Raw genomic sequence first — 144179 nt, forward strand, 5'->3', positions numbered from 1 at the left:
TAGCTGCTAGATTTTAATTTTGTTTGCTTTCTTTGTTTATTGCTTTCGGTTATTTTCCTTCTTTGTTGCTTTGTCATGTGTTTTCTTTCTTTAGAGGCTTGCCTCTCTCTTAAAAAAAAAATACTACCAACCTCATAAACTACTACTACTACTACTCCTTTTATAAGAAAGGAAAACAAAAGTCAATCTAACTGAAAATCTAATCCACTACCCAAAAAATGCGTACAATTGGCGTCTATATTTAGTGGGCTTTATAACAAAGTCTAATAATAATAAAAGTATAAAACTCCAACCAATAAAGGTAACACTATCACACAACATGCTCACTGTAGGGAATATTTCAAACATTACCCCAAACTTGAACCCCACTGTGATCATACACTTAAGCATGGTGGCGTTCAAAGGGAAGGAAGCTAGAGCAAAAGAGTCGCCAACAAGTTTTAGGAACTTGTAAATCGTTCACGAGGTGAAGGTTACACCCCTTAACGATCCAAGAGATCGTCAACTCCAATAGGTCTGGAACCATGACTGGTAGTTTGGGGATGAAGGTACAAATCCAACCTAAAAGAGACTGAACCTGCCCTAATAATAGGCCTCTACTTTATCCTGATTGTACTCATGTGCGCTTTTTGACTAACATACAATCAATAGGATTAACCCTAAACATGTTTATCTATATTGGTTGAATATTAATGCACAAATAAATCTATTATTGGCGATCACTTAAGTTATAATCAAATTAACTCTAAACAAGATTATTAATTATCTTACTAAGCATGATTACAAGCAAAAATTCCCTTTAAACATGCATATAAGGTGTGATCAAGCAATAAATAATAATAAGTATCAAGCAACATGATTATCATCATAATAAAATTATAATCATAAATCATAATCATTAAAGCATAATAATAGCAAGATCCTAGGCATGATACTAACAAGATTAATAACAAACCCTAGCATGTCACTAAACAATAAAGATCAAATATTTAGCCCTAACATAAATATTAGGAAGAGAATAGGAAGCATCGCAAGAATCACAATTGTCATATTTAATATTAGAAATTATAGTTGTTACCCTAAACATGATACTAGGAAGATCAAAACACCCTAACATGACACTAGTAATCATAATAACAACCTAGACATGATTTCTAAGAACCATAATATCAATAAAATCAATCAAAGCACTTACTTGGATGCCTCGTACCTCTTTCTAATAACAAAATACACACGTTAGTAACTTCAAGGAAAATATAAATCAGACAATTAAATTAAATAATTGAAATAAAGAATTAAGAAAGTTTAGACTAGATTTGGGACCAAACCCTCATAAATTAAAACCTTTCACGTCTAGGGCGAAGGCAACTTCGAACTTGGCTAGGTGTTTCTTGGTCTTGTGAATGCGGAATTTTGTATGCAAAAGGCTAGTTTAAAAAAGAGAGAGAGTATCAATAATTCTTGATGAGAGTTGGTGAAAGAGAGAATTATAGAATTGATGGAAATTGATGAGAATTGATGATTGAAAACGGAGGTTTTAGGAGGCTATTTATAGAGAAAATCAGCCGGATATGATAAAAACGAATCAGAGTTTCAACGAGAATAAAACAGCATTGGCGCCAGACGCTAGACATTAGCGCCAGACGCTGGACATTAGCGCCAGGCGCTGAAAGCTAGCGCCCGGCGCTGATGCTTGTCGTCAGGCGCTAATATTCAGTTTCACGCGTTTTCTTAATTTTGATAAAATTTAGCCGTATAGAAGGGCAAAATCGTATTTTCTTTAAAAACACTTCTTTTATTCTCATTAAAACTCTAAAAAGTCAACTAAAGTCAATTTATCAATGTTAATTAAATTAGGAATGAAAAGAACCTTCTAGAAGAATCTAGAAGACTAAAATCAATTCTAATTGCATTAGGAATGATAAATCAATATTAGGCCCTCCTCTAGATCATTGGGCCGCATATAAAGATCAAACTGGGCCCAGTTTAGTAATTTGGTCATAACTTCCTCATTATTCATCGGAATTGGGCTTATAATATATCGTTGGAAAACTCTTTTCAAACCCCATCCAACTACACCATTATTGGACCCTTGCTATGGACCAAACCAAACTGGATTGACTGTTTTCTTAAAATAGGTTTTCAAAAATAGAGAGAAAGAAAAAAAAATAAAAACTATCCGCAACACTAAAATTTCCACACTTTCGCTTCATTCGATTATGATTCGACGTGAAAGGTACTCATCACTGGGTTTGGTTTTGGAGAGACACAAATGGGTGTCTACACTCACCCGATTGGAAATTGGGTCGCCTGATCGGGCCCACCGTTTCACATGCCCAACAACTGACTTCTTTAGGGATTGAGTTTCTTTATATGTTGAATATGTAACTTGTGCTTTTATATGAATTGGCCCGATTTCCTTCTTCTTGATATCCAAGTATTTGACTTGCAAGTAAATTGTACTCCAAAAGTAACCGAGCTCTTAATCACGAACCAAATTGAATAAGCTCAACCTTGGGTTTCAAATATATAGTCATGAAATACGATCAAACTCCGATATCTTTGTAGTGGCTCAATTAGCTTAGGAATTATCATAAATCTGCAAATTCATAAAATAATTCCAACTCTACAAAAACGCTAGGAAACGTATATTAGTAATAAAAATACCTCCTCAAAGCTCAAATAAGCATAAATATGACCATGGGGCGGGGAAAAATATATATATAAAATAGACTCATCACAGCCTTATCTTGGCTCGTTAATACCCCTAGATGTAATAAGTTTAGGGCTTGTTAGGCTTTTTTTTTGTTTATAATTTTTTGTGTTTTTAGAAACAATAAACCAATAACTGAAAACAAGAAAAAAAAGTGTTTCCACTTTTCAGTTGTTAGTTTTCAAAATTATTAAGTTTTAATAAGTTTTTGACTAATTTTTTATTTATTATATTCATCATAACATTTTAAAAAAAAACCAAAAAATAAAAAATCGTAGCAATGCATACCATCGAACCCTTAGTTAAAGAGTTTATTTTTACTAATGTTGGGGATACCAACAAATCATAATCGAAATTTAAACGATCTTATTACATAATTTACTTAATAATTTTGGGCCTCCAATTGTCACTAAACCTATAATTTTTTTTTCTAATTATAAACGTAAATTCCACTATCATTTGCTTTCCATAAACACTGATGATCACCGCAACCTAAATCTACAAAAAGGAAATTCATCAATAAATGAATCAAATTGTATATAGCTGGCTTGCCTTAAGCATTCCAAGTAACAACTATATCGTATTGTTCCCACAAGATCAGGTATTGAACAACCAAATGAAATGACCATACATAGGAATCTCATGATATCCAAGATCTCTACGCCTCAAAGCATGTTTTTTTTTACAATGAATACCAACAATATCCGTACTTGATTATCTATTTTCAACATCCACCCAATACTGTGCGGGCTTAATGCTCTAACCCTTTACAATTGATAAATCTAGGACTCCCATTGTAGACACCCAAATGTGTCTCCCCAAAAACTAAACCCATTGATGAATACTTTTTACGTCACTTGATTAACGAGCGAAGTGAAACTGTGAAAAGTCATGTGGTGCGGTCGTTTTAATAAAAATCTTTCCTTTTGTTTTCAAAAATGTACTCTATTTATGAAAATAGCTAGTAAAATTTAGCTTGGTCCATTACAAGGGTCCAATAACAGTGTGGATGGGTTGGGCTCTCAAAGAGCTTTCCAATGATATATTATAAGCCCAATTCCGATGAATAATGAGGAAGTCATGGCCAAAATACTAAATTGGATTAAAAATGGTTTTATGGCCCAATGATCTAGTGGAGGGCCGATTAATTATTATTCCTAAAATTATTAGGATTGATTCTAATCTTCTAGAATAATTTAGAAGGCTATTTTGAATTCTAATAAAGTTAGGATTGATAATTATCTTATAGAGAATAATGAATTTGATTTGAAATAAAACAAGTGTTTTATTATGATAAAATCTGATTTAAAATTGATAAACACGGAGTTTAATTGCTTAATTATATTATGAAAAGGATTTCATATAAAAGCGCGTTTTATCTTTTAGACAGCGCCAAACGACAAACCTGTTGCAAAACGACAGAGCATGTCGCCATGCGTGATCTTTGTTGTTTCGCGTTGGATCCCGTCGTTCGCTACATGAGCCAGTTTTATTCTGATTCAAATTCTAATTCTTTTCTACGTTTACGGACTATTTTCTCTATAAATAGGGTCGTATTTCCTCGTTTTCAATCATCAACATTCATCAATAATCATCCTTAATTCTCTTAAGCAGTAGCTTATTCTCCTCTCTCTCTATTTCTCTAAGCCTTCCTTTTTACAAAATACCGCATTCAAAAGTTCTAGACACACCTAGACAAGCTCAAAGTTGCCTTTGCCCTAGACGTGAAAGGTTGATAATTTCTGAGGGTTTGGTCCCAAATCTTATTTCAATTCTTTGATTAGATTTACTGTTTAATATTTTCCTTGAAGTTACTAACGTGTGTATTGTTTTGATAGAAAAAGATAAGAGGCATCGAAGTAAGTAATTTAATTATTCTTTTGATATAGAAAGCATGCTTAGATTATTTTAATTCCTAGTATCATGTTAGGATGTTATTTATTGCTTTCTAGTATCATGTTTAGGATGCCTCCTATTTCTAATATCATGTTATCATCATGTTAGGGCCTCATGTTATTATCATGTTAGGGCTAAAGATTTGATTTTTAATGTTTAGTGACATGCTAGGATTTGTTATCAATCTTGTTAATATCATGCTTAGGATCTTGCTAATATTATCATGCTTTATTGAATATTATGATGATGATTACTTATTGTTGCTTGATATTTATGTTATTACTTGATCACGCCCTCTCTTGCAAGTTTAAAGGGAATTTGTACTTGTAATCACGCTTAATAAGATAATTAATAATTTTATTTAGGCTAATATGATTATAATTCAAGTAATCGCCAATAATAGATTTGTTTGTGCATTAATATTCAACAAACATAGATTAAACAAGTTTAGGGTTAACCTATTGATTGTATGTTAGTCAGAAAGCGCACATGAATATGAGGAGAATAAAGTAAAGGCCTATTTTTAGGGCAGACTCAATCTCTTTTAGGTTGAATTTGTACCTTCATCCCCGAATATCCAGTCATGGTTCCAGACCACTATAGAGTTAGCGATCTCATGGATCGTGAAGGGGTAGTGTAACCTTCACCCTGTGAACGGTTTACAAGTTTCTAAAACTTGTTGGCTACTCTTTTACTCTAGCTTCTATCCCTTTGGATGCCACCACGCTAAGTGTATGATCACAGTGGGGCTCAAGTGTGGGATGCTTGAAATATTCCCTACACCAATACATAATATTAGGACTAGTAATTATTTCAACATTGTTTTTGGATGTATTAATTTAAAATTTTTGAGAGGTATCAGTTGTATTTCTGTTTATTAGAAGTATTTGTGATGATACAATGAATTGGTAGTATTTATATATGTAATAGTAAGAAAAACCTTAACAAAGAATGAACACTTAATTTATTCAAATAGGAATATATTGATGCATTATTATTGATTTATGGTAGCTAATTTGGAAGGAAATCATAAAAATATGGTAGATAATCGTGATCACATATAATAACCATGAGTTACCAAATTCACCTTTTTTGCTGCAATAATTATAGTAGTTGGCATTAAATTTATTGGGGGCACGTTAAAGTTGAGGCTGATGAGACTAGAATTTGATTGGTCAATTTGTTAGACTGAAATTCATGTGAGAGAGAAAAAATATTGAGAACCACACTTTGTTTGTGGAATTTGGAGTTTATACAATACCATTAAAATTCTTTTAAATACTGCTGAAAGTGTCTTTGTTTCATTACAATACAGACATACATAGTATCATTTTAAATTTTTTTATAATTTACCAAAATGCATTGTAAGGCATTTACCAAGTACCTAAAGGTTAGCCTTTTATAATTACCTTAAAAGTGGAGTTTTTCTACAATAACAAAGCTTTATGAAATTCTGATGAATACAAAGAAAAAAGGTTATCTAAAAGCCCTTCAAGAGCAAATAAATTAATTGTCCTTAGTGAACCTTTTTCTTTTTAATTAGGCCCAAAATATGAATCTAAAGAACTGTCCTCCCCCCCCACCCCAGTTGTATCGACCTTAAAAAGGTGGTAGGCATCCTGCATTCCTGGATAGAATGAAAAACAAAATTTCTGCTCCTAATACCGTATTAGCGGGACCTATGACCTTTTCAAATCAAATTCTTAATCTATTAATTGACCAGAAGCAGCGAAATCCCCGGCTGCTGAACCAACATGATTAGGAGGATCAACAACATCAACACAACTTTCAACAAAGCTTCCCTTTAAGGCCATTCAACATCAATAAGACAATAATAGTGGTACCAACCTCTAAAACAACCAAAAATAGCTGATTCCAACTTACATTGATCCACTAAAATAACGGATTCCAAAGACTAAACTACGTACTAGAATTTCGGATTCCAATAATTAATCCACTACAACATCTTGTTGTTCCAATTGTGCGGATTTCAATGATTGTTCCACTACAACATCTTGAACTATCAGAAGTACGAATTTTAGTTATTGATCCAACACTGCATCCATATAGTATTCACTAGTAGAAAAATACAATAAGGCACCCCCATAAAGGCACCGGTTCAGGCCAAACCGGTGTCCTAAACCGGCCCAAAATTGGGCGCAATTTTACACAAATAGAAAAGGCACCGGTTCAGCCCAAGGGCACCGGTTTGAACCGGTGCCAATTGAATCGGTGCCTTATTTAAAAAAAAAACCGCGATCAGACTTAAACTTTCTTTCTTCTTCCTTCTTTCTTTCTTCACTGATTCATTCATTCATTCGAGCCCTAAGCTCTCCATTTTCCCACCACCATTCATTCATTCGTGCTACCCTTGAAAAAAAATCAACGGTAATCTGCTTCTATTCGCAAAATACAACCCTAACCCCTCTTCGCCTCTTTCTCTGTCTTCGCCCCTTCTCCTTCCTCAGTACTCCAGACCTCCAGTCTCCAGATCCGGTGACTGGCGACGCCGCGACGGCTAGTCAGTAGTCACTCCTATTCTCCTTTTTGCTTTGTTGAAGCTTGAAGACTTGAAGTTCCTCTTTTTGCTCAGTTACGGTCTCACACCTCACCGATTCACGACCCAAGTTCTTCTCGGCGAAAAGTCGGCGACCTGACGGAGTGACGGTGTTCAATGTTCTCGGCCTCCAAGGCAGCAAGGCTCCAACTCCTCCAAGGCTCCAAAGCCTCCAATTAAGGTCCGTAGACCGTAGGTCCCCTTCTTTCCTTTCTGTTTTGTTTCAAACTTTCAACAAGGTTCTGTTTTTTTTTTTTTGTTAGAATTTGAGATTTTGAGTATGAAATTATGAATTAAATTATGAATTGAAATATTGAATAATTGAATTGATTAATTGAATTGAAGATTTGAAGTAATGAAGTATAATGTTGTTGTTTGCCTGTTTATATAATAATTGAATTGACCAAATTTGCTATGTTGAATTGTTGATGAATTTAACCTGCTGATTTATGAATCGAAGTTGTTAATTGTTATGTAGATGAATTAAATTTGCTAATTTCCTACTGCCTTACTCACTTGCTGCCTAGTTAAAGTTCTATTTTTTTTTAATTCAATTGAAGCTGTGTGTAATGATGATTGAAGTATTGAACTTGCAAATATGATAATAATGATATATGTTCTGATAAAACATAATAATGCTACAGATTTCAGAAATCTAATTCAATGAAAAGATCCCAAGAAAGAAGTATTTCTAGTTTTTTTTCAAAAAGAACACAAAGAGAACCACCTGATAATCATCCTTCCAACCATCAAAACCCACCAAATTATGAAAATCCCCCTTTGTTTTTGTATTGATTAATTTGTCTTGACTCATTTTTAACTTAGTATACGTTGCGCTACCCCTGTCCCCAAATCCTGGATCCGCCACTGCCCTCCTCCACCACCGAGGTAATTTCCTCACTATTTCAAGGTTTTTCCTTTTTTTTATTTCACAATTATTTTCTAATTCTGTACTTATATTATTGTGTTTTGCAGGTTGAATCATTGTTTGAAAATTAAAATTTAGGTTTGAATATAATTATACTCTATTTTTTCTCAATTTTAGGTTGTTTTATTGGGAATTTGTGAAAATTTTAGTGATTTTTCTCAATTAGTTTGATTTTATTATGTTTTAATGGTTAATTTAATGTGTTTTGGTGGATAATTTTGAAATAATTATAGAATATATATTAACCTTGGTACTTAAATAGGTGAAATTTGGTATGTTACTTGGTTAATTTGAAGTTGTTTTGATGGATTATTTTGAATAAGTTAGAGATTAATAAACTTTGTTATTAATTTAGTTGAATTTTGGAATGTTTAAATGGTTAATATTAAGTTGTTTTGATGGATTATTTTGAATAAGTTAGAGATTAATAAACTTTGTTATTAATTTAGTTGAATTTTGGAATGTTTAAATGGTTAATATTAAGTTGTTTTGATGGGTATATTTGAATAAATTTGAGATTAGTAACCTTGCTTGTTACTAAAGTAGATGAATTTTGGAATGGGTGAATGGTTACTTTTAAGTTGTTTTGATGGGTAATTTTGAAAAAATTAGAGATTAGTAACCTTGTTAGTTTAGCAATTTTGAATAAATTAGATGAATTAAAGTAGTGAATACATTGTTTAGCAATTGTTAGTTCAATGAATGATGTGTTTTAGCTTATAAATAAATTAGTGAATTGACATGTTATGAGAAACAAATAGTACATACCTTATATTTAACCTAATTTTTGTTTATTGTTTTTTTAATAGATTTGTGAATTGAAACACGAGTTTAATTAGCTTGAGGACTACATATTGAGCTCAAGTGGGTAGTTGCTATATTGGTATGACTTATAAACTTTACTTAGCTATATTTCTTTCTATTTATCCATTTAATAAAAGTTTATTCATGAAATTGCAACTTGTGTATTGTTTAATTGCAAATAAATACAACAATATATAGAATACTTGCATCATCATATGCCTAGATACCCGTTCAAGGCTTTCTCATTAGGAGAAAGTCTTGAATAGTCCCCGGTTGGGACTGTTCTTGAATGAGTACTCTCACTTAGGTGGTGAATGTATGTTTTCTTTTCGATTTTAAGGAACATCTTGGCTTACCATTTCCTCACTATGTTCTCTGGGTACATATGTGGGTAATTAATTATCTACATCGTGTACTTGGAGAACTAGGGGGAAATGCTGTCGGATTTTCCTGAAAATTGGAAAGTTGACATACATTCACTAGTGAGAGTAGACATTCAAGGATAGATGGGTTAGGTTGGAGTGATAAGGACCCTTTGGAAACATGCATTTTTTCACTAAATGGATGGTATATTCACGTTTTGTACTTGAATTTGATTTACATAAAATATGTAGCACTTACACATTATAAATTATATGTTTCTATATATGTTTAGAGATAATTTACTAAATGGAGAAGGATCGTGGTTGGATGTATGGTAGATGCGGTACGTTGGAATTTTGGAATGGGGTTCAAGAGTTTTGCAAGAGGGCTTTAGCTTATCAACGCAAACTGGGTGGCAAAGGCCTTTATTGTCCTTGTGTTGATTGTAATAATGTGAATGTGGTCGATAGTGTTGAAATCATTAGAGATCATGTATTATGTCGTGGGTTTAGGCAATTATACCATGCGTGGATTTGGCACGGAGAAAGTGGAGAGTACAGTGGGGATCTTGATCGGAATGATGTGCGTGTTAGAAGCAATGAGATTCATGTGGACGAGGAATACGAGAATGATGACTATATTGTTGATAATGGTGAGGATGGAGCCGATGATGATCAGGCGGATGAGGTCGAGGATGAACAAGTGGATGAGATAATGCATGGTGTTGAAGGTGAAGTGTTTGAGTTATTATCGGAGGCTTCCAAAAAGCCTTTGTATCCCGGGTGCAAAAAATACTCCAAACTATCGGTCGTGCTAACACTTTTCAACATTAAGTCGAAGCATGGGTGGACGGACATCAGTTTTACTTCTTTGTTGACCGCATTAAGTGATATGTTTCCTGATGTGAATGAAATTCCTAAGTCTTACTATTACGCAAAGAAGCTCATGTGTCCCTTTGGTTTGGAGTATAAGAAGATACATGCATGTCCTAATGACTGTATTCTGTATCGAAATGAGTATGAACAAATATAGGAGTGTCCACGATGCAAGCAGTCGCGGTACAAGCGCATGAGTTGCTATCCTGGCACGGAGGGATCTCCTGCTAAGGTGTTGTGGTATCTTCCCATTATTCCAAGGTTTAAGCGTCTGTTCTCAATACCAAATGACGCAAAAAACTTGAGGTGGCAGAGGGAAGAAAGAAAAACAGAATGCTAAAGCATCCAGCTAACTCTCCACAGTGGAAGAACATTGTTTTGAAGTTTGAGGAATTTGGTTATGAAGTCAGAAATTTAATTCTTGGGTTGTGCACGAACGGGATGAATCCATTTGGCACTCTTAGTACCCAACACAGCACATGGTCGGTACTTTTGGTGATTTATAATTTGCCTCCTTGGCTGTGCATGAAACGTAAGTATGTAATGCTTTCATTGCTAATAATTGGTCCTAAGCAACCTGGAAACGACATAGATGTTTACCTTGCGTCGCTTATTGACGACTTGAGAAAGATGTAGGACGAAGGGGTTTCCGTTTTCGATGCTCATCAAAATGAGATGTTCACATTGCGTGCAGCCCTTATGTGGACCATGAATGACTTCCCTGCATATGGAAACTTGTGTGGGTACAAGGTCAAAGGGAAAAAAGCATGTCCCATATGTATTGATGACACATCAAGCGTATACGGACTCGAAGGTTCCTTAGGCATGATCACCCGTACCGTAGGCAGAAAAAGGCTTTCTATGGAACCGTGGAAGAGGATACTGCGCCTAGACCATTGACTGGTGCTGAAATTAGTGCTCGGGTGAAAGGGATACGAACGGTGTTTGGAAAATCAGAAAAAACTGTGGTCTCAGCTACTCTGTTTAAGTGCGTGCTATGTTGAACAGAGTATCAGGGAATCAATGCCTAGACCCTCATGATGTGTTGTACTATATTGAACAGAGTATCAGGGAATCAGTGCGTGCGGGAGACAAGTTCATATTTGCCCCATGTTATAGAGAGTAAGTCTAACCATGTCAAATTCAATCGATGTGGCCTCATTATATGTTGACTCCTAAATATTAATTTGCTTATAGGGAGCATTGGAGTCTCATGGTGATTTGTAATTCCAATAACACAATTTATCACCTTGATTCAGCTCGATCATTGGAGAACTGGCTCGTGAAGTCTATATTGCAAAAGTAAATATATATAGCAACCTAGTGATGATTATTGCTAATGATAACTAATTTAGTAGTCATATGACTAATTTAATTTGAATGTACTTTTTTTTTACTACAGTGTTATGAAGAAGCTACGTTGTCGTGCTCCAAAGGGTCCAACATGGATGTCACCGTTGGTAATTTACATGATATTGTGATTATCTTGAAAATCTATGTTAGTAAATATTTGCTCATTTACTTTGCATGTTTCACTGATGTGACTTGTTTGTCATATGCTAGTGCGCACAACAAGAGAATGGACTTGATTGTGCTTTGTATGTGATGAGATTCATGCTTGACATTGTGACTCATTGTACGGACACTCAACAGCTTGATGAGGTAAGTCCTAAAACTTAATGAAATGCTATATTGATGTGATTTCTAGCCTTAGACACCTAATATTACCCAACAATGATATGTTATAAGAAACAAAAAGGTCATTTGACAAGAAAGGTAGAAAATGGGCTGAATAGATGTCATATGGGCCATATTAGAGCCATTTTGTGTAATATGCTCTTTTGATGTGATTTCTTTCCTTATATTCACCTATAACTAGATAATATTGACATGTTATGAGATAAATAAAGTACATTTAATAAGAAATGTAGGAAATGGGCAAAGTAAAGTCATATAGGCCATATTCGGGCCATTTTGAGTAAAAAGCATCATAAACCTTAATAAAATGCTCTCCTAAACAATTTTAGGGCTTACACACATACAACTACCCAACATTGACATGTTATGAGAAAGAAATAGTTCATTTGATAAGTAATGTAGGAAATGGGATACATAGAAGTCATATAGGTAATATTTGATAAAATACATATTGTTTTGCCTAATTAATTAATTTTAACATAATGTTTTTGTATTTCAAGTTTTGCAAGGTCCAAAAGGATGGTCCGTTGACAATCAAGGAGCTTAATGAAGTTCGTGACATGTTGGCGTCTTTTATCACCTTCAACATGTAAATGGCATTGTAATTGTAAATTATTTTTGTTAACTTTTGAACTATATAACTTATTATTCATTATATATTTACTTACTATTATTTGTATATGTAAGCAACTTTTTTTTTATTGTATTGCGTTTGGGAATATTTATATCTATATATATAACTGAATTCTTGTTTTTAATATTATTTGTGTATCTTATTGTAATATTAATAATATTATTATTATTATAATAATATTATTAATTATTTTATTTAATATAATTGCTGGAATTACAGGTTATTATTATTGCTAGAAACAGGTTTTTTTTAAAAATATTATTGCACAAAAATTGGAAAAAAAAAAACAAAAAAAAATTATTTGGTGAATAGGCACCGGTTAACCGGTGCCTAAAATAGCTACCACCAAAAAAAAATGGCGAGAGAGCAGTTAAAGGCACCGGTTAACCGGTGCCTAATTGGGTATATGGCACGGTTTTGAACCGGTGCTAAAAGGGGGGGTTTTGGCACCCCCCACATAGGCAGCGGTTCAAACCGGTGCCTTAGCCCGGGTTTGAACCGCTGCCAAAACACTCTTTTCACCTAGTGATTCAACGACTATTACACAATATCCTTTCTTTAGCAACGTGAAAACAAAATGTGCAATATATATATAATGGTATTAAAAAGAAGGTATGTTGTACGTTATGATGTGGGAGCAAGTGGGGTGACTATCGTTAATTGGAGACATAAGTCAAAAGATGAAAAGTATAGCAGCTATCCTTGTAACACCCTCAAATCTCCCTCAACGTAGATACTATAATAATACATATACAAATAATATAAGGATAGACTTGGACGTATTTACTGTCACATTACATAAATCTTAACTTAAAATGACGGCGAAAAATAACTAACTTTTATTAATAATTAATATTCCAAAAAAAAAAAAAAAAAAACTTGTATGACTCATGAAATAATAAGTTCCCAACTATGTGAGCCAGTGGCGGAGCCACCCTTATACACTTTTTTTTTTTTTTGACAAAGAGATTCAGAGTTTTAAATATTAAACATTACATTAAATAACCATAAGTGCTTAATTGTCTAGTGGTTAAGGCCTCACAGTTTTGAACACATATTCTTAGTTCTCACTAGTTAACTTGTTGATTTTTTTTTATTTATTAACTTCATCCCTCATATCTTACCTTCTTACTACTTATTAGATAACTTGTTAAAGCTCATCGTTCTAAATATTTTTTGGTAATTTTATCGGTGATTTGTCATTATCCGTCACAAATCTTACTCCTCTCCCACAAGATATTTGATACTTTTGGAGTGATTTATTTTTTTATTAGCTTTAATTTTAGAATATACATGCATTAATTATTGATTTGTATGCGGTCGATTAGTGACAGTGAGTCGGTGACCCAACACCTATAAAATCCTGGATCCGCCACTGATGTGAGCATAATCCCAACTGAAGCATGAACAAAATTAACAACACACTTGAAATCAAACCTTCTTACCAATAATGGAAAACAGGGTTAACCAAAACAAAAAATAAATAGATTAGAAAAAAAAAGCTAAGTACATATAAGTGCGAGGAATGTACATACTTTTAATAGGAAAACATGTTTTCGAATTATTTACTTTAATTTAAACATGCTAATATACGACTTTCTCAAAATTCATCACTTTCCAAAATTAGACTTTTCAAAATTAAATCTTCCAAACATAGTAATGTTCATCAATAGAAACTTTGAAAACCAATAGATTTCCAAATTTATAAAATTTTCAATTTTAGACAAATTTCTCAAACCAATTTTCCTCACCTAAGTGTGCACACACCCCAAAGCAAGCCAAACTATACTCGAGGAAAAATCAGATCATACAAAGTTTATGTCCTACTTAACCCGCCCTGGAAAGAGGGACAATAAATGCCTATAACACTTATAGAAAACAGGCTATTTTCCATGGAAATTTTCCGTCAGAAACATCCCTTTTTCCGTTGAAAAATGGGTTCCCAACAAAAGTCCGTCGGAAAAAGTCGTCGTAAAAGAATTTGTAGGAAAAACGATATGTTCCGACTAAATTCAGGCATCGAAAAGGATTTTCTGGCCTGAAAAAGTCGTCGAAAATTTACGTTGGAAAAGTCAATAATATAAAAGGATTTTTTGGAAAATAACACCACAAAAATCACTGAATTTTGATTATAATACCACAAATTTTAAAACTTTTATTATAACACCACTAAAAAATTCAAAATTTTAATTTCACCACCATTTAACTTTGCCATCCAAAAATTGTAAGTGGGTCCCACATTGAACATGTGTCAATTAATCAATTATTATAAGATTAAAAAAATGGAAAAAAATTAATAAGGAAAACCCAGCCACCTTCGGTTAGTGGGTCCCACCGTCATCACCCCAAGTCCCCAACCCAGCTTCCAATGTCGTCACCCTTCCAGCCAACCACCGTCAAACGACAAAACTAGCTTAGTCGACCATTGTCGACCATCAAAACCAGCCCAACCGTACCCAGCCTTAACCTCGATTTGGGGTTGGGATTTAGGTGAGGGTGATGGTGAGAGGAGTAGGGCAGTTAGTGGGTTTGAGGATGGTGTGGGTTGGGGTTTCAGCGGTTCGGCGATGGTTTTGGCCTTTTGGGTAGGGAAGAGGAGTTCGGCGACGGTGGTGGGGGTAACGTGTTGTTGTCCGGGCTAGTTTGGTAGGGGTTTCGATTTGGCGACGGTTTCGTTAGGGGATTCGGTTCTTCGGTTCAACAACGGTTTCTATGGGGGAGACGACGACGGGGGCTGGGTTGGGGTGACAGTGATGGCTAAGTAGGGTTGACGGTGATGGTTGGGTTGGGGGTGACAATGATGGTGGGTAGGGTTGACGGCAGCGGGAATCGGCGTCGGTGCCCAATAGTGGGGCTGGTGGCTGGGTTAGGATTTTAGGCTTTTTTTTAATCTAATAGATGACTAACACGTGTATAGCGTGAGGCCCATTGAACAGTTTTTTTGGATGGCATAGTTAAGTGGTGATGAAATCAAAATTTGGGTTTTTTGGTGGTGATATAATAAAAGTTTTAAAATCTGTAGTGTTATAATCCAAATTCAGTGATTTTATGGTGTTATTTTCTAAAAAATCCTTAAAAGAATACCAGCCCCTCCCCTAAACCGTACCCCTTTGCTCCTAAGCCACCATCATAATTCACCTCATCAACACCACAATTCACCCACCACCACTGCCTAAATTCACCCCATCACTATCAAAACCTACCCCACATCATCACAACCCAAATCCACCACCGAAACCCCTAACCCATAACCGAAACCACCCCAACCAAAACCCCACCCACACCAAACCAAACCAAAACCACCACCACCACCAGAGTTTAACCAAAAAGAACAAAATTTACCAAAAAAAATTAAATAAATTAGAAACTATAATTAGCAAAAATAATAATAATAATAATAATACCATAAAAAATACAAAAAAAATTACCCAAACAATTCGAAATAAATAAATAAATATACAACTACTTAAAAAAACTTATAAATTAACATTACAATGGCATTAATAATTAACTAAAGGAAATTTTTGTTTTGTTTGCTTTCTTTGTTTTTTGCTATGGAGTAGGATATGTAGCTGGTAGTTATTAATTTTGTTTGCTTTAATTTGTGTTATTTTCTTTCTTTGATGCTTTGTCGTGTGTTTTGTTTCTTTTGGGGCTTGCCCCTCTTTTTCCAAAAAAAAAAAAAAAAAAAAAAATATCAACCTGCATAAACTACTCCTCCTCCTTTTATAAGAAAGAAAAAACAAAATCCAACCTAATTGAAAATCTAATCCACAACCCAAAAGTTGCGTACAACTAGCGTCCATACTTAGTACTTTAGTAGGCTTTTATAATAAAGTCCAATAATAATAAAACTCCAACCAATAATGGTAGAACTATCACGCAACATGCTCACCCAATCGGGAATTAGGCCGCCCGATCGGGCCCTCTATTTCCCACGCCCAACAACTGACTTCTTTAGGGATTGGGCTTCTTTACATGTTGAATATGTAACATGTGCTTTTATATGAATGGGCCCAATTTCGTTCTTCTTGATATCCAAGTATTTGACTTGCAATTAAATTGTACTCCGAAAGTAACCGAGCTATTAATCACGAACCAAATTTAATTATTAGCTCAACCTTGGGTTTCAAATATACAGTCATAAACTACGATCAAACTCCGATATCTTTGTAGTGGCTCAATTAGCTCGGGAAATTATCATAAATCTGCAAATTCGTACAAAATAATACAAACTCTACAAAAATACTAGAAAACATATATTAATAATAAAAATACCTCCTCATAGCTCAAATAAGCATAAATATGACCATGAGACAAGGGAAAAATATATAAAATAGACTCATCACAGACTTAGCTTGGCTCGTTAACACCCTAGATGTAAATACTAATAAGTTTAGGGCTTGTTTGGCTTTGTTTTTTGTTTTCAATTTTTTGTGTTTTCAAAAAACAAAAAACTATAAACAAGAAAAAAATGGTTTCACTTTTCTGTTGTTAGTTTTCAAAATTATAGAGTTTTTAATAAGTTTGACTAATTTTTAATTCATTATACATATCATATGATTTTAAAAAAACAAAAAACTAAATATTAAAAAATCATAGCAATATATACTATCCAACCCTTAGTTAAAGAGTTTATTTTTATTAATGTTGGGGAAACCAACAAATCATTATCGAAAGATACGATCTTACATAATTTACTTAATAATTTTGGGCCTCCAATTATCACTAAAAATATAAATATCTTTTTTCTGATTATAAACGAAAATTTCACTATCATTTGCTTTCCATAAACAATGACGCCCACCGCAACCTAAATCTACAAAAGGAAATTTCATCAACAAATGCATCGAATTGTATATACCTGGCTTGCCTTAACCATTCCAAGTAACAACTATATCGTATTGTTCCCACGCGTGCGGTATTGAACGACCAATTGAAATGACCATACGCAGGAATCTCATGATATCCAAGATCTCTACGCTTCAAAGCATGTTTTTTACAATGAATACCAATAGTATCCGTACTTGATAATCTGTTTTCAATATCCACCCAATACTGTGCAGGCGTAATGCTCCAACCCTTTACAATTGATAAATCTAGGACTCCCATACATAATATTAGGACTAGTAAATATTTCAACATTATTTTTGGATGTATTAGTTTAAATTTTTTGAGAGGTATCTATTGTATTTTTGTTTATTAGAAGTATTTGTGATGATACAATGAATTGGTAGTATTTATATATGTAATAGTAAGAAAAACCTTAGCAAGGAAGGAACATTTTAATTTATTCAAATAGGAATATCTTGATGCATTAAAGATTTATGGTAGCTAATTTGGAAGGAAATCATACTAATATGGTAGGTAATCGTGATCACATATAATAACCATGATTTCTTACCAAATTCACCTTTTTTGCCCCAATAATTACATTTAATAGTAAGAAAAACCTTAACAAGGAAGGAACACTTGAATTTATTCAAATAGGAATATATTGATGCATTAAAGATTTATGGTATCTAATTTGGAAGGAAATCATACTAATATGGTAGATAATCCCGATCGCTTATAATAACCATGATTTCTTACCAAATTCACTTTTTTTTGCCACAATAATTATGAAGTTGGCATCAAATCTGTTGGGGGCACGTTAAAGTTGAGGCTAATGAGACTAGATTGTGATTGGTCAATTTGATAGACTGAAATTCATGTGAGAGGGAAAAAATATTGAGAACCACACTTTGTTCGTGGCATTTGGAGTTTATACAATACCATCAAAATTCTTTTAAATACCGCTGAAAGTGTCTTTTGTTTCATTACAATACAAGCATACATAGTATCATTTTAAATTTTTATAATTTACCAAAATGCATTGTAATGCATTTACCAAGTACATATTGGTTAGCCTTTAGAATTACCTTAAAAGTGGTGTTTTTCTACAATAACAAAGCTTAATGAAATTTTGATGAATACAAAGAAAAAAGGTAACCTAAAACCCCTTTAAGCGCAAATAAATTAATTGTCCTTAGTGAACCTTTTTCTTTTTAATTAATTAGGCCCAAAATATGAATGCTAAATAACTGCCCTTCCCCCCCCCCCAATTGTATCATAAACCAGAAAAAGGGTGGTAGGCATCGTTCATTCTTGGACCAAATGAAAAACAAAATTTCTACTCCTAACACCGCATCACTGGGGCATATGACCTTTTTAAATGAAATTCTTAAACTATTAAATGACTAGAAACAGCGGAATCCCCAGCTGCTGAACCAAATTAAAAGAATCAAGATGATCAACAACATCAACACTACTTTCAACAAAGCTTCCCTATAAGATCATTCAACATTAATAAGACAATAACAATGGTACTAACCTTTGTAACAACAAAAAACAACTTATTCCAATTTACATTGATCTACTACAATAGCGGATTCCAAAGACTAATCTACCTACTATAAGAGTGTAAATTCCAATGATTAATCCACTACAACATCTTGATGTACCAAATGTGATGATTTCAATGATTGATCCACTACAACGTCTTGATCTATCAGAAGTACGGATTCTAGTGATCGATCCACTACTACATCCATAGAGTACTCAAACGACTGTTACACAACATCCTTTCTTTAGAAACCTAAAAACAAAACTACACAATATATATAATAGGGTTACCATCATTAATTAGAGACATAAGTCATAAGATGATAAGTATAGCACTTATCCTTGTAACACTCTCAAATTTCCCTCCACGTAGATACTATAATAATACGTATACAAATAACATAGAGATAGACTTGGACATATTACCGTTATGTGAAATTGTAAAGCTTTACACAACTTGGCATCGTAAAATAACTGACTTTTATTAATAATTATAATAACCATAATAAATTGTTTGAAAATATTATAAATAAAAAAAATAAATAAAAAACTTGTATATGACTCATGGAATAATAAATTCCTAACAATGTGAGCACAATCCCAACTGAAGCATGCTTACAATTAACTCCACTTTTGAAATCAAATCATCTTACCAATAATGGAAAACAAGACGAACCAAAACAAAGAGGAAAATGGATTAGCAAAAAAGATAAGTACATATAAGTGCAAGGTATGTACATACTACAAAATTTTCATAGGAAAACATGCTTTAAGAATAGTTACTTTAATTTAAAAATGCCAATACATGACTTTCTCGAAATTCATCACTTCCCAAAATTAGACTTTCCAAAATTAAATCTTCCAAACATAGTAATGTTCATCAGTAGAAACATTGCAAACCACTAGATTTCCAAATTTATAAAATTTCCAATTTTAAACAAACTTCCAAAATCAATTTTCCTTACCTAACACCCCCCATTAACCAACAAAAAACCCCAACCCCACCTAACTCGCAGCCACCAAAACTTACCCACAAGGAGGAGCGACGACTACGGGAGGTAGTATAATGACGAGAAGGGCGGCCAATGAACTCAGCGGGCTGGTGGTGAGAGAAGAGAGAGAAAAGTGTTGTTGGTGGTTGAGAGGGAGGAGAAAGAAAAGTTGGTGGTGATGGTGGTGGATGTGGGCTGTGAGGGAGGAGAGAGAATATGGGTTTGGGGTTTAATTATGGACTGATTAATTTAGGTTATTAAGTTAATAGGTGGTTTATTTAAGTTAAGTAAGGGTATGTTGGTAAATTCACACAAAAAAATTTACTATATTAGGAAAGTTTTATTTTTGTACATAATGTATAGTTTCCGTTTTAGAAAATTGTTGCAGATTTTATGAAACGGAGGTAGTATATAAAAAAAACGGAAAAAAAATCCAAAAACAAGAAAAAGATGTTAAATGACATCACTTTGTATAAACTATAAAATGAAATAAATATTAAGTCCAAAAAGAGGGTAAAAAAATAGTATCCTAAACCCTTTAAAAAGTGGAAAGTGCTACTGTAGCTTATCTACAGTGCTCTGCCCAAACTGCCCCTTGCCACGAAATTAAGTTGTTGTGTGAGCTGTTGGCCTAATGTCTACCCATGTCCTTTCTTTCTCCTACCTACCTTTCATTTTTTTCCTGTTATTTTCTCTTTTGCTCTGAATTCCCGTCATCTCTATTTCACTCTCCTTCTCCCCATCAATTTTCCAGGGTTTACCCATTCTTCAACTTATTGAAAATTCAATCGGAAAAGCATCAACATCTCTAGATCTTATTTCATCCCAACTCCGACCAAAACGTAGCGGCGGAGGCTGCTGTTGATTTGGATGGGGGCATAGAAGAAGTCATTCAGAAGAAAATGTTTCAATTGAGGCGAGATTTGACTACAAATTAATGGGAAAAGCTAAAAAAAACCCCAAATTTGGTGTCTGGAAGAAGCTCTTCACTACCAAAATAGGTACTAATTCTCTCTCTTCCTCTCTATTTCTTTCTTTACATTAATTAACAAGTACTCACTCTTCAATTGTGTATTGTTTTATTCAAATTCAGGCACAAGAAAGACGGGAGATGGGTTGTCTTATATAAGGAAAATTTTATTGTGAGGAGTTATGAAGTAGGGATAATAAGACTACTACTGGTGAAAGTTTGAAACCATTGCTAATCTTTTACAGGTATTTCACTTTTATCTTGCTGGAAATTTTTTGTTTTGTTTGATTTTTTGTTTAAGTTTTGATTTTGAGTGGTGATTAGTAGATTTTGAATTATGGGTTTGGTTTGGTTTTTGGTTTTTGGTTTTGAGTTTTAGTTTGGTGAATTTTTTTATAATGGGTTTGATTAATTGGTGAAGTTGGAGTAATGGGTTTGGTGTAGTTTTGGTTTATGAGTGTCAATTGGTGAGATTTTGATAATGGGTGAAGATTATGTTTTGATTTTGAGGTGGAAAGTATGAATTTGGATTAATGGATTTGATTAAGTGTTGGTTTATCAGTAATTAAATGGTGAAAATAAGAGTAATTAGCTTTATAAAAGTTTGCATTATGAGCAGTAATTTGGTGATTTTGGATTAAATTTGGTTTCTGTGTGATAAATAAACTCATTTGGATTAATAAATTTGGTAAATTTTTTGGTTTATTAGTAGTAATCTGGTGAATTTGAAATCTTTTGTTTGATTAATTTTAGCTTTTTAATGGTGAATTTGGTGTAACAAGCTTACTAAATTTTGCTTTAGAGTAGTAATCTGGTGAATTGGAAGTATGGGTTTGGTTAATTATGGCTTTTGAGTGGTGAATTTGGATTATGAAGCATATTTGATTTTGGTTGGTCCATGGATAATTGATAAATTTTGTGAATTGGAAGTATGATTCTTGAGAATTTAATCAATTATAATGCCATGGGTGCATTTATAGATATTATGCTTTTTTTTTTGTTGATTCTAGTAGAATATAAAATATTGCTTAGGGATGGGTAGGATATATTCTGTTTAGAAATAGGTTACTATTAGAATGGAAGGGTCTAAGAACTTCATTTCTTCTTATATTACTAAAGTGAATACTATTACTATGGAGAATGGAGATAGAAAATTGCAACTGCATGCAGAGAATGTAGGGCAAGGAAGGATAGAGGGGTAGCAGAAGGTTGGAGGGGTAGGACCCTTAGTGAAATTTGGATTTTTCTGTTCTATTTCTTATGTTAGGGTATTTAAAAATAAATTTGGATTTTTTGGGTTTTAAAATGGAAATTTGGATTTTTGGAGGTTACGATTTATACTTTATAAAAGGATAAGGACTGTTTGATTTCTTACTAAAATATAGAGCACATTGTAATGGTAAACTGGTGAAGCCGTGAAGTTTCTGGAGCGTCGCCAACTGTAGGGAATATTTTCAAGCCTTTAAAAACCCCACTAGCTTGAACCCCACTGTGATCATACACTAAAGTACGGTGGCGTCCAAAAGGGAAGAAGATAGAGCAAAAGAGTCGCCAACAAGTTTTTAAGGAACTTGTAAACCGTTCACGAGGTGAAGGTTACACCCCTTAACGATCCAAGAGATCGTCAACTCCATAAGGTCATGAACCAAATAAGGGTTCGGGGATGAAGGTACAAATCCAACCTAAAAGAGATTGAACCTGCCCTAATAATAGGCCTCTACTTTATTCTGATCGTATTCATGTGCGCTTTCTGACTAACATACAATCAATAGGATTAACCCTAAACCTGTTTAATCTATGTTGGTTGAATTTAATGCACAAATAAACTATTATTGGCGATCACTTGAATTATAATCACAATTAACCTAACAAGATTTTTGATATCTTATTAAGCGTGATTGCAAATACCAATTCCCTTTAACCTGCAATAAAAGGTGATCAAGCAATAACAATATATAATAATATGCATATCAAGCAACATAATAAATAATCATCATCAATCATAATCATAAATGTTAGAAAGAACATAGGAAACATCATACTCTTAATCATGCTTAATATTAAAAACACCCTAGACATAATACTAATATAAACATGATGTCTACATCATAAAATCAATTAATCAATAAAGTACTTACTTGGATGCCTCGTACCTCTTTCTAATAACAAAATACACACGTTAGTAACTTCAAGGAAAATAATAATCAAAACAATTAAATTAAATAATTGAAAGAGAAATATGGGACCAAACCCTCAGAAATTAAAACCTTTCACGTCTAGGGCGAAGGCAACTTCGAATATGGCTAGGTATATCAAGATCTTGTGAATGCGGAATTTTGTGTTAAAAAACAAAGTTTTAAAAGAATGAATGAAAGATTAATGATTCATAAACTAATTTGTTGACGATTGAAGATTGTAGATGATGAATGAAAACGGAATTTATTAAAACTTAAGAACAAAAGAAGTGGTGAATGATAGATGACAATCCCTCCTCCAAAACGGAGTTTTTGATACGATATTTATAGAGAAAATCAGCCAAAAAAGATAATTTATCAAAACAGAGTCTGAAGATCGCAAAAACAACTTGGCGCAAGCCCTGGCTCTCAGTGGCTAGCGCCAGGCGCCAATGCTGGCGTCTGGCGCCAATCCTGATTCCAGGCGCCAAGGCCTGGGGTTGGACGCCAAATTGGATTTCAACGTGATTTCGAAAATCTGATAAATTTCCCGTACTGGAAGATAAAATAATATAATTTCAGTCGAAAATGCTATTTGATCTAATTAAAACTCTAAAGAATCCTAATTGAATTAAGAATGATAAGAACCTTCTAGAAACTTCTAGAAGACCAAAACCATTCCTAATTACATTAGGAATGATAAATCATATTAGGCCCTCCCCTAGATCATTGGGCCGTACTTAAAGCTCAAACCGGGCCCAGTTTAGTAAATTGACCATAAATTCCTCAATATTCATCGGAATTGGGCTTATAATATATCGTTGGAAAGATCTTTGAAAGCCCCATCCAACTACACCACTATTGGACCCATATCATGGACCAACCAAACTGGATTGGCTGTTTTCTTAAAATAAAGTTTTCAAAATCAAGGAGAAGAGAAAAGAAAAGAAATAAAACTTTCCGCAACACTAGACCTTTCCACACTTTCGTTTCATTCGATTATGATTCGACGTGAAAGGTACTCATCACTGGGTTTGGTTTTGGGGAGACACAAATGGGTGTCTACACCATCTTAGTTCTTCAGTGAAAGGGCAGTTGGTGGAGAAGTTTGCGAAGGTGAGATCCAATTTAATTGATTGTTGGGGTTTCAGGTGAGAGGCAATGGAGAAATTCTTGGTCAAGTAGTTTTATCTCAGGTACAATTGCTATTTCAATGATTATTTTGATGGTTGAAATGTTTTGTTCGCTTTATATTGTTCTTGTTGAGTGTACTGTGTGTATATGGATATTTCAATTATGCAATTGAAATAGTTAAAATTAAGAAACATATATTTGATTTGTTTAGTACATTTTTCTTTTAGCTATTATATGTAAAATTAGTACTCTGTATCATTTGATTCTATCTCTATTTGTGTAAAATTGTAGATCACGAGCTATCAATTTGATTACTTGGTTCAAGAGTTGTTGGGAATCGGCACATTGAATTGGCACTCTGTACTAAAATGTTGGCTGAAAGAGTGTATTTGAAAGCCCTAAGGGTGCTACATTGCCAATAATAGAACAATTGCTTTAGTGTATACTGGGGTTTATCTAAGTAACTGATGATAGGGAGGTAGTATATATAAAAGTAACAAGCTGGTGCATTCATTGAAGGGAGATTATTGGAAGTTTGCGCAAGTTTGCAATGGTATTCAATTTGTGACCTCATGGGTATGTACTAAGTATATTTAAATGTACTAAAATTGTATTGAGTGTACTTCTGTATATAGATTTACTTCTTGGTTGCTAATATAAGTAACAATATATTGCTACCTTTAGTTTGCCTTCCTCTGATTTTGACCCTGTTGATTTGTTATTGTTTTTTGGTATCATGCTAATTTGCTTATTATTTTCTTTCTTCCCCATTTGCAGGTAACACAACCTGCACTGAAGCAAACTTAACTGCTAAACAACTTTATGTAGTCGCAGTTATTATTGGTTCTCGAATAAGTCTTTGCTTGTGGTAATCTAATTGGTTGACTATCTGTTTGTCTTGTTATATATACAAAATAGAAAAATAGCTTACAGTTTTAATTAATGTGAGCAATGAGCGTAGAGGCCATGTGTTACTTAAAAGTTAGGGAATATAGTAGAGCAAAAAAAGAAAGGAAGTGATGACCACAATTTTTCTGTGTAAAATTTTTATTTTGCTTTTATTTCAAAATAGCAAATGTTGGTTTAAACTTGAAAACAAATGCAAAACTCCCAGGTAAGTCTTTGATTTATTGAATGTCTACAGCAGTTCATCATTAGTTAACCAAACTAAGGAGCTACTTTCAATTAAACCAAACTATAAACAACAACCTCCCTCTTTCCTTAATTTCTATTTTTTAAGCACCTTTAAAAATAGTGTGCGGTATTGTTTTGTTTTATCTGATTTTTTTAATAGATAAAGTATATAAGTAAAGGATAGTTACTGCTAGGTCATGCTCGAAAATTTGTCATGAATATTGATGGTTGTTTTTCATTTGATCTTTCTTGTAAGGCAAGAAACAATGCTCGTATTTTGATCTCAGGCTCACTTAAACTTTTCTGTGACGGGTAAACTTGTTTGCCTCTGTTACATATTGTTTTTTAAGCTGTTGAAGATCTGTATAATTATGTTAATCAGAGAAACTCTGTTTATTAGTTGAGATTTTGAAGATCTGTTTATTAGGAGTGCAAAAGGCTGGTAGCTCCCCCTGACTTTTCACGTGTCATCAAACAATTCGAAATGCCTCGACGACTTTATTAGAACATGCCTGACTAGGTAAATAAAGCTTCGACTTGGATTTTTCTGGATTAGTAGCATTTTATGTGGAGACAAACTAAGATAAATGAAAGCAGGGATAGAAATAAGGAAGTGAATATCAAGCTTTAGTTAATCCAAAAACATTCTTTCACTTCCTTTGTGAAGAACAAAGCCAAAATGCGTGTTAATTTCGATGCTTAGGGCACTCAGTTTAAAAGCTTATGGTAGATTTAATCCAATTTACATTCCTTCAAATTTAACCTACGCATTTATAAATATTGTATATATTACAATTTTTTTCCTTGCCAAAATTTAATAGTACGCCATAAAATATACTTCCTCTGTTTTTTTTATTATTGCACCATACAAGTTGGGCACAATAATTTTGGTTCTGGGAAAAGGAAGAGAGAAATGTAAAAATACAAAAGTGTCCATGTGATGTAAACATAAACTAAATAATAAAGGTCAAAAAGTAAGGGTATGTAGGCTATTTGTCGTGTGAACAGAGATAATATTTGTCCTAAAATGGAAATGGTGCAATATTTGTGAAACTTCCTTAAAAGGCAAGTGGTGCAATATTAAAAGAACGGAGGTATGAAATGTAAAGGGGTGGGGGAGGTAAAAAGGATGAAGATGAGTGAGATAGATATGGTGAAAAAAGTAGAACTAGGCTTACTTAAATTTCCAAAACCATAAAAAAAATGAGGAGAGAAGAATGAGGAGCATGAAGTGACAAGGGAGAGAAAAGGACTGAGGCAATGCAAAGAGGGGGGGTTGAGGATTCAGAGAGATAATATGACGTGAAGATGAGAGAGATTGAGAAGGTGTGGTAAGTAGGATGAGGTTTACTGTACTAAAAAGGTTAAAACCACTAACAAAAGGAGGTATGGAGAGAATAATATGGAGAAGAGAAAGGGATAAAATGACGAAACGAGAGGGGAATATGGAAAAGGGGTGAAAAGGGTGATTAGGCGAGGTTAAGATGATAGGCAAAGATCAATGATGCAAGGCAGATAAGAGGCTAGAAGATTACATCTCCCGTTAGGAGGCCATTATAGAATATAATAATTTTTAGCTTTAAATGACATGATAAAAGTATGAGCAATTAGAAAGAGACTTTCTTAATTATGCATGAACAAATAAGATAAATGAGAGATGGGATAGAAATAAGGATTTAGGAAGGGGTGAGGGAGCAAGTGGGGCGAACTAAATTTTCAAGACCATAAATAGAATAGTGAAAGGGAGTGAAGAATAGGGACCAAGTGGGAATAAGGCATACGAATCGGATAAGGGAATGGAAGGGGTAGAGGGAGATAGGAAAATAGTTATAATGGTGAAATTTTGATTGATTACACGAGTGATTTTATAATTCATTACATTATGAGTCGTGTTTGTATTATTATAAAGATAAAAGAAAATGATGATTATGGTTGTCATACAATGTACTAAGAAATTGGTTGGTGAAAAAAATACTTGAAACAGCCAAAGAGATTATTAGAGAGAGAATGATCATCATCTATAGAATCATCTATAGTAAGAATACAACTCAAAGAACATTCTTATCCCTGTCAAAACTTGTATGTTCTAACAAGATTTCTGTACTTTTCAATAGCTCCCTTTCATCTCACTATGTATTTTCATAATTCAACTAAGATAATGTGTTGTTTGATAAATGCAATATAAGATCTCATATCACCAAATGAGTGATTTCTAGCTTATGAGTTTCTCTTAAATTCAAGTGTTCGAATGTTCATTTGGTCTTCTGTACATTGCTTTGCAGGTTGGGGTGAGCAAATCGGGTACCTGGTCAAAATTTTAGGACCCAGACTTGGAATTGGTTGGAACCAGATCCTAAATTTCGCATCCGAAATTGGAATTGGTTCAATCGGGTCCTAAAATTTAGGAATTGGTATTGGAACCACCGGGTACCGGTTCCGGTTTCGGGTACCCACTTATGTATGTAATTGTTAAAATATAATACAAATTGTAATTCTTATTTTAGTTAGGTTTATTTTTAGCGTTTAATACTTATATTTATATATGAATTAAGCTATTTGTATTTATGTTAAGTATTAATAATACTTTTTTTTATTTACAAATTAGATACATTCAACATATTTTTATTATTTAAAATTTATTTAGTTTAGCATATATTAGGTAACCGGCTACCCAACCGGTTCCGTTTCCAAAAAGTTGAGATTTAGAATTGATTTGGTTATAACCGGATCCTTAATTTATTACCCGGAATTAGAACCACCGGGTCCAATTCCCGTTCCGGACCCGCCGGTTCCCAACCGATTCCAATTTCAATTCCGAATACTCGGAATTTTTGCTCACCCCTATTTGCCGGTATATGAGCTGTGAGAGTGACATTCTTCAGTTATTTGTAGGTCTGCAGGATAAGTTTCTCTGGATATAGGCCCCAAGAAGTAAAACATGCTTCCGAAAAGAAATTTGTTATGGAATATACTAACAAATTATCGAGTAGCTGACTCAAAGACTAGCATCTCAGCCATCCATTTGTTTATGAGTTGAGTATTATAAAGAAAATATGTCGCACCCCACGGGTAATTCAAGATATAACAACCTCATTCAGAAACACTCTTCATCTCACATCTAATAATATTCAAGCATGAGCCTCTGATATTAAAAAATGCTCAGTCAACCCCTGGTATATGCATATGGAAGTGTTAGTGGATCATGAATTGCCAGAAACCTTAATTGCTTTTCTTGTTACAGCTAACTACAAATCACGAGAGTAGAATTGTCAAGATACCGAGAAACATGTAAATGGAGAGTGAGAAGGGAGGAATCTGGGGAATGTTAAATAAAATCAGAAAGCTATATAAATTAGTTTGAGATGGAAAATCTTCGAAAAATTCACATTCCTTTTTTAAAAGTAAAATTATAAAATTATTTCTCATGGACTAATTAAGATCGAAGACTGTTCAAATTGTAGTTCTTGCCTTGGGGTTATATTGCAATTGGGTATTATTGCTATGTATTCTTGGCTCGAATGGTATACATTAGATTTGTTATATTGTCCTCCTATACGCTCCTACAGGTCTTGGTCTTACAATATCCTAGAAAAAAAATCATAAACGACTATCCCTAATTTATCTTGACATTAGTTATATGATAGTTAGCAGTTAGTACTGTGAGAGTATGAGTTATATTCAGTTTTTTTTTCTTTGTTGTCATTCATTTCAGGTTGTTAACTTGACGGACAAGTTGCGTCTTTTGAAGTAGAACATGGAGGACTATTAATCTGAACGAATGAACCACCTATCACACATGCAACATCAAAAATAATGCAAGAAGAACCCATTATTATTGAATCTGCTATTGTGACACTGGGATCCCCTAGCAGCAGTCTTTAGCTGCAAACAGGAAGACATGACCTCTGTTAAGAGCTATGGTAGCCATTCTCTCTTTAGTGAGCTCTATCAAGGTATAATTTCTCTTTTTTCATACTTAATTAAAAATATACTCGAGCTAGATGTATCCCTTTAATTTCCTAATAGATTTATGTTGCTTTATTATATTAAATTATTTCAACCATACTTGAGCAAGGTGATGAGGTTCTTTATTTGAGCTTAGTGATAATAATGATGATTCAATTAGCAGAAGAAAGACACTGGTGAAGTATGATGGTCAAGGCTGGGGAGAGATTTGCAAAGCTTACACTCTTTAGATCGGAATGCTTAATTGAATAGCTCTCATGCAACCCAACCAGCCACCTGAAAAAAAAAAAAGATGAAATCCCGTTGCAGATTATGTGCATCAGTTGATCATGAAATGCTTCCCTTAAGTGAATTTACACTCTTCAGAATGCTAAATTGTTAGATTTATTTAATGGGGTAGATTGAATGCTTCCCTATTGTTGCTTCATTAGCATATGGGTTTGAGAAGAAGAATAACGAGACAATTTTGGTTTTCGATATTGGAGGTGTTACCTTTGATGTTTCGGGTGAGTTCTTCAGAAAGAAAGACTCCAATTGTGAGAAATTCTATGTATTTATCAGCATTCTGCATTAGTCTACTTTTTTATGCAGGGTACATAAGATTATCTTACATTGCAACTCTTTCTGCCTTTTGCAGTTCTTGAGGTTGGAGACGGAGTTTTTGAGGTGTTATCTACATTAGGTGACTGTAGACACCCATTTGTGTCTCCCCAAAACCAAACCCAGTGATGAGTATCTTTCACATCGAATCATAATCGAATGAAGTGAAAGTGTGGAAAGTCTAGTGTTGCGGTTAGTTTTGTTTCTTTACTTTCTCTCTGTTTTTGAAAACCTATTTTATGAAAACAGACAATCCAGTTTTTTTGGTCCACGACAAGGGTCCAATAATGGTGTAGTTGGATTGGGTTCGAAAAGAGCTTTCCAACGATATATTATAAGCCCAATTTCGATGAATAATGAGGAAGTTATGACCAAATTACTAAACTGGGCCCGGTTTGATCTTTATATGCGGCCCAATGATCTAGAGGAGGGCCTATTATGATTTATCATTCCTAATGCGATTAGGATTGATTATAGTCTTCTAGAATCTTCTATAAGGTTCTTTTGAATCATAATTTAATTAGCATTGATAAATTGACTTTAATTGACTTTTTGGAGTTTTAATCAGAATAAAAGAAGTGTTTTTAAGGAAAATACAGTTTTTCCCTCTCGTACGCTTAAATTTTATCAAAATAAGAAAGCGCGTGGAAAACTGATTTGCAGTGCCATCAACAGCTCTATCGCCTGGCGACAGAGTGCAGCGTCAGGCGCCAAGTCTGGCGTCTGGCGTCTGGCGCGTGTTTGGCGTCGCAGTCGTGTTTTATTCTTTTTGAAACTCTGATTCGTTTTTATCAAATCCGGCTGATTTTCATTATAAATAGTGTCCTTAAACCTCCGTTTTTAATTAACAATTTTCATCAATCAACAATCATCAATTCCTATCAATAACTATCAATTCTCATCAAGAATCTCTTGATTACTCTCTCTCTCTTTCTAAACTAGCCTTTTTTGCATACGAAATTCCGCATTCACAAGATTTAGACACACCTAGCCAAATTCGAAGTTGCCTTCGCCCTATACGTGAAAGGTTTTAATTTCTGAAGGTTTGGTCCCAAATCTAGTCTAAACTTTCTTAATCTCTCTTTGGTAGCAATATATTTATTTAATTTTATTTATTTTTTTTGGAAAATTCTCTTTGGTAGCAATATATTTTTAGGTTTTTTTAGTGGTAAATTACAAAAAAAAACTTATTATCTTTGGTAAACTCAAATTTTTGATTACCAAAGAGAATAACTATTTTAATATAAACTCACTAACCATGGTTAATTCCTTTTATTTTTAATAAGTAAATAATTTTTAAAAAAGAAAAACATCTCCTCTCTCTTAAGACCAAACACCAACCCATACCACCACCAATACAGACCACCACTAACGCCAACACCACCTAGACCACCACCAACCCAAAACCCCAAACGCCCAAACCACCCAGACCACCCACCCATAACCTTTCCTCTCAATTATCCCTAACTCTAACTCCTCAATTCCACTGCCAAAAACCCCCCAAATCCGACGCAACGAACAACAATCTCACCTTCAATTCTTCGCCTCCTTAAGGATCTTGACCTGACCCATGAAAGGTGTCTTTAATGGCGACAATGAAGATAGAAAACCCGAGCAAAATCAACCCTAAAACAGAGCAAAATCAAACCCTAAAATCAAGCGAAATCAAACCCTTAAGCTTCGAACGTAGAAGAAACCATGATTTTCGACCTTCATCTCGATACCTTAATTATCTGATTTCGTTTGGGGATGAATGATTGAGATTTTGGGGATTTTTTGAGGAGGGAGTTTCGAGGCAAAGGGAGTTGGTTTGGGGAAGGGGTTGGTGGTTCAGAGGGGAAGTAAAGACGCATTAGGGGGAGGTTGGCGCACCGGCGACGAAAGGGCTGAGCGCCGGCGTGGGTGGAGACGGGGAAGAGGTGGCTGCCTATTGGAGAATTGGTGACTTTTAAAAAAAAATCTAAAATAAATGGTAAAAGAATAAAAAAAACTAAGTATGGTTAAATATTTGGTTAAAATTTATCATTAATGTTTAGTTGACTAAATATAAAAATTCGAGTTCACCAAGAACAATAAAATTTTTCGCAATTTACCATTGAGAAAATTAAAAAGTATAGTGTTACCAAAGTGAATTACCCTATTTTTTTGTCAAATTTTTATTTAAAAAGAATCTTTTTATTATTTTAGGTATCAAATAGTTTAGGGACCTTACTTTATTTTCTTGGGTTTTTTTTTTAAAAAAAAAAAATTCTTAAAGAAATAGGAAAAGGAAAAATAAAGAAAGAATTAAGAAAAAAGGAAACAAAAAGAAATAGGAAAACGAAAATTAAAAAAGAAAAATGAAGAAAACTAAAAAAAAAAAAAAAAAAAACAAAAACAAAGAAGTGGTCAACCTCCTCTTCTACTCTTTCGGTTTGGCTGCTCTAATGGGGTAAACAATCCCCTACTTTGCACCTCATCAACAATAATCATTTTTTAATTCCAGGCTTTGATTTATCTTAGCTTGTGTTGGAAATGTGGGCTAGTGTTGGAGATGCGACTGCGCGAATTAGGGTGTGCGACGGTGGAGGCTGTTGTGGTACGGTGGAGAATGGAGATGTGGGAATTGAAGTTGGCGCAGTGGTGGGAGCTGCGGTTGCGGCGAGGTGAAAGGTGACCACAATCGAATTTTAATTAATTTTTTAGTTTAATTTAATTAAGGATGATCTAATGAAATATATACTCGTATAATACTATAATCCAACACTTGATCCTACTCTTTACGAGTATGAAGTTCATTTTCATTGTTGCTAAATCTTCTTTGTCAAATTTGTGTTATGATTTTTTGAATTCATCTTTATTTTTAAAATTGATTGAATGTGAAGGAGATTTATCCGAAAATCTCATCATTTACATAAAATCGAAGCAAATTAGATGATATTTGTAAATCCCAAAGTAAAAACGTCATAAATTAAGTTAATTTGATGTTGAGAATTCTTTTAGATTTTCCGTCAAATTAACGGTCTCATATTCAGATAATTTATGTTTGTTTTTATTATTTTATTTGACATTTAATTTAGAAAAAACAAACGTAGTATAATAAGTTATGGTCCAACAAAAAAAGCAAATTCAGGGAAAATAGATTCATTTTTAAATAAAAATCTGAAAAAAAAGAAATAAAATAAATTATTAAGTCATAGTCCCTAAACTTTTGCTGACTAGGCAAGATCCCTCAACTTTTTGGTCAAAAACACCAAGAGTGGTGGTTGAGGGACCAAAAGTGCACAAATACAAAAGTTCAGGGACCGTATTTGTGCTTTACTCCAAATTTCGTAGTCTATACTTTTCGTTTAATTTTATAAAATTGGGGAGGGGGGGGGGGGGGGGGGCGTGTTTCGAGTGCTCCAACAACTAGGGTAAAAAAATGTATGAGTGAAGAATTGAATCTAGGAATAAGAAGAAAAAAGAAAGTCTTATTCAAGGCACAACAACCACTAGACCATCTTTTAACTTTGAGGTACATGTTTATGAAATGTATATAAACTTATTTACGGTATCTTTTTATGCTAACAATTTTTTTTTTATTTATTTAATTTTTTTTAAAATGGGGGACTTTCCCCCATGTGTCCCATAGTTGCTCCGCCACTGCTTCGTAAGATATAACTCATCCATTCAGAACCTCTATCTTTTTAACTACTACATCCGTTAACAGTTATTTGCAACATATACTGTAGATGGATGCTAACTATTATGTGCAACAAATGTTTTCTTTCCTTTTTAGGTAATCATTTCTCTCTATTTCTCTCCTCATCACATGCACCCAACTTTTTCTCTCTCCATTTTATTCTCACAAACAAATTTTGCCTAGGAGTCCGCAAACACCCCTTTTATTGCAAATAATAGTTAACGGAGGAAGTAACAATATTTACCCGCTCCCTCACATCTATAACATATTTTCGAAGGTCAACCTAATTTCGCCCGAATTTTAAAAAAGTTGCAAAGGACGCTCAAAGCAAGTACTCCATAGCAACTTGTAGTAATTGTACATACACACATAAATATACATTTTAAATAAATTTTTAGTATATAGTCATATAGTTATAAAATTATAAAAAGAGATTTATTCTTGGACGATTCTCCCATTGGCTTTCCCAAATATACCAACAACCCACCCTCTTTCACAAGAAAAACTCAAAACTTTATCAAATCAGAAACACCCAAAAAAATCATACCCTCATCATCATCACAATCCAGATAATACCAATCCACATATAAAAATCAAATCTTTACACAAAAATAAAATTAAAAAACCCCATTTAAATAAATTCAATTTCTTCCCTCTTTTCCTCCAAAATAACCAAAAAAATTAATAAAAAAAATGGACAGAGTCTTCTCAGTAGGAGACATTTCCGACCAATTCTGGTCACCGACGCCGCCGCCACCGCCGCCACCCGCCGCCGGAGAATCAAAGATGAACAGAAGCGCATCTGAGTGGGCTTTCGAGAGATTCTTACAAGAAACTTCACCTATTTCTGATTCTTCTTCTTCTAAATCAATGGCTGAAAACGACGCCGTTGAGATCAAAGATCCTCCTAATTCTGCTGCTGCTTCTGGGACCGCCGCCACGTCAGCCGCCGCCGCAACAACCGCCGATGTTACTAGTAAATATAATAATTTGGGTGCGCAATCGTTGGGGAATGGAACGACGTCGTTGAATCGTCAAGGATCGAGTGTTGTTCCTATTGATTCTGATGATTATCATGCTGTTCTTAAGAATAAACTCAATTTGGCTTGTGCTGCTGTCGCTTTGACTGGGGTAATTTTTTATTATTATTTTTTGGGAATTGTTGATTTTTTTTTTATTAGTTGATTTCTTGTTGAATTTCCTTGAATTAATTCGAATTGGGTAGTTCTTCTTGAATTTCCAGCTCTTTGTTGATTTGGGAATTGGTTAAAGCTTTGATTTTTCTTTTGGATTTTTTTGAATTTGATTGAATGATTTCGTTTTTAATCTCTACGAATTGCTTAGGAGCTCAGATTTTTGTTCTTTTTTTTGGGTTTGAGTGTTTTTTTTTATTTGATTGTTTGGTTTCATTTCATCCATTTCAATCGATTTGATTTTGAAGGGGGTTAGTGCTGTGTGAGTTGATTGGGCACTTTTTCATGATTTTGGGGCTTATATATAAAAAAATGTTTGTTATCTGATTTGGTGAATGGCTTCAATTTCTTGAAATTTTGGGCACACATTCAAAGCATTTTAGTGAAAATTGATCAATGTTTTGTAATGCTTTATTGCCACTAGTTTGTTGTTTGGCGGATGGCAAATTATGGGTCGAATAAAAATGAATTGGAAGATGAGTTGATCATATAGGAATAAGCTGGCTAGTGTAACCAAGTTTTGTCGTAGTCTGGTTTGTAATTACTTAAATTTTATATGAAGGAATTGGCTTTAATGCGGCGGTATCAGCTGTGACTGTGATGTGTTATATATTGTTTTGCTTGTTTGAGTTGGATAAATATTCATAATTGCAAATTTGCTTTGCGTATTTTTTGGGCTTATGCTCTTTACCTATGCAAATGAGGCATCTTGACTATGACTTGCTTTCTTCATATTACAATGCAGCTTCTATGTGGCATGGGGCCCATGAATATAGCCTCTTTGCATGATTTTGAACCTGCCAGAGTGCCAGGCCATAGTAGACGATTTTTTTTGGTAACTGGAATATTTCGTTGACCATTATACTTGCAACGGCTTCGTAATTAAGTGTCCATGACTCTTTAGAAGCTTCACATGAAAGATCTATTAGACTTTATTTGCTAGCATATATGTCTCGAAGGGCTCTCACCTTATTACCATGTCTGAGGTGGTTGCATTACCATTTTCTCTATCTCTTTTAAGTGTCATTGAGATTTAGGAGAGTTAGAAGGGAATAGAATATGTATTGTTTTAATAAATTAGAACATGTCACCCTTTTATGGACCAGCATAATCTGAGAGAAAAGAAATGTAGTTCCAAATTGTTCATCAGATGACTATGGAAACGTGAACCCCTTCGAAAGCCCCTGAACATTAAAATAACAAGGTTATGGACTGGTGCTACATTCTGATATAGCTTTTATTTGTTGTTCTATTGTTTTTTACTTCTTCACTGTGTTAGTAAGCAGGCATCTTCCACCTTGGTCATTTGTTGTAACTTTATCATCTGATTGCTCCTCATCTATTTTTAACAGGCACCCTTTGTAATGAATCAGAATTCAGCCGTTGCAGCAGACAATGTAAAACAGGGTTCAGCTGATTCACGACCAGCTTCCATTCCGCCATGTAAAGGTTTGTGTCTACAGATTCTTAAGACTTGGAATGTAGGCAACCTTACTTTCTTAATTTATGCATCACAGAATATCTTCATTTTTATTTTGTGTTGAAGGAGTTCTATGTTATGTCAGTCTGCTAAATTTGACACTTTTTAGTGGAATTATACCAATACCCAGGAAGCCGTTTTTTTAAAGCATTAATGTTAATGTTGTAGTATACAATTTCTTTCTGAATTCTGCACCATATTATTCTAAGTTCTGATGTGGACCTGAAATAAGGGGCTCCTTGGTTTTGTTCAAGAAATGGAAGGAATAGAGTTGATACCCAAAAATCAGATACAGTTGTTTGGTTAGTTGCAGTATGAGGTTCCATTTTCTCCTTCCCGATGTATAAAAAGGCGTAATGAGTCAGTGAAGGTCCTGCAGCACCTAGGTGCACCAAGTGCAGAAGATAAAACAGTAAAGAAATTTGCTTATGTGTGCCTCTTTGAATGCGTCTCGCGTAGAGCAAAAATGGCGTTTTGCCTAGTGCCTGAGTGTGCCTTTTTATACACTGCTCCTTCTCTTCCCATTTCACGGGTACCACTAGCAGCCCAATACAATATGAGCGGTCCTTCCTCTCACCAACCCTCTTCGGCTACCCTACTAACTCCATGACCACATCCTTCTTTGATCATTGTCTGTTTCAGTCTCCACTTTTGTGATTATTGATTGTTATCACCTTAAAAATTAAGGCTCTGTTTGTTTCATCTAATTTTGACCGAAATTATTTTATCTGAACTTATTTTATTTATTTTTTCATATCTTATTTTATTTTATCTTTGCTTATTTTATTCTATTTTGTTTGAACTAATTTTTTATTTGAAATTTTTTGAACTTACTTTGTGTGAACATTTCTTTTTTTCCCCTAAACTTATTTTATTATATTAATTAATTAATTTTTTTTTATTCTTTTTGTCTGAACTTATCCGATCTTATTTTTTTTGAAATAAGATAAGTTAAAAAATAAGATGAAATAAACAGACCCTAAGTCTTTCAAACTTACAACAACTTGTTGAGTTAAATATTGGTTTTGGTTTACAAATTTTGTAAAGGACCTCTCCTGTTTGACTTTTTAGGCACTTTTATTCTATTTTGGTGAACTCCTTTTACCATCTTACAACTTTTTATACCTTTCCAATCACATTTCTTACTTTTGCTTTTTTCTTATGCCTACCCTCCTTTTCGCTCCATCTCTCTAATTTTATTCACCCTTTTCTCACATACATTTTTTAAATTCAAAAAATCAAGTTTAGGAATAGTAATTTTAGCTTATGTTTCATTGTGAGGATACCAATCTTTTGAAAATTTTCGTCTTATGAAGTCTACGAATTTTATAATGGCCAAAGACAATCAAGTATTAGGTTTCAATCCTTAGTGATAAAGTTATTACCAAACAGTAGACCAGTGATGGATTCTTAATTGAAAAATACCTGCTTCCTATTCTGATACGGTGATACCATCCCATTTCAGTCTTTGAACAATCCAGTGAGCTACTGTCACTTGGGCCTCTATCTAGTCTCCTTGAATTTCGGTATCAAACTAATTTTTACGTAAGCATGGCTGTAATTACCATGTTTCAACCTATTTCTAGCCTTTGTGGGTCATTGTGATGTGAGATTAAGATGTTAACTTGACATAATTGTTGAATATTTTAAGGGAAGTTGGTGATATAATTGTTGGGTGAGAATAAACAGATGATTGATACTAAGTTGTAATAGTGCACAGGAATTAATCATTACTTATATTCTTTTGGGTTTTTTTTTTTAATTTTTTTTTTTTTTAAAGTCTTCTTAACTTTAGATATAGTATAGCTTAGATTGTACTCCCTTCGTCCATATTAGATGACTAAGACTGCCACAAAGTTTTAGCAAATTTCATTGACTTTCAAACAGTTGACAACATCCATAGAATCATTAAAAGACGAAAAAATAATATCATTATTACTCTTCTCCAATCCAAAACTATGAATTAGTTGAATAATATCGTTGTGGCTCAAAAAGAGTAATAGAATCTTTCACAATGGACATTCTTTCCATCTTACCATCTCTATGTCGCAAGGTCTATCAAAGATCTCATCTTTACATCTTCAAAATATGTAGATTGTTCAAAAATGATTTCTCATTTATTTTTTTTAGGAAAGCAACAATTTCCATCAATATTGGGTATTCGATCTTCATAATAGACAATCATGCTCTTGTACCACGTCGGATTTTGGTTTGGGATAAAAATAAGTCCCTCCCCCCGGGGAGGGTTCTTCCATAGATTTCAATTTTTTTCCCCGTTGATATGATTTCCAAAGTAAACATAGATTCACTGTTAATGTCTTCTTGTTGAACTTTTGTTTATCAAATAGCCATTCTTAGGTTATTCATGGGTATAAAAAGTTAAAAACAGTCATCTTTATTGGATTTTAACCCAAAAAAAAAAAAAAAAAAAAAAAAAAGCTTGCTTAAGTTCCCAACTGAACTTTAAATTTGATTGTATCTTCTGTCATCCAACAGATCTTTAAATTATTTCTCTAATCTTTAGGAGATTTTGTGAACAATGAGAACTCAAGCATCTCTACTATAATCATCGAGTATGAAAAACGTAAAATATGGGGTAAAGTAATCATCAATATCAAGGATCTCAAATCTATCATTTCCTTTTTATGGTTGGACAATAAAAAGATTCGATGGCAAAATCTTACATTGTCAACTTTAACTCAAATGACTGAGTTTTAGTAGTCAAATGAGAACTCAAGGATCTCTACTATAATCATAGAGTATGAAAAACGTAAAATATGGGGTAAAGTAATCATCAATATCAAGGATCTCAAATCTATCATTTCCTTTTTATGGTTGGACAATAAAAAGATTCGATGGCAAAATCTTACATTGTCAACTTTAACTCAAATGACTGAGTTTTAGTAGTCAAATAAGCAATCCTATATAATAGCAAGTTCAACTTCACTCAAAAGTTTAATTTGGATGGCGTCAGTTTAACACTTAAGAGTCCCACTGATTTAAAGTGATCAGTAACAACAATCGCCCAAGATAAATTCCAATAGTTACAGTTTGGATCTATAGCACAAAGTACCAATGAAAGAAGCAACACACGACAATTATTGTCAGTAAAATTCAAAACCAACGTACTTGGTCCTTTGGGTGGTTACTAGGTTTTTAATCTTACATAACATAGAATAAGAAACCTCCGTATAATATGTAGGATAGATCCCCTTGCCGTGAGTTTGAAGTGTTTATGAAGTGCACAAACAACGTGAAAAGGTTAAAGTACAATCTTAAAATTTGATAGTACTTCCAAAATTAATGTCAATTGATAATCCTTTGCGTAAAATTACATTGTACAACCTTTTATAGCCACTTATAATACATAACTTATATCTATAATATTCCAAAAAATTAATATTCATGTTAAAAATTAAATATAATAAATCATAATGTTAGTAACATAAGCTCATTAACATGCTGTATTAACCTAGTTATCAAAACTTAATATGGTAGATTTACCCAGTATATCATTTATGTTGTAGATTAGGCAAGACTCAAAACTTATGAGATCCTACTAAATAATTATTTTTGGATTGGCCAATGCTCCCAACACACACACACCCACACACTAACACACACGCTTGTTTGTTTGATGAGATCCAAAATTATTTTACTGATTTTGACTATTCACATAACTACCTCACAGGGTCGCTAGATAAGGATTCAAAGCCTATTGGAATTCTCTCCCCTCCCACCTTGCCCAAGAAACCTGTTGTTCAGGCCAACCAAACCACCAGCTATGATTCTGATCAGTCAGATGATGACGATTTAGAAGGTGAAACTGACAATATGGATCCTGCTGATGTAAAGCGTGTTCGGAGGTAGGTACTTTTTGGAGCATACTCTTTATATTATTGTTCTGCCATCCCATTGCTCGGTGATGGGGAAAGTGGCAACCTTTTCTTTTTTGACACTCCTATTATTAGTTAGTTCTTGCTGGTGTGACCAATACTCTATTTGGATTGTATACAACATTACATTTGATCACTAATTAACAAATCTTTTGTGGAAAATATGTTGCTTTCTAAATTAACTGGAACTAAGACAGCCTAACTTAGAAAAATGCTAGGCGGTGGAGTTAAGTATAACATTGGGGTCCAAGTTATTGATTTTTTCACCTTTTGGGACCTCAGTTTTTTTTTTTTTTTTTTTTTTTCACCGTTTGGGATCTATAGTCCTATTTCCGGCCAAAAGTAACTAAAGGTGAGTAAAAAAAACATAGTCCCTTAGTTAAAAACTTAGTCCCTTCATTTATTACTCTCTTTCACATGTGGTTAATTACAAGGCTAAAGTTTTTCTAATTTCATTTTAGAATAAGCTATTACTTTTTATATTTTCTCTCCTTTACCTTCAACACTGATTATTAAAAGATTTTTTTTTTCTCTTCTAAAATTTGATGTTGTTCATGATTGTAGTGCATGTACATTCACATATTAACAATTAGATAGGTAGTCGCTTAGTATGGATCGATGGTGTACATCACAACTGTCATTAACTCATTATATACAATAATTAGAAAACATTATCAACGATAAACAATTGCAATCACACTAACTAAACCCACAATAATAAACCAAAATAAACTTGTAAATATATTGTTAAAACAGTGATTTCCTTGGCCCTGTTTGGTAGTTAGCTTATTGGGGGTATATTAGCTTATTTGACTAACTTTAGCTGATTATTTGACTAGTCAAACAAGCTAATACAAGTGTTTGGTAGTAAGCTTATTGAAAGAGCTTATTCCACTAAATAAACTATTTTTGAAAAAGCTCATTTTAGGAGCTTTTTCAATTAGCTTATTCATTAATTATTGTGAAATGACACTTATAACCTCATTTAATTTAAAATCCTATCTAAACTACCTACCCCACAATTAGCTTATTGGTCATTTCACATACTCAATCACCTTTAAGCTATCAGCTATTTACCAAACACTTTTATATAATCAGTTAATACAATAAGTTAGTCAAATCAGTTAATAAAATCAGCTAGTCAAAATCAGCTAACTCAATTAGCTTCACCTTTCAGCTTTCAGCTTTCTCCCAAACATGGCCATTGTAAAAAAAAATGAAGTATAGTTCAATTTATATACTTGTAATTATACGTAAAAATAACTAAATAAAACTTATTTCAACTTACGCTTCGTATTTAAAGATGACAATTTTATTTATTTATTTATTTATTTTTTGAGGGAGCAACCCTTTTTAACTTGGTAATGATAGAAAAAGAAAACTTCAACTTATACTTCAGGTTATCATTTTTTAAATAGGTAATTAACTAGTCACATATCATGACTATTGATCGCCATCTATAGAGCCGGTGATTATTGATAATAGGTTATGCTTATGCTAATCCGTATTTGATATGTATATATTTGATATCAAGTTAAGCGAGGTCTCAAATTATATTAATGTTGAAGTCACACATAGAAAGTAAGTAATTAGTAGGTAAAAGTATACAAAATCTACACGCAGGCCGAATGATATAAATAAAGAATTAAGCATGTCAGGAGTAGAGAGTATCATGCCTCGTAAAAAACATAATCCCTTAGTTAAAAGCTTAGTCCCTTCATTTATTATTATCCATTTCAGATTTTTAAGGAGTAAGGACCTATGTTTTTTTGGAATTTTGGCTAGTAATTAATGGGAAGGACCTACGTTTTTACTCCGGTGGGTTTAAGTGTAGTTTGTTGGCTGAAATGTTAACTCTAGGTCCCAAAAGGTGAAAAAAAAAAAACATTGAGGTATAAGGTGAAAAATCCAAAAACTTAGTCCCCATCTTTATTCTTAACTCAATTAAAGTATAAAGAAACTAAAGTGATCTTGTATACTTCAGATAATCTGATAGATTACTAATATATAAATTATAATAAGATATCTGGTATGAATCCTGCTGAGGTGTTTGTCTCCAACCTTCATTTAGTCTATTCTTGATGTTGTAGACTTCATAACTCACTCTTCTATCAACTCAATGTTTACATGGATAGGCTTCTCTTGCATACTTTTAGATTGATTATGAATTTTCTATCATAATTCAGCATGTCATCTAAAGGCTTCATTGCAATTGAATTTGCATGATATCATTTATTTCAGTGCAATGCTTCCGTGAGCTCCTCATGATTTCATTTGAATGATGTGTTGTTATGTAAGACTTCACGTGAAGCTTATGCCAGCTATATCGAGAAAGTAATTTATGTGATGTCAGTTGTTTTATAAAACACTTTCATAAGCTCCTTGTGATGTCATCTGGTTGATGTGTTGCTAAGTCAGACTTCACATGAAACTTATTGGCACGTTATAATGAGAAAGTAATTTATTTGTGATTGCAATTAGCAACATGTTATAAAATTACTATTTCTTCTTATAGGGAGCCAAATTTGCTGAAGAGCAAATTGTTTGCTTACTTTAACTAACACATCTAATTCATAGACACCACTTTTTTATAGCAAAGTCAAGTGAGACTAAATTAAATAGTTCCTTTTTAGGCTGTTTTTTAAATTGTCATACGTCGTACCATCTCCTAATGGGGAATGTTACACCCCCATAAATGACTTTATTGCCTTATAATAAGCTAGTCAATCTAAATTCAAGCCCCGTTAACTCACCTTAATTAGTCAATTAATCTCACCTCACTGACTCACTTTCTTTTATATTTGAATCTCCAACAAACATTTTACATCTAATTACAATCTAAGCTTTTTCTGTGACAATCACCTCCACCATTTATCACTAGTCACTCTCTCCCCTCCAAAACACTCAGAATTCACAGACTGCCGACAAGCAACAACTCAATTATACTACCCCGGCGACGTGCAAACCTTTGAGATGAGGATGAAGAGGTTTATTCTATTCAAAGATTTTTTTTTAAATTAAATTTTGCAAATAACAAATTATTGCAGATCTAATAATTCTCATGTCCTTTTTGTTTGATTTGCATTAGTTTTCAATTTTAAATGAAAAATGAGTGGCGTTGATCTTCTCTCTCTCTCGCTCTCTCTCTATGTGGGGGTGTAGAATAGTGAGCAAGATGGTGGTGGGTCACAGGGGTGTTCTTGGTTTTGGGTGTTTTTGGTGGTGGAATTGGTAGTTGTATGACGGTGTTGGGTGGGCTCGATTTATGAGAATGGTGGGCGGGATTGGTTGAGGTGTATGGTGATGGTGGCAATGGCTGGACAAGGAACAAATTATGGTGGTAGGTGGTGAGTTGTGTGGGGATCGTTTGAAATAGTGATGGGATGTGCTTGGTTGTGGCCTTGTGGGTTCTTTTGGTGGTGGAAGTAGTGAGAGCAAGTGGTAGGTGGGCTTGATTTGTGAGGGTGGTGGGTGGTAGAAACTGGACTTGGTTCCTCAAAATGCAACCGCAACTGGATCCGCTACAGGCTTTTGGATCATTTTTTAGACTTCTTATAAATTATTGCCAACTTGTTTAAAAAATAAGTCTATTCTTTTATGATATGGTCTCAAATTATTATTTAATTTTTTTGCTCCAATTTTGGCTTTCCTTAGTATATGCTCACCCCTGTTGGACGGGATTAGGGACTATGATGATGGTGGATGGACAAGAAATGAGTTATGATGATTAGTGGTTGTGGCTGGAGATGGATGCATGGGGTGTGCAGTGTGCTTGATCTGTGAGGGAGGTGGGCAGGATTATTGGCTTTGGTGACGGTGGCTGGATAAGGAATGAGTTATGGTTATTGCAGTTGTGGATGGAGGTGAATGCATAGGGTAGTGATGAATTGTTGAATTTGAATCAACTAAACTTCCCCCTATAACTTGAAGTATCTAATCAAAATGTCCTAATTTGGCCATAATGTTTCTAGGTGATGAAATGCTGTAGAACAATACCTAATAAAAATTTTATATCTATTTTTCAATTTTTGTGATTTGGTCTTCTCAACGTATCTATTTTTCAATTTTTGTGTTTTTGGTCTTCTCAATTTGTTCAAACAAGAGCACCTCCAAGTATGGATCCCACTGTGTATTTCCTGCACTAATGTGTCTGGCTCTTTGAGTTGCTATTTGGTTCATGCTTCTTCTTATTTTTTTTGTTCATTTAATTTCTTTATGTTAAGTATCAACTCTCTCTCCATTCATGTTTACATGTGACTGTTCTGTATATCAGAATGCTTTCGAATAGAGAGTCAGCTAGACGCTCAAGGAGGAGAAAGCAGGCACATCTGACTGAACTTGAGACACAGGTATTTTGGGTCTACTTTTGTATTGATATTGATCTGTACAATTATCTATTTTACTCATCATCTTCAATAATTCCTCTGTTCACACTTCACAATAGGTTTCTCAGCTGAGAGGTGAAAATTCTTCATTATTGAAGCGTCTTACTGACATAAGCCAAAAATTCAATGATGCTGCTGTGGACAATAGAGTTTTAAAAGCTGATGTGGAGACTTTAAGGGCAAAGGTATTCCTTGACTTGAGTATCACGTATTAAATTTTTTTTTGAAAACCTAGAACTAAAAGTTGTTTAATCTGCTTCCCCTAGTTAATGGAAAAGTTTGTTCTTCAGGTAAAAATGGCAGAGGAGACTGTGAAAAGAGTTACAGGGATGAATCCCTTGCTGCAGGCTATGTCCGAAATCACTGCTATGGGAATGGGACCCTTTGGTGGGAGCCCTTGCCCTTCTGACTCAGCTGATGCTGCTGTGCCGGTGCAAGATGACCCTAAACAAACTCATTATTATCAGCCCGTTGATAATCCTCATCCTGCATCTCATCCAAGAGCTGACAATGGTGTCACTGACATTCCTTCTATTGATGATGTGCTGCAAAATGCTGCAACACAAGTATTGGGTGGCAGCAAGATTGCAAGAACTTCTTCCATGCAAAGAGTTGCCAGCTTAGAGCACCTCCAGAAACGGATTCGTGGGGGAATGGATCAAGGTAGCCCACATGGTGGTCCTGAGCAATAATCATGCAATAGTCATTGTCCTGCAGATTCTTCAGATCCATTATTGATCTGCCATTGTCATGTAAAGTATTGTTAATTTTTTCCTGTCATTGCATATTGGACCATAAGGCATTGTATTGCCTTTGAATTGCCAAATAGCATGAGTTACGGTATTGTCTTGCTGTCTAATCTATTTCATTTATGGATTAGCATTACTGATAGCTTCTTGTAGCTGGTAGGATCTACCTTGTGATGGCCTTAAAACCTCCCAACTACAGTAAAGGGATTAGCGTTTCTGCTAATCTCTCCCCCCTCCCTGCAACACCCTTGAGGGCCTAGCTTGCTAATATGAGCATATTAGTTGATCCGTGATGAATCTGGTCCATTTCATCTACCCAGAAAAATATTAAAACAAAAACAAAAAGTTCTGAAGTTTAGAAGTAGATTGATTCCCTGTTGATATTATGGTCATTGTTACAAAAAAAAAAAAAAAAAAAAAAAAAAAAAAAAAAAAAAAAAAAAAAAAAAAAAATACGTTGAACAGATTTTAGTGGAGATTAATGTTATTTGCCGAATGCTAGTTTTTAGGAGTCATATACTTGACAAATTCTTGCATGTACGGAGTATTAAAAACATTTTTGATGTGCGATTAGTTGCATGTGTTTGTAAGTTTGTTCACTTAGTAAAATCGAACAAGTTACTATAACTTGAGACACCATTCACCAATATGGTTTGGGCTTTATGTTGCCTCCATTAGGCATTGAAGATTGAAGTTGTTCTCTTGTTTCAAATAACTTGCACAGTTTTCCATATTACATGCCGCAATATAATCTCTGTTTTCTTTATGATATTAAAGCTTTTACATACTACTCACTATGTCCCTGAAAGTCTTCCATGAAATAATATGCACTTTCTTGTAAGGTATTGGTCATTACTTTCTTTTATGATATTAAAGCTTTTACATACTACTCTCTACCACTTTCATGAAATAATATGCACTTTCTTGTAAGATATTGGCTGTTACTTTCAACATTCTCTCTTGCTCTCTCTATTGCAACTGTAAATCATTCTCATACAATTTCCACACTTGCGAATTCGCTGTCAGTAGAGTGACCGGCAGGCAGCGAACCTGCCATATTAAGCTCCTTAGATTAGATCCTCATGCAGATAGCCAAGCTTTACAAACACTTTCAGCCACAACAGCAAAAACTCCTGAGTTATACACTATAGTACAACTTTTCTGTAATCAAGCATAATTTCAGGCTATCTTCACGAGTCTATCATACTTGAAGGTGAACAACTTAGCTCAGTGAACCACACTAGTGTATTCATCGGTTTCCATACAAAAAGAGATTCACTACCTAAACCAGATTACTTGGTGGACAGCACTAGTTGTATTCATTAGATTTCATTCGCAAAGAGCTAAACCAGATCGTTCAGTGGACAGCACTATGGCCAGGCTTGATTTCTAAACCATTCATCCTCATCTCTTCTCTAATTGTTCCTACATCTTCCCACCTTTCTGCCAGTGCATAGACATTCGAAAGACCTATATAATCTTTACTCGTAGATCTTTCATTCCCTAAATGTAAATCTGATTGGAGCTGAAGTAGTATCTTCCCCACTCTCTCACCCATCACGAAATCCCCATGAAGCCTACATGAACCAAGCAAACTCCTCCACAAGACTGAATTCGATTCAGTAGGCATTCCAACTATAAAATCATAAGCTTCTCTCAAGAGCCCTGCTTTTCCAAGAAGATCAACTACACACCCATAATGCTCAATCTGAGGCGCGACGCCAAATTCCTTCTCCATGTTGTGAAACAAATATAAGCCCTCTTCAACAAGTCCTGCATGACAACAAGCAGACAACATACTTGTGAAGGTTACAGTGTTTGGCCTTACATCACATTCCCTCATTTCATTTAATAGCTCTATTGCTTCTCTTCCTTTTCCATAGAAAGCTAGTCCTGTAACCATCGCGGTCCAAGTACGTACATTCCTCTCACTCATCATAGCAAAAACTTTGGACGCGATACCAAGACACCCGCATTTAGAGTACATACCAACCAAACTAGTGCCAACATACACATCATTTTCCGGGGCATCAATCGTTTTCGCTATGTACCCATGAACACTACACCCGCTCTCTAGGGAACCCAACTGCGAAACAGCGGAAAGCACACAAACCAAAGTCATGCCATTAGGCTTCACATCCGAATCACCCGCCACCATCATCTCCTTAAAAGACACCAAAGCCTTAATTGAATTCTCATGGGAATTCTGTTTCTGTGAGGAATACCCTGTTATAAGCGCATTCCAAGTAGCAGAACTTCTCACAGGCATTTCATCAAACACCTTCCTTGCAAAACTGATACCACCATTGTTCGCATAAAAATGCAATGCAGTCGTAGAAACTAAAAGATCCGGCATAAACCCGAGTTTCATAGCGCGAGCATGTATCTGTTTTCCTTCATATAAACCTGATACAGAAGGCGATCGAGCACACGCGCCAAGAGCAAAAATGAAGGTATAATCATCAAAAACAATGGAAGAAACAGAAACCCATTTAGCAAAAAGATGAATTGAATCTCTGGGTAAGCTGCATTTGATCAAAGTATTAAGAAGAAAAAGTTGGTAATCTGTTTGATTATGGTTAACAATGAGATGAGCATGGATTGGAGCTTGATTAGGAGAAAGTAAAAAATGGTTTTCAATAAGTTTGGCTAATGTTGAAGGAGATTTAAGGTTAGTTGTAATGAGTATGGCATGAATTTGTTTCAATTGATTGAAAGATTTTGGTTTTCGATGAAGAAGAGTGTAGATCAACTTTGAAGTTGAGGACATGGTTTTTCTTTGTGGTGAGCTCTGTAATGGTTGTTAAATGGCGGGAATTGAATAGAGAAGCAAGTGATACCCGTAGACTATTAAAAACTAATCAAACTCGAGGGGAAAAAAAAAAGGGTACCCGTAGACTGTTTAAAATTGAACAATTTACAAACCCGTTTAACTCGAATCGATTCAGCCAAGTTAACCTTTTACAAACCATTTAAAACTAAATGAATACTCTTTCTGTCTCATAATATATAAGACATTAGATTTATTTATTTATTTATTTATTTATTTATTTCTTAATAATACATTAGGTTCGACCATAATTTTTTATAACATAATAAAAATATATTTTATTATAAAATATGTTATTATATAGGTTTTAATATAAATTTCATAATATAATTTCCAAAAATCTTCATTAATATTTAATTACTAATGCATTGACATGAAATATTTAACTGTGTCATGTATTATACTACGTAGGACAGAGGGAGTAGTACATTTACTAATAATACAGTGACATTTAGTTATCAATCACATCGAGTTACTGGATAAATGGAAAATTTGCTTAAGGTGTTGTTAATAATAATAAAAAAAAAACTCCTCAATTTGACAAATTTTTTTCTTAGAAACACTTCAGAATAATATTTGGAGTTTTGTTCTTGGAGTAATATGAGTATGAAATCAAAATTAAGATTAGAGTGTTGTATGGTGTTGGAACTTGATTCTTAATAATTGTGTTAGGTTGTTATTCAGAATTGAATTTATTGATTTTATTTAATATGAGGATTGGTAGTATGAGCTATACCCACCCCCTAGATTTTAAACACCATATTGTACCTTGAGAAAATGTATACAAGTTTATCACTTTGATTTGTTTATCATAAAACAAAATTGTAAATAAATCAACAACTTTTTATTAAATATGAGTCCATAGTTATGATATAATCACGAAAATACCATGTTGCTTGAACATTTTTATTGATTTATTTACAATTTTATCACTTGATAAACGAATTTAGTTTATTGGGGCTCTCCCCATTGTACCTTATGGGTATGTTTGGATTAGAAATTGCAATTTGCTTAAACAAACCGTAAATATGGATTTTACTCATTATAATTGTAATCATATACCTTACACTATGATTACTATGTATTTAATATTTACAAACCAAATCACCAAACACCTTATTTTCTAATAGGTTTAAATTAACATCATATAAAAATAAAAATAAAAACAAAATGATATGTTATAAAATATGAAGTACTCCTTAATCTATGCTATACAATACTCCGTACAATACAAGTATCTGAGAAAAATGTAAACATACGAAATGAAACACCAAGCGAAACTTGGTCTAATGGGAAGGTTTACGCTTTGGGGTAAGGATTTCCTTACCCTTCCTTGTAGGGGTGTCCATAATTCAGATAAAAACCGAAATCCAATCCAATCCAAACCGAATTATCAATTCTGATAGGATCCGAACTTTAAATCTGATCGGATCGGATTGAGATTTTTTGGAAATTCGGATTTTCGGATTGGATCGGATTAACCCTAATTGGATCTAATCCAAACCGAAAACCGAATTGTAAAATTAAGCTTGTATAAATATGGATTTCTGTATATTTTGAAGTTTAACTCAAATACTTAATACTACATAAAATAAATTAGAGAGACTTTGTATTAATTAATTAATGACTTGACGTTGAACTATGTATTTTAATCATGATTTTGAAGACTTTTATTTATAGTAAAGCTTTATTTTTATAATTGTATTAGGCGCTAAAAAAATAATGTATTATAATTCGGATTTTCGGATCGGATCCAAATGACCGAATTGTAATTCGGATTGGATCGGATTGGATCAAGAGAGAAATTCGGATCGGATCGGATTGAAAAATTGAAAACCGAATTATATTTCGGATTGGATCGGATTTGGACTAAATCCAAACCGAAAACCGAACGGACACCCTTACTTCCTTGTATTTTTGTTTTTTTTTTACAATCAAATACTTCCTTGTATTTTCAAAATGCATACTTCCTCTGTTCTTTTTTACTTGACTTGTTTTATTTATCACGCTTGCCAATGAAAAACTTTAACGATCAATAACTTTAATTCTCCACAAGTAAAAAATATAAAAGTTATGTATTGTGATAGTACTTATTGAGACGAATTCAAAAAGATCCAACATGAATATGTTTTTCCTTACATATTATTCACAAAACACGGTCAAAAGAGGGTGGTGAATAGTGTAAAAGTCAAAGCAGATAAAGTAAAAAGGAACGGAGGAAGTAGGTTGCTAATTCGGGATGAATACATGTGAGATTTTGAGAGATTCCAACTCGCTATAGGTTATTTTCCTTATCAAATACCAAAAAAAAAAAAAAAAAAAAAAAAAAACTATAATCAATTTATAATAAATTCTTAATGAATAATCTATCACTTTCCCATGGATATTTTGTGATAACAAGTCAAAAAGTTCCAAAGAAAAATGAATTATCAAACTCCATCACCTCTTATCCAACACCATCATATTTTACCCTGACCTCAAAATTCCAAAAAACCCACCAAAAACCTTTGCAAAAATGGAGATCTTAACAGTCTCACCCTCACTCTCTCTCTCCTCTCCTCAAAAACCCGCCATTCTTTCTTCCTCAAAATCCTCCTTATTCCTCAACCAAAGCTCCACCACCGCTTTCTTCCGGATCAACACAACGGGCCTGGGCTTGAGGGTCAGAACCCGACCTGCAACCCGAACCCGAAAAGGGTTCTGTTGCAACTCTTTGTTCGGGCTTGGTGTTCCGGAGCTTGCTGTTATTGCTGGGGTTGCGGCTATTGTGTTTGGCCCCAAACAGTTGCCGGAAATTGGTCGGAGTTTTGGCAAAACTATCAAAAGTTTTCAACAGGTTTGTCTACCCCTTTTCAATTTACTATCTTTTTTAGCTATACCTTTCATTACTAAGGTAGTTGATTGAAAATATGTTATATTGTTTTTGATGTGTCTTTAAATGATTCAAGGTAATTGATGAATGAATGATTTATGAATAGGGTATATGATAAAATTATTGCGTGTCAAAAAGTTAGGATTTGGACTTTGTTTTGTGACCCAAAATCGGAATTGACTCTATTTGAAATGAATATGATGAAATTCTACAAGAATGTCGGGTAAAGGTAATTCGATAATGGTAAAACATGTTCTAACAACTAACACAATATAATTGTGATGTTGTTACTCTGAATCTATGATAGTATATGGCTTGGCCAAGTCAAGTTGAAAATTCCCCTACCATGTAAATGTGCAATAATCTTCAATCTAGTGGTTGAAAGCTTTTTGGTCCTTCCATTTGGAATTAGTAAATACTTTATGCTGAAAAGTTATTGATGGTTAAAGTTCTGCATCGGAAAGCGTGATAAATGAAACATGAAGTAAAAAAGAACAGAGGAAGGAAGTATATTGATATTTGATAGGGTACTTGGAATTTGTAATGCGGCAATAATATCCTTATAGAGAGTATTTGAATTGGGCGTTGAAATATTTATCTTATAAATGTGGTAATGTTACCTAGAGAGAGTATTTGAATTGATTTGGGTGTTGGGGTACTAGGTACTACTACCAACTCGTGAGTTCTAAAGTTAAAACAATATGGTCATGTTAAAATGTTAATTGATTATGATAGAATCTGAGTGAATATGTAAAGGCATGTATTGTGCTTGTGCTCACCCGTGGAAAATTTGTTCATGCCAAAGTTCCTTGCTCTTTTGTGGCTGGCGAACTCAATGGTTCATGATTTTTCCTTTGCTTAATGAAAGTCGTAATATGTTGTAAAAATTTTGTGTAACTAAGTACTAATGTTCTTTTTATTGGTAATGTAATTGAGTTTTTGAGTAACTATAATATATTCATAATTAAGATATACCGTCTTTTGGATAAAAGACATGCTTCTTGGGGTACGTTAGACACCTCTTCATGTATCTCCTTTTCTCTATAAATAGAGAAATGACCTTTTTTTTTTTGTTTTGTGATGGATGACCTAATTGTGTCATTCCTTTTGCTTTCCCTTTTAAGATATTCTCTGATTTCCTTTTTTCTATAAATATAGAATGACTTTCTTTTGTGATGGATGATCAAAATGTGTGATTCTTTATGTTTTGTTTTCTCTTCTAAGATATTCTCTGAGCATTCTTATTTGAGATGTGAGTGATTTTCAATAACACAAACACTTGTTAGATTAACCAAAACTGATTGATTGTCATTGTATCTCAACAAAATTATTGTGCAACTCCATTGTTCTATTAGGGTCAGTAAATTACAATTTGGAAAGCAACATCGTTTACTTGCCTAAATTAACTATTTTGGTTCTACCCCATGCACTATTGTACGTATTCTAACATTGTGTAACTGGTTTGGTGGGAAAAAGTCTATTGTATTTATTTTTTAAATGACACTTACACTTTTGCTGAGTAGGTTGGCATAGAGGTAGAGAAACTTGTTTCATTTTTAGTAACAAGGGATTTTGTCATAATGCATTCTTTATGGAGCACGAAGAAGGGAATGAAAAAAACTATTTACACATTAAACAAGGGCCTAGTTTTAGATGTTTAGGCACAGCCATAGGAAAATATTTCGGTGATGCCTTATTTGTCACATTTACCAAAGTTAAGTCTTTAGCATATAATTTACACCAGTGCACAACCCAGCCCCTCTCTGATTTTATCTTCATATTGTCCTTAATAGTGGTTTTCTTTGATCCCCAAATAACATTTTCCATTCTACTCTTAGTTCTATTTTACACTGTATAGTCCAAATATATGCAGTTGGAATGCCCTTGGCCCTTAGACACCTTCATGTAATCCAGCTATATTATTAGTCCTATGTTTTTTCCATATCAATAAAAACCACATAAAGATTTTTTATCCTTGTACTATCAATTAGCGTCTTAAGAAATATATGGATTAAAGTTTGGGAACAAATCCCTACGTTTTCTCTATTCTCTTTCTCAGACATTATTTTGGATGATATTCGAGTTTATACTGTCGAATAAGGTTCAACAACTTATGAAGAGTCAAGAGTCATGATAGTATGAAGATGAGAGCTATAGGAAAATTCTTTTTTTTTTTTCTTTTTTTTTTTTTTTTTTCTGGTGCTTAATGCTGCAAAAGCAGAAAAAGGTAACTAAGTAAGAAATTATAAGCTGGGCAAGGAGGCAAAGGAGATAGTTTCTGAGATCGGACACCAAAGAAAGATAAATTTTTTTTAATGGGTTGGGAAGATTAAGGGAGTGAAAAAATCAAGGAACTTTGATCCAATATAGCTACATCAAAAGGTGAAGTATGAAGAATCTTGGTATAGAGGTTAACCGTTAACTATCAAAGGTGGGTGAAAAAATGTGCTTTTATGAGCTGATCAATGGACCAGGGACAAAAGCATTTCTTGGAAGAGCTCAATGAATACAATTGTTACTGTTATGAGGTTTGAAGTTAAGAAGGTGAGTTAAACAAAATGAGATGTTAGTAGGATGGCTGGGAGGAAATGAGATACTTATAGAAATATGAAGGTGTTTAGGTGAAGTTGGCATTATTTGGTTGACAAAGTTTTTCAATGCTAATCTAGAGTCAACAGAACTTGGGAGTTTGTCATTTTTATCTCTTTATACCAGAACTAGGGGGTCATTAAAGTTGTTATAGTTATAAATCCTATAAGGTATATTAAGTTACTTAGCCATATGAGTGAATATATATTTATGTCTATAAGGATATATTTCTGGATCAACATAATAATTATAAGATTGAAGCCTTTAGAATTGTTTCAGTGTAGTGAGTGGGCAAAGTGCGAACATCTCATGGGGAATAATTCAAGAAACTGGGAACAAAAATTCAATATAGTGGGAGTTCAGATGTTAAATCATTCAAGGAACTAGTCTAGTGTGTGGCAAGATAGATATGAGCTGTGATCGTGACATGTGAGAAAATTAGAAGCGCGGGTCACTCATGAGATTAGACCAAAACCCATGATCTCGATTCTTCTTCTAGCTTAATTTCAGTTACGAATCTGGGGTTCACGTGAAACTTATACCTAGATGAATCCCTCATACCCAGAATATCATACGTTGTGTTATAAGGTCTATAATATTCGAGATTGGAAGTAGACAGTTTCTTGACAAATGAGAAGGGGATTTTGTGACAGCAGACAGAGAGTATGGTCTTAGATTGTGCTATCTGGGTCCTGTGACTACTGTCCCTTATGCTAGTTCTTGGAAACTCAAATCCATAGATGGATAAATGTGAAGCATATTATTTATTGGGAGGATTCTTGGTATTCCTTTCTCCACTCTCTACTAGCTATCAATTGCTAGTCATATTCCCAGTTGGAACTAGTGGTAATATTATTTAATTATTATTATTATTATTATATGGAGGACACTCATCAATGGGAGCCAAGAGACCTTACTAATTTGTCGGGCATTTGTCATGAACTGGCCATAAGCAGGGGTATAGTTATATTTGCACAATAATTTGCAAGGAAGCTTAAGGAAAAAAGCAGAAATAAATTTAGGTAGGAAGTGGAATGAAGATGTCATTAAAGACTAAACAGAGGAGGCTAGGAAGAGAATAGATCATGAGAAAAATTGAAAGTTTATTTGAGTATTACTTAGTTAGCTTTGGGAGAAGAGAGTCTAGTCTTTTGAATACTTGACATTTATCTTCAATAAACTGTAATTTCAGATCTATAAATTATATTTTCTTTTTCCTTTAAGCTATGCTAGTTCGTAACATATTCCTAGATTATGTTTCCTTGTAAACTCTTAAGATAGTTAAGGCTAATTTTTTGGGGTCCTTCTTCCTACCTTTTATATTTAAGGCAAAAGAGAAGCAAGTGAGAACACCTAACCAGGTTGCTAGCTTAGAGAGACTCAATATTGGATTTTAGGTAAGGCATTATCCCATCATGTGTGTATTTTGTGTCTTGCTATTTAGTAGAGTAAGAATTGTTTACTCTTGCTTTGTCAGGTAGGTGTCAGCAACAATTTGTATGGTAAAAAATACATTGGGGTGCTCTGTTTATTGATTTGGGCTATACAATAAATTAGGGTTAGAATGAAAAATGAGCCATTGTTAGGTTGTAGCAAGCTGCTTTTTTCTTTGCCTGTTATGTGGGTGCTCTGTGGCCTATTGTCACGGTCCGGGGGTTTGGACCCCGAAACGTGCGGCGCGCTCTAGCCTTTTGGCGGCAAGAACGCTAGCCTTGAGCGGAAGAGGGGCTTGTGAGCACAAAGCAACACAAGCGGGCAATCAAATTAAAGGAGCACTCGCGTCTATTTGGGCGACGGAGTGCGGGTGGTCGAGGCTTGTGACGACCGATACTTCAAGGCGGGCACAAGCGGGTCCGAACCACGAGTTCTTAATGCGTCAAGTTGGTTTGGAGGGGAGCTATTATGCAAGTGAGACACAATATCTATAAAGGTTTAACAACAAACAAGCATAAAAGCAAAGCAACACTTGATAGAAGGCTTAAGATTTCATTAATCATTCACCCTCTAAAGAGCTTTAAATGACATACAAGGAGAATCCCTAGTGAACACTGATGTGACAGTAACACAATAATGGGACCTCAAGCTAAGAAAGCATAAACTAAACTCTAGGAAAGCACTTAAAGGGAATCTAATACATCGAAAGGAGTTGGATTCTAACATCCTCCCCCACTTAAGCTGTCGACGACCTCGTCGACTTACAAGAGTTACAATCAAAATTAGACAACCCTAAACTATCTCAAGTTTCAGATGCGCCGTTGGTGCGGCTGACTTCTGGAATCTTTGCTGACTCTTGAGCTGGATCTTCTTTGTTGACGAGGAGCTTGTCTCTAGAGTCGCTCGACTCGCACATCTTGTTGAGAGTTTCATCTCTAAATTTCCTCCTGGGAGTGGAATCTGTCGAATTCTGGGGGAGAGCTGCTTCCACGATCATCTGTTGGGGAGCTGCTTCCTTGAGACTGTGGTGGAGAGTTTCATGTTGTGGCTGGTGCCTCTTGGGTGACCATTTTCTTTGTAATCTCTTGCACGGGCCCTGCTTTGTTTGCTCAACCACTGCTTTTCCTCTCTCTTGGGAGGTTCTTCTTTGGTGTCTCTGGGCTCGTCGCTCTTTGCTTCGAACCGAGTATCTGATTCTGGTTTTGTCGGGGGTGCATCTGTGTTGTGGCAATTCATTGGGCTTCATCTCCCGCTTCTCTGAGTCTTTGGGGCGAGCTTGTTTCTTCGATGTTGCCTTCTTCTCTGGCTCCATCACTCGCATTGCCGAAAGGTATCGGACTTCTGGTTCTTTCTCAGGTGCTATCATTCTCATAGCACTCAAGCGTCGTATGGAACCCATCCTGTATGTGGGTTCCTCATCGCTGCTAGTCTCTTTTGTGGCCTCCTGCATGGACATGGATGACAATCTCTTTTGGATCTTGTCAAACTCTTCTTTATGCTCGCAATCCCACCATTTGTGTGGACCTCGACAAAGTATGCAGTTCAACGACCTTGTATTTGCCGAGGATGCGCTGGCCCTTGAGTTTCCAGAGTTGTGGGAGGGGGTAGATGTTAATCTCTGGGCATCACCTCCTCCACTTCTTCTATGATAAGTATTGATGGTGTTGGACGATACTCGTGAGCCATTCTCTTTACCCTTTGGAGAGCTTGGAGACGGACTGTCAGAGCGTGTTGACGTCCCACTTGATTCATTCTCAGATTGACGACCCTTTCCAACTGAGTAATCCATCAATCTTTCAGCAGCACACATAGCAGCAGCAAGGGTATCAATATCCTGCCTCAAAATCTCTCGCTGCGCCCATTCCTTTAACCCGTTGACAAAATTGAACACCTGATCTTTCTCATTCATGTCTGTGATGTCCAACATTATCGCCAAATATTCCTTAACATAGTCACAAAGAGAACCCTTCTGGCGGCACTCTTGCAACTCCATCCGTGCAAACAAATGCTGTGTTGACGGGGTAGAATTGTTCTTTGAGTTCCTCTTTGAACTCCGCCCATGTATCAATCTTGATCCTTCCTGCTTCGATGTCTGCGTGCTTGGTGCGCCACCACAGCTTAGCATCTTCGGACAAGTACATGATGGCAGTATCCACCTTCTGATCGTCACTCAGTTGACATATTCAGAAGTACTGCTCCATGTCGAAGAGGAAGTTATCAACTTCTTTCGCATCTCTAGCGCCACTGTAGTCGCGAGGTTTGGGCGGCTTGATCTTCGCCGCACCAACACCCAGTGCGTCTATGCCCACAACACGCGTTAAGGTAGCACATTTCTCAAGTGCTTCGTCGGCTTGTCCTTAATCAAATTGCAATTGTTCGCTGAGGGCATCATCTCTGTGAGCCATCAATTTCACAATTTGCTCGGCTTGCTCATGTACAATGACTTGGAGCTTGGCCCATTTGTCCGCCTTCTCCTCGAGCCAAGCGAGCCTTTCTTCCACGAATTCCATCTTCGTGTAGCCCTCCTTGGTGCCTACACGGGTTGCTTGCGACGAGGTTTGGACCTCGACTCTGATACCAACTGTCACGGTCCGGGGGTTTGGACCCCGAAACGTGCGGCGCGCTCTAGCCTTTTGGCGGCAAGAACGCTAGCCTTGAGCGGAAGAGGGGCTTGTGAGCACAAAGCAACACAAGCGGGCAATCAAATTAAAGGAGCACTCGCGTCTATTTGGGCGACGGAGTGCGGGTGGTCGGGGCTTGTGACGACCGATACTTCAAGGCGGGCACAAGCGGGTCCGAACCACGAGTTCTTAATGCGTCAAGTTGGTTTGGAGGGGAGCTATTATGCAAGTAAGACACAATGTCTATAAAAGTCTAACAACAAACAAGCATAAAAGCAAAGCAACACTTGGTAGAAGGCTTAAGATTTCATTAATCATTTACCCTCTAAAGAGCTTTAAATGACATACAAGGAGAATCCCTAGTGAACACTGATGTGACAGTAACACAATAATGGGACCTCAAGTTAAGAAAACATAAACTAAACTCTAGGAAAGCACTTAAAGGGAATCTAATACATCGAAAGGAGTTGGATTCTAACAGCTATGCTTTGTTCGTTTAAGAGTCTATGGGAATATAAGTCAAAAATAAGTAAAAGAAAAGGGCCAATATGTTGAGAGGCTAGTAGGCTACCATCCTCAACTCATAAGTTCGATAAGGGTCAATCTTTGGTGAGGGTTACACGGAGAGCCTTAGAATTTGTACTTTTCACCAGAAATTGACTGATTGGATTTCATATGAATTTATCGTAGTTGTGAAGTAAACTATAATACCCCTTATTGGATCTTAGTTTCGGTTTTTTCTGTTGTTGGGACTAAAGTTAAGAAATAGACTCTAGAGACTAAAAAAGGGTATCCTGAACTTATTAGTTTGAGTTGAAAGTAACAGTCTTAGTTGGAAAGGAATGATAGAATCTGTCATAGTGGAAGTCTTCTTTGATTTCATTTTGGGATTGCGTGTTATACAGATGCTCTTTGGATGCACGTTAATGAATCGTTTTGGGTCATATCCTTGTCTGATTTAATGTAAAATTGGAGTTCAATTTTTCCATCTTCTTTGATTCTAGATTGATTTATTAGTCCTTATGTATAAAACTAGGTTAAAATCCCGTGCAATGCACGGTTGTTAAATATTTTTGACAATTTTATAATAAATTTTTTAATATAATGACTTGAGTATTAAAAATATAGAGTATAATAAAAATAAAAGCATGCAAGAGAAAATATTTAAAAAACATGTAATAGTTATAAACTTATAATGGATAGTTTAATCTTTTATATAAAACAAATTATGTTATAATTTAGATATAATTTTTTTTTTCCTTAAGTAACAATAATTTTTTTAGAAGGTGCTTTTGGCGGGAAATTTTTTAATAATACATTGATAAGTGTGTCTTAAGATTCGCTTTTAGTAGTATGTAATTGATTCTTCATTCTCCCTTCAAAGTATATGTAATTTCAGAGTCGTTTTCACGACAAGCCTCCAAATCCCCAATCCTCAAATCTCATGCATTTGAGTTTGTTTGTTTTTTTTTTAAGAAAAAAATAACTACTTATCCCACAACTAAATTTTTTTTTTAATCATTAAAAAAAAAAAACAAAAAAAACCTACCCATCCAATACCTTCTTTCTGTTTTTCTTTTTGTTTTTTTTTCAAGGAACTACTACTAACATTTCACTTTTTTTTTCTTATTTTATTTTTATTTTTATTTTTTTTGGATACGTAGTATAATATATGACAAGCATTAACACGAGTATACAATCCCTTCATCAATTATTCACTATAGCACTCAAAACCCCCAACATTTCACCTTTTTTAAATAATATGTACCAAACATTTCACTTTGTTTTACAAGTATTTTTTGATACATAGTATAATATATGTCATGCATTAGCATGAATTTATAGTTCTTTTTATCAATAATTCACTAAAGTACTCTAAATCCCCAACCCTTCAATTATATGCATTTTTTTAGGGACTACCCTCTAAATAATTTTTACTACTCTGATCATCAAAAAAAAAAAAAAAAAAAATGTACAACACGTTTTTGCGCAACTAACCTCACCGAATAACTATTTGTATTAAAGTATATAACTCCTAGAGCAAGACACTAACCCATATGAAACTAACCGAGTAACCCCTATAACACTAAACGAGTAACCTCTATAACTTTGACAAAGTAAACCCCATAATAGCTAGCTACATTGCGTGGCCACCGACATAAAAGAGTAAGACCCTGTTTTTTGAGCTTCTAAGCAAAGCAGGGAATATTATATGCATAGGTGTCAGAACGACAAAAAAAGTGGCAGCACATTATTAATACGATTATTAATACTCACTAGCGCAAAGTTGAGCAGGGTTCAACAGAGTCGACCAGTCCAAAACCGACCATTACAGCCCAAGTATAAGTTACAACATCAAGATCAACTTTCCATATTTTAAATATATACTTCCTCCGTTTTTTTTATTATTGCACCATATGGGTTGGGTACAAATATTTTGGTAGTGGAAAAAAGTAAGAGAGAGAAAGGTAAAAATACAAAATTGCCCATGTGATATATTGATAAACTAAAAAGTAAGTGTGAAAAAGCTAGGGTATGTTGGGTATTTGTAGTGTGAACACAAATAATTTTTTTCCTAAAGAGGAAATGGTGCAATATTTGTGAAACTTCCTAAAACGGCAAGTGGTGCAATAATAAAAGAACGGAGGAAGTATACTTCTTCTTTTCTAAAAGGAATTACTCTTTTAATTGGGATAAGTATTGAAGAATTATATGTGAAATAAGCCAGGAGTTTGATACCAATGTTAATACAGAGAGCTGGAGGAAAAAAATGGTATGCTGTCAAGCTATCACAATAAAATGAATAGAAGATAGTGACATTCAAGTGGAGCACTTGACTCTAATCATTTAGCAGTCTTAGGAATTACAACTTTGGGCAAGACAGCACATCTAATCTGGAGGATTTTATGATTTGATTATTTTTTAATACAAGTATTGTGGAATTGCATTAGCTAGAAACTAAGGTTGTGCACGTGTAATCAGAGGTCTAGTGCATTATCCTCATTAGGACAGTAGATACACCAATGACTCACTTGCAAACTCTTGAAATAGTTAAGGATAATCCTGTAGAATCGGTCCATGTTTGTCCCGTTGCCATCTTTGTATTGATATTAATGTACAATTGAATAGCTGGAGCAAAAAGTATTTTGCTCAGAAGCTAAAAGTAAAATCAATAGAAGACTTGTGATATTCTAAGCAGAGCAGTTTACAGTTTTACTCCAATTACATAACATCCTTAAGAAACGGAGCTTCATTTGTAATAGACCGGCTTTAGGAGGGGGGGGGGGTAATTTGGTAATACGGGTCAGCCACAACCTATGCGGGTTTATGATAGGAGGACAGTCAACAAGCAACAAGAGCAACAGCAAAGGGCAGCAGCAGCAGGGAGCATTTCAAGGCCTCAAGACTCCAATTAGGTAGAAGACAAAATCAATAAAGAAGAAGAGAAGGAAAAGAAGCTACCTTAGTCCTATGATGTTTATTTGTGTTTGTCTAAATTAGCCAAGTTTCACATGTTAAGCCTTAAGGTCATCTTACCAGCTTAGTATAAGTAGTATGAGTAGTGTAAGTGGAAAGGCAGGCAGAAAGTTGGTAAGGAAAACTTGGGAGAGTTGCAACCTCAAGTTGCTAGGATATTTGTAGCCTCAAGCTACTTCTTGTATCCCTTAATCGTTCTGTTAATGAAGAAGCAGTCCTTCTCTTAACAATGAGCATTATTGAGTGAAATCAGCCTTAGGCTATTACATCATTTCATAAGGGTAAGAAAGCACATGAAATCTAGAGGATTTTTTAATTTGTGTAGTTATTTTTAACAAGTGTTGAAGATCTATAATATTTAGACATTTAGGGTGCCTTCTATTCACATTATTTTTAACATATCTAAGCTTAATGGAACTTATCTGAATTTATTTAAGTTGTAAGTTGAACTGGGTTAAATCTTTATTGACCCTTATTAGATCTGGTTTATCCTGGGTTTGAACTTATTTTTCCTTATATAAGTGGAAATAAGGTGAACTAAAGAGGATGTTAAAGTTTTTCAAGTCAGTCAAAGCCTCAAAGGACTACACTCTAGTGAAAACAATCATGCCTCTATGGCTCTAGGGAATTTATCCTCTTTCGGACATTAAATACATTAATATGTAGGAGCTAAGTACCATTTCTTTTATTGCACATCTTATGTTAGAATTTTATCCTTGAAGGGTGCCCATTAGGATAGCTTGTAATACAGTAATAGGCACATCTTTTATCAATGGACCTTAAAATGAAGAATGATATGTTGATTCTTTTCGACTTGAGTTACAGAAGTTGACACTGAATAATTTTGCGTGGCCAATGTATCAAATATCAAATCATCTGCATCATACAAAGCTGCTTTTCCGAAAGTGATTATATCAGTCTAAAAAATTCAATATTTCATGCTGTCATCAAGTAGTCTGGAGAAGCCCCTCAAAAAAAAAAAAAAAAAAAAAAAAAAAGTAGTCTGGAGAAGGAATGATCCCAATGTTGGTGGTTACCTTTCCAAGATATACCACCTCTTGTATCATGGCATCCCTTCATGAGGCAATTTGGATAAGGCCAGTCATTTGGACTTTGATATCTTGATTCTCACATCCAGAATAATACACTTAGGTTTATTCTTCAAACTGATACTGTCCAAATCTTCAAACCCTTTGAATTCTCGCTCTCTCTCTCTCAAGTTTGTGTACCACACTTGTCACAATAGAGAACAAGGACATGATATGCCTGCACAGTGTTAGTTAGATCATTCCCCCTTGCTATATAAGCATATTATTTTCATATTGAAAGCCTCTTTTTAGATCCCTATAGTGCTATCAGATTTCTTTCAACACTCAATTACACTTCAGCAGTTCAGTGTGTATCAATATGATCTATCCATGTTCGCCTTGTTGGTTTCTTGTTTTATAATTTTTCTTTCAAGTCTAACTTAAGCAACTGGAGATAAGTTAAGTCTAGGGTTCTGGTTTCCTGCCTTTCTTTTATCCACCTTTCTGTGTGTGAGGTGTTTCATATACTATGACTCCAACAATTGCCTAATTGATAGGATTGATAATTTTTCATTTTGCATGTTAGCAGTTCCTGAACGCTTCACTTTTTTTCACTGCAGGCAGCAAAGGAGTTCGAACAGGAACTTAAGAATCCAGAAGACGCCGAATCTTCTGACAATGTGATTGAGGCAAAATCAGCATCTGAAAGTTCAGAAGGAAAAGAAAATGTAGTCTCTTCGTCTAAAGAGAGTTCGTGAGTTAATCTATGTATTTTTTCTCTTCATTTAATCCAAATTTTCTTTATACATTTTCTTGTTTTTGTGATGGTTAGCGAGATGATGTGTATAATCGAATACTTGTGTAAGAGATCCGTTTATCTCACGAGCAAGTTAGCTAATTAGCAATTAGAGCTATATCCAAATCAAATATACAATAACAAAGTTCCTAGAGAAGACGGTATATGGTATATCATGGATAGCAAAGCTGTGCTAAACTAGTTCTTATATATGCATGTATCACAATTCTGGAAGTTGTAGGTGTGGAAGAATGAGGCCGAAGACAAGCTGTTTCAGTAAATACTTTGTCCATCCAAATATGTCTATAGTAACATCTTCCCAATTTTTATACAAGATCTTGAATAAGTTTGTGAACTTGAAACTTTGAAAGGCGATAATTTTCTGGGAAATCCTTGATTTTTTGGATGGGTGGTATTATTGTGGTAATGTATTTTATCCAAATACTTCGTATTTTCTAAGAGAAAAGTGAGCCGGAAATATTATTATATTGTATATAGTCTTTTTTTGGTTTTTGGTACTCTAAAGTAGTGATATAAAAAAAGAAAAATTTGAAGGGAGGTACCACATACTTTTCTCCATTTTTATAAATTATTAAAATTAGTTAAAAATATGTGAGGGCCGTAATTTGCGTGTTTAGAAATACAAATAGAATTGAGAAAGTAGAGAACGTATAAGATATGATGTTGACAATCAATGAAATAGGGAAAAAAAAAGTTTGAAAAGTAATATGCAACTAATTGGTACCACAAATTAAAATGATGCTTCTTAATTAAATGAGAAAAAGAAACTTAGAAAGAGGCTACTTTCCTCCGTTTTTTCTTCAACCTTTGTCTTTACAATTCCGTTTTTAGGTGAGTTTCGTGCCTACAAACTTTACAAGTAGTTATAATTGCTTTACTATGATCAATAAAAACGTTTCATGGTTTTGCACGAGTTTGTTCTTTACACAATTATTATATGTAATCCGTATCATTTTTTATAAACGAACTTTGTAAATAACTAATACTTGATAGTTGATACATTAAACATTGGATGAGGTTTTGATAGATGTAGCTAGCATAAACCCATCATATGTTAATGTGTATTGTTATTGCCACTAAAGATTGGTCGTTTGGGGAATGTTTTTATATTGTTCAAACACCATCTTTTCATTATCTATAATGATTTTTTTGTAAGAAAATATTTACTATGTAGTGTTTACTAAGGTTAATATACACGTTCTTTCAATTTTGAAACCTAACACCACAAAGTTTAACTTCTAATAAATCTATAGATCATTTGCAGTAGATCTGTTCGTTGTTCCTCTATTCCTCCGGTATTTCTCCTTTCATTATCATATTAACTGGCGATACATCATTAGGCCATATCGCCATGACCCTCCACAAGCCTAAGAGGTTTCATCTATACTATCGACGTTTTTTGACTGAAGACCAAGAGCTAACTACCGAGACTTTGGGTTCAATAACAAATTTGTCATTTTGCTAACTTTCAACGACAAACCCTCAAGTCCTACAACTTGATTTTTTTGTACTCTTCGGTTTATTTACGAAAATAGAAGGATAAGTTTGCATAATTTCTATAACTTCTAAGTTCTAACACCATATATATATATATATATATATATATATATATATATATATATATATATATATATATATATATATAGTGTGGATCATGTAAAAACAAGCCTATAGCTAAAAACATAAAAACGGACAATCAACACCGTAGATTATGACCCATCAAATCTCACGGCTGAGATTAAAATTCTCCCTCAAATCCCTAACTCACCGTCCAAAATTTTCTCTCTCCTCAAACTTGCAAACCTCTTGTCTTTCTCTCTCCTCAAATCCCAAAATTGAACACAAATTGCTGGAAATTGAAGAATTTTTGTTCAAATTTCGCATAAACAACCTAAAATTGCTCAAATCAGGTACGTTTTTTTTTTTCCGATTTTGTTCAAATTTTCATGAAAAACGCATGATGTTCAACTAGATTTTGCGATTTTTCAATTTGATTTTTCCGATTTTAATTCGATTTTTGTGATTTGATTTATGCGATTTTCAGATTTTTAATTTTCGATTTTATTTGGCAATTTTATCAAATTTTTTTTCCTGCGATTTTGTTCGATTTCTTGTGCGATTTGCGTGTTTTGTTCATCAATTTTGTTTGATTTCCAGTGCGATTTTGTGACTTTTGCTCATCAATTTTTTCGACTTTTTTTCATCAATTTTGTTCGATTTCCTGTTTGATTTCGCTTGGTTTTTGTTCGTTTTCATTTGTGATTTTTGTTCAATGGCAAAAACCTTATGTTCCTGGGTTACTTGATGAAGTGAGAATAGGTCAGAATGTTGTTGTCATTTCTTGTAAATTGAAATTGCTATCTGTGGATACTACATTCAGAAATGGAGAGGCAACAATAAAAGCCTTTGTTTCTGTTAGTTTGTCTCTTGGAGACCAGCCGCTTGCTGCTCAATTTCAGGAAATTCCTGCAGAGCTTCGGATGTCAGAAGCTGAGAGGGTTGGATGTAGGCACAAGCACTTGATATATATTTTTGTCAAAATAATGAAACCACCTAATTAACAATTCTAATTTGTATTTACTTGTTATATATTCTGGTTTATTGGAAATTGATTGGCTTTATTGCTGTTGGCAGATGAACTTTTGAAATCAACTGTGGCGGACAAAATTCCAAGTGATTTGGAAGGCATGGAAAGTACTCTGGAGAGGTTGCTGGCTTTAATTGAAATGGACCAAAGCAAACCTGATTTGAAATGGATTAACGCAATTCCTATCAACAAGAACACATCAAGTTATGGCCTTTTAATTTGAAGTTGATTAGAAAGTGAAATTAGCCTAACAGCCTTACCAAAAGATGACCATCACCTCAAGTATGACCCCACCTGTATTTGAATTGACCCTACTACTACTGCTTGAAGTTATGCTATGCCTAATAGTGGCAAAAGTTATACAGTTTATAAAGTATATAATGTATGATATTGGTGTTTGATTCACTAATGCCTAGTAATGGCAAAAGTTATACAATTTATAAAGTATATAATGTATGATATTGGTGTTTGACTCACTAATGCCTAATAATGGCAAAAGTTATACAGTCTATAAAGTATATAATGCATGATATTGGTGTTTGGTTCACTAGTCCTCTTTGGCTTTGGTGGTGGCTTTCAAGATTCTTGAAACCAGAGGTCTAGGGTTCAAGGACTAGTGGAAAAACAGCTACAGAGGAAAGATACTAGATGAGGTATTACAAAACACCTTCCTTTTGATTTTTGATATAATTGTAAATTAGTGGTATGCTGAGTATTACTGTATTGCTTTACTGCCTTTTATTTTGTTGTGCAATTTTAATTTTACAAATAGTATGTCAATTACTAGCATTGCTAGATTGTTACACTGCACGGACATAATTACTTCATAGAAATATTATCTCAGATTCTATTTCTCACAAAAGAATGAACAAAAATGAGGGTCATTTGGCTTGTTGCTAATCAATCACCCTTTCATTATCTCAGTGCAAGTTCTGTGGCAGGGAGGGTACTATTACAATGATACCAAAATCTGGCCGCTATCTAACAGGTGATGACTGTGAAGCTGGAAAGTTTGTCCGTTTGATGAGCTCTAGCTTTGACTGCCGGGGTTTGGAGCCAGTGGACTACTCCTTTGGTGGTGACAAGGAGGAGTGGGAGAAATTATCTGATGACAAGTAGGAGCATGAGAAATTATCTGATGACAAGGAGGCCGGAGAAGGAGAAGTTATCTGATGATAGTTACCTTACTTTTGTAAATAGTGACATCTATAAAAATGTGGTCAATGTTGTCAAAATTTATATAATTACCTTATTTTTATATATAGTGACCTTTGTTATTTTTATATATAGTGGCCTCTGTATAAATGTGGTCAAAATTGATATAGTTACCTTATTTTTGTATATAGTGACTTTTATGTAAATATGGTCAAAATTGATATAGTTACCCTATTTTTGTTTAGTGACCTCTAAGTAAATATTCTAAAAATTGATATAGTTACCATATTTTTGTATATAGTGATCTTTATGTGAATATGGTCAAAATTGATATAGTTACCCTATTTTTGTATATAGTGACCTTTATGTAAATATGATCAAAATTGATATAGCTACCCTATTTTTGTATATAGTGACCTTTATGTAAATATGATCAAAATTGATATAGCTACCCTATTTTTTTATATAGTTACGTTATTTTTATATACAGTGACTCTATGTAAATATCGTCAATTTAGATAAAGTTACCTTATTTTAGCATGTAGTGACCTTTAAAACGTTGCGTTTGTCAAAAAAAAAAAAAATCTTTAAAACGGTTGAATTGATTATATGTAAGGTCGGAATGATCTTAGGGCTTTAGAACCGTCTGATCTTTTGTGCTAGTAATGAATGGCTAAGATTGCTTGCTTTTAGTTTTCACCATAAGCTCTGTTTTTAGCGGAACCTCCCCGTATATATATATATATATATATATATTGTGCGTGATATATCTCGTACATAGTATAGGTTCATCCTAATTAACCGAAGAAAAAAAAGTTGATATTCTTGATGATTTAACAATTCTTTACTTTTCTATTTTCCACCTTCTCAGTCCTTTTTCTTTAATCGTCTAACCTCCATTAACAATTAAGTCTAGCTACGACCTTGTTCATGTTCCTCTTGTCATTCTCACTCAGCTCTCTACTTTGATTACTCTCTTTCCACTCTCACTCAATTATTCAACTTCATGCTTTGCTTTCTCTCTATACTGGCCAAATTAACCGTACTACCATACCATGGCCAAATTCAAACAAGGGCAATTTGTAGTCCTTCAATTGTTTGATTAATTTGTTGGCAAAAAGTTTTTACATCTAGGTTTAATTTTCTAAGTTGATCTATAAACGTTCCTTACTAATTTTTTTCACTACCGCTGGGGGCCTGTTTCGATTTACTGAACTGAACCGAAATGAAATGAAATGAATTATTTATGAGAGAAGGAAATTAGGAACTGAAATGATTGGAGCTGAGCTGAACTAAACTGAACTGAAATTAAGCTGAACAGAACATGCCCTAAAACATCGCTATGTATCTAATTTATAAATATGATTACCCCGTCCTAAAGCAGTTTCTTTTCCTTGTAGACAAGATATTCCCACACTATCTAAATCGATAATGGGAGTGTGTCTAGGATGTCAATGGGGCGGGGCGGGGCGGGGCGGATGTTGACCTTCCCATCCCCATCCCCACCTAACATTTTCATCCCCATCCCCATCCCCATCCCCGCGGCGGGTCTAATATTCATCTCCATCCCCGCCCCACCCCCCCACTTGGATATCCATCCCTGCCTAATCCCCACCAAATACCCGCCTAATCCCCACCCAAGACCCACCAAATTTCCGTGTCTCAAATACACAATCCTACATAATTAATACGGATTATAATATTAAAAAAAAATTCTTAATATTACACACATTTTTGTTTATAATATAAGTGTAGTACAAATATTATAATTAATATTTACTTCACGTAATTATTTTATAAAATAATATAAAAGTATATAGATGTGGGTATGAGGTGGAGATGGGGCGGGTACGAAGTGGGGCGGGGCGGGGATGGTGCGGGTACAACTTAAAATCCACCCCCGCCCCATCACCCATGGCGGGTATCGTTTTCATCCTCATCCCCGCCTCACCACCCGCCAAACCGAGACCCATCCCCGCCCCGTGGGGATGGGGCGGGTCTCCTACTTGACCCGCCCCACTGACATCCCTAAGTGTGTCTATGTGTAACATTATTGTGAGAAATAGCTCCCCTCCCTTTCCAATGCAATCTTGTACTTCCTCAACTAAACTTCACTTAATAGCTCAAACAAATCCCAATAACTAAACTTAACATAAGGTGTAAGCAATTAAGCATTAGCTAACTACAAAAAATATGGTAGCAAAGGAAGAATGATTGGGAAGTGTGTCACACCTTCCAAGAGGCAGTTTGTTTGTACCCCTAAAAATTCCTTCAACCACCCACACACACAAACACTCAATTCAATTTTAAAAATTAATCCTTTTTTAGTATTATTCCTTTTTGGTCTCTCTCATACTTTACACTACTTGTACTACTAATTATATTACTAATCACCAAAAATACCACTCACTAGAACAAGTCAGACCATTTTTTTTAATAAACTACAAAATTATTTAACAAAAAATAAATAAAAATAATCCAGAAAACACTCCCATAATTCTCCCCCTTTTTCTCTCTACTTTTTCTCCTTCTTCACACTATATTTTACATTATATCTATCATTCATTAATTACATCATTTGGGCATTTATTTTTTCTCTTCATAAACCATAAACCCACCAAAAATCTTGTATAAAATCATCAAAAAAATTCAAAATTTCCAACATTTAAACCCCACCAAAAACCCCCTGTTTTTGCCACTCAACAAATTACTTAATATAAATCAAATTTTCATCAAAATTACAAATACCCAGAAATTTAATTTTTCTGGGTTAATAATTAAAAGCTCTAAAAATGGCGAATAATCAACCACATCATCATCATCATGAAGGGTTAGGAGATGAATTCTTTGAGCAAATATTATCAGTTCCGGGTTATAATACGGGTGGTGGAAGTGATGGTGGCGGGTTTGTAGGTGGCGGGTCGGGTGGAGGTGATGGGTCGTCAATTTTGTTGGGCTTGGGCCCAGGAGACGGGTCGGGTCATGGAGGTGTGAATGTTGGGCTTGGTATTGGTGGGTTTAGAGGTGGAATGGGCTTGGGCTTGCCTTTGGGCCTGAATTTGGATCATGGTAGTTCTTCCACTCATGGTGGCGGTGATGGTGGTAATGCTTCTTCATCTTCTAGAATTAACGTAAGTCTTTCTTTCTTTCCTTCTCTGTTTTCTAGTGTGAATTTGGTTCATGTTTTTATTTTTATTTTATTATTTTTAATTTTTATTTGTCTTTTTCCGTGGAAAATTATTCAATACGAAGTATATGTTGACTTGTACTAGGTACAAAATGTTCCAAGTTCTTAAATGAAATTAATAAAAAAAATATATGTACGGTTTATCGGGTTATTTCTTTTACGAGGGTCTTCTAATGTTTTTTTGTACTCGTATTTGTTTTTGTACAACCAAAATTCTTGTTTGCAAAATATTAGTAACTAATCAATCAATTAATAATCAATAATATATATACTAAAAGACACACCAGCAATGACACGTGTCAGTTTCTGGTATGTCCTTAGTATTTTTTTTAAAAAAAATTAATAGAATATTTATTTAAGGAAATTTTTGTAATTTAATTACTATATAAATAAAAATGATATTTACCTTTTTTAAATATTCACATTCAATTAACTAATTAATATGGAAACTAGAATAGCAAAATATAATCTTTGTAAATATTTTTAAAAAATACAATCTTCCACTATAAGTTTTTATGTGGCAAACATAATATCCGTTTTAAGGATACAATTGAGATAGACAAAAATTAATGACTAAAAACGAGATATTACAATATGTGATCACTGATAAGTATATGCGTACATAATTTTTTTTGTCAATAACCGTGCATGACACGGGATCTAACCTAGTTTATATTAAATTTAAGTAGAAGTTAAAATAAGTTTAGATATGTTATTAAGGTCATAAACACAAAGTTCTGCTACTAAGAAAATAAGTTTAGATAATACGAAGTAGAAAATTATATTTCGCGTAAATTTATTTTGTAATTCAAGTTAAGATAATATAATTTCGGATGGAATACAAAATAAGTTCGAACAAAATAGAGGTGTATTCATATATACTACGTATACTAAGTTATATTTTAAGATGTCAAGAAAAAATTTCTCTTATATTGTAGATCGATGGTAGTAATGGTTTAAGTCCGGTTTTAACATTATACTAAGGTCGTAAAGAATATGTAGTGTTCAATTATCATAACTATGGTCCATGTAAGTGTACTATACTTAATTGTTATTGGTTTAGATACTATGACTCTTAAAGTTTAAGGTGGAGGGTTTATATTAATCTTTGTAATTAAGTTTGGAGTAAACAATGTTCAGGAAACAATTGCCATGTTGAAGTCTAGAGTCTCCACATAAGACATGCATTAATGAATACTTTGCTTTTGAAGAGAGATTGTTCTACACATGAAGAGTAAAAAATTTACCAGGTTGGTTAGGTACTTCGGTTCACTCGAGTGTATATAAAAATTTCAGGTTATTTTTGTTTAACAAAATATATTCTACAAATTGTTTTACTAGCTTATTTTACCTCAAAATTTAAAGAGCATTTTTTTTTGACAAGCTTTTAAAGAGCATATTGACATTAAGAATAATTAAGATTTGATATCCATATACATTCAAAATACTCTCGCTTAACCTTATTAAATGACGCATGTATACTTATGTACCCTTTATCTATAAGATGGAGTCAATTAAATTAATCCTAACTATTGATTTATTTATTGCATGTGTAATTCAGGATCTGATAAAAGGTGGGTAAATTTTGTCAGCTTGCGTTGGGAATTATTCTGTCCTTGAGAATCATTTCCTAAACTTATAGAGTAACCAAGTTGGACAATTTTTCAATATAATAATGTATGATCTTTGAACTATTCAAAAAAAAAAAAAATGTATTGAATTTGATTTGTTTAATTGACAAGTTATTGAACTGAAGCCTGAAGGGATGGCTAGCATTAGGGGTGGTCTTAACTCTTAAAGGGGGGTCCAACTTTGTTTCCTAACACCTAAATCGTACATAGTTAGTTTTGGACAAAGAAATTATCTACCCTCGGTTAATGATTCCACTGTCATCACTCGATTTTAATTTGGGTGTTTAAGCCTTAAAAAGTAGTTAATTTTTATATTAGTGGAGATAAGGAAATATTAGTCTCAACTTGGTCACTAGTTGTACTTGATGAGGATTAATTAGTCAAGGAGGTAATAAACCTTTGTCATTGGTTGAGTAGTTAGTGGTCATTGACAATTACATTCTTTTCCCAGGGTATCTTTTGTGTGCTACTTTTTGTCATATACAGTACAGTAATGTCTACTTACAGTAGACAATCAGGAATACATCAATTTTTCATCAATATTCACTCTTCAATTATGATCTAAACAGTACTCTTTCTATGTCCTTTTTCTTGAATTATTTTTTGTAATTATCCCTTTATCTTTAGGTATTTCAAGACGTACTCCTAGGATTTCAAATATTCACAACGTACCCTTCAAAACTAATGTCTTACTTATATAGTATCAATAGATAAAATAGATTCCCTTGTTATTTTCAAGTCATGTTTTGTTTTAGAGAATTTAATTTTAAGTGTGTCGAGCATAAAACAGTTGGTAGAGGCCAATGGAAGAGTTAAGTCTAAGGATATTTTACCAGTTAAACTATAATTCAAAGGTATCTTGTAAAAACTTTATGTTGTGTTTATTTTTAGAGAATTTAATTTTAAGTGTGTCAAGCATAAAACAGATGGTAGAGGCACTAGAGGCTAATGGAAGAGTTAAGGCTAAGGATATTTTACCAGTTAAACTATGATTCAAAGGTATCTTGTAAAAACTGAAATCGCAACGATACTATATGTATTCTTTTCTTCTTTATCTTTTTACTTCACAAAGTGAATAAAAAGTAATAGGTGATGCTTTTTTTTGGGTCAGTTTTCCTTTTTGCAGATAGAAGTAGTCAATGTTTAACTCATCTTTTTTTTTCCTAATAAATCAATAAGGCTCTGTTTGTTTTAGCGGAAAACAATATTTTGGTAATATGATTCTCCATGGAAAATAATTATTAAGGGAAATCACAATTGTAAGGGATGTGAGGAGTAGGGAGGAAAACGTGGCATACCTTCTTTTCAAAGGAAAACATTTTGCACTCTTAGGAGAACTATTTTCCACCTTTAGGAAAATTATTTTCCATTTTTTACGTCAAAACAAACGGAGCCTAAGGGAGGCTTTATTTGATGATTGAAGGAGATTTTAAGATGTTGAAATTAATTATTATTACTTCGTATTATTGTTTTGACGGGATGTTTGATTTGCTTGTTATAGGAGAGTGACTCAATGCATTTATCAAACTTGTTTCCAGCATTTGGTCAGCTGCAACATCAGTCACTTCGTCCTGCACCTCCATCTATTCAAGTTCATCAGGTAACATTTTTCAGCATCCTTATGTCTTCATTTTCTTCTTTCTATTGCTCAACTATGTTTTGTTGTAGGTATACCGAGGGTTGAATGAAAATTACACATTATGAAGTTTCATTTAGAACTAATAACTAACACCAAATTAAAAGAAACAAACTAGATACTTCTTCATTTTATGTCTAGAAAATGTATGGAAGTTATAGAGATTGGTTAAATGTCAGTTATCACCTTGTTAGTTGTTACTTTTCCATTTATATCAAGTCCTATAGCTTTACTCCAACACGTATGTTTTTCTTAAGCTATATGATTTTGTCAATTTTGGTCGCTTTTCATTATTTTGTTGACATTATAGCGTTACTATATCTATTAGTATCTCCTAACACTCTTTACTTTTTCTTTATGCCAAAATTTTGTATAAAATCGTCTTTAATGTTATTAAAATGTAGTGAAAGCCACAGGGTATCTTTGTTTAATTCTAGAGGCGACTTATTAATTTTGTTAGAGAGTAACATACTTTTACCATTCAACGCCAAGTCGATTTCATCTAAGACTTGATTTCCACTTATGGGCTGCATATTAATTTATGGATAGGGCATTTCATCCAATTGGTAAACAAACTATGATTGAGTGTTCACTAAATCTTGATAGATGGCCAAGTAGGCCACTAGTATAAAACCTGAGATGATTAAGACATCAAATCATCAAACACTCAAATGTTATAGCATAATAATGAAGAAAATAGTTGAGATTTGTGAGACTGTGTTGCACGTGTGAAGTGAGAGAGTTGGATTGGTCTATGTTTGCACCACTACATAGGTGTTGGGCCTTCACACGTGCAGAACACTTCCTTACAAATTGTGGGGACCCAATTGTCCTTTCCAAAGTTTTTCAGGGCTAATGATGTCACCTAAGAAGGGGGTAAAACTTAAAAGCATCCTACTCATCCCACTGTCCCTCCTTTGACGCGCTGGCCAAACATCAAAAGGAGCGCGTGGGTCCCACGCGTGATGGATTTTTATTATTTATTTATTTTTAATTTATGTTTAGTAGTATCCTAAGAGTTGACATTGAAAGCTTTGGGGTTAGTAAAAAACTGGGAATATCTGAAGAATATCAAATTCACAGCCATGGCTTTTTCAACAGAAAGTTCATGCTTTTTCCTGGATATCAATCACACTATTAAATAACAAGTTGCTAAGAAAAAGAAATTTGAATTGGGAGGATCCCTTTATTCCTTTTGAGAATACATTTATTGTTGTTTCATGTATCTATATACTTATTCTTTTGACATATTTTTACTGTTTATGTGAAATTTCAAGATGCTTAATTAAGCAGAACCAAAACTTTATATCCATGATTAGCGGCATAAGTTAAAACAAATGGGTGTGTACATGAAGTCATGAAATAAAATATCAAAGAAGCATATTCTTAAATCTTAATTTGGCCCAATAGTGAGGTTTCTCTTTTCTTGTCAATGATCTAGAAAGACTGGATTGTGAAATCTATGTGAAAACAACACTTGTGTCTTGAGTGAAAAAATTCTTCTGTTTTGACTCGTGTGCTTTTTCATAGACAAAATATTTAGTCTGGTTGTACCCAAAATCATCAGTAATAATACCAGAAAGTACTTTAAATGCATGAGCAGACCAAAATCTACTCAGATATGTATAGGATTTCTTTATTTCTTTTACTGTCCATTCTTTCATAAGAAATAAGTTCGCTTAGGTAAAGTGGTCTGTTGAGACCTATTCTTATTTGTTGTGTTTAGGTGAATTGTTAACGATGGAGAACATTTCCAACCAACTTGCTTACCAAATTGCTTATGTTTGTAATTTGTGTTTTGAGATGGAGCTTTACTTAGAGTTGTAAGTAGTTTAACTTTTTTCTTTCTTTGTCTAAGTCTGTTTCATATATTTTATCAATACCTAAACTAATTTTATCCACTTAAACATCACATCAAGTTAAGTGCCATAATGCCATTCTATTATATACAATAATACAAGTAAAGCTGTTAGAAATACAATTTTTGTAAGATTAGAAATTTGCTACCCTTTTTTTTCATTTTTCTAGTTAGGAATGAAGAAAAATCCATACTTTGACCTCTAGGATTTGAATATATGGAATTCTTTCTATAGCTTGAATGTATTAGAAATATATTTATTATGAATTTAGGCAATATTTGAAAGCTAACATCTACGTTGGTCCTGTATTTGGCTAACATAATTTTGTATGCTTCATAATAAGTTTTTTCTTTGGAATTGCATTTTACTTCGTGTTCATATATATTTGGAATATTTAGAACAATTAATGAAAGTGTTTGAAACAACCCCCACATATTTCTATAATTACTTGGTAAGCTTTGAGAAGCTAGCTATTTTTGTCAATCCTTCCGTAGATAATTTCTGCATACAGAATATTAACTGTAAAACTTGTAGGTGAAATAATTTTTCTCTCCTTAAAAACATTATTTATATATGCCTCTTGCAAGATGATAAAACTCATTTTGGTTACTGTATGGGTATGCAGACTTTCCAGGGTCATACAGCACCAGGACCAGCTCCACCGATGTCACATCCACCTGCAATCAGGCCTAGAGTGCGAGCAAGGCGTGGTCAGGCCACTGATCCCCACAGTATTGCTGAACGGGTAAGCCTCATTTCTCTAATCTAGGCTTGCATTTCCTATTATGAGATCACTAAAACCTTTTAGCTGCTAGTCTCTACTCAAAACATTTACTGATTTTTGCTTCGTAACTGACATTAACTGATCATAACTGATTACAAGTTTACAACTGCTGAACTAATAGTATTTATGTCCTTTACATGTGTAGTGTTTTTTTTTTCTTTTTTTTTTTGACAAAGTTTACATGTGTAGTTACGTAGGGAAAGAATAGCTGAAAGAATGAAGGCTTTGCAAGAACTGGTTCCTAGCTGCAACATGGTCAGGACCTTTTATTTGTCCTCAACTAATTTGGCTTGTCAGTTTCTGCTATCTCTGCTTCTTTATCAATAAAGAACAGTTAAATGATGCTATTATTGCTCTAATATTATATTATTGCTTGCACAGACAGACAGGGCGGCTATGCTTGATGAAATCGTTGATTACGTGAAATTTCTGAGGCTACAAGTCAAGGTATCCTCTTTGGGATTCATCATGGTTCCACCACATTTGAGGGATATTTTAATCTATTCAAAAGTTGTGTCCCTATTAATGGAAACTTCATCGAGCTTTATATTATACTCTTCTACTGTTCAAAATCCAGATGCCAGTATTTTATTTGAACAATGGCAATTAGCAAAGATCTTTTATTTTTATGTTTATCATATGCTCTGTTCCTCGGAATTGGATACCCATGTTGAATACAAGTACTTGTCCAAGTGTCATACTAAGCTACTTCTGAAATCTATAAACCCTTTTAGTTTAAAATTCAAGCGACCATATTCATGTTGGAGTGTAAGGAGCTGACACGAGTACTTCGGATGAAATGAAGATTCTGAGACCAACATAGATCATATGCTTTCCTTATGTTATTTTAATTTTCTTTCAGGGTGGGGAGTCTGTCTTGCAAATATGTAGTTTTCTAAATTTTTTCAGTGTAATTGAAATCAATCAGGTGTTAAGCATGAGCAGATTGGGTGGAGCGGGTGCTGTGGCACAACTTGTAGCTGATGTACCCCCATCATCTGCTGAGGTAACATAATATTGTCGCGCACACTTGTGTTTGTTTTGATTTTATATACATTCTAATAAACTGAAATAAAGTCTATCGTGATCATATATAGGGGGAAGGCGTTGATGGGGCACAGGCAGCATGGGAGAAGTGGTCAAGTGATGGCACGGAGCAGCAAGTAGCTAAACTAATGGAACAAGACATAGGAGCTGCTATGCAATTCCTTCAGTCTAAGGCACTCTGCATCATGCCTGTATCACTGGCATCTGCTATTTTTCGGTCACAACCACCACCTCCTGATCCTCCAGCAATCATCAAGCCCGAGGCAAACCCGCCTCCGTGATTAACACCCTCTAAGGATAAGGATATCAAGGGCATTGCTAAATGAAGATGAGGTACAATTTAGATGAAGTCATTTTCCCAGTTTTTTGTCAAAGAAGAGGATGATTGGCAATGTTTAGGAGGAGAAAAAGCAAATGGTGGGCACTAACATGTTTTTCCTATGCTATGTTATGGTGGTCAAGTCTATAAAGTATAAAGTTTGTCAAATATAAATTTGAAAAAATTATTAATCTTCTAGTAATCAAAGGTGGGGGAATTAGTGGGGTATGACCCAGACATTTGTGACCGATGCTCTTTTGTTTTTCCTGTATAGTGGACAAAAATGTGGGACCCAAGCTTTTGGAAAATGTTTGTAGCATAATTTATAGTATGATGTTTAAGTAGAATTGAAATGTATTGGACGTTGAAATAAATTGATTAATGGTTAGTTGTTTGAGAAAGCAATGTTGGAAGCTTCTTTTTGTAGGATATTTATTTAATTTTAATTTACAAGATTAAAATAAAAGAGCGATTGGTTCTGCTGTTTTCTTTTGGAAAGTGAGGAGCTTTTGGATCGATTTGGTGATATAATTTATTTTTCTTCTCATATCCTTGAATCCTGATTGATTTTGAGAGAAAAAGAAAGCTATTCAATGATTGTTAATATGTGTACTATAATAAATTCTTCACAATGAATTCCGTGAAGATTATGACGAGTCACTACTGGATTTGCAAGATTTTTGGGATGATGACTAGTTTAGCTGGTACTTCATAAATTATTAGGTGATCTTCTAGACTTCAAGATATACAGGATTTTATATGCATCAGTGTATCACCATTCCTATGCCACTGCGGAGTAATGTGTAGTTTAAAGTTGGTGAGGAGATTGATGCAGTGTATGTTAGCGCTTTGGACTCAAGGCAGAGTCAAGTTTCGATTTTCCTCTGGCCTTGGACGCCTGATTCATTGGCTGCAGAGTGCCTATTATGCATGAGCTTAATTGGCTATCATTGCAGCCTTCTTGGCTTTTGAAGATTTTCCTTGTGTGCGTCTAATTAGAGGCTCTTAGCTAGGAGTACCCGATGTATTGTCCACCTCAAGGATTCCTGGTGCTTTAGCTAGCTTACTTCTTCATGACTTGCTCCTAACCTTCAATTTTCTCAAACTCCATTTTTGTCCTTGTTCCCGTGATCAATTTGTGTTGGCTAGGGGAGCTTGTCCATTTCACTAACCGTCCTTCAACACTTCATAATAATTCAAAGATGTCCTAGCATCACTAAGTGAACATTAGTCTAATCAGATACAAATAGATGATTGTGAATTTGCGATGAAGGCTTAGGTTAGCTATGTCCATGAGCTAGTATTTCCCTCTTTGGAAGATAATCAAGGGATTCTTCATTTAGTTTATCATTTTTAAAGCGAAGATGGTTGACGAGTATATTTTTTAGCTTGCCATCAGTTGAATAGATCATCTTCCATAGTTACGCATCTTTGAAGACAAACTGCAAAACTATGAAGCATTGAAGCTTAATAGTTAAGGTCAAATTCACAATCGTGTGCCATAAACTCACACTCGCCGCAGTCTTAAGAGTTAGTCTTTGGTTTTGAGGGATACAATTAGCAAGAGGATGAGCAAATCAGCAAATTAACAGTGATGATAATAATATATTTAGTTACATCAGACCTAATGACAAAGGTATTTATAGGAGTTAAGAGTTCCAAAAGTTACAAAAAATGTTCATTCTCGTTGATCGTCAAAGGAGTTCAAAAAATGAGCTGTGAATATACATCCTCCTTTACTGGTGTAATGAATAATAATGAGTTTAAGTTGCAGTTTAGGGTGTATGGACTTTATTAACGGCTCATTCACAAAAATAATAAATTTAACAATTCAGAACATCAAAAAATAACAACTATTACTAGCTTGGCATGAATTAAGATTGGGAATTAAAATAACTTCTTTTAACCCGACTTGCAAAAAGTTTAGTTTGGACTTGGACTCCAATATTGAAGTCAAAGTAATTTTGATGTCATATGGTGCGCCATTGTCTCGATTAATCCATCCGTTCCATTAAAATTATCTCATATTTTAAAATAGGTGTCCAACTCACTTTGTTTCACTCTTTTATTGAAATATTTCCGTAGTTTACAACCATGTGCAAGTGCCCCTTCAAAGACAACAACACCCAAAAAAAAAAAAAACTCTTATATGGTGAACAAAAAGTCATCGCTAACATTACATTCCCTCTAGATTTTCTCCTTGGGTGGGTTTTTCTTTGTTCCCTCTAAGGTTTCTCAATTATGAAATTTTCCTAACCTCCATTGCTAGGGTGTTTTTTTTTTTTTTTTTTAAAAAAAAAAAAAAAAGGCTTTCCTTCTCTCTTCTCTTTTTTCTCTCCATCTCTTATTCTCTTTTACTCTGAATTGCTCTCGGTTGTGAATCTATGTAGGGGCATTCACTGGTGTTCTTACCAATGATAAGCCCCAAAAATAATTACTTTCAATAAATATATCTCATCCTTGAGATGATGATTTTTCTCGTGTTTAATTTCTTTTTTTTGTTGTACGGCGAGAATTGAAAATCTAGGGTTTCACAATCTTCCTAAGAACCCAAAGGACCACATGAGTATTTTCTTTGGTTGAATTAAAGCTAACTCACATACTGTACTATTTCAGATGAAGGGTTTTTTTTTTTTTTTTTCAAGGCAATTATTGATCGAATCTGTGATGTATATAGTTCTAAGGTGTTACTTCGTACATGTTTAAAAAAATGACACGTATTGACTTTTTGCACTATTCATCTCATACATTTTGATTAATATTTGTGATTTATACCTAAAAATAATAAATATAGTAATGTGGGTACTTGTTAAAATCGACTCTATTAATAGTTTATTAATATTCAATTGTTATAATTTTTGCTTATTAATAATAAAAGATATTTTCAGTCAAAGTTTTTCATTGGCATACGTATACAGGAAACGTTTCATTTATTCAGACACGGAGGAAGTATGTACTTGTGTTGGAATTTTTGATTTCTTAAGAATCATGTAAATATCGTATGAATATATTTTATTAATAAAATTTCTTCTTGTCAAAAAAACAAACCCTATCGCTATTTTCATATGTTAATTGGAGATGCTAACCTAAGCCTTAACGCTCGGAAGCAAGCTATTCACATTAGCCCAACATGCAACAAGTAGAATTGAGTTTCTGCAAGCTAGTCAGGGGCGAAGCCAGGATTTTAAAGATATAGGGGCCGACTAATACTTTAATCAAAAAAATTAATGTAAACATAGTTGAATACTCTAATTCTACCAACAAATAAAAAATTAACATACATATCAATCTTGATGATATACAAACACTTTCTCTATTGTTCTTGCATATATGCCTAGATTTATTAAGACAAGCATCATAATATATTTCATTAGCCATCAGTATATCTAATTAAGCATAAACATTACCAAAAAAAAAGAAAGAAAAAAAACTTACGAAGTATTAATAAATTGAGATGAATCTAATAAGATAATTTTTAATTATATTGTATCTTATTTATAAATAGGAAATGACAAACAAAGTAGCTTTGGTGAATAAGGGGAAAAAATTAAATTGATCGTCTAAAAAAGTTTAGTAATGAGTGAACTAATCCTAGTATTTAATCCATAAACCTTAGCAATTAACATTATACAGAAGAATTTTACAAATTATTATACAAAATTAAGAAAATAAAATAAATTTATTGATTAAGTAGTGAAACAAATCAACAATGACAAAGCCCTCAATAATTGGGGTTTCAAAAAGAAACAAAATAGTACTAAACTTGTCACTTAGGAGGCTTGATCCTAGGATATGATCTAGGACACCAAACAATGAGATCAAACCACTATGGCAAGCCTTAAGTATATGTGAATAAATAATAAGAATTATAGTAAATATTTATAGGGGCCAACAGTCAAAATAATAAACCACAAAATTGGGCCATGGGGGGCCAGGCCTCCACCCGCCCCCCATGCAGCTTCGCCCTTGACGCTAATCCAACTATAACAAAATTTATCGACTTAAAGTGATGAAATCTGCTAGAAAGAACTAAAGAACAAAGAAGAACTGGGCTCTGATACCATGTCAAACGCGGGTCAGGACCGCACCCGCAAACCAAGAGAGAGAGTCCACTTCACAAGTCCAAGGAGGTTCTATCCCAAAACCATATGGCAATAGGAGGAGTAGACCCTTAGCTTTATAAATTGTTTAACTCTCTCTTCTTCAACCAATGTGGGACACTTACATGTGGTGATACTTGAGAGGTTTATTCTTCAACACTCCCCCTCACATGTAAGGTCCCTTTTTAACTTTATCTCATGTGATTTTTCGGGTTAGAGTGCTTCTTCACTCCCCCTTACACGGACCTACTCTTGGCCCAGTGAACTTTAGCCATTTAAGGTCTCATATCGTGGGCCTAACTCTGATACCATGATGAAATCGGCTAGAAAGAACTAAAGAACAGAGAAGAAGAAGAAGGAAGAATTTTAGAGAGAGAAGAAGAGAGTAATTCATTTCATAATTAGATGAATGAAAAATCTAATACAAGATAGCTTTATACATATGCTACTAGATATTATTACATAGGCTGTAATATCTAACAAACTTTGTAACAGAATCTGCTGACTCAGCATCTCTAACAACTTTCATAACAAACTCTGCCAGCATGGCAAGAGCACACCAAAAGCATGAGCAATTGACAATCAGCAATAGTGATCAGCATCACTAATATCATCAATAGAAAGAGTTCTTGCACCAAGTTGGCCAGTGATATTAAATAAGGTGCTCACTTATCTGTGTGACCAAACTTAAGACTCTAGTCCATATGAGCCACATGCACACATGCGCTAGAGATGGTGCTAACACTCACTGGAGCTGGTGCTAATAGTCACCGGAGCTGGTGTATAAACATGTATTCCTTAGACTAACCTCAAGATATGTTGTGTCTGCAAGACTTGCATCGTTTCAGATCCGATGGTTAATTTAAGGGGTCGTTTGGTTGGGGTTAATCATTAAAGGGAATCAGAATCAACTGCACCCATTTCCTTTGTTGTTGTTTGTTAGCCTATTTTTCCCATTCCCTTTACCCCCTTCATTCCCCCAAATCCCTCTAACTTCATTCCCCACCCCCCCTAAGTATTTCCATTCCATTCCATTCCGTTCCCTACCCATCTTAACATCACCACCTTCACACCACCACCGGAAAACCAGCCCAGACCACCGCTGCCCCTCCTCCGACCACCGCCGACCCTCCCTCGAGCCTTGCCGCTCTCCCCTCCCCCAAAAAAACAACCCATAGCCCCGAAAAACCCTAACCCATATCTCCCTTGACCCCGAAATCCGGCGCCCAGCCCTCCCACCACCCTCGAAACCCTAGGCGCGAGGTGGTGGTGGCAATATAATGAGGTGAAATTTAGACCAATATTCCCACCGGAGAACCTAAAATCTGAAGGCGGACGCTTAGGCCACAATTCAACCCAACACACAAAGTAAGCACTATTTGTGGCCATTAGATTAAATTTAGGTATGTACTTATAACAAATACACCAAGCAATTCCAACTATTCCTTTACATAAATTCTAGCCCTGTGACTATTCTGTACAAGATGAACTAATTCCTAATTTAAGCTTTGTCAGATTACATATGGCAATCTCAAAATTATGATACATCATTACATCCTATGACAAATCATAGATCTTCATGCATCTTCAGGTTAGCTGCTACTGAAGCAAGGCATTGTAATAAACTACACTTTGCAAGCAGATCCAGGAAACTCAGCCACCAGCATATCAATTCTGCTTCGACCGAGGATCAAAGAATCTGCTAGCTTGATTTGTTGAACACCATAAGTTGTGCACCAACCTTTGCTCTGTCTAATATCTTAAACCAAAACTATAGATTCCCAAAAAAAATAAAAATATAAAAGAGAAAAAGGCATGCAAGAATTATCACGATAAGAAAAAAAATTTAGAAATCATGAGGCTCCAGAAGTTCCAGGAACTCCAGCGCCACTATCCCTTAGTCCCTGCAAACACAAATGTAATGCCCTTTGGACATTATCGGCAACTAGTCTTAGCCTCCCTTGAGCAATATCTGCAGGTGAAGATCCAGGAACTTCTATGGCACGAGCCACTCTCTGTTTACATTTTTCCCATTCATCAACTCTCAACCAACAGGCACGACCTCCATGGCTTCCTTCCATACCAAGAAAGGAAACAGCCGTGTTATCTCCAAAAGAGTATCTTAACCTCACTGACACACAATATGGTAACCAAGCAGCACCACCAGCAGCATTAATGTGAGGTATGTGAGCTGGATCAAGAACAACAGTTAGAGCAAAATCAACTGAGTTGTTGGGCCGATCATAATGGATATTACTTTTAGTAGCAGATAAATTTCCCGAAATCCCATCCATATTCAAACCAGCATGGTTTTCAAGACACAATTCTATACGAGGCTTTTGAGCAGGTGCCACATCTCCACCTTGAGATTGGGACATAACTTTTTTCCATGTAATAAGTTTCAAAAACTCTCTTAAAACAGAGATTGGCAATGTAAGAAGGGTGATAAATGATGCTACACGTGACGCATCATATGGCTCTGATGCAACACGACGGCTAAAGTAGTCACATATCTCACTAATTTCAGATTGTGTTAACTCCTCTTGGGCAGAAGCCGAGTTCTGCTGCTGCTGCTGTTGATGAGAGAAGCGCTTCACGCTCAAAACTTGCAGAAGAAGCTGAACTCTATGGACACTAACAGCAAACACATAGCCCCTGTTGCATGCACATTCATAATAAGACGAAATCCAAGAATTCAAAAGGCTTAATTTTTTCCAAGAACTGTGTAAGCTTTTAGAGTGTGTGTGTGTGTGTGTGTGTGTGTGTGTATAGAGAGAGAGAGAGAGATTCCAGGGAAAGTTAGAACACACTCTTCCAATTTTCCAAACCAAATACAAAGTAGTATTCATCAGAATTTTTGTTGTTGAACATTTTCATGTATCTTATGCCAAAAGTACAATAAAATAAAAAGTGTCAGGTTACCAATGATAATCAATACACTCCACCTATTTCCAACTTTAGTTTTCCTATTTTCCTTTGAAATATATGATGAGAAAAAGGAGATTGTATAATTTGGCTGATAGGGTAAAAATCCACCAACAAAAAGGAAACCAAATTTATTTATAGTAAGCAAATAATGAGATACTGAAGAGAAATGGGAAAAAAAAAAAAAAGTTTTTCTTTATCATTTGATTTGGTGATGACAACAGTACAAGTCATATCAAGGCAATTTAATCAATTTTGGGCTGTCACTACATACTGACATACAAAAATACTACATACCTAGAAAATATATACCTATTACCATACATTTCATAAATTGATTAAATCGTATACCATCCATAACGTTCTTCACTTTAGCAATTTGCAGTCTCCGATGCAAACTTCGACCATTAAATTCTTCAATCATATATTATTAAAAACTATAAAATTTTGATATTTAAAAACTTTACATTAAAAAGTATTTCATATTATCCCACAAGATTATGTTTTTCCTAATACCTAAACAACTAATCATAGTTAAGGTTTAACTTCAACCACATTCACTAAAACTGAAGAACATGCAAAACAAGGGAATTACTACTACGCAATACATAGTTTGAAAGCTATCAGATAGCGACATGTTTTGAAATGTTGTTATGGGAAGTACTAAACGTGGCCCCAATTTTGTTTCCTATTTTAAATAGACAAATTATTTACTGAAAGGATCCATAAAACTTCCTAACATCTTATTTACATTCCTTGATTAAATACATACAAGTATATAATTAAAGAATAAAGAGGAAAAATGTTATATTTGATCTCTAAATTCATTTTCAATAGCACCTACTATCAGTTAAAGTTTGCCGACATGTATTCAAGTACTCCCCTCCGTTTCTTATTGATTGTCCTATTTGGAATCTAGATAGATTCCAATGCAAATGGAATTGAGGATGCACATATACTTCAAAACATAGTCATGTGGGATCTTGTTAAATTAATCTTGAGTTTTAGTTTTCAAACATATATATACACACAATCAATTAAAAACAAAGGGAGTACAACAATTTCATAGGAAGAAACTAATTAAGTATGGATAAGAGAGAAACTGTGAACATCTTACCCCACAAAAAAGCGCAAGGCTGGCTGCTCTTGATCCAAATTCAACAACGCCCCTTCATTTTCTTTTAATATTGAACCAAGGATCTCCTTTAAAAGATCAGGTAACTGTGCAAAGAGCCACAAAACCCCAAGGTATTTCAAAATTCCTCTTAGAACCTTTTTAAGAGCAACAAGTGGAACCCAACCACCACCATATCCACCATCATCGCCTAAGCCAATAATAGCAGTATTCAGTTCTCCTCTAACATGAGCAGCGCCACCTGCAGCAGGATATCTCCGTAAAGACAATCCTGGACCAGCTGCAGGCATGTTTGATGGTGCGGTTAGAGGATTTCCAGCACGATTCATAGCAGAAACTTGGTTTCCTGGCCTAGAAAGCCCAGAAGTACTTGGTAGATTAACTCTGCTTCCATTCACAGAAGTTAGTGGCGGACTTAAACCTGAAGTTAGATTGCTGGAATTTGAAAGTCCAACAGTCTGTTGTCCACCAACAAAATTTGGTTCCAAACCATTCAATTCCTGAGCAACATGTTCCATGATGAAAGGTCTGAACTGAGGGCAGGGCAATGATCCTCCAACAGAAGGGCCCCCCTTTGGTGGAGTGGCAGGTTGAAGCCAAACCTGGTCTCCTGCAAAGCATCGCATATCAACTGCAAAATGTTTCCGGTATATTATTCTTATCCAATAAGGTCCCCGTAGCACAACAGAAACATCAATAGGCAACAATGAGCTGGGAACAATGCCTGAACCACCCCTGCCAGCAGCAGCCAACATGACACCTGCATGATTTCCAAGAGCAGCAGCAGCTGCTGCGGCAGATGCAACAGAATTTCCTGCAGAACCAGCAATTCCTTGACCACCCACACTGGGTGACAGGCCACTAGGAGGAGCTCCTAGAGCTGAAGCATAAGTCCCTAGTCTGGATGAAGCCGACACGGTAGAGCCAACTCCCTGAATAATGGCAGCTTGACCAGCTCGAGCAGGTCTTGTTGCTGCAGCAAGTGCATGTAAAGGTCCAGCAGTGAGGCGAATGCAATCCAACAAGGATGCTACTTCACCTCCATTTATAAAATCCTCAAGAAACTGCATAAATCAAATCATACACATTATTTTAAATGCTTCATAACATGAAAGTCTTGAATGATTTTCACTCAGATACAAGAAAATCTAATAAATATACTTAAGTAACTCCTTGTAGGTGTGCCACCAGAGACACTATCCACAAGAATTTGATTAAAAGAACCACACCATTATTCACTATCTCTTCCCCAGGCTGACACCAATTAATTCAGACTGTCACCATACAGTCCCCCAATCCATGTGTGTACCGCACTGCTTATCCAACCTCATACAGGTATAAGTTTATAATATACTCCCTCCGTCCACCAATTTTTTCCACATAGGTGTATGTTCACATTATTAATTTTTGGTTGAGAAAATTTGATGAGAGAGAATAATGGTGGGTCCAAAAAATTGTTCGGGAGAGGAAAATTGTGGTCCCTATAACTATATATGGTACGGAGCAGAAAAAAGGGACACCCCAAAAAGGAAAGTGAAGCAAAAATTAAGGGATGGAGAGAGTAACTTTAAAGTAAAAACTCGATAAAATTATTTCTTGCAATATATTTTACCAAATTTCTCCTAGCTTACATCAAATATAACATCTACCTTAAGTAGAGGATATACCATCTAGAAAACGCATCAAACTTCAATCCATCCTTCTTATACATTAAACCAGAGCTGTTCAGACCATGTTTATAATGTAAGTAATGCAACTTTCATCCAGTAAACTTTATTTTATGAAATCTGAATTTGAATATGCCATGCCAATCTTCATTGCAATTAAAAGCCCCTTTTTTATCAAATAAATCCCACTACTTTATTCCAGGTGGAATTTAGTGGAAATTAAGATCTTCCTAAAAAAACAGTTTTTCCTCCCATTATTCTTTAACTGCACCATTTGTTAATTCACACTTACCAATTACATAAATTTGGACATTTGTATCTATGCTATCTACTTTCTAAAAAATCATTCTTTAAAGTGTTTAAGAGAGCTTCATGACACTATATGAGCTCAACTTAAGGTGTTTTCTGAGTTTTCACCAAGTCAAACTTAGTTAAAGCAAATTGTATAAATTTTAGTCAAAACTCAGTTATAGCAAATTGTCTAAATTCATTATCATCCCCTTCAACACCCAAGAGCAAAATGTAGAAACTTCCAAACAAAAAAAAAATAACTTACAACTTCAGGAAATTTCAACAAAATAAATGCAGAAAAAAAAAAGGAATATATCTTAACAGAGTAAGCCTAGAAATAAAATGAGAAGTTGATAATTTTAAAATGTTACTTCAACAAGTCAAGACAAAAGGCCAGAGCAGAAGAGAAAAACCACAAACCAATGAATAAATATTCCTACCTTGGTATGAGGCCAAAGCTGATCTGGTGAAACATGCATTGTGCATCCTTCTGTTCCAGATTCCCACTCAACAACAAAACGAGCCAGGACCCCAGAACCAAAACTAAACCAGAGACTCAAGAGCCCAACTGCTTCGATTCTGAATGCCCTCCTCATCTGTTCAGAGAACTTGTCCACTCCATCAATAGAACCCTTAGCTCCAACTACTGATTTGCAATCAGAATTGGCACCTTCCTCTAGCTTCTCTTCTGTCTTCACACCTAGCAATTTTCTCATTCCAAGTGCAAACATTCTTGCATTGGAGAGCCGATGAATGTCTGCTACAAGCTTCTTAATGCTATCCATTTCAACGGAATGATAGATAAGAACAACTCCTTCAGAATCATAACGGATATGAGAGTCTACATCAGATGTATTAGCTATGCGAACACCATTTCCCCACGGTGTATTACTGCTTCCTTTCTGAAGTTCCCACAGGTCTCGAAAATGTTGATCATTAATCTTCACATCCCAACACAAGCTTCCTGGTTTTCCAAGACGTAAGCAGATGTGTGGCCATGAACCTCCCCTAGCAGATGGTAGCTTAAACCAAATGTTTACAGTTGCATTTCTAAGACCTATTTCTTCAACATATGGAATGTCTAGAGCCTCCATCTGACTAGTTAGCATGGCATGCTTGATACAAAGAGAGCAATGCCTAACCACGTGGAGCAGTGCTGATACATATACACCTGAAGGTGCATTTCCCTTGTTTGCTTCAGCTAAGAGATCACCATAAGTGTATCCTTCAGGATTACAAATTGTATTCAATGGGATATCAGAGTTAACTGAATGCTGGTCATTCAATAATTTTCTCCGCTTAGAAACTCCATCAACAAGACCCCAAAGTGATGGTAACGAATTCAGCATATCTGAAACTTTCCTTTTTCTAGAATCCTTATCATGTTCTGAAGCAGTTCTGCAACCTGCATCTGTACATGTTGATCTAACTACGTATTAACATTAATCTAGCTATAAAAAAAAAAAAAAAAAAAAAAGAAAGAAAGAAGATATAACACAACTCTAAACAAAATCAAACAAGAGGATAATGGTAGATAATCTTACATATGGGAGTAGCAGCCCAGGATTTAAGTGCAATTCCATTAGCATCAGACGCTGATGCACGGACGCCAGTGGATTGTAGAGACGAAATTCGCCATGACCTACTAGAGATTGCATCTTGTGATTTTCCATTAACAGACCTCAAATGATCTTCATCCATTGACCTAAAAGAACTAACTTCCACTGATTGCGGTGACCTAAGAGAAGCAAGGTCCTGCTCGGACTTGGAAACTGAGAGTTTCTGTGTTGCACTATTTCTCTGCTGAGCAAAAGTTAGTGAACTAACAGAAGTTGACTGACTTAATCCTTTGACATTGGCTGCTGAATATAAGGAACCACTATAGTGGGGTGAAAATTTGATAGCAGGATTGATCTGTGACATTTGGGCATTTTCCTCCTGTGTTGATGAACCAATTCCAACTCTAGAAGAGTGGAGATTCATAGGTACAGAGCCCAAATGAGAAGCAGCAGATGTACTAATTGATGAGGAAACATTAGAAACAGAATGAGGAGCAGATGTTCCTTTCTCAAGCTCAAAGATTTCATCGACGATAGAGGAAAAACTTGATGGCGGTGGACAAAGAGTAACTGGCATCAACCCCTCGTGACTATAATTAGACACCAGACCAAAATTAGAAGGCTGATTGTGGCTTCCAGCTCCCACTTTTCTTAAATCAAGAATGCTCAAATTCAATTCATCTTCAAGCATCTGCATCTGACCTACATCAATTCTTTTAACACGCCCAGCAACAAGGTTGTTCGATTTACCAGGTTGTTCTGGCTGTGTTCCAACCAATTCAAAGACAATTTTAAAATCCTTATCCAATTGAATAAGCAAAAAGTATGAACTGCCACAGTCAGGAAATCCCATCAACAAAAAGCCTGCACCAATTAAGATATCTTTTGGAACCTTCACCGAACAAAAACCATTTTCATACACCTGCAACAGCAAAAGGTGCAATCTATGAATTCAAAAGAAAAAAAAAAGATCCACCACAATTACAGAAGAACAAAGATTGCATAACCCCATGGAATTCTAAATCAAAAGTCACTTGTTACCAAAAAGGCGAAAAGGACACAAGTGACCCTTACTGGTACTAAATAGTGTGTTGTTGATAAACATGACTACCAAGACAATGTCTAATGGTACCAATTCAGATCATCTTCTAATTGATAAAGACAACTTTAGTGCCAACACCATACTTATTGGTACCACCCAAGGTGACTTATGTCCAAAATGGACAAAAGCCACTTTTGATTTAGACAAACTCGCATAACCCCTACTATTAATACCCAAAAAGGGATTTCCACAAAATTTCAAATGCACGCAAAGATAGTACTATACAAACTCGTTTCTAACATGCATATGAAGAACCAAAACAATAAAGATCTTTAATCAACATCACTGAATTTTTAACTTCTCATCCAGCACATCAGAACACATTCAAAATTCTAGGTTAAAGATTCTGCCAAACTTAAATCACAACCAAAAAAGAAAATATTTATTTCATACAGGTAAAACACTTCTTTTATTGAGGTAATTGTCCCCTAATTCTGAGAGCCATAGGGTTTACAAGTTGGCCATTTATTGATAAGACTCACTGAATCTATTTACAGGAAGACTTAGAGCCCTCTAGCTATGTACATACGCCCTGGTCTAGCTCACAAGCATCTATCCAATATACAATGGTTTAAACTGCCATTTGGATTGGAGAATAAATCAGGGTATCCTTTGGTAATAAGGAAATATAAGTACTCCCTCCGTCCCTAAAATAATGACCCTTTTGGGCATTTTTCACGGGTATTTAGAAACTTAAGTTGGAAGTACAAGTGTATGGGAAAACTAATAAAAGTACATTGAAAAGGTAAAATTACATGAGAGAGAACGTAATAAGAAAAGACAAATTTTACATGGGGAAGCTAATTTTGCTCAAATATTATGGTAAATTGGAGGGTGTTTTGATGGAAATCTAATATATATATATAAAGGGGAGTTTTTTTCCCGAGTTTTTAGAGAGCCACATAGGATCTAATTTTCTTAGTGCGCCATGTAAGATTATAAATCTTAGTAGTAGCCAATTAAATAGGAGATTATTAATTTCTTTTAGAATTAAATAATTCAAATGCCACGTAAGCAGACGAATGAGATTTTTAAGTTTAAATAAATTAAATACTATATATTATTTTTTAATATTAGGAATTTTATCTAAATATATAACAAATTTAAGGCTCATAAATACAAAAAAAAAAAAAAAAAAAAAAAAAAAAATCAAACAAACCGTGCATCGCACGGGCTTCATCTAGTGGGATAAATATTTTGGGATTAAAATTTGGCCAAAAGGGTCATTCTTTTAGGGACGGAGAGAGTGTATTATAAGGTCAGCAAGCACTTGTCACACGCACCCCAAAAGAAAATAATCTTACAGTCAATTTTAAGATTTAATTTTAAGGAACAAAAAGCTCATTATATATCGGCAAAAATCCTTACATAAGATATAGTCCACTCAATTCATAAATCTAACTGCACATAAAAAAAATTTAAAAAAAAAATTACCTCAAGGCCCAAGAACTTGCCGATCGATGAAAACAAGTGAAGAATGGATTTGCTCCGCAAATTAATAAAAATTTCAGCAGCACTGAGAGATCCCTGGTTTAAAGAATCTTCGGAATCTGACAATACTGACGGAGTTATGATATTTCTGGACGACTGTAGCTGATAACGTCCATTTCTGCCAAGAAGTAACAAAATGGTACCATTCAAAGAAGCAGTTAGAAGATTTACAAAAATAAATAAATAAACTTCAACTTAAAAAAGGATCACACAAAAGTAGTATTCTAAGATAAATTGAATCAACCTAAAAAAACACAACCATCTTGCAACAAGTCCGACATCCCTACTTCCCAAGTGGGCTGAACAATAAAATTCAAAAATTCACAGAAATTTCATCCATAATTGAACCATCCAATAACTCTACAAATTCAAAACTTTCTAACAAACTACTCATAAATATCTAATTTAATTTTGTCTTCGTAGTTTTATGTTATTTCTCCCAATTACTTTTGCATCTTAATTTCCAACCCTTTTCAGGGAAATAAAAAGTTGGAGAAAAAACGGGTTTAAATATCAATTTCCACTTTATTTTCAAACCCCTTATTAAGGAAATAAAAGTGGGGTCGGAAAAAAAATTGGGTAATTAGAGATCTAGCGAAATAAAAAGGGATGATGTATAAATGGAAAATTTAAAATGGGAAAAATAAATTAGAAAAACACAAAAATGAATTAAATTTGGCATTTTGCGGAGTTTGCTGGAAATAATAGATTTTTTTGATCCAAATGTCGCCTAAATTGATTTTTTTATAAAAAAAAAAAAAAAAACAAAATTGCGACCGCAGTCATTTTTTTTTACCAAACTGTCGCAAGAGTTCAATTTTGTTTAATCTATCAGATGAAGCAACACCAACATGGTTAAAAGGATGGAAACTAGAAGCTAAAAAACGGAAAATCCATTATAATAACATAATTTGTACTCTTAATAAAAGGGAGAGACAGGGAGAATACCTTATGTTAATTCCAAGAATAAAAAATGATGAACCGTAAGCACGCACATATAGTACTTCTTGTCCATCAGATTCCCTTGCAACAGACGCTGCATCTTTCTACAAAACAATAATCAATCACTAAGTAAAGTATGTGACCATAACATGTTGACCACAATGGACAAGAAACCACTCAAACCATACAACCCAAAGTATTACACCAAACAGCATAATAAAATAGAAATACTTGAGAAAGGACCCAAAAGCTATTATACCAATACCCAAAAAAAAAAAAAAAAAAAAAAAAAAAAAAAAAAAAACCATAAGCAGAAAATAAATCAGTGTCAGTTTGGTGTGTTTAAAGGTACTTAGGCAACCAAAAAAAAAAAAGTCTGTAAGGAAAGCAATTAATATTCAAGAAAGAGAGCTTGAATCACCATATTTAAAAGGGAAATACAATCATTTCCTCCTATCATGTTAAGTAAGCATAAAGAATCTTTAAAACCCTAATCCTCTCCCCATCCCAAAAAATGTTACAAACCTTTCAGTGCCTCCTTCCTTCTCCTACAGATAGACATGCTATCCCATCCTCTGTCTCCTCCCAACGAAGACCAAGTACTCATTCTCCTCCATGACCAATGCTCAGCATTGTCCTTTGCAATTAGACCACCATCCTCTTCTTCACTTTCCTCTCACCACCACTCACTTTGCAATTAAAATTAAGCCATCCTCCCCTCCTACAATAGGCTGCAGTTGACCATTACATGGTCTGATTGGACCATCAAAGCTCTTAACAAAGTGTCATACTTTCCCATCATTAACAAGAAATTTGAAGTCAAAAGGTATGTGAATCTATAGCTGTGGTGACCAGGATATTCCTGTTTAAGGCCAATTTAAGGGAGGTGGTTGGTAAGGATGTATGTATAAGGATATAGAGAGTGATGAGTGGATGACAGCAATTTATGAGCAGGTGGCTATGAGGGTGGTCTCAATGGTAGTGATATGTAGAGACCTTGTGGAAGCAGCCAAGAAATGGAGGCAGGAAAGGATTGATGGTGACGGAGCATAGCGTCACTTGATGGATTAGTATAGCTTTAATTATAAAGCCTAAGAGATTAATAAAAAGCCTAGGAGGGATGAAAGAAATAAGGAAGCCCTGAATTGGGGTGAACCTATCAAATGAGATGTACAGAAACACTCAAAAAGAAAGTATTTTTCTGTCTATTAATACCTCTTACAAAATACCCCCTTACCATACTAAGCACCACAAAGAGACAAGGTATGAACATTCAACACTTAACATGCTCCAAGTTCCATAGGAGCCTAAGGTTCAAATAATTGATCACTAAAGCTTCAAGTTGAAAACAATCATTATATAGGAAGCACAAGCCAATAACAAAAGCTTCACCATTAATCAACAACAAATACACTCTTTTTCAGAGTACGGAAAGAAACAAAAGTCAGTGCAAAATCTCATTTACATTGATACAAACCATTCAGTGTACAGGATATCATAAAAGAAGTTATCCTCATAATAGATTCAACTCAATTTCAGGACATGATTCAGCCCAAGATTACCCTGTACAATGGATCTTTGAAGAATGTAAGTTTTACAAAGATTAAACCAAAAGAGAATCAACTATTGAAAGTCTTCATTTACAAGCAAGAATAATAACAAATAATCAAGTGTCCAGGAAAATAACAGGTCACAATCAATCCAGCAAGTCATTTCATTAAAGTCAGCTACACAAGTTAATAAATATGCTTGAAAGCTGTATCCAAAGCACTTTTGCAACAATGGCCTCTGCAATGGGCAATGGCACATTTGTGCAACTGAGTAACAGACTGGGAGGATGAAGGGTCAAGTGACCCAGCCTTGGGAGAATTGAGATTTTCAGTTAAAAGAATAGAACCTACAGCCCTCAATTATCGTTTTTCCAATCACTCTCCTTGTCTCCTCTCTAAATTGAAAAAACTTGTCCAGAGGAATCAAAAGCCAACCTATAAGTGTTGTAGTCAGATTTTCCACCTCTAATTCATGTAAACAATATTGTTACGATTTTTTTCCCCATAATTTCATATTGCCTTGAATATATTGAAGCAAAGTCATCAAGTGAGCTTAAACCCAAGGTTATAGTTTCCTAGGTCAGCACATGAAGATTGACCATCCAAGTTTTTTTTCCTTTGGAATCATCAAACATCCGCCTATGCCCAACTTAAAACCCACCCCAACCTGACACTATTGGGCCCTGTTCTCCTCAACTTTAAAAATAAAAAAATAAAAAAAAAATCAGCATATATAAGTTTGGTGGAAAAGTAAGTTAAATTTTGCAAAAATAAGTTTAAATTAGTAGAAAGCAGTTACTTCAAAGAACAACATAGTATAGAATTAAAAACAGTAAGTTTTAATCTGTTAAAATAATATAAGTTCAAAAAAAAAATACTTTTAGTTCAGTACAAATGATTTTAGTTCAGCCGATATCAAGAACAGGGTCTTCCAATTGAACAGGTATTGACATCATATATTGTAAACACTACCAACACACCCAGTAAAGACATAAAACATGTTTTACTAACCTTCTTATGGTCCACACCAATTTCATCCATGATACCCTGTAGGAGAACATCACCAGTGCCTCGAAAAATTTGACCATTCTTAGTAAGCTCTTTATTAATTTCAAGTAAACGTGTATATCTGTTGCATCGTATAGCTTTAAGCAACAACTTTTCCACGTCAATGCAGCTCTGATCTAGATAAAACTCGGCCTCCTTGCCTGTTAATGGATCTATTACAAATGTACTATGTATACATTTGATCTGCAGATCAGGACCTGATTCAATCTTGATGAATGGGCATATTCCGCCATCAGACGTACCAGAGTTCTTATCTAAATCCAACCAATAAACAATCTTCACCCCTGGAGTGCGTTGACCAGATGTCTCATATTCTCCATCCTGACTTATTTGTGTGGCTGAAGCACTCCCTCCTTGCGTTGTGCTACCGTCAGAGATAAGTTCAAACTTAATTGCATCTTTCCATCTTCCCTGACGAAGAGCATGGACCTGTCTTATAACAGTATCCATGACCAGCGCCACACAAAACTCATGCAGAACTGAGTACAATATCATAAATGGATTTTGTTGTTCATCTGCTGCAGCCATTCTTCGTTCTAAATCATCCCCCAGAGCAAATCGTCTCAACTCTTCAAGCTTTATGGCCCCATTTCTCTCACCAACAAGAAGCTCCATATGTAATATCCTCCATAAATTCAAGTGACCTCTGTAACCAAGAGTAACTAGCACCTGAAATTCCCCATCTACACGTAAAAGTGCTGTACCGTCTGAAACTTTAACCTCAGATATCTCCTTCGGAAGTGAAGTCTCAACCAATTTCGACCGCACAAGAATGTCTAGCTTTTTTAAAGCTGGCTTTTGTTGGATCTCATTCAAGGAACTTTGCATGCCCACATCTTCTATACATTTAGGCAAACGCTCATACGATCCAGTAAGAAGGACTTCAATTGCTGATGGCACATCATATATAGGTGCACGTGCTTGCTGGAGCCCTTCATGCATAAAAAATAGTGAATCCGCTGTCTGTGAGAAACATGTATCATGGCTAGATAAAGTGGATGCAAGTTGTTGACAATATTGTATCAACGGAACCTAAAAAAATGAAAAAAAACAGGATTGAACGTTAGTGATGATATTAAATTAAAATAAGCAAGTAAAGCAACCGAAAATATAATTAATACTCCGTAATAAAAACTGAGCTTTTATAGGTCTTATTTCCTACTCTGTCATTTTTTTAACGTTCCATATTGACCTTTGCACTATGACATTTCTTGCTTTAACTATATTTTTCTGCTAATATATGTATATAAACAACTATTACTATGTAAAAAATAATTTGATTTGTCACAAAATATAATTATATAATTACAACAATACAATAACATTATTGGTCAAAGTTGTGCATTAGCATACTCCCACTGTTCTTTTTTTATCTTTCTACTTACTTTTCATATATTCCTACTTACTACTTACTGTTTATATAATGAAGTAGTACACGGAAAGTGGGTCCCTTTTTTACTTTTAAGGTAGGAGAGAGAGTTGTTTTATTTTGTAATGAAAGAAAAAGTTGTTTAGAAACATTGGTATTACTATATGGTTTTAGTGGGAAAAGGAATGATAAAGGTGAAAATCTTCTGTACCATAAAAGGAATAAAGCAAAGTAGGAAGATAAAATAAATAAAAACAAAACAAAAACAAAAATAAAATTAAATTAAATTAAAAATTAAAAAATTATCTTAATGGAAAGGTTAAAAAAAATGTACATGAAGGGAGTATGAAAGTCAAAAGTAAAATTTTTATTAAAAAGAAAAAATAAGGAAGCGACATTAGTTTAAATTTGAGGTACAAACAAGTGACTAATATTCTAAAATCTTAACGATGAAAAGAAAGACGAAAACAAAAACGTAGACATTCAAACTCAAATATTGAATTGGATCTGAGCTTGAAAGATTCAGATCATTAAAATACGGCATCCAATAACAGTTGCCATGAATTCACAATTCCACTCAAAACCAAAATGGCTTTTATAAAATACCCTAATAAAACCTATAGGCATTACATAATTTCATAAAAGCTTCTATAAGGACTGAGCTAAGTCCAGAATTGTTTTACAAATTGGCGTAAATTCTTCTGCTATCTTAGAAGAAGGTGCTGATTATAAGAGAATGGCTACTTGAGACATCAATGCAACTCATATTTCAGGTTTCTTTCCAGCTTTAGATCATGGTAAATCCTAGTTTGATTCTATATAGGCCTCATAAAAGCATGGTAACTTCAGCTACCTTGTTCAAGTTTTTTTGATAAAAAAAATTTAAAAAAATGATTACAAGAAAAGAAAAAAAAAAAAAAAAAAACTCCCATTAGGTTGAGATTTTGCCCACTGGAGTACTTCAGCTCTCTTACCCATTACATCAATATTAAGCCCCTTTCCCCTTGTCTTCAGCTAAGCTCATTATTAACAATATTAAAAAAGATAACAAAATGTTGCCTCCAATGTAATATTGTACTATCCTTCCAGAAAACATGTGATATTGTACCACACTCTCAAGGTCAGGTCTTCAATTTCAAATTTTCAAGACATTTTATTCGTAAAATTGAATCTTGCAATTTTACTTTCTAAAACTATGTTCGGCACATTAAAATCAATTCGAAATTACCAAATGCAACCTAGATGATAATCATCAAACAAGCCAAAATGATCCAAGCTTTCTCAAATCATTTCATCCATGTATGTTACAGGATGAGGGTGGAATACGCCTATACATAGCAGGAAAACATTGGTACTTTTGACACCTTGAAAAGTAATCTCATATTTGCCAACCATCTCCAAAACCCGAAAAAGAACCAAACATTCTCAAATCACTAAATTTCAAAATCATTCTAACATTCAACTCCCCAACAATTAAGCACCCTAATATAGATTAAATCAGCATTGCAACTCAATCCCATAACAATTTCAAAATTCAACTAACATTCGAGTCACAAGCAACAGTCTAAACCCCAACAAGTCGCCTCTACTCCACAATCTTGGAATCAAATTGATCATACTCAACAACCAAAAACTAATAAACTAACCTGCTGACACCACTTAGCCAGAACGTTATGGAGCAACCTAACAATGTAGAAAAACATTAATGGGAACTTTCAAAATCTTGGAAATAAACCTCATAATAGCTAAATTCCATTAAAAAAAAAACCGAACTTCTCAAATCACTAAATTCCAAATTTAAAATAAGATTCATTCAACTCCCCAACAATAAATTCACCCTAATCTAAATTAAAGCAGCATTATATTTCAATCCCATATCAATTCCAAAACTTTAATTAACATATGAGTCTCGAGCAACAGTCTAAAACCCAAAAATCCACCTCTACTCTACAATCTTGAAATCATATTTATCATAATAAACAACAAATGATTAAGAAACTAACCATTTGAAACCACTTAGCAAGAACATTAAGATGCAACATTACATTTAGAAAAAATATTGGAAATAAATCGCATATTCATCACCCATCTACCAAAATCCGTAAAAATACCGAACTTTCTCAAATCACTAAATTCCAAAATCAAACTAAAACCCAAAAATTCACCTTTACTCTACAATCTTATAATCCAAAATCAAACTAACATCCAACTCCCCAACAATTAACTCATCCTAATATAGATTACAGCAGCATTGCAATCCAATCCCATATCAATCCCAAAAATCAACTAACATTTGAGTGGCAAGCAACAGTCTAAAACCCAAAAATTAACCTCTACTCTACAACCTTAAAATCCAAAATCAAACTAACATCCAACTCCCCAACAATTAACTCATCCTAATATAGTTACAGCCGCATTGCAATCCAATCCCATATCATTTCCAATATTAAACTAACATTCGAGTCGCGAGCAACAGTCTAAAACCCAGAAATTCATCTCTACTCCACAATCTTGAAATCAAATTGATCATAATCAACAACAAAAGAGTAAAAAAAAAAAAAAAAAAGAAGAAGAAGAACAAACAAACTAACTAACTAACTAACCTGTTGACACCATTTAGCAAGAACATTAAGCCGCAACATACGCTGCTGAGTCTTAACAATAAACTTAAGAAGATTAATCTTCTTCTCAGAATCAGACATATCAGAAGACTTAGATTTCTCAACCAATTCCTTAAGAGAAATAAACGAATCTTCCGCCGCACGGCTCACCAGTGTCGAAAACTCCACCGTTTGTTGCCCTAATTCCGCCATTATTACCCCCAATTTGACAATCTACAACCTTGGATTCAAGTGAATGAATCTAATTATGCATTACGAAGAGCGTAGTAGCGTGGGAAGTGGTTTGAAGGAGTAAATTAGGGTTTGAGAATTGGGGAAATTGAATTGGGGAAAATGAAGAAGAATTGAAGAGAGAGAAAAAATGGAAAGTGGAGAAGTAGCGCGAAGGTGAGTTTCTCTCTCCGCCTCTCTCTCTCGCGTCTGAGTCTCCGCCGTTGTGATCTTGAGATTGGCTGAAGCGTGTAGCGGGGATTGGAGAGAGAGAGAGAGGAGGCTGAGAAATTAGACTGACCGTTTGAGAGGTTGATTTTTTTTTTTTTTTTTTTATAACTTTTCTATAGTTGTATAAATTGACAAATTGTTAAGGAAATTTTTTACACAATCAGACAATCTAGATCATAAGAAAGGGAAGTTTTTTACACTAATAATTACACAATCTAGATCATAAGAAAAACAATCCCATTTGCATGTACCCGGTGTACAATATTTTTACTTTACATCGGGTTTTTCGCACGTGCAATCCATTTACTGTTTTTTTTTTTAAATCGCGGAATTTCATACCTAAAAATCAAAAAAACGCAGAACAACAATGGAGGAGAGAGAAAGTGAGAAAACGCAGCTATCGATCATCCATTGAGGAGAGAGAAAGTGAGAAATCGCAAAAATTGCAGAAAACGATCATCAATTGAGGAGAAAAAAGGTTAGAAAACGCAAAAATTGCAGAAATCGATCATCAATCGAGGAGAAAAAAGGTTAGAAAACGCAAAAATTGCAGAAATCGATCATCAATCGAGGAGAAAAAAGGTGAGAAAACGCACAAATAGAAGAATTCGATCATCAATTAAGGACAAAGAAAGTGAGAAAACTTACAAATTGCAGAATTCGATCATCAATGGAGAATTTGACTTTCGATACAACAAATTGCAGCAATCTCATTCACGAATTGCTACAAAAACAGAGGCAAATTGAGACTGAATTTGAAATCGATTTAAATCGATCGATTATAGAAGAAGAAGAAACTAATTGTTTTGGAGATGAATTCGTACCAATATTCAACAATCCAGACAATGCAGATGAAGCAATTGATAATGCAGATGGAGCAATTGAGAATGCAGAAGACGCAATTCACAATGCAGAAAATCAAGTGGTTCCTGATAAATCAATTGATTCAAATTCAGAACAAACAACCAAATCAAATGCAACTGAAGGTAATTTCTATAAATTTTTGAGATTGTATGCAAAAAGTAATCCTTTGAATACATAATTGTTACCCTTTTCATGCATAAACGTGACCGTACTTATGCCTAAATGTTACCCTCAGATTGAATGCAGAACTTTTTAGATTGCATGCAAAAAGTAACCCTTTGAATGCCTAAATGTTACCCTTTTCATGCTTAAAAGTGACCCTATTTATGCACAAATGTTACACTCAGATTGTATGCTGAAAATTCAGATTGTATGCAAAAAGTAACCCTTTGAATGCCTAAATGTTACCTTTTTCATGCATAAAAGTTACCCTATTTTCAAACGAATGTTACCCTTTTTTTATGCTGTCTGTGGTTATTATCTGATTTGTGTGTATTAAATAACAGATACAAATCCAATTGATGCTTCTGGTTTAGATCTTAGAGGATCATTTGTTGGTGTGGTAAGAGAAACTTTTGAAGAAATTTTGGATTTGTATGAAAAACATGCTGCTATACTAGGGTTTTCAATAAGAAAACATACAACTAGATTCAAACAACACACAAAAATAGTAACTGAGAAAAACTATGTGTGTTCTGCTGAGGGAAAGAGACATTCAGGTCAGAAGAAAACAAAGTTAGTTGAAATGGTTGATGAAGAGGATGTAAATGTAAAAACAAGAAAGCCAAGACAAGTATCCATTACAAGATCGAATTGCAAGGCATGCATAAGAGCAAAAGTGAATAAAGAAGGACAGTTTGAGGTGGTGGCTCATGTTATTCAGCATAACCACGAGCTAACAAAGCCACAGTGGCATTATTTGCATCGTTCTGAAAGAAAAATGACAGAGGAAAAAGCTGAAGCAATAAAAACAATGAAATCTTCAGGTCTAACTACAATGGACACTTACAATTACATGGCTACAGAGGCTGGAGGAGAACAGAATGTAGGCCATAGTGTTGTAGATCACCTGAATTTCTGCTCAAGGTTAAGAATGGAACAAATTGAGGCTGGAGATGCTCAAACTTTAGTGAACATTTTAAGACAGGAACAATCAGAGAATCCAAACTTCTTTTTTAAAGTGAAGTTTGACAAAGAAGGAAGAATTTGCAATATCTTTTGGAGAGATGCAATGATGCTAGAAGACTATAGGATATATGGAGATGTTCTTGTCTTTGATACAACATACAGAACCAACAGATATAATCTTATATGTGCTCCATTTGTTGGCATAAATAACCACTGGCATAATTGTATGTTTGCTTGTGCTTTTATTGGGGATGAAACGACAGATTCATTTGTGTGGTTACTACAAACCTTCTTCATAGCTATGGAGGATAGAAAACCAACTTCAATATTCACTGACCAGGACCAAGCAATGGCAAATGCAATTCTGGAGGTAAAAGATTTATATTGACATCTTACAGATTTGAGCTCTGACAATAAAGTTTTCCTTTTTCACATAAAGTTACCCTTTTAGCTGCATAACGTTACCCTTTTTAGTGCATAAAGTAACCCTTTTAACAGCATAAAGTGACCCCTTTATTTTCAATGCAGGTGATTCCTAATACAAGGCATAGACTTTGTATATGGCATTTGGAGCAAAATGCCATAACCAGATTTGGAGCTCTTAAAAAAGACAAAGAATTCAAATTTGCATTCAACTAGTGCTTAAAGATGTGTGTGACAGAACAAGAATTCGAAGCAAAGTGGCAGGCAATGTTGCAGAAATATGAGTTGACAAAACACTATTGGTACAAAAGAGTGTATGAGCTGAAAGACAAATGGTGTCCTGCCCTTAGTAGAGATTTCTTTTCAGCAGGGATCTTATCGTCACAAAGGAGTGAAAGCACTAATCATGCTATAGGATTCAGAGCAAGTAAAGAAACTACTTTGACAGAATTTTATACCATATTTAAGAAGACAACTAATCGTTGGGGAAGCACAGAGAAATATGATGAGTTTACCTGTAGCAAGTCAATAGCATTCACTTCATTGCCTCTATCTGGAATGCTAAAGCATGCTGCATAGGTAAAAAGTTAACTGACAAGTACATAAATTACACCTAATATATGGCAATTTAATTGAAGCTACATGATTTTGATGTACAGGTTTTCACTTTATCACTCTTTAGAGATTTTGAAGAGGAGTTTGGATACTCTATGGCAACAATTGTTCAGATGTTAGGCAGTAATGAAGAATGCCTACTTTATCAAGTAACACTAGAAGACAAGCCATGGTCTGCACATCAAGTAAACTATATACATGAGAGCCAAACTGTATGGTGTACTTGCAAAAATTTTGAAGCATCTGGATGGTAATGTTATCATTGCATCAGAATTCTACATTTGCATTCAGTAACAAGAATACCAGACAAGTATGTTTCAAAAAGATGGACTAATTTTGCAAAAACAGAGGCATGGGATAGGTTGAAGAATCAGGATCCTAAACAACAATATATTCCATGGAGGCAAACAATGATGAGGAAATACTACAATCTAATCTTAAAAAGTCAAGAAAATGAAGAGACAAGAGCATTTATGGAAGAAAGCTTCAGAAACAGTCTTAAAATGGTGGAAGACTTACTTGCTAGTGCTGCTCAGAAAGAAAGTGCATAAGTTGCTTCTAACATTCCTGATGTGGCAGACAGCACTCAAAGCAATAGTGACGTTTCTTCAGCATCGAGTACAAGCACAAGTGTACCAATAATACTTGATCCTAAAAGGGCTGTAACAAAAGGAAGAAGCAAGAGAGCAAAAGGAGGACTTGAAAAAAGCAAGAGAAAAAGAAAACCAGCACTGCCACCTCCAAATTCAGAATTTGGATCAAAGACACCTAACTATTAATATACCTTGTATTGTAAAACTATTTTTCTTTTGTTTTTTTACTCTATGACTAGTTTAATGAAAATGTGATTGACACTTTTATTAGCACATGTTTAATTGTTGGAACACATCAACTTATGTTACCCTTTTAATGTATAAAAGTAACCCTTTTCATGCATAAAAGTGACCCTTTTCATGCATAAAAGTTATCCTTTCTATCCACTAAATCAACCTTTTCTTTGGTAATAGTTACCCTTTCTGTTAATAAAAGTTACCCCTTTTATCAATAAAAGTTACCCTTTTCAAGCATAAAAGTTACCCTATCTACCCACAAAAGTATAGCTTATCATGTATAAACTTATTATTTCTACCCACAAAAGTAACCCTTTTTATGCTACAAAGTAACCCTTTTTATGCACAAAAGTGACCCCATAAAAAACATACATAAGAACCTTTCAAATTACTTAATGTATGCACATACATCAGTATTCCAAAAGAATAAAAAACTATCCACTAAGTTTAATTACATCATTTAACTTGATGTATATGCACATACATTAAGTTTTTTCATTGTTCAAAAAATACTCCTAGACCTAATCAACTAATAACTAACAATCATTTCACCCTTTAGAAGGAGTGTACTTGTCTGTCTTCTTTTTTGCCCTTTTTCCTTTGGGATTCTCTTCTTCTGCCTCTGCCTTTGCTTCTACTTCGGCTGCCATTTTTCTTTCTTCATTTTCTTTCTTCTTCTTTGCAGCAATTGCATCCTTTCTTCTCATTTCAATTCCCTGGCAATAAGCAAGATCTTTCTTCTTCTCATTGAACTTCTCTAATTATGACAACACATCATTCCTAGATTCATTCAAATCACACAGCACCAGTGTGGTACAGATCTCACCTCGCAGAAATTTTCTCCCAATAATCTCACAACAGAAAAAAAAAAAAAAAAAAACTTATCAATATGTAATTAATAAAAGCATTAGAAAGGGAAAAACTACAGACAAAATAGATGAATAATTACTGTTTTCAGTTCATTTAATTTGAACGATTCGCCAACAAAATGGAGCATGTGATACATGACAAACACCCCACAGTCCAAATTGTCAACTTTTTCTTTTCTCCATTCCAACTCAACAATTTGAAACCCATAAGAAGGTAGCTGAGAACTCTTTGGATGATTTCTTTTTCCGAGAAAAACACCCATTTGATCACACTGACATAAAATATAAAAGTTTAGAATAAAATAAAAACAAAAAAAATTAAATGGAAACAATAAGTAAACAGACACATAACAATGAATCAACATAAACATACCAAGTGTGAAAACAATTCTTTGGTATATTCAAGAGCATCATCACGCCAGATAATATTGTCAAGATAATATACCACCTCTTTTGTATGATCAATAACAAACAAAATGTAGTGATTCTCAACAAGAACAGGAAAATAGATCTGAAACAGAAAAATTAAAACACTGATTTAGACAGAGTAACACAAAAACAGAACTTTTTTAAAGTTTTAATAGTAATTTAGCATGAAATATACCAGTTCAGCATCCATAATATCACATTCAGGATTCTCATAGCTCACCCAACCTTCCCATAAATCGTGCAAATCATTAACAGCTTGTGAAATATCACCTTTGCCAATGTTTTCACAAACATGCAAGAATGCAAACTATTAAAAGTATGAGAACTTGTTTATATATTTATATAAAGTAAATGTGTTTAAATATAAAAAAAAAATCAAATTACTTACACTTTGCCTCACACCAAAGAAGAATTTTCGAGGACCAGAATCAAAACATGCCTTCTCATTCAAATACAGACGGTAGCAATCAATGATGTACCATCGAATTCTAAGTGGAGCTACCAGGGACACCATGTCTTCTCTTGGAATTAAAAAATTCATCCCAAAAGTAACAAGGTTCTCATTGCAACAATAAAAAATAAGATAAGAATTAAAAAAATAAAGGAAAAAAACATATAAAAATATAATTATCATAAAAAATGACACTTAACTTCCGCATCATTGAATCATCCTTCAGTAAACAATAATCAAGAATTTCCAAATGTAACTTAGGCAAATTCTTGAAAATCCGAGCATTAGCCTTCAAAAACAGTGTAAGAAAAGGCACATCCACACCTACTGGCCCACAGTCGAGTGAGCACAAAGATTTATTGCCTCTGATGATACTTCTAGAAGCATTTTCTACAGAAGGCCCAGCATTACCATTGACATCATCCTCAGACCTATTCATCACAACACCTTTTCCATTACCATTGACATCATCCTCAGACCTATTCAAATTCAAATTTTGTGCATTTTCATCTCCAGGAACATCATTGTTATGACCTTCAGGTTCATAAAAATCACGAAGCAATTCATGAACAGACTTCATCTTATTACACTCCTCAATTAAACCATCTAAAAGCTTCAGGTAATGAGGATCAGAGAGTAGCTGTTGAGTTTGAGAAACTGCAACAGCATCATCAGAAGATAATGAAACAGTTCTGCGAGAAGAAATCATATCACTCAAGGCTTGAAAACCCTGTGACTAATCCAACAATAATACATCCATATTTCTTTTAACCAAAAGAAATGTTTCATGAACAGCCTGCAAACATATGAACTAATAAGAAACTATACAAATGTAACAAATAAAAATAAAAAACAAATGAAAATTCATGATATATGCATAAAGTTACCCTTTTAAATGCATAAGGTTACCCTTTTAAATGCATAAGGTTACCCTTTATTATGCATAAAGTTACCCTTTTAAATGCATAAAGTAACCCTTCTAACTGAATATTTAGGGTAACTTTAGTGCACATAAAGGGTAACTTTAGTGCATATAAAGAGATAATAACTAAATATATATATAAATAAAAGAACACTTACATCAGTGTCTAACTGAATATTTAGGGTAACTTTAGTGCACATAAAGGGTAACTTTAGTGCATATAAAGAGATAATAACTAAATATATATATATATATAAAAAGAACACTTACATCAGTTGAAATTTCTTTAATTTCATCATCAGTCATCACATTTTCCGGAAGCTCAAATGCAAGAATGCAGCTACTTCTACCACTTGTAGAAGCCACCTGACTACAAGTTTTCTTAACAACAGGATCCCTAATTTGAGGCTGTGAAATAGGATATGTAAGGGTATCCAATAGTCCCTGCCCAAAATCACCAGCTTTGATCTCCAAATTGATCCGCTTCTTAATCTTCGCATCAGTCCAATGTTGAATCAAAGGAAGGGTACTACTTTCCTTTTCTCCTTCACAGGGTAAAGTCGTATCCCCTAATAAAAAATAATTACCTAAATCACTAACTAAGGTAGATAGGGAAGTAGGGTCGATCTCCACAGGGAAACTAGTCTTTTTACTCCTAATTTATTAATATAATCTAAACTATTTAAGTAACCAATATTTAAAGTTGAATAAGAAACCGAACTAAAAAGAGTAGGAATAGGGAGAAAATAATATATAAAGGATCTAGGGCATAGGTTCACCAATAAATAATACTCCAGGGTAAATCAGGGTAATCAATCATTGACAAGGCATAGATAACATGATTACCAGGCTCTCGCAATTTATTAATCAATATAGATCTAACAGGCTCTCGCAATTTACTAGATCTAAGTTCTTATTGAAAATAGCCTTTAATATCAAATTAACATCTGCTCGATTCATCAATTTAATATTGTTATACTTTTACAAGCTGCAATTGTATAACATTAAAACAATCCAATAAGAAATTATCATGCAATACCAATAATCAATAATAGTCAATCATCAATGCATCAATTAACCAGATTGTAAAGGGCTCTCGCTACTTATTACAATCACACAATTAATTTACCGGTATTAAATCTCATCTCTCGAATCCTGACTTGACCATTTATAAATTAACTTGCCTATTGAAACTAGACCTAAACATTAATTCTCATCTCTCGATTCTTGAATCAATATTGTCAAACTCATGCATAAAAGATAGGCCTAATCTAGTCACAGAACATTAATCCAATCAATAGGAAATTAATCTAGCATTGATAATCAACAACAATAAATTACCCCTTTATATTATTTATTAGATCCCCATAAACCCTAGAAATTAAACTACTCACACATATTAAAAACTAAACTAATCAAAGTAATAAAATAAATCATGGTGAAAGGAATAAAAATAAATAAGATTAAAGGAAGAGAAATCGTTACCAAAATAATCTAGAATTAATCAAAGAAATAAGAACAAAGGTTCAGAGAGAGAGTAAGAGAGAGAAAAACTAAGTAGAGAGAGAAAGTCTAAGGGAGAAGGTTAAAAGAAGAAGAAGAAGTTCTAAAATCGTATTACGGAGGATTATTTATACCCCGTACAAAAATCCTAAACTAAAACAAATTAAAACGACGCTAATCGTCTCCTAAATATACACACGCCCGATCGGGCGCGCCCTTTTTTATCTCTAATAGCAATCTCGCGCCCGGCCGGGCGCGCCTCCGGGCGCCAGCCTTTTTGGCCGGGCGGCTCATTTGGGACAATATTTGGACTTCTATTGGGCTCCAATTCTTCGGGCCAATCTGGGTTTCCTCTTTGGGTCTTGAATACTCGGTCCAAATGCCCCGGTATCACCTATACCGAGCCCTTAATCACCGGTTCGATGGCTCTAACCGGCCCTGGGCTATAAAATCTGGTCGTGTTTCTCCAATGCTCGTGATTGCTCCAAAATATCTCGGGAAAATACTCCAAAAGCATAAATCCCTGCAAAAGTCAACCAAATCTACGAAAACATTGGAAAATACCAATTAGTAATAAAAGTGGCTCCTAAGAGCCAAAAACACTACTAATTATGACCAAGGGACGGGGGTAAAATACTATATAAAATGGACACATCACTCCTTGAAAATTTAATCGATGAAAATACATAATTTGCAAAGCTAGCAAACAACCACTTACATTTTGAGCATTTTCATCATTCTTATACTTCACAACAGCCTTCTTTAACTTTTTCAAAACATATGAACACCAATCAAATGTTTTGATTTCATCAACTTCTTCAACAGCCTTCAGCAATTTCAATGAAACAGTCCTATTAGTAGTAGGAGCTAAGAAGCTAGACATAGCATGAAGCACAAAATATCTCTTAAATTCTTCCCCACCATCATCCATATCAACCATCCTTGACTCCACTTTTGACAAATGCAGAGGTTGCTTCTCAGTAAGACCATAATCAAGTCTCCATGACTGAATGATACGTTTATCTACACTACCTTCTTCAGGATTCTTCTGAAGTTCAGGAACAACAATCTCACTCAAAGGCAAGCCAAAGACATCGCATATATCATTTTTAGTAACTACAAACTCTTTACCAGCAGCAATAGTAAACATGCAACTACCACCATTAAAGTGTTCAACAAGCCAATGTAGCATTTGACGATTCAAAGTTTTCAATTTTAGATGTAATAAACCACCAAAACCTATTTCTTCAACAACTTTTTTTTTTATTAGGACTAAAAGTACTCAACATAAATTCCAATGTGTGTGGTATGCACCTTGCAATCAAGGGTCTTTTTTCCCTAAATAATAATAATAAAAAAAATAAGTTAAACAATATCAGAATCAGAATCATGATATATATAATTAAAAAATGCAAAACAAAAAACATGTATACTTACACAACAGTATCAGAATCAGAAACCACTTGCAATTTAGAATCAGCTACTGTTTTAGCCTTCTTAGATACAATTTTAGACTTCTTAGGAGCTGCTTTAACCTTCTGAAACTCTGCTTTGGCCTTATTAGGAACAGTTTTAGCCTTCACAGTTTTAGACTCTGGTTTGTCCTTCTCAGGAACCGTCCTGCTCTTTTTAGGTACTGTTTTGCCCTTAGCAGACTCTTTACCCATTGCTTTTCCCCTTGAAGGCGATTTATAACGATATCCACCTATTGAACCACCTATATCTAATTAATACAGAGAATAATCATAAATTACAAATTCACAAATTACTCATGGGAAAATTCAGAATATATGCATAAAATCCTTTTAAATGCAAAAAGTGACCCTTTTAAATGAATAAAGTGACCCTTTTAACTGCATAAAGTCACCCTTAAAAATACAACAAGTAACCCTTTTAACTGAAAAAGTAACCCTTTAACAAGCATAAAGTGACCCTTTTAAATATATAAAGTGACCCTTTTAACTGCATAAAGTCACCCTTTAAACTACAACAAGTAACCCTTTTAAATGAAAACGTGACCCTTTTAACAGTATAAAGTGATCCTTTTCACAGCATAAAGTCACCCTTTTAACAGCATAAAGTAACCTTTGTCATGCATATAAATAACATATATATCTATTACTCACACACAATGCACAATGCACAATGCACATATTACTGTTACTCAAACACATATACACAAACACAATGCAGATATGCATACTATTCTCATAATCTAACTAAAATCTAACATACAAAATTTGAAGAATAATAAGCAACGAATAAAACTTCTGAAAACAAACATGCAAAATTTGTTTCACATATAACAACACCACAACACATGTATAACAAATTTTGAACCAATTATCACAATGAACAATAAAATAAAGCAAAATTAAACATAATAACTTTAAAATTAAAATTCAATTATCATAATATGCATAAAAAATCAACAGAAAACTATAAAAAATAACATGCACTACTAATTCGACATATATAAGCGAAAATTCAATTGAAAATTTGAAAAAATGTTGAAAAATTTAAATAAACACACCTTCTTCAGCATCTACAGCCTTCTTTGTAATCTTCTTCTTCACCATTGCAGAATCAAACACTACGAAAATCGAAAACAAAATCAAAAAAACCTAAAAATCGAAGAATCAAAACAACTTAAACTAACAAAAATCTCAAAAAAATAAGTAAACGAACTTGAATTAAGCAAATAACAACTTCACCAGTGAAAGAGAAGAAAGAAAAAGCTCGAAAATCAACAATGGAGGAGAAAGAAAACGCTCAAAATCGGAAGTTTTAGAGAGAGAAATCGCCAATTCAGAGTAAAAACGAGGAGAGAGAAAGAAGCTGGTGAGTGAATGAATGAGGAAGAGAGAGAAAGTGTAATTTGTTGGCAGTTTTATTTTCGCAATCATGAGATTGCACGTGCGAGACAATATAATTGGCAGTTGTTGGTTTCCACAACTTCCGCCATTCAATAAAATATTGTACACCGGCTTTAATTAAACATTTGTGTAAGAAAAAAAGGAAGTTTACATCTAGATCATACGTAAGTGTTACATACCTAGTTGAAAATATGTTTACTTGGTATATTCTTTCAGATAAAATAAGTTTATTTCAAAAAAAAAAAAAAACAGATATTAACTACATAGTACGAAGTATTATACTACTTCATATACGGATTAGTATAAAGAAGTCCATTTGGTTTTCTTATTAAAATAAAATTAAAATAAAAAGCCATTACTTTTGTTCCTTTTTATTTCCGATTTCCCTACAATAAATAATGAAATATGGCTCGCTAATAATTTGAAGGATTTTACAAGAATATTGTACATGTAATTTTAATCAAGCTCTTGGTGATTTAAGTGATTGACAAGGCAATGCAAGAAGTGTATTTTGATATGGTATGATCTAATAATTTATTGTATAGCTATTTAATTAAGCATTAAAACGTCATAAGACTCATAACACAACGTACTTAAATAATACTCCCTCCATTTCATAATGTTAGTCCCATATACTATTTTGGGCATTTCAAAAAGATGTACCCATATTGAATATATTTCATTTATAACTTGATTGTTTAGAATTAATTGATTTTGGATTGATGACATAACTATAAATAAGGAAATTTTTAACTTAAATTATGCAATTATAACTTGTGTTTTCCTAATAAAAAATAAAAAAAGTTAAACAAGGTAAACTAATTATGAATTATGTTGTACTTTAGTGTTAGATTCCAAATATATTTGTTTTCTTATTTTATGTAATTGATTTCATATGGGACTAATATTATGAAACGGAGGGAGTATAACAAGTTTTTTTTTATTTATGTTTGTAGTAGCCATTTAGGTACAATTTTCCAATGAAAAATCGACATGTACTAACCCAATATAGCTTGGCTTTAGCTTGGCTCATTCAAAGCACAAACGATTTAAGCACAAGGCAAGTGAGCATGAAAATGGACTTATATTGCTTGACCCATGTGTCGTGCAGTGCGAGGCCGTTGGGTGCCCTTATAGATTTTATATTTTTAATAAATTGGTCAAAAATAAGGTGTTGCTTGTTTGATATAGAAATTTACTTCTTATGGAAATTTGTATTTTATGGGAATTAAATGAAGAAATACAAGTCAATCAGGCTGATTTACCAACTTTGTAAATCAAGGGGGTATATTGGTAATTTCATCAATAAAATGGGGACAAATAAGTAATTGAAATCTTCTTCTCTTTTCACATCATTACATCAATGGCTATTTAAATTGTTCTCCTCCTTTCTCCCCATGAGCAATACCATTGTCATTGAGATAAAGATGTCGCCACGAGGAAGGTGATTTCCCTAAAGGGTTAGTATGACCCTAAATTTACACTCTTTGCTACTAGGGTGTCGTTTTATTACTATCGCGAAGCGGCATTGGGTCATTGCGGTTGAGAAAGGATGAACAAGAAGAGGAAGCCTCCATGGTTGATCGACGGGAAGATGGATTGTGGTGGTCATAAATCTCGTGATGGACTTCAAGCGGTGGTGGTTGTTACGAACTTGCGATCGTGATACTGACTATTGAGTGGATTTGAAATCCTAAAATCTGGGTTTTATTTATTTATTTTTTTTTAAAAAAAAAGTTGCAAAAAATTACTCAACTACCACCTGATTTACAATGTTTGTTGATCAGGCTGATTGACTGGGTATTCCCTTAATTAAATACCTACATCCAATTCCTAGGAATTATCTAAATTAAACTTGTTTGGTTCAGATGAAGGAAGTTGTAAATCATGGGAACTTTGCCTTACCTAAGGGAAGTAAGGTAATTAACTTCCCATATATTTGTGAGAAGTCACAATTTCCATGAATTTACAATTCTCACATTCACACTTTTTATCGTCAACTAAACAACTCATAAGCTGCTGAACATCATTTTGAAAATAACATCCAAATTAATCACTGAACACAGCCAATGGTCCATCGACGTGCTTCTAGTGTCTTATTGGCCTTACGTCAATAAGCTTGGCTGCCTACACTACGTTTGTGTTGTGCCTATTAATTAACCAACCCTCATGTGTCTGACCCATGCTTATGCATTACACTTATACTTATGCATGGTGTAGTTTCATTTATAATAATAACTCATAAATAAATAAATAACAAACTTTATAATTTTTAAAATTGAATGAAAACCAAATTAGAGCAAATTTTCTCCTTTTTTTTTTTTTTTTTTTTTTTTTTTTGAATGGAATCTAAACTACTCCGTACATTCCTACAGCTTAAACATTGTTCAAATGTTTGGTTTGATGAACATGTCTAAGCTAACTTGTTAAATTAATGTCCAAAAATAATGCAGAAGTAACAAAGACGTTAGACGTAGATATATACCATTACGTACGTAGAGTCGTTGTCATGGTGCTTCATTTTCTTAGACATTACAGGGACGGAACTTGAGAATGTGTTGTGCTTTGGCCAGCTATGCTTGCTTGGCTTGCCTTACGGGTACATACGTCGTAGTGGCCACCTGATTATTAGCTACGCCGATGTTGAAGCTCGATGACAATAAGGGCATGTAGGCCATTGATGGAGGAAGAATGATGGTATAGAACACTAAACATGCATCCAAATTAATTAATGGGTTGGAAAATACTACGAAGCTAATTAAGAGTTTATGGTGAATATGTTGCTTAAAATTGCATGGGTATGTTACTGTAGGCTTTGACATACGTTTTACTTCAAATTTTTAGATTCTTAGTACGTACTCTATAGTAGGGACTCCTTTTTTTATTATTTTTTTTTGAAATGAAGTAATTTTTACCAAAATTCATTCATAAAGTCGAATTTGTGATGCTTGTGAAGTGTTTATGAGCCGAATGATACAATTAGTCAATTAATATACAACTTAGTAACTTACTATGGAGCACATATGAAGTAAGATTTTGCACTACAAAAAAAAAGTATTGTAAAAGATAAAGAGAGATTACGATTTAAACTTATAACAATATGATTGAAGCATTTGTAAATTAATGTATGTTTCTATTCGAAAAAAAAAAAAATTAATGTATGTTTAACCTAACAAGCTGTATCTATTAAATAAAATTAAAAAAAAAAAGTTAAAGGCCTGTATAAATATCACTTAGTTATTCCCATTGTGTCATGGTATTAAATTATTAATTATCATACTTGTAATTATTTATCATCATCTTCGCTTGTCTTATTAAATCTGATTTTGCGCCTATAAATGATCTTCCTGAACAATATCATCCGTTCAAAACTTCAAACTCATACTAAGCTATATTGTAACAAAGGATAATGATTATGCAACAAACACATACACTACAATAATATAAATTTCATGGTATAAAACTTTTGAGACGAGTTTATACATATATTATATATATCTATAAGACTATAACGAACTTGATCAAAAAAATCGATCTAACTAATATTTATGGCTAAATAAACTAAACTAAGATCGTATACATAAATTTGTGATTTTCAACCAGTCTCTCAAAAATTCTATGATATGATCAATTGTGTAATTTCGACAATAGATCCAAAACAAGTCTGGCTACTAGGCCGAGTACATTGTATAGTACCATGATATAATGACAAATTTTAGACCAAGCTAGCTAGCTTATAAGCAAGCCAACCCTTAATTTGCTTCAGATCCTTTCATTAACCTAAGCCGTTTGCAAGAATCAAGAAACATTTCCCATGGAACATCTCCAACCAACATCCAATCTCCATCTTTGTCTTCATAAGTTGGTTCATCCTTTCCAGCTTTAAAGGTGAACAACTCTTCTAGTGCCTTTAAGAGTTCCTTGTAATCTTTGTATTGTTTTAGATCAACCTTTCTTAGATAAGGAGTTCCATCCATGCTAACCTTGACGTACATCCTTGAGGATTCTTCTTTTGATTTTGTGATTTGGAGGCTATTTTTTCTGTAAGATCTGATCGGAGGCCATCCAATTGCTTGTACCCTATAGATAACAAGTCGCAAAATACAATTAGTATCATGAAAAAAAAAATATATGAAATAAAAAATAAATAGTGCGTGAAAAGAAAAATCAAGTGAATAAAACACATTTAAATCTAAATGTATGCGATCAATCTACTTACTTTGGTGGTGGAGTTGGGTGGTCATCATGGCAATCTTCAACACACGAAGTGGTAGACGACTCATCATCATTAGTTTCCAAAAATGATCTTTTCTTCTTATTAGATCCATTTGTTCCTGGTAACCCTAATCTCAACTCCGTGTCTTCATGAAAACCCAAATTATCGTTGCTCTTTCCCATTGTTAATGATACACGACCACGAAAGCAAAAACAAAGCTCGATTTGGATCCTTTAACAACTTTGAATCAGTAATCGAAGCTTGTAATAATCTTGTGCACGTTAGAAATAAGTTGTAGATGCTTTAAAAATAATGAATTGAAAGTTAAAGTTGTATTGATGATGAGATGAAGCACAAAACTATGTGCTATATATACACTCATAGAATTGTATAAAAGTGGTTATAGTTAGAGCACGTTTGGTGTAGTTGGCATTGTGATTGGAAGACAGAATTAGCAAGTCATTAGTTAGTTGTCTCTTAACAGCACATGCCCTTGTTTATCACTACTTTTGGTCTGTAGAGTGTATATTACTTCCTAGCTTTTAAGACAATTATTATTTGAACAAAATATAACTTTTATTTACTGTCTTCTACGACTGTATTTCCTCTCTATTTCTCTAATAATGTTATATAAAGTTTTATTAAGTTTTTGTTTTGTTTATTTATCACCATATATCATGACTAAAAAATATGGATACAACCTTTAAAAATAAATTTGATACTTATGCATTATTATTTGGTAAAATTAACTAAGTTTATTTGTATATGATCATAACTCTATAGTCAATAATATAATCCATCAATTTCAATTACTCACTACTCAATTTAATTGTGATCAATCCGATCACAGCCCTAAATTTTTATAGTCAACACGCCGTCTATATCAATTACTCTCTACTCGATTTATTTGTGATCAATCTGGTCATAACTCTAAATTATAGTCAATACACTATCAATTTCAATTACTCACTACTCAATATATTTGTGATCAATCTGATCATAGCTCTAAATTATAGTCAATTAGTATGCCATCAATTTCAATTACTCACTACTCTTTTTATTAAAATAGATAGATACGATAAATTTAAATCTGCCATATTCATAATACGCGCTACCATACACATGTCACGTGAAATACAAGTAACAAATAACACACCTCATCACTTTTGTGTACCTTTGTGTATAGTATAGTGTATTCTTGTGTAGTGTTTCTTTAGTTTCTTTTGTGATTAATGAATTCACCCCCAACCTATTATCTCATATACACTCATGTATGTATGTGTCATCTCTTGTGTCAAACTCTTAATCTCTCACTTTTCGTTATTAATTGCATTTCTTTTACCAAGTTAAACTTAATGATTCAATATTATTATAGCAGTTAGATTTTGAAATTTGATTTGATATATATAGTCAACTGTTCCATATAGAGTAAAATTACAGATTATTTTGTACAAATTACATAAAATATGACATTTCTAACCAAAACATGCACCACGTTAGTTATACATCAAATTAATTAGTGATTATTTCACCCCAAGATGGAATACAAATTAAAAAATAAATCACATATTAAACGTCAATCATAAATACACACACAATACACCCGATTTGATATAGATTACCACTCCGTATAATGAAAATCGCAAATCCACCCAAGATACCAAAGTATATACACACATTATACATATATATAATGTACTCATTATTTTGACAAGAATAATAAGAATGTTGATTTGTATCCACACCACATATCAAATAATTAATATGATCATATATGTATCCGCATGACCGCGTCCTCCGACCCAAAGTCATGGGTGTCAATTAAATGGTCCAGATCTTCAAGCTGTTGTTTGCAAGATTTTGCAGGGCATTTTCATGTGGGATAGTTCTCTCAACCACCACCATCTACTCTCATCCAACGGTCCACATTACTTTCTAAATTCAATCATAACCACCCAAATTAGGGTTCTTATTTATTAAAAAAAAATAGGGTTTGCATTAACGTATGTCCTAAGCTTGTCCCTAAAATTAGAGCTAGTGTGACCTACACGTCTACGTTACAACTACTATCCTTATCCAACTACATGCATTTCAGATTTCTTGCTTTCGAATTGTCGGTAAAGTAATAAAAGTCATTATATATCTCATAATTATGATTATGATTTTATTTAATTTTATATAACCTATGATATGATGTATGTTTTTTTTATCACACTATAAAATGGGTTATATTTACGTAGTTATTTGCTAGACCACAATTATAATTAAGATCATATTTAATTGAACACGTATATAGATATGATCAAGTTTATATTTAAAGCCCTTAATTTAGGTCGTTTGAACTACGTAGTACAAGCTTACACACTTTAATCAAAATAAAATATGCTTTGAACCCATAACCTCCAATACATATAGGTAATACATTTACCATTTCAATCAACTACTTCCTCCAGTTACGTATTACTCGCAACAAAGGGATATTATTTGTGAAACATAAAATATTTCTTTGTTACGAGTAATATGTAACAGATGGAGTATTATTAATGTTTCAAGTTTTACATAATATTATACTACCTATATTCCTTTCATTTATTAAGTAAATTATTGGTAATATAATTCATTTATTTTCCACAACATTATAATTTAAACACAAACTTTTTAAAAAATTGGGTGTACAATAATTATTGTATATCCATTATAAAGATAGCCTAAAGTGATCAAAAGTTACCCCTAAAATGAATAAAAGTTACCCCAATATGCATAAAAGTAACCCAATATATATAAAAATTATCTACGCTTTAATGGTAAAGAATCGCATTTTAAATGATTAAAATTCAATTATTGGTGATTGAATGTAATTAAATTAGCATTATAAAATTTTTCTTATTGTCAATTTATATAAAAATTGTATTATGTTTAAAGTTATCCAAAAAAGGCAAAAAGTTATCCTAAATTAGCTAAAAGGTACCCTTATACTGCTTGATGTACACTAATATATATTAGCGTAAGGCGGGTGTATACAAAAGTTAATCTAATATAAATACATATGATGTAAAAAAAAGTGACATCCAAGGCAACGCCCAAACCACTGCACACACTAATTATACAAATTAAATAATCGAACATAATTGTTAAATTAAAGCAAGAATTACACAAACTAGCAACCCGGGACAATCACTAGCTAACTTTCTATAAGCTGATTGCATACACAACCATTTGTTACAAGTTATTATGGTTCTTGATTAGAATCAAAGAGACAATGGTTTAATAGATAGTAATAAGAATTACTAGGGGTGACAAAGTTAAATCTTTGGAAATTGGTGATGTTCAAACTTTAAGCTACATCAAATATTCTTTTACTTCTATATCATCTTAGATTCTTAGTAGAATCTAATGTTTTCAATCTCAAGGTATTAGTCATTGCGTATTCGTACTAGTATGGTATTTGTTGTTACTTTCTAGGAGTGGGATGCAACTGGGTGTAAGGGAAAAAAAAAACATAGCTAAAGTTAGAGAAAGAAAACAATAGAAAAGGTGTAGATATTGTGAGGTACAAAAGGTAAGAGTGCATACGTTAATTGAAAAAAAAATAAGTGTTAGGATTAAATAGGTTGAATTAATAAGTTCAGATCAGATCAGAAAAAATAAGTGTTAGGACTAAACAAGTTAAATTATGACTTATTAGGTACAATCAAGTTTAAACATAATATATTGTAAAATGTTTAATAGACTTATAGGATTCAAAGCTTAATCTATATCTATATAAATAAATTAAAGGAACAACCGCTGATATCATATTGTCCACGTGACAGCTTTAAAAGAAAAAAAATTTCGCCTAAATAAAAATTTGATGTCATTATATTTTCTTTGGTTTCAAATTTCAAATTTAATTTCTCCTCCTCTCAATTTATCTATTCTCTTAAATTTATTTATTTTTCTTCTATCACCAACTATTGGTATCTAATTCATCTTTCCCTTATGCCTTATTGAACAAAATACTTTGATGTACATAGTTTATTCTATTTTCCTTTATATATTAAGTTTAAAATCATTTTTTATTTGCTTAATTAAAATCGTATATTAAAAATCTAACTTTTATGTATATGCTTAAATTTTCATATTCGGTTTATTCTTCTTCAAAATTAATTTTATAAAACTAGCATTTACAACTAGTGTTTATGTCTCAATAATTTTTTTGATACGTAAGAATACATAAAATATATACTCTATATTTTAAAGAAATCCGTGCATCGCACAGGACTAATCTAGTAATACATTAATGTAAAACACACTTGATAATATGATGCAATGTAACCAACAAAGTGATCTATTTGACTCTATTTCATAGAGTTCGACTGATTACTTATTGTAGATTTTTGTTTCTAATAATACATGAAAAATGTGGGTGGTGTAATGAAGGAATTATCTAATATAGTTAAATGGGTAATAAAGTGGATAAAATATCAGAGATAATGTAAAAATTACAAGGAGGTAATAAAATAGAATTGAATAATTGAATTTTTTGATTTGTATGGACTCGGTCTACAGTAAGTTATTGTAGACCCAAAATTTGACACTTTCAAATAATATAATCACATTTTGGATGATATAATCACTTTTTTAGACGATATAATTATCTTTTTGTGAGTCATATTTTGAATTATAAAATCTCATATTAAACCATTTAATGAGATTATATAATTATCTTTAGGATGATAAAATTTAAAAATCATTTTTTGAATGATGTAATTTACTATTTGATACTTTTATAATGATAAATTTACTTTTTGAGTGATACATTTACATAATAGTTTCAGGATGATATAATCACTTTTGTAGTAATATAATCACATTTCGTATGATATAATCAAATCCGTATGGTATACTAGAAAGTTGGGTCTACAATAAGTTATTGTAGACCGGGTCTATTCTAGTCTTTACCTTTAACGTATTAACATACCATACTATTTTTATTTTAATTTAAGGTATTAACATACCATAATATAGTTAAAAAAAAAATAATAAATAAATAAATTATTATGTTACACGTAGTATTGCAGTAACTAACGTTGATAAAAATCAAACACTAATTTTGTGAGAGAAAGTAATAGAACGTTGTCCTAGAATCATGGCCTTAAAAGCCAAGTTTCTCAACAGACCAAAAGAATCAAACAAGGGCATGTGCAGTTGAGCGACAAGTAACTAATGAGTTGATAAGTCCTGTCTTCTAATCAAACTGCTAAGTACACCACACGTGCTCGAAGTAGACCCACTTTTATATAATTCCATGTCTATATATATAACCCATAGTTTAAGCATCTTCTCATCAAAACATACATCAACAAATAATTTGCTTTCTAACCTACACAAGATTAAAACTTCAATTCTCTCTTTGGTTACTAGTTCAAAGCTTTCAAAACCGTGTTTATCACCTTAGTTTTTGCCTTAAATCTAGCAATGGAAAAGAGCAACGAAATCTCAAGTTATCATAATGATACCGAGTTGAGATTAGGCTTACCGGGAACTAATGGATCTGAAAAGAAAAGATCATTTTCAAAAATTAGTGAGGAATCTACTTCTGGTGTTGAAGATTGCCATGGCGACCACCAAATCTCACAAAGAAATTAAGTTAATCAAACTTTGATTTAAATCATATTCGCTTCACCTGATTTTTATCTGAATTTTTTTTATTCCCTTTATACATATATTTAGTCACATACCACATGATCATGTTACTAATTGATTTTTTTCTACTTATAATTTATAGGGTTCAAGCAGTCGGATGGCCTCCTATTAGATCATACCGAAAAAATTGCCTTCAAGCTACGAAATCACACGAAGAAAGCACAAGAATGTACGTAAAAGTTAGCATGGACGGAGCTCCTTACCTAAGAAAGGTTGATCTAAAACAATACAACGATTACAAGGAACTCTTAAAGGCCTTAGAAGAGTTGTTCAAATTTAAAGCTGGAAAGGATGAACCAACTTATGAAGACAAAGATGGAGATTGGATGTTGGTTGGAGATGTTCCATGGGAAATGTTTATTGGTTCTTGTAAACGACTTAGATTGATAAAAGGATCTGAAGTTAAAGGGTTGGCCTAAAAAATCTAATTAATAATCAACTTTTTGTGACAAATACATCGTAAATACTTAGTATAATTTTGTGAAGAATGATTTGCAAATCACAAAATTATGTAACACTATATAATACCATATACTTGGTTTAGTTTGATCAATTTTTATGTAAGATCATCTTTTTTTTTACCAAGGTGTAAATTAATACTCATCTCAATTTTATTCATGTTATAAATATAGCAAAGTTATCTTATAATCTTGATAAAAAAAAAAATTTAATAAAAAAATCTCTTATAATCATAATAAATATTTTTATTATTATCCAAGAGGCAAGAGCTACATATGTATGGTTGGAATAAGTTATATAATTTTTTATTATTTATATTTTGAAAGAAGTTGATAATTTATTCATCAATCAAAGCTTTGCTCAATGACGAGATATTAAACAAGAGGTAGACATTATTTTTGGTGACCACTTGAAATTATTACGGTTGAAAATGATCTTTTCCATTGTCCAAATATCTTTATAGGTGCGATTGCATTTAATAGGTCTTGATTAACAATGACAATTGGTGATTACAAACAATAATAGAAAAAGATTATAAATACAGTAATAATAGAGAAAATAAATAAAATTTAGGCCTAACATGTTAGGAAATAATTAAAACATTAATTGAGCAAAAAAACCAATAATATTATTGACATGATAACGGTATAAATTGTTGTAAATAAGGAGTAGTCTATTACAAATAGTATGAAAATATTAAGCAAGACCGAAAAATTGATCTCACAAAAGTAGGAAGAGTACAGTGTGTCGTGAAGCAAATTCACTGACTTGAAAACGAAATTCCGACGCAACCGGGGTGCTCAATTGTATTCGTTGGCACGTTCCCTAAGGTTAACACACCACTTCTACTCAAAGACACTTTTGGGTGGAAGGTTGGAGCCAAGTAATTTATGCCCAATATAGAGTATGTGTTTAGCTTGTGTTTGATATGTATTTCATAATGTGTGTGTAGCATAATAAAGACTTCTTCTATTTATAGAAAAACATAGAAGAATAATCCCATCAAACGTCAAGGGAGATGAATAATCAAATTGATGGTGGTAATTAATCTCCTTTAACATTCTCATAAAAGGGAAGGGTTATAAGAGTTACACAAGAGAAAAACGTTGGTGATTTATCACCTTAAACTTCTACTAAAATGAGGTGTTATGTGAGAATTATTCAATTGAAATTAAGAATGGGAAGTAGCATCTTGAATTCCCTTTCTTTATTCCAACAATCCCCCACTAAAGCAAGGGAAGAAAAAAACAAAGAAGAAGATAAGCAACATATTGGGCATAAGAGGAGATCAATACTTAACACTTAGATATTACATAAGTAATTTGAAATCTAGTGCTTAGTGAGATGAGGTAATGAATTACAAGTATAAGGGTGGACAAACCTTGAAATCCTTAGACTCTTAATCAAATAGTGGACTAGCCTTGAAACTCTAAGATTTAATCCAAGACCCTCACATCACATACATCACTCCAAAATTTACTTGAACTCCGCGAAGATATGTGCTTATTTATAGCTAAGCACATTCACCTTAGGTCTAGTGGAGGATCTAGAAAACTGGCCAAAGTTTTCATGGAAGATGGCTAATCTTCACAACCACATAGGTGAGTTCTTTAGTGTGCATCTCAATAGCACAAGAACCCATTAAGAGTTCAACAACTCAACCTCACAAACAAAGTCAAACATTACAAACATTATCACCATAGGAATTAGGACAAATGTAATGTATCATGTGGCTTAAGTCCTATTCCCCTCGATGATTCACCAACTTGTTTTCTTGCCAATCCTTTCGTCAAAGGATCCGCCAAGTTCTTTTCGGACCTCACATAGTCCAATGCAATCACTCCATTCTTAAGAAATTGCCTCAACACTTTGTGTCTCGTACGAATATATATGTCTCTTTTTGCCATTGTAGTTGCTATTATTGGCCACTCCAATTGCCGCTTGAGAGTCACAATGTATAGACACCGGTGATGAACTCTTCCCCCACAATGGTATGTCGGCTAGGAGGTTCCTAAGCCATTCCGCTTCATGACCTGCCAACTCAAGAGCAATAAGTTCAGATTCCATGGTGGAGCGAGCTAAACATGATTGTTTTGAGGACTTCCATGAAATAGCACCTCCACCCAAAATAAAAACATAGCCACTAACAAAATACGTACAATAACGTCACTCAGTTTATAATAAATACACAAAATATAAGAATATAGATGTACAACACAAATATACACAAAGTATGACAAAAGAAAATTCAAAAAGATGTAAAAAAAGAGATATGATTTAATATTGATGAACCATGGCCCTTGGGATTTTACCAATACCACCTAAAGGATCCAATATAGGGCATCTCAAGTAATGGTTGAAGGTTTTGATGAATAATGAGGGAGTTTTACGGCGGAGTTTTGATGGTGCATGCTTTGAATGTATGTGAAGGTATTATAGGGTGTTTTTGAAGGATTATTTGAGAGAAATTAGGGTTTATGGACTGGAAAAAATAGGTTTAGTGGTTGTCAAACTATGTAATTCAATTGGTTGGATGCCCCATATTCATATGGAAACAAGAAAAAAACAAAAAATAGGTCAAAGGACATATTTGTATCCAAACAGGGCGAACGTTAACACAACCCTCTGATTCTTATTGTGAGAATTTAATCTGTATTTCCCTAAACATAGTCTAAATAAACAGCGCATTGCACAACTCTTTAATAGAATGCACTAGAATTTGTAGTATGCACTAGACTATGTAGTATTGTGTAGGTCATACAAGTTGGTTGATGGCTTATTTTGCATTGGCTTAGTTTTAGACTTGTTTGAATATTAAGAGATCGTGAGTCATTTGATGCTAGCATGCATGAAATTTATGACTTGTGACACACGAATTTGATTCTTTGAGATTAAGGTTAAGCTATCATCGTCATTAAATGAGGAGGCACGATAAGCAGTGTGAAAATTTTCGCCTGTAAATTCATTTATTTACAAATTGAAAAAAAGTAGACAGTTGAGAATATATGATCAAATTATCATCTTGCCTTAATTCTTATGTATTGTTGTGTAATGTATACTATCAACTTAGCTTTTGAATAATCTTTTAGTAGTTTTATCACTTATGTTTGGGTTCTCAAATGATCCCTAATAAGCCCAAAGTGAGATTCAATATTAGTCAAAGTTGGCACAAGCTAGACCCTGGACTACATGACAACCAATTAATTAAGTCAAGGATGAAATTCACTTAGACGATACAAATGAAAGGGATTATTTAGGGATATCAATAAGGTGAGGCAATACTGATGTTGACCTACCCATCCTCACCTTAGTTGATATTTCCATCATTATCCTTGAGATGGGTCCAAAGCCCATCCTCATCTTTAGCCCAACCAGTGCAAGTTTAAAACCATTCATGCCCCACTTACCACCCACATGGATACCCATACCCATCTTATCCCCACCTTTCGTTCATGTCTCATCATCTAATTAATACTAATCTTAGGTGTTTAAGGTAATTTTACCCCGCCACGTGGCCCAATCAGAGGATGACACGTGTCAGCCCCAGGATGGCCCAAAGTGGACCTATTCCTGCTTGACACGTGTCACTCCAGAAACTTGGGGGCAATGACGACCTTCAGGCCCAAATCCCAAGAAAGCCGCAATGCGGCGCAGCCCACCAATGATTAGGGTTCAGTGACCTAATCAGGGGCACAAATCCCGAGGACCCTATAAATAGGGAGATTCCCCTCTTTTGAAGGGCACGTTTTACCATTTATTACAAACTGTCCCTGTGATAGAGACATCTGAGCTTGGAATCTGAGCAGATACCCACTTAAATTTCCTCACCTTTTTCTCTCCCTTCAAGTTAATAACTTGTTCGTCGGAGACGGAGCACCACCCAACCGGTGTCTCCGTTTGTTTTGCAAGTACAGGCCGCACCGGACCAGTCTTTGTGTTGTAACTCTCCCGAGGGACAAAAACACCCAAAACATTTGGCGCCGTCTGTGGGGAGAGTACCTTGAAGATGGTTCAAGAGTCTGTACCACCTCCTAACCGTCTGGGCGATGACCCAGAAGTCTTTACAGATCAGGAGGATGAAGATCCTCAGGTCGAAACCTATACAACCGATGATGGCTCTCTGATAACCAAGCGCATCCGGCCTAGAGAGACTTTGGAGCGGGGTGCCTCCCAGGCGGGTGCAAATCGACCGCCTATGCAGCCGGAAGGGAAACCCATATGGCAGCTGGATCAGCACCTGTCACCCGAGACGAACTCATGAGATTCATGACAAGTTTCAAGGGTGAAATTAAAGAACTGACCACTAAGAGCCGGCCTGGCCCAAGTAGGGGTCAGACGGTCAAGAAGGCTCCTCTGGAAAAGGGGAAGTCAGTCAGAGATCGGCAGCCCACTCCTCATCCAAAGGAGAAGGCAGCCGGGACCATTGATTGGTCCAAAATTCTTCTTCCTAAGAGGAATACCAACAATACCCGCCGGACCCAGCAACCGGTGGGAAGTAAAAAATCAACTCTTGATGCCCGGGAGATTATCAATCGGAAGAGAAATCAACAGTTGTCTGAGTCGGCTTCTACGTCGAATTTTCCAGACAACTTCAATAATACTTCTGCAGAGAATGCACTTTCCTTGCATGAGAGTCAGACATGCGGTAATACCGTCCACTCTAGCCCTTAGATGATCGGGACTGCACCATATGTTCCTTCTCAGGTCTACGGTCAGTACCCACCTTACTATATGCAGCCGACCCTCTTCGGAGGTCAGGCGGCATATCACAATGTCCAGCCACTGGACTGGAAGCTCCGTCTGCTTCGCCTGGGTGAACAACCTTCTGCGTTCACCCGGAAGATAACCAAGGCGGCACAGCCGGCCAAGGTTAAAAATGTGTTGGTAGGTACCTATGATGGTACCACCAACCCGGAAGATCACCTCATGGCTTACACCAACCTCATGTACTTACAGGGGTTGGATGATGCCGCTTGGTGTCGATGCTTCTCGGCTACATTGAAGGGCATTTCCCAACAATGGTTTGGCAACTTGCCAGCCGGGTCCATTGATAGCTTCAAGAAGCTAACCTTCCTGTTTTCCACCAACTTCTCCATGAACATCCCTGCTAAGAAAACGAGCCTTGATTTGAGCACCGTTAAGCAGGGTGAGAGAGAAGGGATATGCTCATATGTCAAGCGGTTCAACCTGGTCAGAATCTAGATCCAGGGACTGTCTGACGAGGTAGCATTTACAGACTTTTTCAAAGGTTTGAGAGACGGGTCAAAATTCAAGTTTGACCTCGTCAGAAAAGGGGCATTCACGCTACAGGCGGCCTTGAGGGAGGCGGAGAACTATATTCAGGATACCAACCTCTGCACGCCTAGTGGTCAGTCAGACTCCAAGAAGTCTGACAAACAAAAGGAAAGTCGGTCTGCTCATCCGGACAACAAGAAAGAAGAGAGCAAAAAGAGAAAAGAAGTATGGGCGGTTAGTAATTCTGACCAGCCGTCCCAGAAGAAAAAGAGAGATTTTAAGCCGTACGTCTCCAAGTACGAGTTTAACAAAGACTGCAACTTCATCCTCATGAAGGTAAAGGACCGACTATCCATGGACAAGCTGAATCTAATGAAGAGTTCCGTCTAGTCACGGAACAAAAATAAATTCTGTCAGTTCCATGAGGAGGTCGACCATGACACCAACGACTGCTTCAGTCTTCAGCGAGCGTTGGACCGTCTGGCTGACAAAGGGCTGTTGAAGTCCAACATTTCTAAGTCCCCAGCCGGGGCAAAGAAGAAGAACAAGGGTCAGTCTTCCAAGACTACCCACCAGCCTGCTAGTAGCTCGGATACCGACAAGGAGCCGGTCACACAATAGCAGGCGCGTTCTTATGTGGTGGCCCTACCATCCGGGGCACCAAGAGCCATCTTCGAAAGATGGACAAAGATGATGATGAACAAGCGTCTGCAAGCTCCTCCTTCCCAGACGTCCTGATCACTGAGAAGGACAGGGGCAGCGTCCGCCGTCCGCATGATGACCCGGTCGTCATTGAATGTAAGGTTGCCAACCAGCTGGTTGGACGAATCCTTATTGACATCGGCAGCTCATCAGACATCATCAGCCTCCGGTGCCTGCAAAAGCTGAAATACAATGTCAGCAGCATGCATCCGGTCACCCACCCCTTGGTTGGTTTTGGGGGTGGGATGGTCTACCCAGGCGGAAGAATTGACTTACCCATCCGGCTAGGAGAGAAAGGCCAGGGGCGACATATTGTCGTCAGATTCTTGGTCGTTGAGGAGTTGACCGCCTACAACATTATCCTTGGCCGGCCAACTCTCAACGAAGCCAAGACGGCTTTGTTGGTTCCTTGAATGGGGATCAGAAGACGGCCCAAGAGTTCTACCTCTCAGCCGTCAAAGATATTGTGGCCCCAGACGGCCAGGAACCAATAGACCTTGGCAATGTCAAGGATGCCGACCCAGTGCCCGCCCCACCAACAGTCGGGAAGAAAAGAAAGACACCTTTGCTGGTGGAGGTGAAGAAACAGAAAAAATAGCAATCACTGACCGGTGAACAGTCAGACGAGCTCCGTCCCCAACCGGCTGATGAAAACATTGATCTCGTTCTGGATGACAGCCATCCAGAGCGTACTGTAAAGGTTGGGACGGTTGCTCATGCTACTCTGGGTGCAAGCTTGCACCTTCTGCTAAAAGAATTCAAAGACATTTTTGCCTTTGAAGTGGAAGAGATGCCAGGCGTCAGCCCGGATCTCGTTGTCTACAAACTCGCCGTGGACCCTAAAAAGAAGCCCATCCGGCAAAAGAAAAGAAACCACAGCGAAAAAAGAAGTCAGGCGGCAGCTGCCGAAGTCAAAAAGCTGCTAGACGCCAGGTTCATTCGGCCTTGTAATTTCCCCGACTGGGTGGCCAATATGGTCCTTGTTAAAAAACCGAATGGGACCTGGCGCATGTGTGTTGATTACATAGACCTCAACAAGGCGTGTCCAAAGGACAGTTACCCGCTTCCAAAGATCGACAGTCTGGTCGACTCAACAGCCGGTCACGGCTTGATGAGCTTTATGGATGCCTATTCAGGCTTCCATCAGATACCCCTCTGGAAGAAAGATCAAGAGAAGACGGTCTTCGTCACTGATTTGGGGTTATTCTGTTATACTGTGATGCTGTTTGGCTTGAAAAATGCGCCTGCCACTTTCCAACGGATGATTAATACGATCTTCATTAATCAAATTGGGAGGAATGTGGAGGCGTACATTGATGACATGATATTCAAATCCAAGCAACAGGCGGATCACCTTGCTGATCTCCGAGAAACATTCACCACCCTCAGGCGGCATAAGGTCATGTTAAACCCCAAGAAATGCGTCTTTGGTGTTGAGTCTGGGAAGTTTCTCGGATTCCTGATTGATCAAAGAGGGATAGAGGCTAACCCCGAAAAGATACATGCGGTGATTGACATGAAGTCACCCCGTTCTGTTAAGGAAGTTCAGAGACTCAACGGTTGCCTGGCCGCCTTGGGGAGGTTCCTCAGCCGGGCAGGCGAAAAATGCCTTTACTTCTTCCAAGCAATCAGGAAGAAGACCAGGTTTGAATGGGGAGACGAGGCTGAGACGGCATTCCAAAAGTTAAAAGAACACTTGCATTCTCTACCTAGGCTAGTCAGTCCTTTGCCTAGGGAGACGTTGTACATGTATTTAGCCGTCTCAGATCATACTCTTAGTGTCGTTCTCCTTGCTGAGCGAGACGGCGTTCAGCTCCCGGTTTACTTCATTAGCCATGTTCTCAAACATGCTGAACTCCGGTACCCCATGGTTGAAAAATTTGGCCTTGCTTTGTATATGGAATTCAAAAAGCTGAAGCCTTACTTTCTGGCACATCCGGTGGTGATTTACACCGACCAGCCACTCAAGCAGCCAATGCCCACCTTGGAGTCATCAGAGAGAATGTTGAAATGGGCTATTGAAATGCAAAGTCTTGAAATCACTTACGAACCAAGAAAGGCAGTGAAAGGGCAGGCGTTTGCCGACTTCATTGTTGAAATGACGCGTCCGGTGGCTCCGGATAATCTTAATCAGGTTTGGAAAGTGTATGTAGACGGGAGCTCTACAAAGAACGGCTGTGGTGCAGGTGTAATCTACGAGTCTCCTGAAGGGGACAAATATGAGTATGCACTACGGTTTAAGTTTCAGGCCTCTAATAATGAGGCGGAATATGAAGCCCTACTAGCCGGTATCCGTATGTGTAAGTCGGCAGGGGTAATGAAAATTGACGCCTACTGTAATTCACAGTTGTTCGTTAGCTAGTATGAGGGAAAATATGAGGCAACTCATCCGGCTATGATCAAATACCTTCAGGCAGTCAAAGAAGAGGTTGGGGAACTTGAGGAATTCCGTCTTAATCAAGTGCTTTGGTCGGACAACAACCAGGCGGATGCATTGTCAAAGCTGGCATCTTCCGCCTGCCATGATACGCCTCGGTCGGTCTTCTGGGAAGTTCTTGAAAAAAAAAAGCATCTATGAAGATCCCATTGGAATTCTTGACCGAAGCTCTACCTGGATGGATGGCATCTGGGCCTACCTTTCAGACGGTACACTTCCTGATTCGCCACAGGAGGCAGCCGTCCTGAAGAAGCGAGATGCAACCTTCGAGTTGAGAACGGAGAACTCTTCAAGGCGGGGTTCCTGAAGCCTCTGTTGAAGTGTGTCACCCCAGAAAAGGGGAAGGATGTTCTCGAAGACTTGCACTCGGGATTCTGCGCCTCCCACATAGGCGACAGGTCCCTAGTCGTCAGAGCCAGACGACATTATTTTTAGCCCACTCTTGAGGCAGACACCAAGGAGTTGGTGAAGAAATGTGACAAGTGCCAAAAATTTGGCAAACTTATTCACCGTCCGGCTACTAATCTGACGGCCATCCACAGCCTAATCAGGTTTGCAGAATGGGGCATGGACATTTTAGGTCCTTACACGCCTACTCCAAGCGGAAAGCGCTACATCTTGGTGGCTGTGGATTATTTCACCAAGTGGGTGGAGGCCGAGGCGGTTAAGAACATCAAGACCTCAGACGTAATTTCCTTCATCTGGAAGAACATTATCACCCGGTTTGGGGTACCTATGTCTATGGTGTTCGATAATGGTCCTCAGTTTGAGTCGCCTCAGCTCAAAACTTGGTTGGGAGATCAAGGGATCTCAAGCTATTTTGCATCAATCGGCCGACCCCAAGCAAACAGCCAAGTTGAAGCCTTCAACAAACTGATCTCAGACGGCATTAAGAAGAAAATTGAAAGAGCCGGTGGCTTGTGGGTAGAAGAGTTAATCCACGTCCTATGGGTCATCCGGACAACAACAAAGGGGGCTACCAGTAAAACCCCATTTCTCATGGTTTATGGTGATGAAGCCGTCTTGCCCATTGAACATTACGAGCCGACTCTCAGAGTCATGCTATATGATGAAGAGGCAAACTGGGAAGCAATGCGCCTGGCATTAGATTCACTCCCAGAACGCAGGGGCAATGCCGCCTTGCGTCATGAGATTTACCGTCTGAGAATGACCAGAGCTTACAACAAGAAAGTGCACAAGTATCCCTTGAAGGTTGACGACTTAGTGTTACGGAAAATGGAGGCAACCGGTAGGGCCAATGAACTGGGAAAGTTAACTCCAAATTGGGAAGGCCCCTACCGGATCTATGAAGAAGTGAGAGACGACATCTACCGCCTGGAAACTCCAGACGGCAGGCGCCTTCCTAGAACTTGGAATGTATAGAATTTAAAAAAATACTACTTCTGAGATTTGTAATGTTTGTAAACAAGAAGTATATTAATGAGAAATCGCTTTTTGTTTTCAATTTTGTTTGTGTTTCGTACGCCGCCTGAAGCAATGCTCAGATGGTCATTTGTTAAACCTTCTGAGTTTGAGACTTGGAAAGGAAATTAACGTCTGTATGATGAGAGGCCAATGACCAGATAATTAAGCTAAGCACAAAACCACTTAGTGGCTATACATCCGGTCTCAACCTAGACCAGAGGCCAATGGCCGGATGGCTGCTTTTTCACAAATTCGTCAGTCCCAACATGGACAAAGGCGTCCGGCGACACCCCTCCGGGTGCAATCGTCGCAGAGAGAAGCCAACCTGCTTACTCTACATACCCATGCAGACGGCCACAATTGGGGGAACAGTCTAAAGAACGACTAAGCTTTCGGAACACCGGATGTCCTAAGACATCAGTCGGTGACCGACCGAAGTTCTTACTTAGGATTTTCATTTCAAAATTGCACAGACTCTCCCATTGGGGCAAAAAGAGTTGGGCAATGGCTATACAACCGTCTTGAAAAGGAAATGAGGTCAATGGCCGGATGGTTATACAATTTTGTAAATTTGTCTGCTCCAATGTGAAATATGGCGTCCGGCGACACCTATCCGGGTGCAATCGTCGCAGAAAGCACTCTTATCGTTTGCTTTACATACACATGCAGGCGGCAAAAAATTGAGCGACCTCATTGGTCAACTCATAGCCGCTTGACCTGGGTAATCTAATGAACGACCAAGTCTTCGGAACGACCAAGTCTTCGGGAACCGGATGTCAAAGAGACATCAGCCGGTGACCGACCGAAGTTTTTTCGTTTTTAAGTTGCACCAATTCTCCCGCTTGGGGCAAAAAAGTTGTGCAATGGCGATGCAATCTCTACCTAGACGGACAAACACCGTCCGATTAGTGACTGGAACGCCTGTTGGTGTACGGCTGTGCACTTGGTTTGGGGCAATCACTACTGTGATTGATTAACTTACAAACGCATTATGCTCTTTGCAGCATCAGACGTTCCCAAGTCAATCAACCAACTCCATTTGAAACCAACCACACAGCCGTCCAGGGGCAAGGACAACCGGCTTTTGATAAGCTAGGCAAAAATAAGGCAAATACGCACAAATGCAAAAATTGGAAAAATTGAAAAATGCAAAATGATTAAAATCGACTTAGTCGGTGTATTCATTAAAAGTCCACCCAACCAAACGGTTGTAGTGGATCAAATGTTAACCAGACCCCGTCCGGGAGAAGAGAGAAATTGTTGATTAACCCGCCTCCTCAGCTGGTAAATACAAGGATACTCGGCACGCAGGCCGGAAAAGCAAGTTTTTGGTATACTGCCGCAGATAAAAGAAATAATAAAAAAGAAGAGTTGGCATACTGCCGCTGAAATCACTTCTGGCCCACAGGCGGCTCCTCCTGGTCCTCCTTCTCTTCCTCATCATCTGAGGGAATCTCATGCGCTTCACCAGGACCGGATAGCTCAGGCGCGGGAAGCTCTGTGTTGGCATTGGCCTAGTCGGCGAAGGACTCAGGCTCTGGCTCACCTTTCTCTCTCAAGTACACCACGTCTTCGGCGTACCTGTGAGCCAGTGCCCAGACGCCATAATCCTTGTCTGGGTACAAGGCAGCCAAGGCGATCTTCATTCTGGCGTCATTGTCAGCATCGCTTTCAGCAACCAGGCGGTTTTGCTCTGCCTCTAGAGTTGCTGCAAAGTTTATCTGAGCCTGGGCAGCCTCCTTCTCCAGCTTCTCAACCTTGGCTTTGAAGTTGGTGTTCTCTTCAGAAACACCTTGGAGTGTGCCAAGGTCCGCCTGGGCCTTCTTGAGCGCCTCGTCGACCTTCTTAAGTGCCTCGTCAGACTTCTTGAGGCCCTCCTCCGCCTTCTTCTGAGCCTCCTCCGCCCCCTTCTGAGCCGTCTCTGCGTCGCTCACCCGCTGGTTGGCCGTCTTCAGATCCGCCTCCAACTGTTGGATTTTCAACGCCTGTGTCATGGTGATTGCTTTAGTTTCAAGATCATTTACGATAGTAGAGTATAAAGCAACATTATCAGCGTCTGTGGCGGACTTCTTGGCCCTTTTTACCTCTTCCCGTTTGCGGATATAAGGACGCTTGAGCCCGTCTACCCACATCAGAGCCTGCAAAAGCAAATCAAGTTAGTATTGCAGGCGGAGAAAAGTATCTTACCTCAGCAAATTTGTTAAGTATCTTACCTCAGTCAGAAGGGACAGGATTCGTTCCAGATTGAACGTCTCTATCCCAGGGATAGTGTTCTTGTCCTTCCTGCTCAACGCCTCCAGCATGGCCTTAGCATACCTCTGGACGTCTGGCCAGCAAGGAGATTGATCTGCACCATAATCAACAGGTGATGAGTGCGAAATTAAGGCGACACCTATCTGTTGCCGACTGTCTGAGGATGACGTATGTTGGGAGTGGGATTTCACTCGCAAAGGCCACCCCAGCTCAGACTGGGATTCAAATGGGTTCTTACCTTCAGAACTGGCCAAGCGGGAGCCGCTTGCAGGCGTGGTGAACCCCCCGGTTGCTGATAGGGGGTTGACGAGGTCGAGGCCCAAACTGCCGACTATCCTCTCATTTCGCCCCCTATCCGCATCTGATTGTTCCCGGCTGAGGCGCCAGGAGTTATGGCGGAGCTAGATTTTTTGGTCTTGTTGGGGGTGGAGGCGGATTCTTCCCTGGCCCGTTTGAGATCTTTCTCAAACATCTTCCCTACTTCTCCTCCCTGTGAAAATAACCAAGTTAAAGTTAGCATCCGGAGAAAGTAAACTTTGAGGCCAACCTAAGAAAGAGTCAAGCGTTTTTTACCTTGGCCCTGACCGCGACCGCCTGTTTTTCCGCAAGCTCCTTGCGGATGGTTGTAGGGGACCGCTTGGGTGTCTTCTCAGTTTGCAACATGCTCAAAGCTTCTTCTGCAAAAAGAAAAAAGTTGATCAATATATTATCAAGCAATTCAGATACAAAAGTACTACATGCGGATGTGAACTCAGGCGCATACGCTTGGTAAACATGTTTCCTAGCCCGCAGGCGGCTAAGAAACACTCATCCCTGAACCAGGCGCTCTTAGGGATCCAGTTCTTGGGGACTTTTATTGTCTCCTCGGTTGACAAGGTTGCGTCTGTGAGGCTGAAAAAGTCTACCTCAATTATATTGTCGAAGTCCTCATCTGGGATCTTGGGAAGACAGCACTTCCGGCCCATCAGTTCGGGCTTCTTATTATATTGGCGGAACTCATAGTTCTCCCGCCTGCTGGGAGCCGTCAACAAGTAGAACGTGTGCTTCCAGCCGTCAAATTTAGAGACCTTGTCTAAGGTCATCATGTATTGGGGATACGTGGTTAAAGTGTACCACGCCCTCCAGCCGCCTGGGCTTCGGCTAAGATAATGCATCTTAGAAAAAGCTTCCCAGCCGGGATGGAGCCCCTGGAGTTCGCAAGCGGCAACATACCCCAAGATGTTTGCCCAAGAATTGGGGGTAAGTTACCAGACTCCGAGGCCGTAGCCTCTCAAGATTGCCTTCACCGCCTGGTGAAGGGGAAAGCGAAGACCGGCCTTGAACGCCGCCTCATAACAGCCGAAGTAGCTGTTGGCGTTCTGTTGATTGTCTTACCAGGCGATGGTGCCGTCCTCAGGCGGCACTCTGATTTTGTACCCGTATCCTAACGGGTGCATTTGTTTAAATCTTTTTAGGTTGTCCTCCATGTGACCCCTGCCCTTGGCTGAGACGTGGATTTTGAAGGGATCGTCCTTCTCACTCCACTTCTTCCTCTCCTCTTCCTCACTATCTTCAAGCGGTGGCAAGTCGTCACTGCTCTCAGAAGTGGAAGTGGAGTTGTCGCTCTCCGTCTCCTCCTCATTTTGTGGTGAAGGAGCTGAGACGGCTTCATCGCCGCCTTGGTCGCATTTTCCACAAAGGAATCTGTGGGAGTTGAAGGGGCACGCGGAGGGGATCTCTCCAGAGCCGTCTGGTTTCTCTGAATAGACGCTTCTCCCTCAGGAATTTGCCCGCCTGAGCCCTCGCTTCTGTAGTCCGGATCGGGGGTCGTCTGCATAGTCCGAGCCATTGTTTCCTGCACATAACACGTAAATGGTCGGAATCCAAGCAAAAGGGTGGTCCCAGCACCCCGAGACGGCACTCCCAGTCCTAGACTCAGCCGTCCCTGGTGACCGACTGGACTCTAACCTAGGCTGTGTCGTGTGTATTGGTGATACATCCATTTATTGCAAGAAATATGTACAAGCGGTGAAACATGAAAAAGAGCTGAGAGAAGCAGAGACAGTACCTTTAGATTTGATTCTGAAGATAGACGGGTCCGGCTAGGTTGACGAGAACGAGTTTTCTTACTTGCGCTTGACTCAGACGGCTGACTTCTCCTCTCTCAAAGTTCTCTCTCGAAATTTTTTTGTAAACGTACAAAATTATGAGGGTAAACGGCTATATATAAAGGGTAAATGCGGGGGCATCCCCGTATTTACTCAGAAGTTGAACTGTTACTTTTTGGCGGTAAAATTACCACCAACCGGAGCGTGACGCGTGTCACAGATGCCACGTGGCGTGCCACGTCACATCTGTGAGGGACAAATGTTTAGGGTAATCTTACCCCGCCACGTGGCCCAATCAAAGGATGACACGTGTCAGCCCCAGGATGGCCCAAAGTGGACCTATTCCTGCTTGACACGTGTCACTCTAGAAACTTGGGGGCAATGGCGGCCTTCAGGCCCAAATCCCAAGAAAGCCGCAATGCGACGCAGCCCACCAATGATTAGGGTTCAGTGACCTAATCAAGGGCACAAATCCCGAGGACCCTATAAATAGGGAGATTCCCCTCTTTTGGAGGGCACGTTTTACCATTTATTACAAATTGTCCCTGTGATAGAGACATCTAAGCTTGGAATCTGAGTAGATACCCACCTAAATTTCCGCACCTTTTTCTCTCCCTTCAAGTTACTAACTTGTTCGTCGGAGGTGGAGCACCACCCAACCGGTGTCTCCGTTTGTTTTGCAGGTACAGGCCGCACCGGACCAGTCTTTGTGTAATAACTCTCCCGAGGAACAAAAACACCCAAAACATTAGGCATGACTCAAAATACTTTTATATATTAATTTAAATATGCCTTTAAATATATACTATCCAAAATAATAATAATAATAATAATAAAAGTTTACCAAATATATGTTTTGAGTACTACATATAAATATGTAAAAAAAAAATAGAGATAACAATTTGAAATAATAAATTTATACTCTATCTGTCTATAAACTCATTTTTTTTGACAAATCACAAAATCAAGTTTCATTTAATCTTACTGTTTAACCGCTAGCTAGTTCACTAAAATATGATATGGGTCATTCTTAACCTAATCTATTTCAACTTCTAAAATCGTATATTTTTCTATGGCTAATACTTAATACATGAGTTACAACTAATTAGATTGGTTTATGGTTAAAGTAAATTCGGACCCTTGTCACATAAACTTATACTATACCATACCTATCTGGTCTAAAAATTGTACCCTTAATTAATAATACTCCGTATGACGGTATGAGCAATCTTTTAAGGACGTACTAAAAGGAAAGGACTAACTTTAAGAGATGGCGGGAGTAATGGTGGGGCTTTTAGATTTGTAGGGGTGTGAGACAGCTGAGGGTTGATTGCCGTTGTAACACAATATATTGCTCACACATTTGCTGTTTTGTTGTTGTTTATTTGGTACATTAAATGGACAAATTCAAGCCTGGCAGAGGATGCTACGCGCTTGGCCCTTTTTGCCAGCCCACATCCTTCACCATATCCGTTGTATTCTTAGTTGGGCCTTGTCCCTCAATTGTCTATCACACCTTCCATTAAGGCCAGTTTATAATTCCTTAATTATGAATCAAAACAATTAAATTCACCAAATTATTTAGTAAAATTTGAATTTATAATTCGTATGGTATTATTTGGCGGGATATTTGTAATTGTCGATTCAATACTTGCTTGTTTTATGTTCTATTTTCTATTTCAAATGTTATAAATTTTAAAAAGTAGAGGAGTATGTACTGTGTTACTTAGTTGCCTCATTAGGGCATGTTCAATTCAGTTTAATTTCAATTCAGTTAAGTTCAATTCAATTCAATCCCTAATTTCCTTATCTCATAAATTATTAAGTTCAGATCAGTTTAGCTCCAATCAGTTTAGTTCAAATCAGTTCAGTAAATGTGAACAAGCCCTAAATTTCCTCACATGCGAAGAAGTATTTTGATGAACATGTGTACTATAACATATGCAGTTTTAGGAGTAAACTTAATGGTAGTTCCATAATAATTCTTTGCGACTACAAATTCATATCAAACGGATAGTTTAGACTTTAGAGAGCTCCAAAGGCGGAGATAATCCTTAATAAAGTGAGCAAGTTATAAGAGATTTTCTTATGCTAATGTCTTGTAAGACACAAATTAATTTTCGTACATGATCCCTAAATAATAAGGTACGATTCTTACAGTTGTTTATTGTCTGTCTAACATGAAAATTTGTCGCTAAAGATTTAAAAGATTACCTATGCAATGGTAAGAACTACTCAATAAACAGAATTATCTAGCTGTACAAACATATATGCTTTAGGTTGTTGAATAAATGGTTTTTTTAATCATAATGTTATACTTTTAGTCCATAAGGCAGTACTTTAATAATCACGGCTGTTTGGACAACGCGATATAACTACTTTCTGCTTGATTAATCAATTAATTAATTAGTTTATTAATTAATTAGTTTATTAATTAATTATTTGTTTTTCATTTTGTAATATTATTTTGTTAGTTATTCTGCTTTCGTAGAGTGTTCCCCTGAATCAAAGGCAAGTTGTACAGTTGATGTTGGGTAGGTTAAAGCACTAGCTCTAAACGCGGCACATTTAATTATTGTTAATTATTATTTGCATGAAATTGGGCGGTGGAATTAATCATTTTAAAGATATTCTACTATTAAAAATAAACCAAAGTTGATTTTTTTTTTTTTTTTAATTGAAAAAAATGAATCAATTATGTCGATTCTGACCTTATAATATAACAAATTGAACTTTCAATTAGATTTGAATTTATATGCTTAAAGACTTAAAGTTGGAAATTAAAGTTAAAATTCATAAACTTACAAGTCTAAAATTTTTAAACATCCCTGAATTTAAATTAAATTTCATAAACTTACAAGTCTACAAACTTAAAACATCCCTAAATTTGAGAATAAAAATTTACAAAGTCATATGTGAATGTGTTTCATCACCATAATTTATTTATATATTTTTTTAATTTTTGGTTTTGGTTTTGGTTAAGTTGAAAATAAAATTATTTAATGTACTCCTCTTGTCTCTAAAAGTTAATTTAGTATGAGTAAATATAGAATATTTCCATATTTTATGATAGTACTAGGTAAGATTCATATGAAAGATTGAAAGTTGTCAATCTAGCTAATAAATGATACTTTGATTCCTAGTAACAAAAATTCTTTGTTAAATTATACATGGAAGATCACCCTATTTAGTTCATCTTACTTTGAGATGAAGAAATAAATTTAGATTATGAGAAATGAGATAAATTAAACTTAACTATACTACATTAAGTTTTATGCCTTTAAGTTTCTTTATACAATTAACTCGTTTTATTTATACAATTGAAATTCAACAATAGATTCATCCATCTAAGATATAATAAAGTTAAATTATTGAATATGATATATCCTTTCCCCTACATTCCAATCAAGAAGGATCACAAAGAATTACTATTATAAACTTGTTGATTAAGAATAAACCACTACGGAATACTAAATTATACGCTAATTAGTAATTACTCTTTCAACAAAAAATAAAAAAAAAAATACCTTAATTAATAATTAAGGTTAAGAAGAACTTCTAGTTGTATAGTTAGTTATAGTTACCATACCCTGGCATTTAATTAGCCGTCCATAGGAATTAACAAAGAATGTTCGAGCTAGCTTATTATAATTATCCTTTTATTTTTGGGTAGTACGAATTATTAGGTGTTCCGGGGAACATAGTGGACAGTACAATGAACAACCGAAGTAAAAGAGGGCTGAATTTTCTTTTACCTTTAACATTGAAGAATGAAGACAAAATGAAGCACAAAAATTGTAATTCCAAAGAAATTCTTGATCTTTTTCTTTCATCAATATATATATTTACATATAGGATCTTACAGAACTCTTTGTGCCAAAAAAAAGGTGTTCCTTTTGAACTTATAAGGAGCATTATATACATGAAAATGAGATGCTATAGATCAAAAAGCTGATCATCTCCCAAATTTACATGAAAAAAAATTTACTCCTTTTCCAAAATTATAAAAGAAAAAGGGAAAATAAAATTAAAAACTCCATTTACCCAAAAAGTAAAAAAAAATTAAAATTAAAATCCTTTGATTTTTTAGGTTTAGGCTAAGCAACCTAACCCTCTTGCATCTGATCCTTTCATAATTCTTAGCCTTTTGCAAGAATTAATGAACATATCCCAAGGTACATCTCCTAATAACATCCAATCTCCATCTTTGTCTTCATAAGTTGGTACAAATTCTGATCCATTGTATCCTTCTCTTTCTGAGTAATCACCTATTATAATGAACAAAAAAAAAGTTAGTAAATTCATCAAAATATGGGATTTATGACAACATGTAATAATATCATTTGAATCGGTTTTGAATGTTACTTAGTTAAATGGCATATGTATATCTTTAGATGCGATGTGATTTGTTGTGGTGTATTTTTTTTTTTTTTATGTTTCAACTTTAAATCTCTTGTAATTTATTTGAACTTATCAGGATTTACGGAGTATAAAGTACAAAGTGCTTACCAAGTGTAACTTTGAACATGTCTTGTAACGCCTTGAGAAGTTCGGAATAACAATTGTACAATTTCATGTCAATCTTTCTAAGATAAGGAGCTCCATCCATGCTAACTTTTACGTAAACTCCTCCAACTTCTGCCTCTTTTTTCATTGCTTGAAGGCAATTTTTTCGGTACGATCTAATTGGTGGCCATCCCATAACTTGTGCCCTATAATAATAAAAATATGACAAAAAATAATTAGTAATCCATTAATTGTAACACTTAAAAAATATATAAACATAATTTCATAAATTTTATTTTTTTATAAGAATTAAAAAAGAAGAAAAATGCTTACTTTGGAGGAGGAGCGGTTTTATCTTCAGATTTATCAACATTTGAAGTAGTGCTTTCTTCCTTAATATCAGAAAATGATCTTTTATTATTCTGATTTTTGAACTCGGTTCCCGGTAATCCGAGTCTTAATTCGGTATCTTGATGATCAACTTTCTTGTTCATCTCCATTTGATCTTCAAATTCAAGATCTAATTAAGCTTGATGAGTAAATGAAAGATTATATAATATGGTTGAAAATATGTAATTTTATGAAAATATTATGTAATGGGTTTGTATTTGAAAATTGGAATGATAAAGGAATATGTTTTGGGGTTAAGGCTATGGTATTATATATAGAGGTATATTTAGTAGGCTAGTAGCACAACTACTAATAATAATTGAAAATTTTGTAAGATTCCAAAGTTGTAGACATGAAGAATAATCATTGCTGTAGTGTACCTCACGCTGCGTTTTGATTGGTAGACAATGTTTTTAATACATTAATACATTGTCTCATTTCTTGACCTAACACCATAAACTCCTCTATTTTTTTTTTATTTTTTTTGTGATGGAAATGTGATTATATTTAATGGTTGAGTTAATTTGGGACCCTTTTATAAATACGGGATAGCTAACTTAGGGTCTGTTGTCATATGTTTATTTTCAGCTCAGTTCAGTTCAGCTCAGCTTAGTTCAGTTCAGTCTTTTATAAAACATTCATTTCAGTTCAATTCAACTCAGCTCAGTTCAGTTCATTTCAGCTCCTAATTTCCTTCTCTTATAAAATATTCATTTCAGTTCAGCTCAGCTCAGTTCAATTCAGCTGAGTTCAGTCTATGAGACACATGCCCTTAGTTAGTAAATTACTTAGAGATCGTAGTATCGTAGGATCTTGTTTGGTAAAAAGATGATTGATATGATTTAAGCTCTTGAGAGCAATTAGATGGTTAGTTTGACCACATAATAAGTCGCTATGGTTCAAAACCTGTTGTGCGACAGCGGAAGCAAAGGTCGTAAACAAACAAGAAAACAATAAAGAAATTCAATGCAAACAATAAGAACAACACCAAGAATTTACGTGGTTCACTATCGATGTGATAGCTACGTCCACGGGCACCGAGATCGAATGATTTCACTATAAACTGGCAAAGATTACAAAGATTACAATGAAGAACTTAATCACTCAAAGTATTCTCTCTCTTGTGTTTCTCTCTCCGTTACCCTAATAATGATAATAGGAAGTTTATATAGTAGTGATTCCTAATTAAGATATACTTAGGTTACAATATCACAATATGATAAATATTAAATTCGTAATCGCTGAAAAAACCCAGATCGCCCGGTCGGGCGAAGGCCCGCCCGATCGGGCGCGAGAACACGTCTTTTCCAACAACCGAAGTACTCCAAGAAACCCCTTCCGCCCGGTCAGACCGGGCAATGTCCGCCCGGTCGGGCGAAGGCTCGCCCGGTCGGGCGAAAGCTCGCCCGATCGGGCGCGCGAGAGCAGCTTCTTCAACGAATTTGCCAGGCACCTCTTCTTCTTCCGCCCGGTCAGACCGGGCAATGTCCGCCCGATCGGGCGGACAAAGCAACGAAGTACGAGTCACCTAATACTTATCAACAATCTCCACCTTGACGAGAACTCGTAGTCAGCAAACGACCCCATCAAGACATAGTGAAAAAACATCTCAAGCCAAACCCGATGCAGGACTCATGCATAAGCCATACATCCCGATAAGTCTTCAACCAAGACCCATCACATACTCGTCTCCAAGTATAACAACTCATAATGCTCCACCTGCATCACAAGCCCCGGGCAAGCTCCACCTTAAGGCCAACACACCTACACCAGGAGCTCCCCAACTTCGCCCCTCAGGGCCTACTACATCACGTAGTAATCAATATTTAGCAAGTCTAAGCAATGTTTAAACTTGCTAAACGGAACAGGCTTAGTGAAGAAATCAGCCGGGTTGTCAGCAGTCCCAATCTTCTTCACCTTAATCCTCTTGTCAGTACGTAAGAAATGATACCTGACATCAATGTGCTTCGTCCGATCATGGTGTACTTGATCTTTAGCTAAGCAAATCGCACTTAGACTATCACAATACACTGTAGCAAAATCCTGTGCAATACCCAGTTCACCTACTAGGCCTTTGAGCCAAATAGACTCCTTAGCTGCAGAAGTTAGAGCCATATACTCAGCTTCAGTAGTTGACAACGTAACTGATGACTGCAATGTAGACTTCCAACTAACCACAGAACCACCCAAAGTGAACACATAACCAGTCACAGACCTCCTGGTATCCACATCAGCTGCATAATCAGAATCACTGTACCCAGTGACCAAGCATTCCCTACCATTCCCGTACACAAGACCAATATCAGTTGTCCCTCTCAGGTAGCGAAAAATCCTTTTCACCCCTTGCCAGTGTTCCCTCCCAGGTCGAGCCATAAACCTGCTTACAACACTAACAGCATGCGCAATATCCGGCCTAGTACAGACCATAGCATACATCAAACAACCAACCGCATTTGCATATGGAACTCTAGACATATAAGACAACTCCTCCTCTGATTGAGGTGACATAGACAAAGACAACTTACAACTAACAGTAGTTGGCGTACTTATAGGCTTCGATTTTTCCATCCCAAAACGAGACAAAATCTTTTCAATGTAGCTTTTCTGAGTCAAGAAAAGCTTACCTCTAGCCCGATCCCTGTAGATCTCCATACCCAAAATCTTCCTAGCTTTTGTACCACTGTCGGGGGGATTGCTTAAGTCCATACAATGACTTTAGCAATCTGCAGGCATAGTGTTCCTTTCCAGGAACTTCGAATCCTTCGGGCTGCTTCATCAGAATCTCCTCCTCCAAATCGCCATGAAGGAAAGCCGTTTTAACATCCAACTGCTCCAGCTCAAGATCAAAATGTGCTACAATTGACAATAACACACGGATAGAAGTATGTCGAACCACAGGTGAGAATATCTCAACAAAATCAACCCCTTCTACCTGACTGAACCCCTTAGCAACTAGCCTAGCCTTAAAACGTATTTGCTCAGTTTCCGACAACCCTTCTTTCTTCTTGTAAATCCATTTACAACCCACAAGCTTCCTCCCTTCCGGTACCTTTACCAGTTCCCACACTCTGTTCTTGTAAAGAGACTGCATCTCTTCACCCATTGCGGCAAGCCATTGCGCAGACTCACTACAACTAATTGCTTGTTTATATGTGGCAGGTTCAAATGACTCTACATCATCAGCTACACTCAATGCATAACCTGTCATCGCATCAACACAGCAATTTCTTCCCTCCATCTCTTCAATCAATCTAACAGGCTTCTTGATAACTCGTTTAGGCATCTCAAGAATGGTGTCAGGTTGACTAGATGACCCCTGATTAGATTGCTCCACCTCATCCCCAGAGTTAGAATGAGTAGGAGTAATCTCAGGTTCAGGAGTACCCGGCACTGGAACATCAGCATCATCATCAATATATTGTACCCGAGGTAAATCAGCAATGGTAGACTGATGTACCTCAAGTACCCCATCTGTCTGTAATAAATTGTCTCCTTCCCTTCTCAAATCTGAAATCTCTGCATTTTTAATTGAATACATGGTGTTTTCATCGAAAGTAACATCCCTACTAAGAATGACCCGACCCTCCGAAGGTGAAAAAATTCTAAACCCCTTCACACCATCCCCGTACCCAACAAAACACCCCTTCTTGGCTCGTGGATCCAGCTTACCCTCAATAACATGATAATAAGCAACACAACCAAAAATCTTCAAATTCGAAAAATTAGGCAACTTACCACTCCAGATCTCAAACGGAATTTTGGAATCAATTCCAGAATGAGGACCCCTATTAATGACATAACAAGCTGTTAACACAGCTTCACTCCAGTACCTCCTCCCAAGCCCTGCATTAGAGAGCATGCATCGAACTCTCTCTAGCAGTGTCTGATTAACCCGTTCTGCTACACCGTTCTGCTGTGGTGTCTTCCTGACAGTATGATGCCGACCTATACCCTCATCTGCACAGAACTGATTAAACTCGTCTTTGCAAAACTCTAGCCCATTGTCCGTTCGTAGCTTCTTGATCTTCCTTCCTTGTCGATTTTCCACCAAAGCTTTCCATTGCTTGAAAACTTTGAAGGCCTCATCCTTTGACTTAAGCAACCTAAGCCATGTGTATCGGGACTTGTCATCAACAAATGACACAAAATAGTGGTAACCTCCCATACCTTCAACTCTAGATGGACCCCAGCAATCTGAATGGATGTAATCGAGCACTGCATCAGTAATGTGAGCACCCTTGCTGAACTTTGACCTGTGTTTCTTACCAAACACACAATGCTCACAAAATTCAAGGTTGGCAACCTTGACCCCGGATAGAAGACCCCTCTTGGACAATAGCTGCATCCCCTTCTCCCCCATATGACCAAGCCTCATGTGCCAAATCTTAGTCATCTCCTGGTGAGATACAGATGCGCAAACCGCAGAACTAGGCAGTGTAACACCCTTAAAAACATAGAGGGTGTTCCTTTTGATACCCTTAAGTACCAACTCAGAACCTCTGAAAATACACAACTCCCCATCTGAAAACACACCATTGTACCCCAAGTCAT

At 35.2% G+C, this 144179-nt stretch overlaps 9 protein-coding genes and 2 long non-coding RNA genes across 13 annotated transcripts; 7 read left to right on the forward strand and 4 right to left on the reverse strand.

Moving 5' to 3' along the window:
- The first annotated feature begins 18784 nt into the window (after positions 1 to 18784).
- LOC110708428 lies at positions 18785 to 25257 on the forward strand. Its single transcript, XR_002508723.1, has 4 exons — positions 18785 to 20845; positions 20938 to 21059; positions 24414 to 24698; positions 24900 to 25257. It is a non-coding gene; the product is annotated as an uncharacterized LOC110708428 (long non-coding RNA).
- Positions 25258 to 33847: 8590 nt separating this feature from the next.
- On the forward strand, positions 33848 to 45568 carry LOC110708430 (light-inducible protein CPRF2-like). The gene is made up of 6 exons (XM_021886558.1): positions 33848 to 34617; positions 36032 to 36128; positions 39851 to 40025; positions 44329 to 44404; positions 44500 to 44625; positions 44731 to 45568. The coding sequence occupies exons 1-6, from the start codon at positions 34180 to 34182 to the stop codon at positions 45130 to 45132; spliced, it is 1314 nt and encodes a 437-aa protein (XP_021742250.1). The 5' UTR covers positions 33848 to 34179; the 3' UTR covers positions 45133 to 45568.
- Positions 45569 to 45593: 25 nt separating this feature from the next.
- Positions 45594 to 48172, reverse strand: LOC110708429 (pentatricopeptide repeat-containing protein At3g18970-like). Its single transcript, XM_021886557.1, has one exon. It carries the CDS (start codon positions 47957 to 47959, stop codon positions 46547 to 46549), a length of 1413 nt encoding a protein of 470 aa, XP_021742249.1. The 5' UTR covers positions 47960 to 48172; the 3' UTR covers positions 45594 to 46546.
- A 2197-nt stretch (positions 48173 to 50369) lies between these two features.
- Positions 50370 to 63329, forward strand: LOC110708431 (sec-independent protein translocase protein TATA, chloroplastic-like). The gene is made up of 2 exons (XM_021886559.1): positions 50370 to 50855; positions 62661 to 63329. The coding sequence occupies exons 1-2, from the start codon at positions 50535 to 50537 to the stop codon at positions 62796 to 62798; spliced, it is 459 nt and encodes a 152-aa protein (XP_021742251.1). The 5' UTR covers positions 50370 to 50534; the 3' UTR covers positions 62799 to 63329.
- A 1185-nt stretch (positions 63330 to 64514) lies between these two features.
- On the forward strand, positions 64515 to 66704 carry LOC110708432. Of its 2 annotated transcripts, XR_002508725.1 has the most exons (4): positions 64515 to 64767; positions 65238 to 65362; positions 65492 to 66097; positions 66369 to 66704. It is a non-coding gene; the product is annotated as an uncharacterized LOC110708432 (long non-coding RNA). The 2 variants fall into 2 exon arrangements; XR_002508724.1 differs by lacking the exon at positions 64515 to 64767 and having other exon boundaries at positions 64777 to 65362.
- A 2284-nt stretch (positions 66705 to 68988) lies between these two features.
- On the forward strand, positions 68989 to 77479 carry LOC110708433 (transcription factor UNE12-like). Its single transcript, XM_021886561.1, has 7 exons — positions 68989 to 69730; positions 72919 to 73017; positions 75538 to 75657; positions 75886 to 75951; positions 76078 to 76143; positions 76625 to 76702; positions 76794 to 77479. Exons 1-7 carry the CDS (start codon positions 69392 to 69394, stop codon positions 77022 to 77024), a joined length of 999 nt encoding a protein of 332 aa, XP_021742253.1. The 5' UTR covers positions 68989 to 69391; the 3' UTR covers positions 77025 to 77479.
- A 5052-nt stretch (positions 77480 to 82531) lies between these two features.
- LOC110708434 (mediator of RNA polymerase II transcription subunit 14-like) lies at positions 82532 to 99595 on the reverse strand. The gene is made up of 8 exons (XM_021886562.1): positions 98865 to 99595; positions 94836 to 95924; positions 92281 to 92378; positions 91276 to 91450; positions 88725 to 89661; positions 87621 to 88591; positions 85205 to 86286; positions 82532 to 83817 (listed from the first exon to the last, which is right to left on the reverse strand). Exons 1-8 carry the CDS (start codon positions 99072 to 99074, stop codon positions 83016 to 83018), a joined length of 5364 nt encoding a protein of 1787 aa, XP_021742254.1. The 5' UTR covers positions 99075 to 99595; the 3' UTR covers positions 82532 to 83015.
- A 926-nt stretch (positions 99596 to 100521) lies between these two features.
- Positions 100522 to 101954, forward strand: LOC110708873 (protein FAR1-RELATED SEQUENCE 5-like). The gene is made up of 3 exons (XM_021887097.1): positions 100522 to 100537; positions 100694 to 101685; positions 101844 to 101954. The coding sequence occupies exons 1-3, from the start codon at positions 100522 to 100524 to the stop codon at positions 101952 to 101954; spliced, it is 1119 nt and encodes a 372-aa protein (XP_021742789.1).
- An 11728-nt stretch (positions 101955 to 113682) lies between these two features.
- Positions 113683 to 114858, reverse strand: LOC110708435 (auxin-induced protein 22D-like). Its single transcript, XM_021886563.1, has 2 exons — positions 114453 to 114858; positions 113683 to 114313 (listed from the first exon to the last, which is right to left on the reverse strand). The coding sequence occupies exons 1-2, from the start codon at positions 114629 to 114631 to the stop codon at positions 113986 to 113988; spliced, it is 507 nt and encodes a 168-aa protein (XP_021742255.1). The 5' UTR covers positions 114632 to 114858; the 3' UTR covers positions 113683 to 113985.
- A 4920-nt stretch (positions 114859 to 119778) lies between these two features.
- LOC110708436 (auxin-responsive protein IAA4-like) lies at positions 119779 to 120723 on the forward strand. Of its 2 annotated transcripts, none has more exons than XM_021886564.1 (2): positions 119779 to 120073; positions 120217 to 120723. In XM_021886564.1, exons 1-2 carry the CDS (start codon positions 119907 to 119909, stop codon positions 120551 to 120553), a joined length of 504 nt encoding a protein of 167 aa, XP_021742256.1. In that variant the 5' UTR covers positions 119779 to 119906; the 3' UTR covers positions 120554 to 120723. The 2 variants fall into 2 exon arrangements, with proteins under 2 accessions (XP_021742256.1, XP_021742257.1); XM_021886565.1 differs by having other exon boundaries at positions 119847 to 120077.
- A 17804-nt stretch (positions 120724 to 138527) lies between these two features.
- LOC110708437 (auxin-induced protein 22D-like) lies at positions 138528 to 139904 on the reverse strand. Its single transcript, XM_021886566.1, has 3 exons — positions 139572 to 139904; positions 139242 to 139444; positions 138528 to 139000 (listed from the first exon to the last, which is right to left on the reverse strand). Exons 1-3 carry the CDS (start codon positions 139736 to 139738, stop codon positions 138825 to 138827), a joined length of 546 nt encoding a protein of 181 aa, XP_021742258.1. The 5' UTR covers positions 139739 to 139904; the 3' UTR covers positions 138528 to 138824.
- Positions 139905 to 144179: the final 4275 nt, after the last annotated feature.

Source organism: Chenopodium quinoa, unplaced genomic scaffold, assembly GCF_001683475.1.
Source record: "Chenopodium quinoa cultivar QQ74 unplaced genomic scaffold, ASM168347v1, whole genome shotgun sequence".
In the NCBI taxonomy this organism is placed as follows: Eukaryota; Viridiplantae; Streptophyta; class Magnoliopsida; order Caryophyllales; family Amaranthaceae; genus Chenopodium; species Chenopodium quinoa.

Excerpts from the sequence above, each read along its gene's own strand:
- LOC110708430 (XM_021886558.1), top strand. The coding sequence starts at position 34,180 with ATGGACAGAGTCTTCTCAGTAGGAGACATTTCCGACCAATTCTGGTCA. Across the intron at positions 34,618-36,031 it reads CTGCTGTCGCTTTGACTGGG|GCACCCTTTGTAATGAATCA; the intron begins GTAATTTTTTAT and ends TATTTTTAACAG. Across the intron at positions 40,026-44,328 it reads GATGTAAAGCGTGTTCGGAG|AATGCTTTCGAATAGAGAGT; the intron begins GTAGGTACTTTT and ends TCTGTATATCAG.
- LOC110708433 (XM_021886561.1), top strand. The coding sequence starts at position 69,392 with ATGGCGAATAATCAACCACATCATCATCATCATGAAGGGTTAGGAGAT. Across the intron at positions 69,731-72,918 it reads CTTCATCTTCTAGAATTAAC|GAGAGTGACTCAATGCATTT; the intron begins GTAAGTCTTTCT and ends TGCTTGTTATAG. Across the intron at positions 76,703-76,793 it reads TACCCCCATCATCTGCTGAG|GGGGAAGGCGTTGATGGGGC; the intron begins GTAACATAATAT and ends GATCATATATAG.
- LOC110708431 (XM_021886559.1), top strand. The coding sequence starts at position 50,535 with ATGGAGATCTTAACAGTCTCACCCTCACTCTCTCTCTCCTCTCCTCAA. Across the intron at positions 50,856-62,660 it reads CTATCAAAAGTTTTCAACAG|GCAGCAAAGGAGTTCGAACA; the intron begins GTTTGTCTACCC and ends TTTTCACTGCAG.
- LOC110708436 (XM_021886564.1), top strand. The coding sequence starts at position 119,907 with ATGGAAAAGAGCAACGAAATCTCAAGTTATCATAATGATACCGAGTTG. Across the intron at positions 120,074-120,216 it reads CACCAAATCTCACAAAGAAA|GGTTCAAGCAGTCGGATGGC; the intron begins TTAAGTTAATCA and ends TATAATTTATAG.
- LOC110708429 (XM_021886557.1), bottom strand. The coding sequence starts at position 47,959 with ATGTCCTCAACTTCAAAGTTGATCTACACTCTTCTTCATCGAAAACCA.
- LOC110708437 (XM_021886566.1), bottom strand. The coding sequence starts at position 139,738 with ATGGAGATGAACAAGAAAGTTGATCATCAAGATACCGAATTAAGACTC. Across the intron at positions 139,445-139,571 it reads AAAACCGCTCCTCCTCCAAA|GGCACAAGTTATGGGATGGC; the intron begins GTAAGCATTTTT and ends TTATTATTATAG. Across the intron at positions 139,001-139,241 it reads CATGTTCAAAGTTACACTTG|GTGATTACTCAGAAAGAGAA; the intron begins GTAAGCACTTTG and ends TCATTATAATAG.
- LOC110708434 (XM_021886562.1), bottom strand. The coding sequence starts at position 99,074 with ATGGCGGAATTAGGGCAACAAACGGTGGAGTTTTCGACACTGGTGAGC. Across the intron at positions 91,451-92,280 it reads ATTCTTGGAATTAACATAAG|AAATGGACGTTATCAGCTAC; the intron begins GTATTCTCCCTG and ends ACTTCTTGGCAG. Across the intron at positions 86,287-87,620 it reads AGCTTTGGCCTCATACCAAG|TTTCTTGAGGATTTTATAAA; the intron begins GTAGGAATATTT and ends TGATTTATGCAG.
- LOC110708435 (XM_021886563.1), bottom strand. The coding sequence starts at position 114,631 with ATGGGAAAGAGCAACGATAATTTGGGTTTTCATGAAGACACGGAGTTG. Across the intron at positions 114,314-114,452 it reads CACCCAACTCCACCACCAAA|GGTACAAGCAATTGGATGGC; the intron begins GTAAGTAGATTG and ends TGTTATCTATAG.
- LOC110708873 (XM_021887097.1), top strand. Across the intron at positions 101,686-101,843 it reads TGGCAAATGCAATTCTGGAG|GTGATTCCTAATACAAGGCA; the intron begins GTAAAAGATTTA and ends TTTTCAATGCAG.